The 134,192-nt window shown below is 50.8% G+C and overlaps 4 protein-coding genes across 4 annotated transcripts; 2 read left to right on the top strand and 2 right to left on the bottom strand.

The window, feature by feature from the left end:
• The first annotated feature begins 39,390 nt into the window (after window positions 1–39,390).
• XCR1 (X-C motif chemokine receptor 1) lies at window positions 39,391–40,392 on the top strand. The gene has a single exon (XM_040995090.1). The coding sequence runs from the start codon at window positions 39,391–39,393 to the stop codon at window positions 40,390–40,392; it is 1,002 nt and encodes a 333-aa protein (XP_040851024.1).
• A 5,957-nt stretch (window positions 40,393–46,349) lies between these two features.
• Window positions 46,350–108,978, top strand: FYCO1 (FYVE and coiled-coil domain autophagy adaptor 1). The gene is made up of 18 exons (XM_040994344.1): window positions 46,350–46,456; window positions 58,118–58,287; window positions 61,020–61,126; window positions 62,583–62,708; window positions 66,348–66,454; window positions 67,015–67,158; window positions 71,640–71,730; window positions 72,565–74,865; window positions 75,855–75,947; window positions 76,438–76,556; window positions 78,098–78,265; window positions 78,868–79,017; window positions 79,665–79,876; window positions 82,207–82,351; window positions 96,532–96,627; window positions 100,579–100,789; window positions 104,782–104,891; window positions 106,387–108,978. Exons 2-18 carry the CDS (start codon window positions 58,233–58,235, stop codon window positions 106,460–106,462), a joined length of 4,311 nt encoding a protein of 1,436 aa, XP_040850278.1. The 5' UTR covers window positions 46,350–46,456; window positions 58,118–58,232; the 3' UTR covers window positions 106,463–108,978.
• Window positions 87,514–91,620, bottom strand: CXCR6 (C-X-C motif chemokine receptor 6). The gene is made up of 2 exons (XM_040994345.1): window positions 91,560–91,620; window positions 87,514–89,105 (listed from the first exon to the last, which is right to left on the bottom strand). The coding sequence occupies exon 2, from the start codon at window positions 89,083–89,085 to the stop codon at window positions 88,051–88,053; it is 1,035 nt and encodes a 344-aa protein (XP_040850279.1). The 5' UTR covers window positions 89,086–89,105; window positions 91,560–91,620; the 3' UTR covers window positions 87,514–88,050.
• A 10,237-nt stretch (window positions 108,979–119,215) lies between the features above and the next one.
• CCR9 (C-C motif chemokine receptor 9) lies at window positions 119,216–128,543 on the bottom strand. The gene is made up of 4 exons (XM_040994343.1): window positions 128,397–128,543; window positions 128,199–128,282; window positions 123,931–123,974; window positions 119,216–121,406 (listed from the first exon to the last, which is right to left on the bottom strand). Exons 3-4 carry the CDS (start codon window positions 123,949–123,951, stop codon window positions 120,318–120,320), a joined length of 1,110 nt encoding a protein of 369 aa, XP_040850277.1. The 5' UTR covers window positions 123,952–123,974; window positions 128,199–128,282; window positions 128,397–128,543; the 3' UTR covers window positions 119,216–120,317.
• Window positions 128,544–134,192: the final 5,649 nt, after the last annotated feature.

Genomic DNA, 134,192 nt, shown 5'->3' with positions numbered 1-134,192 from the left:
AAGTCAGTATGGTTACTGCTAGATCACAGGCCGCTTTTGTACCCAGCTAGAAGGCCAGTGCTTGTGAGTGTCAAGCTGTCCTATAAACTGAAGAATCCTCTCCCCAGGGGGCAGAAAACGAAGACAACAGTTCTATGACTAAGAAAGCACTCAGTCAGACCACAATGTGCATGGCACATAGCCCACTGGTGACACTGCAAACAGGAATCAGCATCTTGTAGCATCCAGCTGTTGCAATCCATTTATATACATGCATTCAAGACCAGCAGGAACTTGCCTACTGGTAGGAGTTGCAGCACCATACGCTGTGCCTTCATTCATGGGTTCATCCCGGGCCTGCCTGACGACTACCCAGCTAGGTGCTTATACCCCAATTGCTTTGGCTGATGTGACAGCAGGAGGGCAGCATCGCAGTGAGGCTGAGCAAGGCCTGGAGTGAACTCCCCTGCTGACTAGAAGAAAGGGCAGTGATTTCTTTGATGCTCAGTTTCAAAGAGATGGCGCGGAGACCTTCAGTGCCTTCCCAGCCTGTAAAATTGGCAAGAGGCCATCTTTGCCTTCACAACTATTGACACACACAGCCAAGGGGCAGGGGACAGATTCTCAGACGCCAGGCTTCTCACGGGAATATGCCCCCAAAAGGAGAGAAAGTCTCTTTGCACTTGACGAGTTCAAGTTTAAATTTACCCTGTTGCAGGTGACAAGGCAGCGCTGGGCCCTTGGGAAGCTAAGGGTCTCCTCCCCCACTTCTGTGAGACATTGCACAGACATGGAAATTTCCAGAAAGAAATGGTGAGGAAGCCAGAAGTGTCTCATGGCTGACACAAGGGGAATTCCTTCAGGACCTGGGAAGTTGGAAGAACTTTCCTTGGACAGGGAGATGAGTTTCCAGAACTTGCTGTGTCTGGCTTGGTGTCATTTACAAGTCTGGAGTTGGGGAGAAACTCATGTGGGAATGCTGAGCATAGGAAGTGCCTGGTCAGGCATGAAACCCATTCTCAACCCCTTGGCCCCTACAAAGTCTCTTTTTGTGGGATTCTGTGTCCCCTTGGTGCGACCCCTGTGACACCTAAACCACTCCAGCCCTGCTGGAGGCACACAGTCATTTCCAGGAAAACCAAGTCAAAGGTATTTCCAGAGTCACTTCTGCCAATTCCAGACATTGCCCACAGGGCTCCCCCTACTCGGCCTCCCCCTACCCCTGACCCGGAATCAGGAGGGTCTCAGGGACCTGAACAGGAAGCGGGAGGAGACTTGCTCTTGTAAAGCATGGGGAGACACAAAGGGGGTTGTGGAAGATACGCCATTGGGCACCTGCCATGAAGCAGAAGGCCAACTCCATGGCCCAGAGACTGAAAGATGAACTCAATGGACAAACAAAACACCACACCAGACAGCTTCCAGAAGCAGCAGAGACCATCTTCAATCCTCCGGGCCTTCTCTGGTTCATTCTGACCTGCTTCCTGACCCCATCCTGACACCCGCTTTGCCCCTGTGATCTCCCAGTCTCCTCCCTTCCCCAGCCACCTCTGATCTTTCCTGCCTTGCACCACCCCATCCCCACCCACCACCCCCACACTCCCCAGTTTGCCTTGCATCCGGGGCACCCTCATGTCAAAAGAATGACAACCACACTTTACAAAAGAAGTTCCTGATTTCAGGTGCAAGCAAATCATCACAGAATATCTAGAAAATTGCAAAGAGACTAAAACCACAAATAGGCACCTCATTGTTCGGAAGGACATCCTCCCATTTTGGGGGGGAGGGACTTTGCATTTTTCTATATTTTTGTAAGAACACAGTGTCCAGATTAAATGCAGATTTCTAAACCACCTTGCTTAAATCATTGGAGAGCCATTTTCCCTTATCTTCTAAAAGCAGCATTTTGGTGCTTAGAGATTAGTTTGCGGCAGCAGAGGAGTATGAGAAACGAGGTTGGACTAGCTGAACTGAAATTGTGGCAGGATGAACTTGCACAAATCACTTAACTTCCAGTTTTTTTATCTATAAAGTAAAGATATCGATAGGACCTCTGTCTCCCTGGGTGGTTGTGGAGAAAGCATTCCCACAGCGTCTGGCCCACAGGGCGTTGTGTGAGCATCAGCACCTGTTCACCCTCCCCTAGCATTGGGCATTCAGGGTCAGGGCTGCTATTCTGAGCATCACACAGCGACCGTTCATGACTTAGAGTGTGCTGACGGGACCCGTCATCTCTAAATTGGGAAGTGACTGGAAGGTCATGGGAACGGCCCGGACACCAAGAACAGGAAAAGAAAACTCAGCACTGGACAGCGATTGCAGCCATCTCTGATGAATCATGAACATGCTCCCTTCCTTGGTGACGTCTCAGGCCCTGCCCAGGACAGGGACTTGTGGATCTCCTCTACTGAACAGCCGCTGGAGAGGCAGAGCTGCCTCTGCCACCTGTCTTTCTGTTCTGAGCACTGAGTATTCTCCCGGTGCTGGAGGTGATCCCAAGAACAGAGGTGAATTCTCGGAAGAAGAAACATGAGCGGCTCTCATCAACAGTGGTGACTATTTCCATGTCAGTGACACTAAGCCAACTAGTGTGTTCAGGTTCTTCCCCGTCACATTTCCTCCTGCAAGCCACTGCCTTCTCATACGCCTGTCCTATTTTATGGGGAATGATGGAGTTTTAGAAACCGAAAGGAACCTGAGGAGTATTGGGGCCAATCCACTTGCTTTACAGATTAGGACTCCCACCAGCCTGTGGTTACAGAGTTGAAAAGTAGATGATCACGTGGCAACAGGTCCCTAAAACTCCCTCTTGTCACTTCCTGCCCTGGACCAAATGAATGTGGACTATGCCATTTTCAGACCCACAGTAAGGGCCACCCTGACGAAAACCTGAATGCTTCAGGCCTGACCCAGCAGGTGTTATTTCTGCCCATCTATGACTATTGCCAGCAGGTGTCACTTCTGCCCACCTGTTTTTACTTCTGCCAGTCAAATCAAGATTTAATTTAGGCTAATTCGTTAGGTGTGAGGTGGTAGAGAAATAGTTATTAAAAATGGACTGGGAGACTGGCATTGTGGCATAGTAAGTTAAGCCTCCCCATTGTGATGCCGCATCCCAGATGGGTACCAGTTCAAGTCCTGGCTGCCCCACTTCTGATCTAGCTCCCCACTGATCTGCTCCAAGGAAAGCAGTGAAAGATGACCAAGCCATTGCCCCCACCTCCATGGGAGACCCAGGCAGAGTTCCAGCCTCCTTGCTTCAGTGTGGCTCAATTCCAACCGTTGCATCCATTTGGGAAGTGAATCAGTGGATGGAAGACTGATTCTCTGTCTCTCCCTCTGTAATTACCTTTCCATACCATTACCATACCATCCGCCACTTCACACCACGCTGCCCAAAGGCAAACTGAAGATTCTCAGCATCACCAAGGGACATCCGCCAGAAACAGCTTGATGGGAACGAGGCTAGGGCAGGAGGATGTGGATTAGAAGCTAAGTGGACAAATCGTTACAGCTGCAACTTAAAGGAAGTAGATTGAAGCGGGGGAGGGGAAAGGGCAGTTCTAGAGCAGAAATCCTAGCCACTCATGTGTTGAGGCTGAAGACTCATCCATGGCAAATAAGAAAAGAGTCACTGGGTAACTTCTTCCACGGCTGCCAGCACCAACTGTGGGCACATTTCCTGCCATCAGATCATAGGACGGACAGAGCAGTGTGTCCTCCTTTGCCATTAACATGCGATCAGTTGCCATTTCTATTCCATGTCAGTAAAACTTGTCCATCAACATCACCCAGACTTTGTGCACCAGGTTATAATTTACTCCTTATAATCAAATATTTTCTCCAATGTTGAAATGATATTGGTAAATTCATCAAGAAACAGTTGTGGGCCCCAGCTCTATTTTCCAGAAATATCTTTTCCTCTCGTTCTCTTTTTTGAAAGAGTTATTTATTTGAATGGCAGAGTGACAGAGATAGGGGCAGATTTTTTTTTTAATCTTTCATCTGATGATTCGCTCCCTAAATGACCACAAAGCTGGAACTGTACCGATCCAAAGGCAGGAGCCCAGAACCTCTTCCAGGTCTCCCACGTGGGTGCAGGGTCCCAAGGCTTTGGGCTGTCCTCTGCTGCTTTCCCAGGCCACAAGCAGGGAGCTGGATGGGAAGCCAGACCACCAGGATTAGAACTGGCATCCATACGGGATCCTGGTGTGTTCAAGGAAGGACTTTAGCTGCTAAGCCACCGTGTTGGGCCTGGCAAGGGGAGATTTTTAAACTGCTGGTTCACTCCCTAAATGCTCACAAAAGCCAAGGGTGGTTAGCTCGAAGCCAGAATGTAGGAACTTGAGCCAGGTTGCCCAGATGAGTGGCAGGAACCCATGTACTTGAGCCATTAGCTTCTGCCAGGAGAATTAGCAGGGAGCTGGATCAAAACTAGAGTAGCTGGGACTCAAACCAGCACTCTGATATTGGATGCTGGCATCCCAGGAGGCAGCTTGACCCCCTGTGCCACAGAGCCCTCCGTTATTCTTAACTTTCCCTTAAAAAAACCCCAGAAACAACTGCGAATGATTTTGATGAGATAAGAAAATGCTTCGTGTTTATATGAAAACAGGAGCTAATGAGCTGGTAAAATACAAATATTACACATTCCATATTTATATAAATAATAATATGACACAATGTGCTATAAAACAATGCATAATACAATATACCATAATGTATATATTGTATCATATAATTGGATTATTTATTTTTATTTTTTCAGACTATGATGAACATGTACCACTTGGTGGTCAAGAACAATCTTCATTTGAGAGAAAATGTTTTTTTTTTTCCCATGATAGTTAAATTTTCACAGAAACCTTGTTGAAGTAACCATGAAGACTTACAGAGTCGCTGCTTACATGGAAGGGGCCAATGGTGAATTTTGTGGGGATGGAGAGTATCTGCGCTCTCCACTGGCTGTGGAGCCTGCAGGGCAGAAGAGGGGACTGAGTGGAGCGGACAAGATTGGTCAGGCAGTGGGGATGACCTTACCTTTGCAGCCTCCCAAGGGGGCCAAACACAAAAGAAAGTGACAACACGATATTGCCCAAACCACAATGAGAACTGGCTTTCCCCACCTCACCTGCCTTCGATCCTGGGAACCGGAAGTGACAGCTTTTGCCTAGGGTAGGTCTGGTAGAGTTTTGAGCGCCTGGCTTTGGCCTGGTCCATTCCCAGCTGTTGTAGGCATTCTTGCACATACCAGATGAAAGATGTCTCTCAAACTGTCTTTCCCTCTCTCTGACTATAGTTCTGCCTTTCAAATAAGTAAAATTTTAAAGATAAATTTTAAAAGAGCAATTGGAAACCAAGAAAGATTATTTTAAATGTCATTTTGAATATATACTTTTTGGGTTGGCATTGGGGTATAGCAGGTTAACCCAATGTCCACTGCCTGCGATGCTGGCATCCCATAGGGGTTACCAGTGAGTCCTGGCTGCTCCACTTCTGATCCAGCTTTCTGCTAATGTGCCGCAGTGGAGGATGGCCCAAGTGCTGATATCAATGTGGAAGACCTGGATATAGTTCTGGTCTCCTGACTTTGGCCTGGACCAGTCCTGTCTGTTGCCATTAGGGAAGTGAATCAGTGAATGAAAGCACTGCCTCTATCTCTCTCTCTGTAACCCTGCCTTTCAAGTAATGAATAAATAAACAAATAAAATTTCAAATACAAAAAATATTAATGTTTTGACTATTGTGAAAGCATACTACATGAAACAAAACTAAAATTGCAACATAGAATGACCAATAACAAGATGATCTTAAGGAATAGAGAGAGAAAAATAATCAGAGAAAAAAATACATAAAAAGTTAATACAAGTGGGCCAACATTTACATAATGGGAGACAAGAAGAATTGAAAACAGAGTAGAAGGAATTAGATGAAACCGAAAAAGACAAAGTTTTGGGTAGAAAGATCCCCCAAAGACTGAGGACAATGAACCAAGAATGACTCCAAGATTCTGTCTCATGGAATCATATTGCGTGGAGAATAACAGGAACGCTACATACTCCCAGAGGGAACTGAGTGCCAGCTAGCACCTGGGCTTGATGACAGTGGAGCAATTGCCTTCTGAGTTCAGAGGAATAATGGTGGTAGCTAAAATTTGGGATCTCACTGAATTATCAGTTGAGTGTAATAAGGAAAGCTTGCTCTGAGATGTGGGAACCCAGAGTCGAGTCGCGTTTGTTTCTCTCGGAAGATAAAATCACTTAGTGCTGTCTAAGGAAGGGGAAGATGGCATAACTACCTAAACAAGGAAGCCAGACTAGAAATCCAGATCCTTAGAGGCCTCTGTATCCTTACATAGACCTAAGCGGAAGCCCTTTCGCACAGTCAGCGGGCACCGTGCCTGGACTCAAGCTTCAACCTCAAAGAAAGCTATAGTCATGTGGGCTGTGACCTCCCACACGGGTGGCGGGGTGCAGCCTGTGTGTCGCAAGAACAAAACAGGAAGTGTGTTGAAAGTCACAACCACAGCAAAAACTGCCACATCAGACCGAGAGGCAGCCTCAAAACGCAGCATGTCCCTGATGGCCAGCAGCCATCAAAGGAAGTCAGCCCAGCTGTCTACGGGGGTTAAAGACCTGTCCATGTCTTGGCCACGATCCTGATCTTTCATCCAAAATGAGATAGGAGCGGGACAAAAACCTCAACCCTTGCAGCAACACGCTTATAGTGAGCTCAAGTAACAAATTCGCTTGATTTTCTAAGTAATGGTGTCTGAAACTGAAATCCAGTTGTGCTGCTGAGTGCAGTAATGAAGAAGTATCCACCAGCAGTTAGGAAGGCATGTGCCACTTTGCTATATAAAGTATGGTTCTCAGGGGAGGTACATAGCTAAGACGCAGCTTGGGATGGCTGCATCCCATACTGGAGTTCATGGGTTCAACTCTTGCCCGTCCAGCACCCTGGGACATAGCAGATAATGACTCAAGTATTTGGGTCCCACGTGGGAGATCAGGAGTGAACTTCTGCCTGACCCAGCCTTGGCTGTTGTGGGCATTGGAGGAGTGAACCAGTGGGCCAAGATCTCTATCCTTTAGCCCCCTGGTATGTATGTGAGTGTACATGTGTCTGCCTTTCAAAAGGGAAGAAGAAAAAAGTCAGCTATAAGTGTGTGGAGGGGTGGTTCTCCTAGCAGCAGCAGTAGCAGCTCAAAGAAGGTCTTAGAGCACAGAAACTTGACCTACGACCAGACCTGCAAAATCACAAATTGTTTTCACTTAAGTCCCCCGCTAACATGTTTCAACATGAAAAATTTGAGAAACATTGGCCTACGAGACCCAGGAAGTCTACACACCCATTCACGTCAAAAACTGAAGACCTAACCATCACCTGGACCCACTGCTTCCCTGCAAGAAAAGAACCTTCCAGCCATCATAAGAGCAGGAGCCAGCCTCTAGATCAACTTTTAGAATCAACTTTTCTCACCTCTCACCCAACCTCTCCAGGTGGGTAGAGACATGCTGGCAGGACTTGGGGAGGAGCGGGCATTCTTGGGGTTTTAGTACCAGAGTCCTGTAAGCTCAGAAACAATCCAGTCTGCACCACAGAGGAGTAAAAATGGGACAGCCAGTCTGAGAAACAGCCTATACCCAGCCTGTGTTGAAAAACAGAAGCTCATGGCTTCCAGGGAGAATAATCTATTGTTTGCTCACTGTAGGTTTCTGAATGACTGTAGTACCACCTCACCTGCTGCCTCTGAGCTGAACGTCATCGTGTGCCCCAACTCTCTTAGCTCTGGGAACGTGGGGACTAGGGCAAAGGCAACTGCAGTCAGCAGAAAGCTTAGTGGAAGGTCCTGCACGTATATAAGGAAAAGGGATGTGAGTGTCCACTGCCCTGGGCAGTTCCTTCTCCCAACTCAGGCTCCTGGTGAGTCCTCTATGGACCTCCATAAGAAAGAGTCAGGGTCCGCTGCTGAAACAGGAAATCATAGCGAATTAAATGAGTGCCTTTCAAATCCTCCTGTGCACATGAACTCCCTGAGGAATCTCATCCACCTGCAAGCTCTGATGGAGGAGTTCTGGGGCTGGCTCCAAGAGTTAGCATTTCAAATGAGCTCTTTTGGGATGCCCAGATTACTGGTCCTCAAAGCATGCTCAATAGTTAGGGCCTAACTTGCTCAAGGGAAAGAAACCTGGTTCTGATCCTCCAGGATCAGAACTTTGAACTCTGATCTTTCTGTTGCTCCATCTTTTGTCACACAACTTCCATCCTTGGAGTCACCTCATGACCCAAGAAATCTCCTAGGTCCCAACCACCTGTCTGTGCTTCCAGCCAGCAGCAAAAAGAAGTGAAAGAGGGAAAAGTGGTGCTCCTATTAGCCAAGCTGGCTCCCATAAAAAGATATTCCTGTTTCCCCACACACTTTCTGCTCCGTCATTTTACCATCATAAGCAGCAAGGATTTCAAGATGCTTGGAGTTGGCTCTGGTAGCAATGTGACTAGCTTAAGTGAGTGTGTGTGTGTGTGTGTGTGTGTGTGTGTGTGTGTGTGTGTGTGCGCGCGCGCACTGCCTGTCCTAGGGAGGAGATAATGGGCAGTTGATGGACAATCAGGATGTGTGCCTCAGCTTTTTGTCCTGCTCCTTCCTAGGACACCTGCTAGAGGTGGCTGGACCATGGAAGCTCCTGCTTTTCAGTGGATTTTCTCAGAAGGAAGAAGCTGGACTCCACTGTCCAGTGAGTGTCTGGTTAATCCATGCGGAGTTATAACAATGAATGTAAAAGTTCTGACAGCTGGGCAAGCAAGATTGACCCATTCTCTGCCTTGGCCTTTCAGGCTAGACTCAGGCAGAAAAGTGGAAAAAAATGAAAGAATCTTGCACCTCATTTTTGAAAACTGGCCCCAGTCTTACTTCTGAGACTTAAGATCTGTCTTGTACGTGAAGGGGTGGGCTTTTCCCCTGGGCCTGAGAGCATCTCTTGGTTCCTCTGAAATATGACCTTTTTCTACTGTTTTCTAGATTGTTTGCTCACCCTCAGGGACTGAGGGCTGCCTGGTGGGTTCCCACTAAAGAAAGCCTGGGGACACCTTGGCCAGGTTAATCACCCACCCAACCTGGGTGCCTTCCCCTTCTTTGAATCAAGCCCTTCTGTATTCAAGCTTTGTCTGAAACTCCTGTGGTGCCTGTTGTCAATCCCTTGAACCAATGCTTTAGATATTTTCTTTCTTTACCCAATGCCTCCTGTTAGCAGAAACTGTGGCCTACAGCCCCCTACACAGCAACCAAGGAAAGTAGTTCAGGGATGTCCTTGGGGCAGGGGTGACCACTGATGGGACCAAGGATGAACACTCACCATGAACTACTGGCAGCATATGACATAGCCCGATGCAAAGCAAACTGCTAAGACCAACATGGAAGCCTTGACCAAGGCAATCGGTCTCCCACCAAGGAGTTGGACAAGAAGCTACAGGGAGGCATCCACTTGCCAGGAATAGGACAGAAAGAAGCAGATGTGGGAATGGCCACTGAGTCTAATTAATGGTGCCACAGGCATTTCTTGGTGGCATCCTGAGCTCTTGGCACTGCTGGACCTACACTTCCAGAGACTGGACCTGACGGATCCTCCGTCCGCGTGCAGTGTAGATGATGGGACCAGCACAGCTGACATTTTTTTTCTATGTACTTAGTGAAAATGATTTGTGGTGGTATCTCATGGTGCATGACAAGTGCAAGGTTCTTGTTTTGACACCTGCTGTGCTGACCTCTTCCTGGATGAGATCACTCTGCCATCAACCTCTACCTGTGGAAGAATCACTCAACTGTTCTCTATGAAAAGTGGCCACTGATTGGGGCGGGGGAGGGGGTCTCAACCCAGAGGATCAAAGCATGGGCTTTCTGGCCAAGGCTTGAGGTCAACAATGATGTTTTTTTCTGAGTGTACCAGTGGCTCAGCTGCCAAGAGCAAACTCCAAAGACAAACAGAGATTTAACTTTTTGCCCTTGTGGAAGTCTAAGCCAGTCCAAAGTTCTGTTCTACAAAAGGGGTCAGGGATTCTCATGGTCAGGGATCCAGGTTCTACCTGCCTTGTAGTGCTCTGCTCATGGTAGTTAACACTACAGATAGCTGCAGATAAAAACTACAGAGTTATTCTCAACTGCACCATCCAAACAATTCTATCCCAGCAGGCTGAAAGGAACATGGGCAGGCTTCCCCACTTAAGGTCTAACCAGGAAATTGTACCAGGAGCTCTTATTCATCCTTCACTGGCTAAATCTTGATCACATGGCACCCCCAAAGGGAGGCTAGACAATGGTAGTCGTTTTCTACATAGCTGTATGAGTAGCTAAATATCAGAGGCAATATTACAAGAGAACTTTGAAAACCTCATGTAAATGAAATGATATGTTTCTTTTGGGCAAAACAAGCTGAAATCTATGCCTACAAATTTCAAAAAGCTCATGGAAGATGCACGTTCTGCAAAAATTGTGCCTGGATAAAATGTTTTTGCACCAAAAGAAATATATCTTTTCATTCTGTGTTTCTGTAAGCAAGCCCAGTGCCCCGCTATCAGAAGAGACAACAAATCTGAAAGTCCATCTGCTAGTTTTTCTGGGATCTAAAGCTGGAGAAGACCACGGGGAGCATCTCCTTAAGAATCAGGGAGGGGGCTCTCAGAGAAATCACAGCTGGGGGACCCGTGGGAGAAGGAGGGTACATCAGTAGGCCCTGCCACCACCAGTGACCCCAAACACCACTTCTGCTCTCGCTCTGACTCTGGTGTGTCCCACCAGGGAACTCCCTTCTGTGAAGTTGCCTGGGACACGGAGAAGTCTCTCTTGGCTCTTCCCACACCTTCAGTCCTGTTGGACTGGTCAGGGCAGTGTTTTTACAGGGGTTCCATTTTACAGGTGCGGACACTGAGTTGTAAATGCCTCATCACTTGTCCTAGGTCCCCAGACCTAATCAATCCAAGGATTAAAGATGCATCAAAATGTGGTGCTTTGGGCCTCTCAGTGGAGAATCTGGAAACAAGCCCAAGATCCCTGATGCTGTTCGGCTTCCTTCGTGTGCCAGTGCACATCGCAATCCCAAGGGTTCTGTTGACTGGGACCACAATGTTAAGATGGGTCAGCCGGGTTATTCATCGATAAAAGAAGCAATGTGGCACAGGAGGTTAAACTGTTGCCTGCCACTCCAGCAACCCATATTGGAGGGCAAGTTCAAGTTCTGCTTGTTACACTTGCAATTCAGTTCTCTGTGAATGTGCCTGGGAAAGTAACAGAAAAAGGCTTAAGTGCCTGGGCCCCTGTACCCATGTGGGAGATTCGGAGGGTTCCTGGTTCCCATGGCCATTGGGGGAGTGAGCCAACAGATGCATGGTCTCTCCTTTTCTTTCTCTCTGAACTCTGCCTTTTAGATAAATAAATCTTTTCTAAAAGTGATAAATGAGGTGACACATATGTTGATTTTTCCAAGTTGATCATCACATGGGATACGCATGTCAAAATATCACACTGTGTTCCATGAATATGTGCAATTATACATCCTTTAAATTTTTTAAATGGTATTTTAGGGCCTGATGCAGTAGCATAGTGGCTAAAGTCCTCACCTTGCACGCACTAGGAACCCAGATGGATGCCAGTTCATTTCCCGGTTGATCTGATTCCTATCTAGCTCTCTGATTGTGGCCTGGGAAAGCAGTCGAGGACGGTCCAAAGCCTTGGGACCCTTCAGGAAATGCCTGGCTCTTGACTTTGGATCAGCTCAGCTCTGACCATTGTGGCCACCCTGGGAGTGAATCAGCAGATGAAAGATCTGTCTCTTTCTCTCTAAATCTGCCTTTCCAATAAAAATAAATAAAATTTTAAAATAAAATTCAAATGGTATTTCAAAAAGTTGTGGAAACATGAAATTAAAAGATGGGTCTGTTCTGGCATCAAAAAAAAATCCTTTGAAATCTAGGCATAGGATTTTTATAATACACATTTTCCACAACTTTTTGAAAAACCCTTAGATGCAAGGATTTCAACATTTTTTTGCACCAAAATAAAAATATCCTTAAATTGCATTTTGCCTACTAAAAACAAAATCGTTGTTTAATTGAAAAGCAGAGTGACAGAGATGGGGAGACAGGCAGGGAGATCTTCCAATTGCTGATTTACCCCCGGCATGTCCGAAACAGCTGAGGCTGCCCCAGACCACGGTCAGGAGCCTGAGACTCCATCCTCATCTCCCACATGGGGAGCAGGCACCCAAGCACTTAAACCATCACCTGCTGTGCCCCCACTTCAGATCTGTCCACAGGAAACTGGATCAGATGTGGAGAAGCTAGGACTGGAATTGGCACCCCAATAATGGATAAAGGGGTTTCCAGTGCCTGCCCTATCCCCCCTTTCTGCAGTGCCCTCATCCACGTGTAGATGAGAGGTGAAGTGGGTGTCTAAACAGGTGCCGAGTGGACACACAGCCCCTGCCAAGAATGCGCGTGTATGCAGGCTCCTGGAGATCCTGGTCCCACGGTCACATCATCACACAGCTAGCCCAGCGTGCACAGAGCGGTGGCACAGGCAGAGCAGGAGAGCGGAGCCAGGTCCTCAGGTCTGCCTGGCACCGAGGGGCTAGAGTCAGGGTCAGGCTCTGGGCAGGGCATCCTGGCCAGTGTGATTGTTTTGCTTGACAACGTAATTCAAACCAGAAACATTTTTGAGCATTGAAAAGAAAATAAAGATCCCTTGAGGCAGTGTAGACAAGGCCCAAGGTATGAACATTAGCCTACACGTGGGGACCTCCCTGTTAGGGGTGCTGGCCACAATCAATCACCCTGAGACCCTAAGTCAGGACTGGGACATGTTGAACAGTGTCAGGAGGACGAGGCAGGAAACGGTGGTGCTGGACAGCAGGTCTTGGGGGGCGGGGCACACAGCAAAGGGCTTCAGCATGCAGTGAAAGTGGCCCTTTAAAGCAGCGACCAGCCACTTCTGATGAATTTATCAGAAACCCAAGTCAAACCAGCTTGATCATAAAAAAGGAACCTGTGGGTTGCACGACCAGACCACACAGAGTGCAGAAGGGTAGCTGGGACCAGGGACAAGTGGATTGAGTCAAAGATGGGCAGCACTTCCTCTCTGCCTCAGTGTGGGCTGCTCTCGCACACCCCCAGGCCCCCGGAGCCTGGGACAACAGGTCTTTACTTCTCACAGCACTTAAAGGCTGACAAGTCCAAGCTCAAGAACGGGCAGACCTGGTTCTTGGGGCGAGGACTCTTCCTGGCTCACAGACAATGTCATCCCGCCCAAGTGCTCCAAAAGCCATCTTGTGTGACCCCAAAGTGTCTCTTTGTCTTAGAGTCCCGTCATGCACACATCATCTGAGCCTAATGGCATCCCAAACATCCTGCCCTCCTAGCCCCTTCCCTTTGGAGAGGAAGATATCAGCAGATGAGTTGAGGATGGGGGACAGGTGCAATCCATCGGCACCTGTGTCTGACTCTCTCAGCTTACTGGATCCCGTCTCCTAATGCCCCCCAGGCCAAAGTCACACCTGCAGGCAGCTCTGGCCTTGAACACCAGCAAGGACAGAGTGTCCTCGCCAACTCAGAACGAAGCCTCCTCCATCAGTACTGCAGGCCTGTTGGTTTGTTTTTCTGCCCCTAGTCTGTCCCTTTGGAGAAGTGGGTGCTCATTCCCATGCCCATGTGATGAGGGGCGTGGGGAGCTTGCTCCCTATGTCCCCTTTTTGCACCCCCAAAACAGGGAATGCTGCTGTAAACAACAGATGAAGAGAGCTGGTGGTGAGAAGGGGAGCAGCGGTTTCAGGGGGCTGGGGAGGACAGTGTTGAGGTACAGTGGAATCCTGTGAGATGCCTGTGGGAGCCTATCTAAAAGTGATTCCAGAGACTTACCATACAAGGGGCTATGAATCATGGAATGACACCTGCCAAGCCGCGAGGATGAAGCTTATTACTGAGGAAGAGTCTGAAATGCTGGGGTACAATAACATACACAATTTGCTTTGAAATGTCAGCACCACAGCAGACAGGATGTCCTTGGGACACCCACATTCCATGTTGGAGTGCCTTGTTCGAAGTCCCAGCTCTGTTCCCAACAGCAGCTTCCTGCTGGTGCGCTCCTTGAATGACAGCGGGTGGTGGTCCTGTTGCTGGGATCCTGCCACCTGCCCAGAATGAGTTTCTGGTTCCCAGCTTTGGCGTGGCCTGGCTCCAGTGGCTGCAGGCATCTGGGGAGTGACCCAGCAGATGGGAACACACCCACATGCATTCTCTCTCTTCCTTTAGATAAGTAAAATACAAATTTTTTAATGTCTTCAGCTCTGAATGTGGGTGATCCCTTTGGGTCTACTCCCTAGAGGAGCCCTGTGGCCCTCGTTAAGGCAGGGGTGGCCGTTATCGAGCACTTGGAGAGCCATCCCCCAGCAGGGGCTCCAGCAGCTGTTTCCTCTTTCGTCACCGGAAGTTTGTTCATTAGCATGACGCACACAGATGTGGGCTCCCGTGGTGAACTGTGGAGAGATTCCACAAAGCAGGGCATCAGCATGGAGGGAGCCTTCCCTCCTGCCTCCCCTTTGGGGGTGCTGTTCGCAGAGGTGGTGTGACTGAAGGTCTGTGTTTGGGGGATTCAGGCCCAGACTTGCTGTGAGCCTCGCCCAGGATGGCCACTGGTGTTCACCCCAAGGGACCTTTGCCATTGAACATGACCACACTGAAAAGCAGAATCCACCCTTACAAGCCCAGGAACCCCACCAGCTTTCACCAGGAAGACATGTAGATCATCAATGTGGGGGGCCCAGGCCTTGGCATGGAGGCTGAGGCAGGAAGTCCATCCTCTAAGAAGTAGTGACAGGAGGGTTTGGGGCCCAAGGAGGACCCAGTCATAGGGAACCTGGAGAATAAAGGGGTTTCTTGAGGCCAAAAGAGACAAACCTAGAAGATGAAGCCAAACCGTGGTAGCCAGAGATTGGAGCCACAGCACACGAGGGAGCCCCACGCAGGGAAGCCTCAGGTTCCAGACTGGCAACCCAAAAAAGTCACCCCAAACAGCTTGAGAAGGGTGCTGGGTGTGGGGAGACCAGGAAGCAGGTCAAGTCTGTTCTCCATGGGGTATGTACAACCCCATGTGGTTACTATCAGCAGCCACCATTAGCCAACGGAACTAGAGTTAACCTATCCTCCTGTAATCCCACTGGGTAACAAGAGCGACCCTCAAAATAAATTCTGGGGTCCAGCGCTGAGGCCTAGTGGCTAAAGTCCTCACCTTGAACGCACCGGGATCCCATATGGGCGCCAATTCTAATCCCAGCAGCCCCACTTCCCATCCAGCTCCCTGCTTGTGGCCTGGGAAGGCAGTCAAGGACAGCCCAAAACCTTGTGATCCTGCCCCCGCATAGGAGACCTGGGGAAAAGTTCCTGGCTCCTGGCTTCAGATCAGCGCAGCTCCAGCCGTTGCAGTCACCTGGGGAGTGAATCATTAGACAGAATATCTTCCTCTCTGTCTTTCCTCCTCTCTGTATGTCTGACTTTGCAATAACAATAAATAAATCTTTAATAAATAAAGTCTGCTCCAAATACAGATACTTAAGAGCAATGCAGGTAACGTTTGCAAGTGCGAGGGTATTGTTTGGAGCCACAAAGGTGGTGTGGATGAAAATAGAACTCCTAAGCCAAGGTCTTAGTGAGACCTGATGCAAATCCACTTCCTGGAGTGTGTATTTATACACACACCTCTTGCTTCACTCAAATGCTTTGGGGGTTAGGGACTACTGGGCCGGCCTTCAAAGTCCCCATGTGACCTCAAGCCACAAGAGCAGAGGAGAAAGAAGAAAACGCATGAACTTGAGGGCCGACCAAGGACCTTGGAACACACCACTTAAGGAAGAGAAGAATGCCAGCAAGATGACCGCCAGGGGGACCTGCGGGGCCGGGCCCTCCTGACAGGTGGCTGGGAGCCTCGGTGTGTAGTGTCCCTGCACACCTAGAGACAATGAAACATGCTCCTTTGGCTCTTAGACTTCTGCTTTTTACCGCTGTACGATAACATGACGAAGCAGAATCCTGGAGATGCTACCCATGTGGCGGCTATCGTTGACCCTTTGGGACAAGACGAACTATTTGACTTGGAGAACACGATGCTCAGACCTGAGCCAATACAGGCTTCTAGCACAGGGAACAGTTCCACACGATCCTACCCCATCTGTCATGGGACTTTGCCATTGGAAGCTGGGGTCTGATTCCCAGGCCTCGGCGTCCGGGTTGGCCTCAGCATTCGCTTGTACCTAGAGGCCCAGAGGAGTGTGGGAATAATAAAACATGGCAAAACGTGAGATAGCAGCTTGCCAGAGGTCACGTGGCTTCCCCAAGTTCTCTCATAACACCTGCTGCAGGTGAGACAGCCCAGTGCCCTGCTACAGCTGTGCCAGAGAAGCCACGTGTGGGGGTCTGGCTCACCTACACGAGCTAAGCTTCTGGCCCACAGCCAAGCTCTGCCACCAGCCACGGATGGCACCATCTTGGGCAGTAGCCCAGTCTGTCAGGTGACTGAAGACTCATCCCAGACCCCACCTCAACAGCATGAGCAGCCCAGGGGAGCGTCTCCCGAGCCCCCAGCCCAGGATGAATTTCTTGCTCTCCTGTTGCCACGCCAGGGATATCAGTAAGGAGGATAACAATTGCCCCAGGAAGGATCTTTTTGAAGATGTGCATATGTATTTATTAATTTGAGAGAGAGAAAAGAGATAAAGAGATCTTCCTTCTGCTGGTTCACTCCCCAGTTGACCACCCACAGCCAGGTCGGAGGCAGGCACAAGTCAAGAGCCAGGAAACTCGACCAGGTCTTTGTATGTGAGAGAGACCAAAGTCCTTGGCCCCTCGTGCTGCTTTCCCAGGTGCACTAACAGGAAGCTGAATCCGAAGCAGAGCAGCAGAGACAGGCAGCACTGCCCTAGGGGATGCTGGCATCACCAAGCAGAAGCTTAATCACTCTGCCGCAACACCAGGCCCTGGAAAAGACTTTGAGTCAACTCTAAGACATCACTTCCATCATTGAAGAACACCAAAGGCATCTGGAATCCTCTGTGTGGACTTTTCAAGGAACTGGGTAGATGTTATTTTTCATCTGAGAGCCTTGCCGAAAGGTCGTGACAGTGGGAATTCACAAGGAGCAAACGATTCTAGCTGAACTTCAGGACTAAGGGTTAGGGCACATCTCGGTCTGCATCGTGTTCCAGAGCCCCTCCTGGAACTCCTGGGCTTGTGATGTCAATGGTTTCATTTAGAAAGAACAGATATGGGTGAGGAAACTCCTCTTTCCATGAGCACCATACGTGATGGGTGCATTGCCAGGCTCTTCACCAGCTGTTCCCACATCGTGCCCTCCCACGGGGAGGCAACAGAGGAGCTGAGGGCCTCTGAGCACTGCTGTCCCAGGTGACCCCTGCTGCCCTCCTCCAGAGGGTTGCTCTATCAGCCTCCTCAGCCTTGGCTGCTTTTCACAGATGCAACCCCTCCTTTTGGAAGACACACCTGCTACTGGCTGCTTTCCTTATCCTGGGCTAGCAAACACATGCTCACCGTGGGCTCTGTGAGCTGGGCAGTGGAGATGGGTCAGCTCCCTTGTGGCAGCCAGCCTTCACCCAGGCCATGATGGTTTGCACCACAGCAGCCTTGAGTAGGTTTGATTTTATAACAAAGCAAGCTTTCCTCTGAAGGCCGGCTCGTAGAGGGGGATGTGGCTGTTGTGATGGCTCGTGGCAGAAGTAGTGCCAAGACACTCAACTTAGCCCTCCTCCTGAAGCCTCAGGGGGTGAGCCATCTGGGAAAAAAGACTCCCTCCACCCCACACACTCCAGCCCCACTCTGGCCCCAGTTGAGTCGTCAGAGGACTGCAGCCCCAGTTTTGCTCATATTCCATGAAAGATTCTGAACCCAAGCCACTCGAGTCATCCCCAAATTTCTGACCCACAGAAACAGTCAGGTAATAGATGCTTATTGTGGAGGCCACAGAGTCTTCACGTTTTTACAGAGACATCTAATGATAGGTCCACTTCACAATGCAGGAATGGAACCTTAGAATCATATAGCAACTAGCCCAAAGTTGCCCAGCCAGGACGGCAGGCAGAGGCCTCTTCCAGGAACCACAGATGCCTGTGGGTCCTGCCCTCTCCCATCTTCATGACTCAACACTTCTAGTTGCACTCCAGAGGAGGGATGCAGGAGGTTGCAGGCACAGGGCAGCGACTGCCTGAGCAACCTGGGCTAGACCCAAGGCCGGAGCTGACAAGGCCACTCTGGCCCCAAGTCTGGGGTCAGAAGAGGTGGCAAGAGCCTCTACTTGCAACTCGGAGTTGAGACAAGCTCCTCAGCTCTCCCCGCTCACTGCTGATTCGAGCCCTTTTAATGAGTCATCCCACACAGGGGAGCTGTCAGTGTCCCTATAACTCATTGGCCATATGCCATCCAGTCACCTGTATGCAGGCAGTGCCCCAAGGTCTGAGCTGGCCAGCAATGGGAGGAGGCAGGGATCTGGAAGAGATGAGCCTCTTCCAGACTTGGCTGTGCCAGGGAAGGTCTTGCTGATGCATCCAGAGTGTCTTTGCCTGGCCCTGGTGAGTGGCCTCCGGCCTGCGTGGGCCTGAGCACACAGTACTGGGACATCTGCTGTCTTTCCCTGGCCTTCCTATGGAGTCTCAGGGGAACCTCAGATCCCCCTCGTCCATCCAGGAGCCCATGTGCCCCTCCCAAGCCCTGCCTTGGGTGGGGTGAGGTCTGGGATCCTGGTTCTTTCACCATCTGTTACATCCCAGCTGCCCTGGGAGGACTTTACACCTGTCAATAGCCAAACTGTAAAAAATCGAAAAGTTCATGGGTGAGGCTAATGCCTTCCATCTTATCTGCTGTATCTAAACCATCATTTCTATACACGGGATCAGTATGCTACAGGTGGTAGTGAGACATTCTACGTCCTCTTCATCGTGCCAGGTCTTCAAGGGTGATTTGTACACAAGTTCATCTGGTATTTTCAGAGCTCAACAGCCCCAAGTTGGGTGCTTGACAGGTGGGGAGGAGGAACGGGGTTTTGAATAAGAGGCGCACGCCTCCTGGTGGACATCATGAGAACATATATCAGAGATCCTGGGAGCTAGCAAAGCCAGGTAGGGATGCTCGGGGCTCAGTCTAGCCAAGGGGTGAGAAGAGGGAGACAAGTGTGAGAGCAGAAGTTGTGCAATTGCTTCTCCCGCACCGTGCAGTTTTGGTGACATCAATTTGTCTGCATTGTGAATTATCACACAATGGAGACATTCTGTCTCAAGCTTTGCAAGATGTATTTGTTCTCTAGTGATCTAAGACAGAGAGAGACCAACACCTCTTATCAACCCAGAGTCTCAGTGTGTACATATGCCGAGGGTTCTGTCCAGGTGGTTTGCATAGTTCTGAAATGCTGCTGGCTTCACCGATCTGAGGATGATTGGCTCCATTCACCAAAATTTTTTGCAATCATCGTTTGTTTAGTTCTGGTCTTCTGCTACAGCACCAAATGTGCTGCCATGTTCTCCTTCTATAACAGGGCCTGTGTCCACCTCAACCCTGGGCACTGGGACGTGTGGAAAGTCGTGAGTGGTTTCCCCTTTGTGTCTCCCCTTCCCCAGGAACAACAAGAAGAAATAGTAAATTTGGAAGCAATGAATTCACCCAATTTTCCCTAAACCTTGATCTTTCACACTCTGATCAACCATATAATCATTATTTTAAAATATAATAAATTAACTAATCAATGTTTTAAAAAGACAGACAGAGCAACCTTCCATCTGTTGGTTCATTCTCCAAATGCCCGCAACAGTCAGGGCTGGGCCAGTCCAAAGTCAGGAGCTGAGAACTCATCTGGATCTCCCTGTAAGTGGGAGGGACCCGGTGACATTAGCTATCATTGGCTAATGCACACCCCTCCTGGAGTGTGCGTTACATGAAGAGGAATTGGAAGCAGCCCTGAGACTGGAAGCCAGGCACTCTGTTATGGAAGACAGGTGAGGAGGGACACATCTGAAACCTCTGTGCCCAGTAACCACCCCAAGCTCTGCGTGTGGAGCTGAGGGTCAGCACGGTCCAGGGTATAAGAGCCATGAGCACCACACGGCAGCTGGAAACACAGGCCGAGGAGCCGGGGGTCTTGGTTCTAATCACCAAGCTCAGCCACTCGACCAAGGATAAAATGAATACGCCACCCCTCTAACACAGGTGCACCCCAATCTGGCCCTCAGCTGCTCTTTGCACTGCTGGGCCTGCCTGCTGGTCTTCCTATCAAGCTGGGGCTTCATTTCCCTTCCCCCTCAGGTCGGGTATGATGCGGTCGTCTGCCTAAGCCAATAGGATAGGAAAGAAGTGATGTCACACCAGTTGCAGCTGGCTGCATATCCTAAATATGTCTGTACTAGACAATTGAGTCCAAGGTGGGCGAGTCCGCTGGTGGAATCTGCGGCTGTAAACACGACCTTCCCGTGCCTTCTGAGCTGAGCCCGGCCTCCCAACAAAGGCTGCCAAGGGATAGACACAGCTGGTAAAGAGCGGAATGTCCCAGTAGAGCCCAAAGGCTCATGGGAATTAACGGCTGCTGTTTCCCTCCACTCAGTTTGGGAGTGGTTCTTTAGATAACAGCTAGTAACTGAAACCGGCAAGACCTTTGCAGGGCCTATCTTGTAGGCTGTGTGAAGATCACACGAGATAAGAGGTACACAGATCAGTGTTGATGACAAACAACTAATCATAAATACTACTGTGAGGGGAGTAATTACAGGCAGGGTCCATGATCGTTGCGGCCATTCACTTCCAAGGAAGTGACCTGAGTAATACAAGCCCATGCAAATACCATCACCTTTTCATCTTGAGAAAACTGTTCCTTTTTAAATATATATATATATATATATAATTATTATTTGAAAGGTAGAACTACAGATACGAGGAGAGACAAAGAGATCTTCCATTTGCTCGTTCACTCCCCCCAAATGGCCACAACAGCCAGAGCTGAGCCGATTTGAAGCCAGGAGCCAAGAGCTTCTTCTAGAATTTTCCATGTAGGCATAGGGATACAAGACTTTGGGCCATCCTCCACTGCTCTCCCAGGCTACAAGCCAAGGAGCTGAATGGGCAGTGGAGAGGCCAGGACATGAACCCAATGCCCACATGGGATGCCAGCACTTGCAGATGGAGGATTAGCTTGCTGAGCCACCATGCCAGCCCTGAAAAAACTGTTTCTTTGAGTGGCCCTTGTGTTCCAACAAGATCATCGGTGGAAGAACTGGTACTGAAAGCAGGCAGCATGGGTAACCCTTCAGACAATGACTTGCTTACAACCTTAGAGTGCCCCAGTGAAGTTGAGGACTACAGAGAAGACAATACCATTTGAGAAACACTGCAGTGTGTGACAGGCCAGCCCCGGGGAACTTCAGGCAGGAGTGCAGCCTGAGACACTGCACCCTTCAGGTGCACCTGACAGCAGTGGTGGCGGCAAAGGGGGATGGAGGGTTGGGGACACACAGTGGACAAGGAGGGGGTGCAGTAATGGTCCAAGCTGTGGCTGTGCAAGAGCTAAAGTGCAGAAGAGGGCAGAGAGGGGCTTAAGACACAAGAAACACAACCTCAGCTCTTTGCACCTTGGAGGGCTGGGACAGGGGAAGGAACAGGTGCAGGGCTCAGTTAGGGACAAGGCGGGTCTGAGTGAAGCTCTGTTTCCTGACATGGGTTCCCGAGAAACAAACAAGTAGATTCTTGTGAGAATGGGGCATTGTGAAGGAGCTCCGGGGAGACACTAATTAGGGCTGAGGGACACAGGATAAAACAAAACAGGATGAGCAAACCACAGGTACCCACACCCCTCGCCACTCCTGCTGTCATACAGCACAGGAATCAGATACGGCATCCTTCAGGTGGCCCTTGTAGGGGACAGGCCAGGCTGTCCTGGACAGCAAGGGGAATCAGCCCAAAATTCCAGGACTCTGCAATTCAAACTGTGGGCATGAGCCCCTAGCCTATTTATTGAAATCGCCTGGCCTTCAGAAACGCTGATGCCTGAACCCACCCCCAGGAGTTGGGGCTTTGAAAAGATCCCGGAGGACCAGCTTCTGGAGAAATGGCAGGTGTGAGCAGTCTGTGCTTCTGACACTTGAGACACGCATGCACCTGCAGATACAGGTGTGGGTGGGCACCACGGCAAGCTGCAGCCTAGACCATGGCACTGCTCAAACTCTCCGCACGTCAGGAAGCGCAGCAGCCAAGGCAAGAACCGGTGTCTGTATGGGATGCTGGCACTTGCAAGTGGATGATAAGTACAGTGTTAAGTACAGTGTTAGACCCAGCAGGGCTCAAGACTTCACACTCCCAAATAGTCACAGCGGCCAGGCCAGAAGCCGGAAGTCTGGAGCTTCATTCAGGTCTCCCACATGAGCGGGAATCATCTTCTGCTTTCTCCGGATGCATTAGCACCAAGCTGGATCTAAAACAGAGTAGCTCGGATTCCAGCTGGCACCTTAGCGTGGGCTCTGAGCAGCAGCATAGGTCATTGTGCCACCGTGACAGCTGGCAGGGCTGTGACAGCAAGTAGAGCTGCAATTCTAACAAGCTCCCAGGTGGTGGCGATGCACACAAACCCACACTCAGGAAGCAGCCAGCCCCTGCCAGCGCTGAGGTGGAAAATGACGCCTCTGCAGCTCAGGAAAGAGATTTGCAGTGAATGACTGGATCTAGTAGGTGCTGACATTACACTTGGACCTGGTGAGGGAGCCGCGGGGAGAAAGCAAGGGCAAGTTAGAAAAGCAGGTCAATGCCAGACTTGGAGGGGATGGCCAACTTGCTGTGAGGGTGGGCTGTTCTTTGATGGGATTGTGCTGAAATCTACTGCTGGAGCAAAAATACTTGGGCAGAAGTGCTGGGTCACAGCACATAATGGAGATAGATCATCCATTGCACCTGCTGCTCGTGCTTGCTGCACCATGATGGGTTGTGTTGGTGGTGAGGATTCAGCATTGATTCGGAACAGATATAGGCAGCCCTAGACACTCCCAATCGTGATACTAGGACCCGATGAAGAAGGGCAAAGCTGCCTGTGAGTGCTCACCAGGGGTCAGCTTTTCCCCAGTGAGCTGAAGTTCCAGTGCAGATTCAAGTCTGAGCATTCTTCACGCAGACCTAACAACACTGCTGCGATAGAGGACAGCTGCCCACACAGCAGATTTCTCTAGTGTCTTTAAATCAAAACTGCCCAGAAGGCCAACTCGGTCGGGACAGTTTGAGAGTCTGCTGACCTCCAGCCCCTGGTTTGTATCCGTGCAGAAACTTCATCTTTCCCAGAAAAAAATATACACACTGACCAGAATTCAGTTTCTGAATCTTGCTGATGAATTCAACAGGTTCCAAATGCTTGATGTTTTCAAAATGACAGCTACCCCCTTGTTGAGCTGCTGCTAAGGAACTTAGAGAGAGAGAGAGAGAGAGAGAGAGAGAGAGAGAGAAAATAAGCACTCTTCCATTTGCTGGTTTACTCCCTAATGGCCTGCAAACATTTGGGGCTTGACCAGGCCACAGCCAGGAGCCAGAAACTCAACCTGGGTCTCACATGAGAGTCAGGGACCCAAGTCCTGGAAGAATCATCTACTGCCTTCCGGGATGCTCCTGGACAGGAAACTGGGATTGAAAGCAGAGCCAGGACGTGGATCTGGGCACCCTGCTGTGAAATGGCAGCAACTTCACCACTAAGCTGGAGGCCTGTAGTGTTGGACCACTTGGGAGCATTGTCCGGGTCCCAAAGCCAGCAACTTGGATTAAATTGGCCCAGAGCGCTGGCCTACAGCACCCAGGCACATTTCAGCCCTCCCAGGTGGAGGGTCATCCCCTCCTACAGCAGAGGAAACTGAGGCTCCTCCATCTTCTAAATCAGCCCAAGTGGTCAAATCCCCTGGAGCAGCTGTTTCACCTGCTGACTCCTCTCTTGTGTTTTTTTTTTTTTTATGATACAGAATTTGTTGCTATGAGTGACAGCCAACCCCATTGAACATTGGAGCCCGTTGTGACTGTCACCCATCAGGATGTCCATTTCCCTGGGGACATAGACTGTCCTCAGTCTGTGCTGTCCAGCACAGTGAGATCACGCTGTCCCACCAGACCTAGAGCACAGGCCATCCCAAGACAGGTGACACCCTGGAGTCATCCCAGCAGTTCTTAGGCCAAGAACCCGGTTGACAATCCCAGTGTCCCGACCCTCCTCATGGCTCCTTCTACTCAATGACGCGATGCCCAAGCCTAGCTAAGAGAGAAGACCTTTCTCCTGAATCGTGGGGTTCAGATATTTGTGGGAGAGCTAGAGTGTCTCTCTATTTTCATGTCTTTCATCAGCTTTATTGAGCTATCCTTTTGATGAAAGGCAATGTCACCAGCCAATGCCATCCTCAAGACACAAAACGTCCCTTGTGGTCATGCATATACTAGGACAGCTGCCCTCCCCCCCCCCCCACACACAGGCAATTACAGATTCACTAGCTGTTGAGCTAGCTGTGCTTTTCCCAGATTCTCCATATTCAGAGTTTGTCAGCCGTGGCTCCACATGTTCGTGCGATTCACCTGTTGCCTGCATGGGTGGGTGGGTGGTTTTCATTGTAGAGTTTTATGACCGTGCCACAGTTACCACTTCATTCTCTAGGATGGCCATTGTTGTTTCCAGTCTTGGGGGGTAAGGAATAGGGGAGTTCATGAACAAGGCTATGCTGAGCCTTTGTGTACAAATCTGTGTGTGGGGTTGGGGGAGGACCATGGAGTCAGCTAAGGAACCAAATTTAAGGAGGCATACCCTCTTGAGCACAGGAAAGCACCAGCTCTAGGTGTAGATGAATTGGAGAGGAAGTGCCTCCTTAAATACCAGGTCTGCTGCTTGCTCCTGGTGGGCTTTGCCAGTGGAGTTGTGTGGAATGAAGTTTTGGCATAGAGCAGGCTTTTAGCTCTGAAGAACCAAGCTGCAGTTTGTGATTCTCTAAGTCTGAAGACTGATGCCGCCGAGCCACCTGCTAAGTTCCTGACACAAGGGAATCCCTACTTCCTGTCTGTGACTGGAGCAGAGTCCTAAAATCTGTCTTTTGGATGCAGCATCCATGGTCATGACGGTAGGGAAATACTGATGGGCCAGGGAGAATCATGACAGTTCATTGAGCAGAATGATAGTGGGACTCTCGCCTTTTTTAACTTTTAAGCAATTGTAGAGTCACAGGAAGCTGCAAAAATAGCACAGAGAAATGCCACCTACACACCCAGCTCCTTTCGATGGGTACATTTTCCATAAGTCTAGGACAATAGCCAATCCAGGAATGCAGCATCATCATTGTGTGGAGTCACATGACATCATTCTACCACCCACATCCACAATCACAATCATGATAAAGACTTGTCCCATGAGCCCCCACCAAGTTACTCCCCACTTGTGATGTTGCCCCCACCCTTGCTAACTCCAGCAAGCCCTGATCTGTTCTCCTTCTCTATACTCTTTGCCCTTTGCAGAATATCCTGCCAATTGTAGCTGTTCCATCCCATTACCTGTCCATGTAAATTTTAGAATAAGTTTGTCTGTATCTATGAAACATCGGAGAATTTCAATAGAAGCTGTATGATTTGTTGTTAAGAGCGGTTCTATTACCTTAAAGCATTATCTGTCATTCAATGCTTAATTCTTATGCAAACAACACACTCATTCAAACGCTGCTTAGTCACCTGACTCTTAATTGATACATTCACATACAGTACTCTTAGCATTCCCCCATCCCGGACCTGACCGTCGTAGTCTCAGGTTGGAGGGCACGTTCTGAGGCCATCAAGCTTACTTACCCAGAAAGGGGAAGGAGAGGCAGTCTCCCAGGCGAGGGTGGCATCAGAGCCGTGCCAGCCTGTCTGGATGGCACTCAGAGCTCCTGGGTCTCCTTCCTGCACCAGCTGGTTGAGAGCAGCTGCCCTGCTCAACTGAACCCCTTTTTATACCCGCGGGGGCTCTGAGTCTCCTTCAGCTTCTCGTATTTGTCCCTTACAGATTAGTTGTGAGGGGGGTGAACTGAGCATTGTCTTGGTTTACACACCTAACCAGCTAGTCCTGGTTCACAAACAAGTCCTGATACGCCCAGTTGGTACTGCTCCTTACTCTTACAATTACATTTCATTAGCTAATGGTTCATATACAGATGAAACATTTTCATTAATATTACAGACATTTCACATTTTGAAGGGGATGACTATATGCAAAGATTTTTTAAAACTTTTTAAAAAGATTTTATTGGAAAATCAGATTTACAGAGAGAAGGAAAGACAAAGATCTTCATTCCCTCATTCACTCCCCAAGTGGCCGCAACGGCTGGAGCTGAGCTGATCTGAAGCCAGGAACCAGGAGCTTCTTCCAGGTCTCCCATGCAGGTGCAGGGTCCCAAGGCCTTGGGCCATCCTCGACTGCTTTCCCAGGCCACAAGCAGGGAGCTGGATGGAAAGTGGGGCCACCAGACATGAACCAGCACTCATATGGGATCCTGGCATATGCAAGTCAGGGAGTTTAGCCACTAGGCTACCATACCGGGCCTTACAAAATGTTTTTAACTTTTGCTGATGTCTATATCCATTTACTTAGACCTTTGGCTTATGTCATGTTTTTGTAGTTTTCATTTTATAGCCTCTGTACACATTCTAGTGGCACAAAACCTCTTCAAGGCAGATTGTAAATGTACTTAGACTTTTGATATGTTTGTGTTTGATAGCACGTAGGAATACAGTTATCTTTTATATTCTAACCTTGTAGCTGGCAACTTGGCTACACTCGCTTGCTTGTCCCAGGACTGGCTGTGGCATTTTTCTCTTGGTTTTTTTTTTTGAGACTCATTAGCATTTTCCATGCAGACCATCATGACCTCTCTGCAAACCGCACTGATGTTGTTTCTTTGCAATCTGTTTCCTTTTTCTTTCCTTTTCTTGCCTCATTGTTCTTGGTGAGGATTTCCAACACACGTGAGAGCCGACCGCTTGTCCTTGCCCCTCTTCCTGGGCAGAGATGGGCAGGCTTTCTATGAGAGTGATAGCAGCTGTGGGGTTTTAGTGGCTATTCTTTACCAGCTTCAGGAAATTCCCTTCTCTCTAGCTTTTCTGAGAGCTTCAGCATTAGGAGGCTTTTTGTCAAATGCCAAGTCTGTATCAGTTGACACCATCATGTTGGTTTTTTTCTGTAGCCTTTTCCCAGACTTGATGACCTTCATTGGCCTTGAGTATTAAGCCACACTTGCAGCTCTGGAATCAGTCCCACATTTAACGATTTTGTGAAGCATTTTTCCACTGTATTCCTATTAGTCTGTAGTTATTCCTTGTTATCTTTGCCTAGTTTTAGTTTCAGTATAACACAAGCGAACCTTTAAACATTCATGAAAAATAGAGTTAAGAGATAAGTGTATTTGGATGCAAAAATGTTTAAAATCTCTTCATAGTTTTTTCGTAATACACATTTCCCCAGAACTTCTCAAACAGCCCCTAGTCTGCATGGATTTCATAAAGGTTTCATTTCTCTGTTGTTTTTAAGTTTTCACTTTTATGGGAAAAGGGGGCTTATTTTACTCCTGTCTTTGTAGGTTCTTAGCATAGAAACTAAAATATATGAAGCCTTTTCTCCTTGCTAACAAGCACATCCTGCTATACAATTCCCTCTTAGCACTGCTGTAATTTCATTGTCACACCAGTCACTATATTTTGTATTTCCCTTTAGCTATTTCCGACCCTTGGATCACTTACCAGTGTCTTATTTGTTTTCTGGTCACACATTGGCAACAGATCTTCAAGCATGTAAAGTAGTTTGCCATTTCTATTATAGCTTTCTGTTGAGCTGTGGATTCCCAAGTGAGAGAAAGCTAGAGGAGAAGTCATATGCTTGCTATGGAAGGGGCAGAATTTTGCAAGCTAACTTGTGTTAACATACCAAACCCGTGAACCCATCCATGTGCATGCAGACACACACACACACACACACACACAGTGTGCTTGTATCCAAACCAGCAGAATTCAAGCTATCCTTTGTAGAAGACAAGGCTGAGGGTCGAGACTAGGCAGAGTAAACCGCAAACAAGAAAAGGAAGCTGCTTGGAGAGAGGAGATTGTCAGCCCAGTTTTGCGTCTCTCAGAGAACTAGGGCAGACCAGAAACCTTCAGCGGAAGTCTCTGAGATGACATTTCTGGTCTGGGTTACCTGTGTGCAAGCTGCATTTCTTGTAAATCAGCAGCACTGGCTGTGTCTTCCGAGTCGACCTCGTCCCTGTTTCCCCTCCCCTGTCACTCCCCATCTTAACAAGGCCCTCTCTGTGTAATGATGCTTTTGAAAGGTGAGAAATAGGCCTGCACAGACCGTGACAATAGACTGGAAATCTCTGGCCTCAAAAGAAGATTCTTCTAAGATGGTGATGCTTGGAGCCTGAGTAAAAGCTTGGCTGGGTAGTTTTTTCTCATGGTGTCACTGGCAGTGCCTTTGTGCTGTTGAGCTGGCTCACGGGCTGGTCCAGAGAACCACGCTCAACTGGAACCATCTGCCATGCCTGCACTTGGCTCCCCACCCCAGCATAGTGGCTCTGTGTCTTTGGATTTCATGAGAGATGGTTCAGAGCCCCAAGCAAGGACACTGATTCAAAACTGCCAGGTTTCCTGTGACCTACAGCCCCAGATGTCATTCCTGCTGTGTCTCATGGTCTAGCAAGTCACTGAGACCACAGCATTCCAGAAGAGTGAAATTAGTTGTTGAATCTCCATGGGAAAAGCAGTAGAGGATGTGCCACCATGTTTGGTCTCCTACAGTGCAAGGGCTTATCATGGGGACTTTTATTCCATGCTTGTGTATGGAGTTTGTGTTTGCCAGTGCTGTTCTAGGCACTGGGCAGACGCAACATGGGACACAATCCCTGGCTTCCTGACTTGTAGGTCATAGCCTAGAACAGTCTAACACATGAGCACACAGTGCCCTCCCTGTACTAAGGTCTGCATGAATGAATGTTGGCTGTCACACTGGACTTGTAGCTCAGTGATAATGGAATTTCACATCACCGTGCCTCGGTCCAAGACCTTGCTCTGTTTCCATTCCAGGTTCCTGCTAATGCACACCTGGGGAGTCCACATCTCATGTCCATAACAGGAACTCAACTACTTGGAATACATGGGCTTGAATCCAGGCTCTTGGCTTCAGCCTGCCCCAGCCCTGGTTGGTTTGGGCATTTGGGGAGCGAACTAGCAGATCAGAGATATTTTCTCTTTTACTATCACTTTATCTCTCTCTCTCTCTCTCTCTCTCTCTCTCTCACACACACACACACACACACACACACACACATACACACACTTACTTTTAAAGAACATTACCTATTGGGTGCTATGGTTGTTGCATAATCACTGAACAGAAGTTTTGCAATAGGTAGATAAGTAAGCTGGGAAATGACAGGGAGCAAAGAACACAGTCAACAAAGAGTCTGACATGTTTAGCAGAGTGAGTTTTAAGCTAGGAATGAGTAGTAACAAACTAGGGGAGGATTGAGTTAGAGAGCTTCCAGGCTGGGAGGGCCGTGTGTGCAACAGAGTGCAGTGGGCATCAAATGGGGCTTGGCAGATGGGCCAGGGACCGATTGCCCAAGGCCCTGAATTTGGGGTTTTATCTTTGTCCCTCCAGGCCTACCTTCCATCTTTGCCACCTGCCTGGGCTGCACCAAAAGTCTCCCTTGCCTGTTGACTTCTACCGGCGGAAGAGACCATCAAGTGCTTGAATGGGATAGAGTCAGGGAACAAAGAAGTTGGTGTATTTATTCCTCTGGCTTCCTCAACCAGTCTAGAGACCTTAGCTCCAAAGGAAGGAGCACTCCAGCCAGGAGGCACAACAATAATTCCATTGAGCTACTAGTTCCACTCTCCTGTCTGGACTTCTTGCCTCTGAACTAACAGATAAACAAAGGAGTACTAACTGGAATAAGGGAAATTTTACCAACTCTATGGAATAGAGCCAAGGCAAAGTATATCCTGATTGAAGGAGACCTGTTAGGGCACTTCCTATAGTACTACGTTCTGTGACCAGAATCAATGGAGAACTGCAACCCAGTACAACAGCACTGTTAGTGGCCTAGGTTTGAAGGCATCTACTAACCTAAGAACCAAGACCAACTGAGGTGCTCACTGAGGGCAAGGGGTAGAGTATAAGAGGAGAACTACATATACCAGCTAGGACCACATGCGATCAGAAGCGTGAATGAGGGACATCATTGGCAAGGGCATTCTTCCCTAATTTTGCCATATGATTATATAGATAGATAGGGATTAAGCAAAATCGTTCTGTCATTGTCACTCTTCATACCATTGTAATTTAACGTAAGATGCACAACATACTGTAACTTTGCATGATAGCATTTAAGCTACAGGATATCAAGTAAAAAGTGAATGTCCATGCAAGAACTTTATAACTCACTCCAGAGAAGGCAGCAGCACAGTTTTGGTTGCATGCTGTATCACATTAGGCAGAAATAGGACTTTTTATTGTGAGAAATAGACACAGTTACAGATATCCATCCTGTTGGCGCTTTTTCTTGGTGGATGCCTCCTCCACACTTGCCTTCATAAAGCAACACCAAAAGGGGAAAAAAAGCAACCTTGTTGGAGACATTGACCATGGATCTTCAAGCCTTAGCAAGTGGAAGTGAAATGTAAACAGGCACCCTTTCCGCTTTTAGCTGGAAGAAACAGGAAATGGAATTGATATGCTATGTGCTCCATGGCAATAACAGTGAGTTCATTACTAGGGTGTCTTTGAAACAGGGAACTCAGATTTTCTTCTTAAAATTAACTACCAGATTTGATGGGGCACATGCTAAGCTTTGTGGGACTGAACCCAGGGCCTGCCTATAAACACCATGACACAAGCTTTTCCTTTCCTCACTAACTGGTCTTAGGCAAGTCCCTCCGAGGCCATAGGTATGGCTAGGAGAGAGAAGGCAGTACAATAAGAGTAGGCTCCATGAGTATGTGGGCTGCTTCCTCCTGTTACTTGAACCCCAAGGGCTGTGGATACCTAATTTCACATTTACCACTTATCTCTGATGGTACAGCATTCACATACAACCCAACCTTAGGATTAGTGCGTCAGATGGAGGTGCAGTGGCTACTTCAACTGGCTGAAAAGAGAATGCAGGGATTTGATGACCCCAGGCACCTTTGGAACCTTCCTGTGTATCCCCATTCTAAGTTTCAAGATTCTATTTCTTCCTCACTAATGACCATATTGTAGTAAGAAAGACCCCGAGCATTGTAAATCCCAGTTGTAGGATGAAACTCAGGGTTTGGTTTTCACAAATCTCAGCCATGTAGCTATTAGAGATTGAATTTCTTTAAGCTTTTGGGTCATGTATGCAGATTCAGGTTGACAGCTAGAAGTCCCAAGCGCATCCTCCTCTTTGCCCACTTCGTCTATCATGGTGAAAAGGAGCAAGCCAAGTTTAGGGCACATTTTTTTGACTGAGTGGTACTTCGGGACCAAATACCTGATCACCCAGAACCTCATCTTTTTCTCAGTATTTGATTAAAAGTACCTAGCAGCAATAGTGTTCCTGTCATGTTCCCTCTGTCTCATATTTTCTCAGTCCCTTGAAAGTAAGTTGAACATCCCATGGGTTTTCTTAAACCCTAAACAATTCAGTGTATATTTCCTGACAATAGGATTATTCTCTTCCATAGTCCCTTGAATGTCGTTTTATGGTGTACTGAAGTCATCTTAAACTTAAACTTAAGTAAGGTCAATGTTGACATAACATTTTTATCTAAGCTGTTATGGATCCAGTCACACTCTGCAGCCTACTTTCCCAGTACAGGGTCCTGCCTGGGACTGTCAGCTACCACAATCTTTGTCCCATCTCTTGGCCTCCTTGAACCTGGAATCACTCCTCAGCCTTTCTTCATTTTGTTTTGACATCAGTATTTCTGAGCAATAGAGCCACCCATTCCCGTTTTGGAATAGAACATTCCACCTTTTGGGGTTTGCGTGGTGATTCATCATGTTATGTTTTGGGTCCAGCATCTTTGACTAGAATGTTCTGTAACTGAGGTGCTCTTTCTCAGGACTTCATATCCGGAGGACCACCCTGCCATTCTTCTCTTCACCTGGTCATTAATAGATCAGTTATGTGCTTTCTCCTTGGCTGTTCATAAGCAATTTAAGCAGATACTTTAAGGTTATGAAAATATCCTGCTGCTCCACAGAGTGCCACTCCCTCCCTAAATTGAGCCTTCATTCACAGCCCCCACTGTGGGCCGCACCATGATTCTCCCACTCTGGCCCTCATGTTCTTCCAGCCCCTCGCATTCTCCTGTAGGCAAAGCCTTCTCCACTCGCCTGATCATTTAATTATATAATTTTATGAGTTCCTATGTTTTCAATATGTTCCTTGGGCTTTTTTATCCTGATGTGAAATTTAAAAATAAGACAAAAATGTAACAGTGAACGTGTAGGGCAAAATGGAATCATAGACGCAAGCGCTCAATTAAGCAATGAATTTCTGTTTTGCTCTCCAAATTGGCTTTGAGCTATGAATTGCTGAAGCATGGATCTATTCATAGTTAACAGCAATTGGCTTTATAGGTAAGAGGACAGCCTCTAGCTGTTGCTACAATTCACTACTGAGCCTGGCCAAGATTGTTGGTTTCCTAGCAACTACCACACACAAAGCAGCACAAAAACTCATTCAGCATCCATCCACCATCTTTATCACAATCTGAGAGTTCCCAGATATGAGAATGCTCAAGAATAACACATTTTGATATTGTAAGGAAAATTCTTGAGCTGCAGCTCTTGGAATAAATCTGTTTAGAACAGGCTGACTGGGGCTCAACGCAATAGTGTAGTGGCTAAAGTCCTCGCCTTGACATACCAGGATCCCATATGGGCGCCGGTTCTAATCCCAGCAGCCCTGCTTCCCTTCCAGCTCCCTGCCTGTGGCCTGGGAAAGCAAATGAGGACAGCCCAAAGCCTTGGGACCCTGCACCCGCGTGGGAAACCTGGAAGAAGCTCCTGGCTCCTGGCTTTGGATTGGCATAGCACCAGCCGTTGTGGCCACTTGGGGAGTGAACCATTGGTCAGAAGATCTTCCTCTCTGTCTCTGTTTATCCGCCTTTCCAACAAAAATAAATAACTCTTAAAAAAAAAAAAACGGAACAGGCTGACTGGTTTTAAACTGATCTACGTAATCCTGACTTTGCTCATCTGCAATTTTCCAGGGATTATCATCATTACTAGGCTGTCAATAGGTGTTGGTGGCAGTTGTGGTTGATGCTCCAGTTCAGTGTCGTCAGGTCCTGGAGAGAGGCATGGTTCATGGAGCCCTTTTTTCCCTTGTCCTCTGCCAGGCACATGGCAAGTCTGGAAGCAGAGCAATGGTCTTAGTCTTGCTCAATGACTCTCATTTACACTGATGGCTATATTACCTATCTGATAACAGTAATTATGCATTAAAAATAATCCCTAGGTACTAACCCACAGTGACATGCATGTCCTTTTCTTCTTTATACTTGAAGACAAGACTGTGTCCTTTCCTCATGTAGAAGTGTACCCCAGACTCTGATAATCATAAGAATCTCAAGCTCTCCAGCTTAATGTTTGCAAGAAAATAACACTAACCTACAAGTGCAGATTTCAATGGGCATGCACATACACATCCATGTCAGGACCCCTGCACTTGTCCTACCCACCTCCCATCACTCAAAGCTCACTGCAGCTAATGATGAGATACCTGCCAGGGTCTCTTGTATCAGCAGCAGCAAGCCTGTGTTGTTCTTTCTGATTCCTCCGAGGTATCATTGGCCTGCACAACCACCTGAATTTGTCCTCTCAGATGGCATCTTCAAGGGCCTCTAAAACTACGAGACCTCTAAAATGGCAACATGCCTGTAGTTGGTCCCATGTGCATGAGTGAGGACCAACTAGAACCATGCATTCTGTTAGAGTTGATCCAATTATAACACGAGATCCTGGGTAGATAGTCACAAGTTCTTATATTAATACCAATTAATTCCTGCCAAGGACCATGCTCTGATTCTAGCATCAAATCCTTTCATGTCCAGTCTCTGCCCTGAATCTCACTTCTGCAAAATGGGGTCCAGATCCCTCCTGTGGTACTGAGCTCCTGTACACATTGTGCTGTCCCCATAGCACTGGACTTCCACTTCTGTCTGAAGCTGAAGTGGAATCACGTGTTATTCAAGCCTAGCCAGTTGTTCAGAACTTTTTGTGGAAGGCAAAAGTCTGATGTTTTTCACAGTGAAACCAAACATGAGAAAACATGAAAACCCTAGTTTCAAGTTGTGTCTTCTATATTTGGGAAGTAAACATTTGTTGAGCAAAAGGCAACTGTTCACACACACAAACATGCACACACACACACACACATACACACACATATACTCAATTGGTCAATAAATCTGAGAGAAATTCCTAATTTCCAAGAAGTATAATATATCTATGCTATCAGTATGATCAGAAATGTTTACGTTAACATCAGTTTTCACCAGGTACGTGGAGATTGGAATTCTGTTATGATAATGAGTAGATTCAACCATTTCCAAAACAATGGCAAAATTTTCCAGACAGTAAAACTAACATATTCTGTGACCCCAAAGTTCTTCACTTTCAGAAAGAAATTCTGTAGAAATATTAACACCAGTAGTATTGTGGTAATTGTCTAAGCTGGAAATAAGCTGGATGTTCGCCAACAAAGAAACAGGAAAGGTTGTGTGCTATGCTTTAAATATGGTTGTCTCCATGAACTCATGTAAGAATTTGAGTCCACAAATAATATGTTAATAATATTGAGAAAATGGAAACCTACGGGGCTAGAGATGGGGTCTTTGGAAAATGACACTAGAACCAAATATGACCAATAGTCAAATATGGACACTAGGACCAAATATGGTCCTTAGGGTGCAGCCCTAATGAGGGGTCCAGGTGGCTTTACAAGAAGAGGAAAAGAGACCACATATGAGTACATGTGTGTGCTTCTTGTCTTTTCTGTATGGTGTCCTGCATTGCTGATGGGCATTACCAGCAGGAAGGTGATGGCCAGATGTGTCCCCTCAACTTTGCATCTCCAGAACCAAGAGCCACATCAAAAGTTTTCATTTTAAGTAGCCTGCCTCAGGTGTTTCATTATAATGCTGAGAACCAGACCAAATCAGTATGACTATCATGCAACAGAACATTGTTAGGGTATTAAAAGGAATCCATTTGCTTGAAAAGATGCCCATGCCATGTGGAGGAAAAAAAAAGTCTTCTCGTGTTTCACCAGAGAGATGAAGGAAATATAGCGATCTTGAACATGCCCTGAACGTTTCCCCTAAGGAATTTTTGTGAAGCGAGAGGAAGCAGTTCACCAAAACTCAGGATCCTCATCCACTCTCTATTCCTATTCTTCTGAAAGTATTCCTTCCTCCTTCACCCGGAACAGCCGGCCCAGGCAGGTGTTTTGTTTTAAGTAGACTATAAAATAGAGGCGCACTTTCTGCCTTGAGACGCGCGTAAAGAGGTGTACATTCAGGTGAGTTCCTTTCAAATCCCTTTCAACTTAGATTTTCCACTGATTTTCATAGCTCATACTAGCTATTAAACTATTTAAACTTCAGGGGGTATCAAAATTGCCTAGAGGGTGGCTGACCATGCAAATTTTGGAGTTGAGGGGGCGGACTTCTGTCCCACAGGCTCTAGCAGGCATATGAAATCATTTGGTCTGGCCCTATCATGGCAAGCACAGGTGCGACTCCAAGTTCAATACAACTTTCTCAGGCTCATTTCTTGAAGCTGATACTTTAAAAAAAATGATTTATTTTTATTATAAAGTCAGATTCGCAGAAGGAGAGACAGAAAGATCTTCCATCTGCTGGCTCATTCCCCAAGTGGCTGCAACAGCAAGAACCAAGCTGAGCTGAGCTGATTCGAAGCCAGGCTGCAAGGTTACAAGACGTTGGACCATCCTCTACTTCTTTCCCAGGCCACAGGCAGGGAGCTGCAAGTGAAGTGGAGCAGCCAGGACACAAACCAGCATCCAGATGGGATCCCAGTGGTTGCAAGGCTAGGATTTAGCCATTAGGCTACTGCGCTGGGTCCCAAGCTGATAATTTTATTATGGATTGCGAATGATGTTAAAAATACCCACATGGCCCTTGGCAGAACTGCAAGATTCCAGTTGTTTAGAGCTGAAGGTTCCCAATACTGTGTCCTTTTCATTATGCCAGAGCAAATAGAGGGGCTTATTGGATGCTGCGCTGTTAGGGAAAAGTCTTGTTATGATTGGAAGTGGTACAATTTGATTTTGTCTGCCACTATAAATTGTTCTGCAGGCAGAAAAACCAAGCCTACTCCTTGGGAAGGGCTGCCCAGGAGCAGAGTCCCAGGATGTAACTTGCCAAGCCTGAAGTTGGCAGTGTTTTTCTTTGCATCCACAAGAACTTCCAGGCCCCAAAATTCAAATGCCTCTGAAATGTTTGAGTAAAGCAGTTAATAACCTACAGAAAAAATTGGAAAAAAAAATTTTTTTTGAGGATTCCAATACCCCATCTGTTTGAGCTCCTGTAGGAAACACGTGTTGAGTTTTGCTAAGTGGTTTTCTGTACTTATCAAAAACCATCATATTGTTTTGGCCTTTATTCTACTAGCATAGTGACTTGAATTATTTGATAATCAAATATTAAAACAACCTCATACTCTGGGATAAATTCCAGCTAGTCGTATAGTATCTCTTTAAGATATTCTGTTGAAATTGCCTTGCTTCTGTTTTATTCAGGATTTTTGAGTCTGTGTTCATGAGGAATATTGGTCCTTGGTTGTCTTTTCTTGCAATGTTTTGTCAAATTTCTGGATCAGATTATTGCTGGCTCTGTAAAATAAAGTGGGAAGTCTTCTAGCCTCTGTTTCAAGATGTTTGTGTAAGATTGGTGTTATTTCTCCCTCAAAAATTTGAAACAGTTTACCAGAAAAAAAAAATAATCTGTTTCTGGAATTTGCTTTGTCACAAGGTCTTTCTTTTACAATTGGCAATTTTCCATAACAAATGTAGAGCTATTCAAATTTGCTATGCAGTCTCAGGTGACTTTTGGTATGTTGAACTTCCAACAAGCTTATCTGTTTTACTTGTTGAATTTTTTTAAAAGAGGTACTTATTTTTATTACAAAGTCAGATATACAGAGAGGAGAGACAGAGAGGAAGATCTTCTGCCCGATGATTCACTCCCCAAGCGACCACAATGGCTGGTGCTACGCCAATCCAAAACTGGGAACCAAGAACCTCTTCTGGGTCTCCCATGCAGGTGCAGGGTCCCAAAGCTTTGGTCTGTCCTGACTGCTTTCCCAGGCCACAAGCAGGGAGCTGGATGGGAAGTGAAGCGGGGCTGCTGGGATTAGAACCGGCGCCCATATAGGATCCTGGCATGTTCCAGGCGAGGACTTTAGCCGCTAGGCCACTGTGCTGGGCCCCACTTGTTGAACTTTTTAACATAAAATGGGTCATATGTGTTATTCTTTTAAAATCTATAATATCTGTAACAGCAATTCTTTTTTTATACCTGTTATTGACTTTTTATGTTCGCTGCATTCTCAACTGAAAGCTTACAATATTTCTTTCAGACAACTAATTTTGATTGTTCTTTTACTTTTTAAAATTTTCATTATTTCTGCATTTTAGTTTTACCTTTCTCCTACTCAATCTGAGCTTCATTTGTTCTTCTATCTGTTGCTTCTTAGGTATTTGATTTTAGGCCTTCATTCTTTATGTTGGTTTCTCTCTAGGTCCAGTTTTAGTTGCACGGCATGAATTTTGTTCTATGATAATTCAGTTTAGAATATTTTGTGACTCGTCTCTTTATGTTGATACCCTAAAATCCAGAATGTCTGGTTTGTCAGTGAACATTAAAGGTTTTTGTAAACAGTCAGATATGTCCATATTTAAAATACAAATAACCAATTTCTATGCCAGTACAATTCAAACACTACGGGTATAATTGAGAGGCTGACAAGCACAATCAGTGGACAATACTAAATAAAGTGCTCTTAAAATTCATAAAATATCATGCAATGTATTTCAACTATCTTTACTGAAATCTCGAGACAGAAATTGACTTGGCCATCTATAGCTGGGTCGATTTTGAGGCTCGTTATTCCTCCTATCGAATCCTAAATAAGTGAAGAGCTCAGGCTGCTTCTTCAATTCTCTCTCTCTCCTCATGACAAGGCCCTCATGCCTGTGCCCTCACCTTGGCTTTCTTTGTGGGTTAATAAAATGAACAAGGTCATGTCAACACACTGGGGCTCAGTTTTTCGTATGAGCCTTTGCAGAAAGAGGGTAACGTGTTAGCACAATGCCCAGTGCCCAGAGGGGCATGGGATCTCTCTACTTGACCCAAGCAACAGCTTCTGCAAGCCTTCCAACCTCCTACACACCCAGCCTAGCAGCTCTGTGGTCCTCTTTCAGCAGCAATGCCACCTGCTCTATTCCCTTTCCCTTCCTCCTGTCTCCTCTGCCTGCTGGTGCTTCCCTGCTGCTAACACCTTGCTATGAGGACACTGAGTAGGTTCCACTTGTAAACTCCCCTCCAATGGGGCACCAAATTACTGCCACCTGCTTCATGTGTAAGATGGACTATGTCTACCAGACTCCCAGATGACAAAGCGTCTTGTTCTGAGCTCTAGCTAGTGCTCTGCTCTGTGCTAGTGAGGCAACAGTCTCCCAGGTCTTAATAGTCCCGATCACCTTGACCTTGAACATCTGTGTCTTCTCTTTTGGGCAGTACATTCTCTAATTCTGCCATGAGGATTTCTGTATTTTGTGTGATGAAAGGAGACTAAGCAAGAGGGAAGGTGGGAAGGAAGGTGACAGAGGGTGAGCAAACACTCGCTGGATATGTACTGGTTAAGTGAATGAATGACTACAGCACCACTAGCCTTATTTCATAGGTAAGAACTGAAGGTTCAGGAAGATGAACTTACCCAAGAGTTCAGCCCTGGGCCCTAGGTCAGTCTCAGATTTGACAATCCAGTTCCACCACCACTTTTCCCTGCATCTCCTAGGAAATGGAGATAGCACTGCTCAGGTGCCATTAGGAAAAAAGATCCCAACAGAAGGCAGATCAGAGCACTGCTTTCTACACCATGCAAGCCCCAAAATGGGTGGAAAATGGCAGCCTGATGAAAGCTGGTGCTTAGCAATGCCGTGCTCTTGCACAAATCCTCCGTCTCCTGCTGTTTTACCAGCCTGCAGCTGACCCACACTTTGCTGTAACCAGGGTGCCATCTGGCTCTGAATGCCACATGTCCTTCATTTCAGATGTCTTCCCTGCCCCTGTCATCCATGCCAGATGGAGACCTCGGGCACTTTTGATTCTACCACCCCTTTCGAATATGACCTTGGCAGCTTGCTGTGTGAGAATCATGACATCAAGTACACCAACTATGTCACCGCCTTCTTGTACTCCCTGGTCTCCATCCTCAGCCTCGTGGGCAATAGCCTGGTGCTGTTGGTGCTGATAAAGTTTGAGAACCTAGAGTCCCTCACCAACCTCTTCATCCTCAACCTGTGCCTGTCTGACCTTGTCTTCTCCTGCTTGCTGCCCATATGGATCTTGGACTTACACTCAAGCTGGATGCTGGGAGAATTTATGTGCAAGCTGTTCAACATGGCCTTCTCCATCAGCCTCTATAGCAGCATCTTCTTCCTCACCATCATGACCATCCACCGCTACCTGTCTGTGGTGAGCCCCATCTCCAGCCTACGCGTCCACACCCTCCGCTGCCGCGTACTGATGACCACGGCCATATGGGTGGCCAGCCTGCTGTCCTCCATAGGCGACACCATCTTCCACAAGGTGGTGTCAAATGATTGTAAGTATTCAGAACAATGGGCACATCTGGCCTCAGTGTACCAGCACAATATTTTCTTCCTGCTCTCCATGGCCATCATCCTCTTCTGCTACATACAGATCCTCAGAACCCTGTTCCGCTCACCATCCAAACGTCGCCACCGGACGGTCAGGCTCATCTTCACCATCGTGACCGCCTACTTCCTCAGCTGGGCTCCCTATAACCTCATCATGTTCCTGAAGACCCTGCTGAAAATTGGGGTCATCAAGAGCTGCCAGGTCAGCCAGCAGCTGGACTTGGCCGAGCTCATCAGCCGCTATGTGGCCTTCTCCCACTGCTGCATCAATCCCGTGCTCTACGTCTTCGTGGGGATCAAGTTCCGCAGACACCTCAACACTCTCCTGCGGCAGTTCTCACTTTCCCAGCAACAGATATCTAGCCCGTCCCCACTCCCCCAGTCCCCAGGTGCCTTCATCTATGAGGGTGCCTCCTTCTACTGATGGGAATGATGCAGAGCAAGCGTGAGGGGTATGGACAGGATGTTGTGGAAGATACATCTGTAAGGACGGATGCCATCTACTGCAGCTGGCTGGTGCGAAAGCACTTTGTGACACCTGTGGGTCCTGCTGGTCCTTCCCACTTGCAGGGAAAAGTGGTTCTCCACGTGGGGATTCTGCATTGCTCAGTAGGAAAATGTCTTGGAATTCATCATTCGTCCTTTCCCTGTTAGATGTGGATTTCTGCTCGGCACTGGGCTCAGGAGTTTGTGAGACGTGGAAAGGTCCTGAGAAAGGAGCATCCACGGAGCTGGGAGTGGGTGGCAGCTCCAAGGTATTGTGGGTGTTGAACGTCATGCAGGTGGCTGGCAGGGAGCCTCGCCATCCCTTCCCTGTCAGGTCATTCAGGTCATTCTTCCCCTTGGAGGTGGCTGGCTCTGGGGTCCTTAGTGGCTGTGGAGGACTTGGTCAAAGGCAGTCATGTCCTCACAGGCACAGACACAAGGAAAGTGGGATGCTGAGGACTCACAAGGACACTGTGAGGCCAATTCTCCACCCTAGCTCAAGCCCCAAGTCCATAAATTAGCCCTGGAATATCCAGTTCCTGCACACCGTAATAGAGAAATGAGTGTCATACACACAACCTCAGGGAATATGAAAACAAGTGAGGTATGTTTGTCTGCCCCGCAGCACCCACAGTCCAGCCTCAAAGGTGTACCTAAGCACCCCTCCCCACCCTTGGTGTAGGCATCAAGGCTGAAGGCTCCCCCTGTCATCCCATCCTTCCAAGGGGTGCCTGAGCTGACACTCAGCTTTATCCCCACCCACCTGAGTTGTCCTCCTCCCACTTGGCTGATGGTCCCAGCTCTCTTCCCAGGCAGCCACAGCTATCACAGTGAGGTCTTGGGGACCTCTGCCTGAGGATTTGTCCCTGATACAGGGCCTTACTTCTTTGGCATCTTGCTTCCCCTGCTCCCTTTCTCCTCCAGGCCTTCCACTGCTCTGATCCCTGGAGGTTTCAGAACCCTCAGGCTCCTGGTCACCTGCAGACCAAGACCCATCACCCCAGAGACTCGCAAGCCCACAACCTGGGTCCACGGATTTTCCCCCTCCAAGCCCCTTTCTCTAAAGGAACATGAAGCTTGCCAACACTGCTTCCTTTGCTCCAGGCACCTGCTCCTCTCCCTGCCCCTGGGCCTTTGTCACACTGATACCTCAAGCACAGGCCCATCTGGGCCAGCTCCTCCAGCCCTCCCCACTGTGCAAATAAAAAGGGCACCCTCCGGATGCTGTGGCCCTCAATCTGACCTCTCTCAGTTCGTAGTTGCCATTCTCCACCTTGTACAGTCTCACCTCCTTGTCCCATCAGACTACACATTCCTTGAGACAGGGATGTCATCTTGAGCCCCGACGTTCTGTGATTGAGCAATGAAGAATGACAACTACCAGCTTCTTCTGCAGGTTTTGTTGTTGCTGTTGATGTTTTTGTTGTTGTTGGATGGGGATACCATTTCTTGGGGCACACTTGACCTTTGACTCAGGTTTGCTTCTCAATAAATATAAGCCTCTTTCTAGTCTACAGCCTTGGAATTTTCTCTGTATCCTTCATGACAGTAGCTATGCTCAGCCTTGCCTTTGAGGTCATAGTAAATGTACTTGCCTTTTACACTGTCTCACCTCAACCTGATTCAGATCCGGAGAGTGGGGATTTGGGAGAGCTCCCCCAACCCAGGGGTTCTAGGACACATCGTAAGTTGGAACACCTGGCTGCTACTCTTTGAAAATGGCAATTCTGTTGTCTCCCATAATCCCTTGCACAGGATGTGGCATGCAGTGGTCATTCATTAGGTCTTTGTTGAATGGAGTAGCTACCTCAGCTGGAGCCTAGACAGCCTGGGCAGCACTCTCCCCTTGGGTTCCAGCTGCAGCATCCCTGGCTTGCTTGTCATTGGCAGGCTGGCATTGAGACAGTTCCAGCCATCTTGGAATAAGAAAGGGCCTGGTTTTAGTAAGGAAGCTGGTAATTCCTGCTAGAAGGATCTGGGTTATGCATGAGGGAAGAGGCAGGGCTCCTGTGGACATGTCCGCTCTCAGGTGGGGACATCACTCACCCCTGGTGCGAGAGAAAGCACAAGGAAGGTGGTGATGAGAAAGTTGATGGGGTCAGGGCTAAGCTTTGAAGGTTACAATTTTGCCCAACTTTAATTAAGAGTGACCCAGGGAACAGAGGTCAGAGGACTCCAGTGGGCATACTCACATGACCAAGCTAAAGCACCTTGGGTTTGAACCCACCCCTCGTAGCAGGCATGAGAGTCATAGATCAATGCAGCATGCCCTAATGGGGGGGAGCTCACTCCGTACTCTCCCCAGGCCATCCTACACCCAGCATTCCAAGATGTTCTTTCACCACACACACTCATGCTGCAAGGCACATTTCCTGTAAGGCAACTGTATCCATTTCTTGTCTAGTAATGTTTTGGTATCCCTAATAAATTAGCTTCCAGGGCAATATTGGATCAGAATTCTCCATAAGCCAGATGTCTGAGAATTCAAGGGAAGAGGTGGAGAGAGAGAGGATTATAGTGGGAAGTTAGTGAGGGTTGCCATGGCTGGCACTTCTGAAAAGGATCAACCACAGCACTGCGTATCAGGGACACACCTATCAACTTTGACCTTGGCTCTTCACTGGCCATCACCTCCCACCATTCCTCCTTCGACCCATGGGAGCCACTGGGTTCCTGCAGGCTTAGCCCCCTGCCAGATGGAGAGATGTGCCCTGGACACCCTCTTGCCCACAAGGGCTTCTGAGGAAGGGGCTCTGCACAGCAGGAGGTGTCTCCAAGCTCAGGGCAGCCCCAATTTCCCAGGGACCCTGCTGGGGAGGAAGGTCCTCAAGCGAATAGAAGCAGCACCTAGAATGTCCCTCAGTGCCCCACAACCTTTGTGGTTGGATGGTTGAGTAAACAGGAATCTCACTCTCCCTTTTAAAGACTGATTTATTTTGAAAGGCAGAGTGACAAAGAGAAGGAGATCTTTCGCCTATTGTATCACTCCTCAAATGATGACAGCTGAGGCCCAACCAGGTGACACCAAGGAGTCAATCTCCCACTTTGGTGGCAGGGAACCACGTACTTGGGTCATCTTCTACTGCCTTCCTGAACATTACCAGGGAGCTGGCTCAGAAGCAGAGCAGTGGGACTTGAACTGGGCACTTGTGTGTAAAATGCCAGCGTTGCGACCAAGCAGCAGTTTAGCCCTCTGTGCTACAACATCAGCCCTGGTGTGTCTTTTTCTTCTTTCCACAACTACCCACATTACGTCTTTCAGCCTACACCAGGTACTCACTCCTTGGATTTCCCATGAGCCTCTTCTCTAGGATCTCCAGCCTGTGTGTTTGGGAGTTAGATTTGGTTTTACACCCGACAGCTCTTATTTGAAAAACCTGCCAGTGATGGGACAAAGAGACCCAGTTGAAGAGATTCCCCCCAAGTATACTGTGAGACCTCAGGGGATGGATGCCAGGCTTCAACTCCAAGTTCAAGCCTCTGACAGCCTCAGGTGTCTCCTCTATGAAGTTCTGGAGAAACCAGCATTGGCTTGGGTGGTGAGGTGATGCGTGTAGAAGTAGTTGCTTTGCTAACGAATCTGCCTTAGGCAGCAACAAATCACCGTGCACCTGCGTGCTAAGACAGGCAGTCTCAGGGCCTGAGGGTGGCATAGCGAGTTCAGCTACCACCTGTAATACCAGCATCTGCTATGAGCGCTGACTGAAGTTCCAGCTGTTCCACTATGCGATGCAGCTCCCGACTAATGTGCCTGAGAAAGCAGCAGAGAATGATTCAAGTGCTTGGGACCTGTCACTCAAATGGAAGACCCTCATGGAGTTCCTGGCTGTGGCTTCAAATAGCTATTGCACAAGCATGCAAGTACACACACACACACACACACACACACACACACACACACACACACACACACTCTTTTTAAAACAATAGGAAATCTCACTGCATTACCCACACACATGAAATCTGAGCATGAACTACTTAATGCCTAACCTGTGTTGGGTTATGCTCACAGCTCTGCCGTCACAACAAAAACAACAAATGCACATGTTGTAGCAGGTGGTAGATTGCCAGTCCCTAGCACTGGCTCTGGGCCTCGCTTCTGCCCTAGAGCTTATGGTGCTTCAAAGTCCCTCTTCCAAGGATTTTGGGTCAAGACTTAGGGACTGGGGAAGGAATGGGGAACAAGGTCCGGGTGGGTCGCACGGGAGGGAGGGGCGCTGCCCAGGAGAGCCCACTTCGAGGATCTCGAGTAAACTGTGACTTGATTTTCTGTCTCCGACTCTCCTCTGGTTTGACACACAAATCAAAACAAAATTTTTTTTACCCTGTCTTTGAGCAAGACATTGTCAAAAGTACAGCATGTCTTCCTTGCTGACAACCTGGGGTGTGGGTGGTGGAGGGAAGCTCTGAGGAAAATTGGTGAAAGGGGAGCGAACTTTGCATCAAACTTTCTGCGAGGACACACTTCACCCTCCACCTTGGGGCCAGCTGGTGTGGAAGGAGTTGCTGCAATCTCCTCCCACTGCCCCCTCCCCCACACACCGACCTACCCCTCCACATGAAGAGGATGGGTCAGGGAGCAAAGGCCACCAGTTTCCTTGACTTTGGTCATTTCAGAAAATTAGACTTGAAGCCAAAACCCGCATTGTTGCATTCCATGTAGATGCCAATTCAAGTCCCATCTGCTCTGCTTCATATCCAGCTCCCTGTGAATCCACTGGGCAAAGCAGTAGAGGATGGCCCAAAGCCTTGGGAGCCTGCACCTGCATGGGAGACCAGGGAGAAACTCCTGGATTCAGATCTGCTTAGCTCTGGCTGTTGCGGCCACTGGGGGTGTGAACAGGCAAATGGAAAACCTCTCTCTAACTCTACCTTTCAAATACATAAGTAAATCTTTAAAAAAAAAAAGAAAGGAAACTCATTCTTGGACATCACTGGTGGTTGCAGGAAAGAGGAGATGGGCTGGCTGCAGACAGTGGGGGAGTTTAGCATGGGGATGGAAGGGAGGTTTGCCCCGCCACCTTTGACATACACGCATACGTATGTCACACGGCCTGGTCAATACAAAATGTCAGTGAGCTAATGTAGAAGGACACTGTGACCGTTGAAGGTCAGTGAGCATAGGATTACAATCGATAGGATAATATTTGTATGAAATCAACTGAGTGGGTAGTAAATGGATGTCATTTGTAAGAAAACAGCTGAGTGGACAGCATGTGAATGAGAGCACTTGATGGGATATACAATACAAAAGAGTTCCAAACAAAAGTATAGAAGCAGTTGATGGGGTTTGTTGATAAGCTCAGTACCTCCTCCCTTATCCTATATGACCCTCAGTGTAAAAAGTCTGATGGCACTAATAAATTTCGGCTTTCGACCATCAGTCCCAGTCCCCGCATATTATTATCGGCTCCGTGCACTAAGTCCATCGCTGCAGGACAGCGACAAGCTAGTTCATGCGTATTTTTTTGGACTGAGACTCTAGAATCCAGGTGGACACGTGGGAAAAGGAACTATGATAGGGTAAAAGGGTGCAAAAAAAAAAATTCAAAATCCATGCGCAGTTTTTCCACATACGCATTCTCACGAAGGTTGTGACGTAGCCTTATATTTTACACTTGCAGCACAGGACACAGTTTCGTAAGACCCTCTGGAATTGCAAGTTCCAGCGGTGATAGAGAGCTTTTCACTTTGTAGAGCTCCGCACTGCCGGAGAGCATGCCGGGAAGCGTAGTCCACGGCCATCTGCTCGTGTGGCCCGATGGGAACTGTAAGCTCATGCAGCCGAGGAGCATGCCGGGAGTTGTAGTTCGCAGCTGCCTGTGGCGGGGCGTACGCGTCACGGCGGCCGGTACGGCGCTCCAGTACTCTTCCGCTTGGCCCCAGAAAGTTTCGATTCTGCCCCGCCGTGGGCCCACGAGCGCGTAAGTGTCACGGGGGACAGGCAGGACTCTGGGGGCGTCGGGACTGGCCTCGACCCTGATTGGAGAGCTTCGTTCAGGGTGCGGTTTGTCACCTGTTGCCCTGACGGTCCCCGCCCACCCCGGCTTTCCCACAGACCCTGCCTGGGACTCTGCCCCGGACCTGACCTTAGCCCAACGCGCCTCGGAAACACCTTGGCCAGGGGGGAAGATACCTTTGGAACCCAAGCTGCCCCTGGGCGGGCAGCCCAGACACCGGTTCCCACACCCCGGACAGCCGAGGGGTCGCGCAGGAGCCTACTGGGGGGGGGGGGGTCTCTGAACGAGGCGGGGTTTGTCGTGTCGGTGAGAAGTCTCATTTTTGGCCCAGCCCAGAAATCTTCACCTGAAACCAGTCGGCCGATACAGGGGTTGCCCTGTCTCAGGAGTAGTGGGCTCGCTGCCCCCGCCTCCCCCCGGGCCTCTCACACTTCGTGGCAGGGTCGCTGGCCCTCAGGTAATCCTCTCAGAAACACCTTTTGGGTGGCTTCTGCATGGTGTCCCGGTGCGGCTGCACAGGATGGAGAGGGTAAAATGTTATTTTTTCTTAAGAAAAGCAGCCCATATGGTTGACATATTAATCCGCAGGTCTCCCCCCCACCCCCGTGAATACCATTGCCTGCGCCCTGCTGTCCCTTTGTCATTCTCCCGGCCTTCCCTGCTAGCTGTCCCCTCCAGAGCGCCTGTTGACACATCGCCTGTGTTGGCGGGAGCCCGGTGTCCCTAGCTTGTCTTAGCACAGCAGTTTCCTACCCGAACTGGGAGCAAGTCAGGGCAGGGCTTAATCTGCTCTCCGCCCTCCTGCGACTGCTGACCTGGTGGCCCCAGGCAGGATTAATCCCCTGTCCTCTGGCTGGGGCTGCTGGGGTTGGAGGGACCCAGGGCTCCCACCTTTTAAGATGGGCTTGGAGTGGACGCCCCTTGACTCCCCACCCCTTGAGTGGCAACCACTATTCCCGAAGTGTTGGCTACCTGCCCCCTCTCCCCACCAGTTGTGGGTCATGGTCAGACTGACCACCAGTGGCCGCCTTTGACCAAGGAATTTGGAGGAAAGCAGGGTTTATCTGCTTGTGTGGAAAAAATGTGTGTCTTTGTGTAGCCTGTGTTTATGTATTTCATGTTTTGGAAGGCATAGGTGCAGAGGAAGAGAAGACAGGGGAGACACAAGGTCTCTTGTCCAATCCCCAAATGACCGCAACAGCTGGGTCAGGGCCAGCCAGGAGCCAGAAGCTTCATCTAGGACACCCACTGACGACAGAAGTCAGAGTGCCTGAGCCATCCTCCGTTGCTTTCCCAAGCATATTAGCAGGGAGCTGGATCTGAAGTGGAGCAGCCAGGACTCAAACCAGTGCCCAGACTTAATGCTGACACTGTAGGCAGCTATCTGGCTATGCCATAGCACTGGCCTCGCATTCATTTGTTTTTAAAGTTGTTTTCAATTGTCGATTAGAAAAGTAGGGAAATATCTAGAATCACCAAAAGACTTATATAGGGACCATCCATATACTCCAGGCAATATTTTACCTTGATTTTTTTTTTTTTTTTTTTTTTTACACTTGCTTTAGGAGTTGATCCAGCCTGGGGCAGGGATTCATTCCCCCAACTGTTCCTTATACTACCTTTGCCCCTTCGGCTGAGTTGAGAGCACCTGACTGGCTTCAGGAGGCCAATCTTTAGCTGGATGGTTTCTGGGTGGGATGCTTGAGATGAGAGGAACCACTTTAGTCAAGGAAGAGCTAAGCAGAGATGGCCTTGGTCCGTGTTGACGACCAAGACTGCAGGTGCTGCCTGCAGGTCGCCGAGTGGATAATCTCCTCCCCAACCTGTACCCGCTGCAAGCCCAGGTGTGGCTGCTGGGTAACCTGTGTTTTCTGGAGATCCCAAAGTTGCCACATGGGTGTCTCAAAACCGGAATCCCTTTCACATGAGGCAGGGAAGCCTGTTTTCTAGCTGTGATCTCATGGGAGATGTCCCCCTGGTCACATCTAGGGCGAGGAGCCACAGTCGCTGTGAATAGACCAGGCACTGCGTAGAGTGCTAGTGGCCGTAGAGAAGTCGTTAATGCAGCTGCCCTTCCTGGCTCACCGAGTGGCTGCTGGGTTCTTATGTTGCTCCAAAGATACAATTTCTGCTTGTGATTTTATTGTCAGTCTTGATTGGTGTAAGTGCCTCTGTTTCAGTAAGTCCATGGGCAGAGTGGCAACTGGAGTGTTGCTGCCTCTCTACCAATGGCAACTTGGTTTACTGGGTTATTTTCAAAAATATTTTATTAAGTTCTCACTTTTGAAAGACAGACAGACACACACACACACAGATTCATTTTTCATCTGTTGGTTCACTCTCCAGATGTCCACAACACCCAGGCAAGAGTCCAGCCATGTCTCCCAGGGGAGTAGCAAGGACCCAAGTGCTTGAGCTGTCACCTGTTGCATCCCAGGGTACACGTCAACAGAAAGCCGGATTGCAAGCTGAGAATCTTGGACTCAGACCATTCATTCATAGTGAGTCTTAGGTACCACACCAAATGCCTGCCCACCCTCCCGCTGTTTTCTGATGAGCCACTTAAACCGGCTGGAGTATCTAGACCATCGCTGTCATGAGCTCTGAAGTCTTGGGATACTCAGGTCCTTTAACTTTGAGAAGCAGCAGGTGGTAGGAGGCGTGCTCAGTTGGCAAGAGAATTTTTTTCCCCCTTTTACTCAGGTTGTAACCAGTTGACCCGATGTTTGAGTTACTGGTCATGGTCCTTCCTGTTCACCCGGGTCCTTGCAGCATGCGAAGGACACCAAGGGCCTGGTTCTGAGTGCTTCCAGTTGGCAGGGATGAGGATGTGTGCAGCAGTGTGGTTCTGAGGACAGACCGAAGGAGAATATGTGGTTTAAATACTCTCATCTCGTGGCTGCTCTGGGGGCCTAGAGACCGCTTGGCCAACCACCTCGGGGGCCTGAGGCAGTGCCTCCTTGGCCAAAAACAGGAAGTCCAATCAGGGGAGCCCTTGGCATCTAGAAGAGAAACTTATAACCTCTGCCCCAAATCCAAGCAAGCCATGAACACACAGCAGGCTTCATTGCAGTAAGCCCATCCTGGGGCTGAACTTGGAGCTCCCAGGGCTTTCTGTAGCTGCAGACTTGGCCAGGGGCAGAGAGGAGCACTCAGCCATGGCCCATCATAGAGAATTTTCCTCCACTTTCCTGCCCGCTGTTAGCATAGCTGCTAGGATCACTGTGCATGAAGACAGGTGAAGGGCCAAACCCCTCAGGACGCACCAGGAAGACGAGGTAGGAAGAGGTCCAATAACTTCTCCTGGGAGGTGGCCTGGTAAGCTGAGTATACATAACGTGTAACAAGTCTGGCTATGAGTCCAGGTGGATGAATCTCGAGGGGAGCCTGCTGCAGCTTCAGAGGCAACCGGGGGTCTCTTGTCCCCACTCCTGCCCCCAGCTGATCTTGTTCTGGGCTTCTGCCCAGGCTGTTCTGCTCCTCCTCCTCCTCCACCCCGCCCCAGGAAGCACAGCACCAGGTCTCAAGTCCCCTGCACTTGCCAGGGACTGGGTTGAATCTTCTACTGCATGATTGAGGTTCACTTGGAGCTTGTTGACCTCCATGACGGTGTGACCCAGAGCTCCTGCACTGAGGCCTACCACCAGCAGGGAGGTTGTAACTGACATGCCTACCAAAGTTGGAATGAAGATTGCCCGTTTGGTTCTCTCAGGATCCTGGGAGTTTGAAATTTCCTGTTTAGCTTCTGACCAAGAAAGCAGTGTTAGTTGGGGGTACCTGCTAGAAAATTCATAACAGTTGGCTGAAATCAAAGAAAATGACATGAAAGAAGAATTGGTGCTAGAGGCAAGACAAATTACATTGAGCCATGTTGAGAGATGGGGCAGGAGCTGGCCAGCAGAGAATTGGAGATCCCGGACACATTGCAATGTATTTCTGCATAGGACTGTGATATGATACTGAGTTTCCCAGTGCCACACAGTGTTTGGAATAATAACATTTGTAAAGAGGTGGGTTAGACACATGCCCTTGATGTTGGCATGGGTTCCAATACCCTAATGGGGCAAATCCAGCTGAAATGAAGAGGAAGGGGTTACCTGTTGTCCAGAAGAGGAGTGAAAGAGGAGTGAGGTAGTTGGGAGCGTTGGTGGGTCAAGGAAGTGGCAGACAATTCACCCTTTATTCAAGGACTGAAACCTTTGAGGTAAGAAATATGATACCAGGAAGTGTGACCAAGGAGTTTGGCAGCCACAGGCATGGTGAGGGTCACCAAGTGAGGTCTGGTCCACTGAGGTTGGAGTGAGCATGGGTGGAGGATCTTCGGGAGGATCAAGTCACCAGGCTAAAGAGGAGAGGCATTGAGGTCTAATGGTGTGGTAGCAGCCGGGTCTGGAAGATAGCAGTTCACGTGTTCTCAGAGAAGCTTTTGTGGGTGAGCACATGGATGGGTGAAATTGATCTGCCAGTTCTCATCTGGTTGATGTCCTTGCAGCTGGTGAGTAGGCAACCTAAGTTTAAGGGCTCCTTGAGGAGAAACAGTGGAAAACATTGGGCAGGAGGAGTTAATGAGTGAGGCATTGGTGATGGGCATTCCTTTGGTGGTAAGGAATTCCCTCTCCTGCCAGATGGCAGAATAGGGAGGCAATTGGCCTCCAGGACAGACTCAGGAATTGAGTACCACAAAGGCTGCATGGTGCAGTCATGCAGGTCAGACACCGAAAAAGACACTAAAAAGACACTAAAAAGACACTAAAAAGAGTGAGGTCAGGAGACTGTAGAGGCTGGTGCAGCAAGTCTCTCCTAGGTAGGAGATGAGAATCGGGGACTGCTGACAAGAGTGAGAGATCAGGAGCTGAAGAAAGTGTTAAGGGGAGAGGAATTGGGAGAGGACAGTGGGTGAAGTTCTCAGGTAAGACATGAAGTTACATCTCATTGGTGCATACCACAACAGCACAAATTTCGCAAGCTGTGGGAAAGGGGAAGCAGGAAGTAGTGCCAGGGTCCAGGACGGGATGTTGGAATCATTCTCACATTCCTCCCTTTTGTTATATGTTGGGGAGGAATGGTAGGCTCCTAGCCCTGCAAAAGAAACTGGCTAATGGTTTGGCTAGAAAAAATTTGTACATTTGAGTGGATGACACAGGAGTAGAGGGAGAGGTTACTTATCAAAAATGATGGCTTGAGTTCCTCCTGAAGCTCATTGGAATATGTAGTCTCTGAGGGTTGGCCTTGAGGAGCTTCTTTGGGCTGCCTCTGTGGTGATGGATGGATCATCATATCAGGTGTTGACCTTCTGTGCAGACTCTGCATTCTGGCCATTTTTGGATGGAGTGTCTGATTGATTTTGGCCAAGAACCGGGGACACTTCTACACAGTCCCGATATCTCGGCCTTTTGATGTATGGAATTAGTGGAGAAGCTTAGGCAGGAACATGCATGAAAACTGGTTAAGATTATCTAGTGAGGCCTTGAGAAACAAACAGAATGTATAGTCTGGCCTGCTTCTAATCCTGTGTTCTTTCCCTCCCTCTGCTCATGGGGACTCTGGCTGCTAGCAGGAGTTAAGTAAGGGTCTATGGGAAGGCCAGGGCTCCAGTAGACAGTGGCTTTCAAGGTTACAGTGCTAGCTGTTCAAAACTGTTTCTAAGGCCTTACACACATGGACACTGGAGTTTCGAGTCTAGATGCACCCAGGAAAGTTCGGCTGTTACCCAATTCCAGAAGTTGGCCAGGTGCATGTAAGGTCCAGGACCATCTATCTCCTCACGTAGGGTACTGGAAGAGACATCATAATGTGTGAAACTGTGGAGACATCCCATTGACTCCCATTACCTGGCTGGACAGAGAGGAGAGCCGGCCTGAAAGAGAGGCTAGTATAGAACAGATGTTGTCTCTGGACAGAATATACAGCTTTGCCTGTGATGTTGCTGACCCCAGGCCATCCCTCCATAGCGACGGATGCTTTGGGAGCTGTGCAGAGTGAAGGGCTTTCTAGCTACTGGCCCACCATGGTTCTGACCCAGGAATACTTTGACCCCCAGGGCATTTCCATTTCTAGTGGCCTGGTTCTTGGCAGAGCTAACAAGATTCTTTGAAAGCCACTTCTATCACTGGCAGCTGGTTGCCCAATATTCTGGCTTCCCATGTTGCAAACAGATGCTACTTGAGGGTAGACTAGCTTTACTGGGTCTCCTGGAGAACAGGTTACTGTATAAAGCTGCATTAATGAGCCTCCTGATGCCTAACTCACTACTCTTCCTCTGGGTCCCAGTTAAAGTGGGCCACAGAGGCAGCCTTTGGGTGGCAGCCAAAGGGATGCTCAGTTCTATCCCTAAATTCCTTAATGGACTGATAAAGGAATTTGTAGTCACAGGCATAGTCCTGATAGTTTTAAGATAGTTGTGTTGTGTAGTTGTGTGCTTGAATTGTGTACTTGTATAGTGTGCTTGTGTTGCAAAATTGTATAGTTGTGTTGCATGGTTATGTATATATAGTTGTATGGTTATGTTGTGTAGTTGTGTAGTTAGTTGTATAGTTTTGTGTAGTTTCATTCTGTAGTTGTATAGTTTCATTGTGCAGTTGTGTAATTGTATAGTTTCATTGTGTAATTTTGTAGTTCTGTAGTTTCATTGTGTAGTTGTGTAGTTCTGTAGTTTCACTGTGCAGTTATGTAGTTGTATGATCGATTTTGTGTGACTGAGTTGTATGGTTATGTGATTGATTTTGTGTGATTGAGTTGTGTGTAGCTGTGTGGTTGAATTTGTGTAGCTGTGTGATTGATTTTGTGTGATTGAGTTGTGTGGTTGTATGAGTTGTGTAGCTGTGTGATTGATTTTGTGTGATTGAGTTGTGTAGCTGTGTGATTGCGTTGTATAATTTCATTGTGTGGTTGTGTAGTTTCATTGTATAGTTGTGAATCCCATCAAACAGCAAGGACCTCCTTCTGGAAGAGTGGTCTGCCCAAGTGCCCTGCCAGGTGTTCCGGGGGTGTCACTGGGGTGTCACTAGACTGTCAGGCCCAGAATTCACACAGCCCCCAGCCAAGCAATTAAGGCAGGAATCACAAAAGCGGAAATCCTCTAGGTTCTTCACTTCCTCAAAGCCACGTGAGTAGCCTTATCAGATCTGTGGCATTCAGCTCCTAATTCATCTGCGGCTGGCCTGACCCTCTTGGCAATGGCTAGGAGTGTGCCCAGGTTGTCACATGGCTGCTTCCTCAGGCATTCCAGCTGCGGGACCTCAGCCTGCAGGCTGGAGCATAGGCAAGTAGCTCCTTTCCTGCAGCGACCGCTGGAAAAAACAAAAACAAAAAACAAAACAGTGTTTCCTCCCTGAAAAACAGTGTTGACTGCTCCTGGGCACAGGCCCTCTTGGGGCCTGCCTTCCTGGGTCCCTGGATTCCAGGCTGGTTGTGTGTGTGTGTTCTAGGGGAGTCACTGAAGAACCTGCTGTTTGGGGTGGGAAGAGGACCCAGATTGGGGCTCAAAAATGATGGCCAAGTCCCCATTCCCTTTAAGAAGGGAAGGAGGTGACCTGCAACAAAGGTGTGTTTGGAAAGGATGACCGAGGCCTGCGGTGGGTGGACACTGTAATGACAGGTCCTGCAGGCTGAGTCACCTAACACACCCACCTGTGTTCACGTGCCGGCCTGTGAGCTGGCTTCTGGTAAACTCACCAGCACTCTGCCGGCCACCCTGGTGAAGCCCTGGTGGGGTAGTCTGTCTGCTCCCGAGTCCCGCTGCCAGCAGGCCTTCGGAGAACAGGTACCGCAGGTGGGAGCTTGAGGAATGAATACTGTTGTCTACACTGAGCCAGGCTTGGGCAGCGGGCGGAGTTGCCCTTGTTGACATGCTTTCTCAGCCAGGGTGGAATTTATAACCGGGTGTTCCATCTGGTTGAGACTTGGGGAGGAGTCCGGCCGAACGACGCCCTGTCTGGGTCAGTTCTGAGCCTTTGGTGTGGGAGCAGAGTTCCGAAAGTACGGCAAGGCCCATTGCATGGCCCCAGCCTCCTCCTCCCCTTCCAGTGTTTTGTTTCCTTCAGCAGCTGTGTAGACATTCAGCCAGTTTCCGGGCCACATTATGGACATTAGTCACTTGCAGTTTAGTGTCAGTAAATTCATATGAGTCAGTGTATGCCTTTGTATGTTAATTTGGAACTAAATTATTATCTGTGTTGTTTGGGTATTGAAGGTGCCTGGGCAGGTGTAGGAGTCTGCATTTAGTCTCTTCCGGTCTTGGTCAGAATGGATGTTTTGGGAAATTTTGGATACTTTTGAGTATGTTTAAGAAAATCTATTGTTCCCAAGGGTTTCGTGCAGTAACTGTGCTGATACTCCAAAGAGCTTACCCAGGACAGTGAGAAAGGCTCTGGGGTTCGCCGGGACCCTGCATCCATGGAGGTGGTGTGCACCGTGGGGCTTGCTGAGGGCTGGACACCTGGAGCTTCTGCTGCCCAATCAGCGCAGCCCTGGGGGACCGAGGCCCGGAGCTGCTCCAGAATCCAGAGAGCAGCTGGCTGCTGGGTTGCAGCTGTCAGGATCGGGCTGGTTCACGCGGGGCGTCTGTGGTGCTTCAACGGAAAGTCACGCTTATCTAGGGATGCAGGGAAGTTGGCTGTGGCCTGGTCTGAGATAGTGCCCCATGCTGTTCCTTTCCTGGGGGTAGTAATGACTTCAAGGCAGAGAACAGGGTGCAAGTGGCTAAGAGTGCAACCCCCAAGTGGCATGAAAATGGCAATCCCCAGGGAACCGTGTGCCCTCAGGCCTGAATCCCTGTGAAGTGGTGAACCCAGTCTTAGCTGGGGAGCTCACTGTGGCCACGGATCTCACGGTCATGTCTGCCAGCCTATGGCCTTATGGCGACACAGGCACTCAGGACAATCAGCTTGTATAATCAGTGGCTGGGAACAGCTCACCCCCTGACCTGGGAACTTGACCCCCGCTCAGTGTGCTGTGAAGGTCACACAGAGAAGGCCTGCTGGCTTGGCTGGCTTAAAGGAGCCGCTTACGTCTTTGTGCCAGCAGACTGCTTGGGCTGCACACGTGTCTGCCCACGTGCCAGTCTCCAAACAGGGCTGGCTGCAGGAAAGCCGGCTGCTGTGTAACACATGCATTGACCGGGTCTCATGCCCTCGTCTTGGGACCCAGTTGGCTTCCTGTGACTGTGTGAGTCCAGGCATCCTCCTCCGAGATGGCTTCTCCTGGAAGCTCCAGGCTGCCTGGTAGAGGGGAAGCAGCTAGGGGAAGTGAGTGCAGGAAGAGACGCACCCTCCCCACGCTGTGCCTGCCCCCCCCCCCCCGCGTCCCCTCCTCCTGGACTTCTCAGTGCCCACCCACCCATTCCTTTGTGCACAGTTTGAACTGCCCCACCCACAGGGCCCCTTAGCGTTCGTTAAACGTTCATCCAGTGCTGCTTTTTTTTTTTTTTTTTTTTTGAGGCGGAACTTTTGTGTTCTGTGAGTTGTTTGGCAAGCCTTTGGTAACTCTTTCATCAGATAGCCATCAGCAGACACTGAACTGACTCCCCTCAACCCCCACCTCACAACCACTGCCCAATTTCCCCCTATGCGCGAGTGGTCAGCCCCTCCCTCCTCGCCCCTCCTCGCCCAGCCCTGGCACCCAGCAGCCTTGTTTGCTTTGCCATCGTGAGAGCATCTCATGTGTGGGAGGCAGGTGTGCAGCCTTTTGACTGGCTTCTTTCACACCATAGCCTGAGGTTCCTCTCTGTGTGTGTGTGTGTCTGTCCCCGTGTGTCTGTGGTACATTGCTCTCGGTTGCTGTGTATCTGTGGATTTGTGCCAGTGCCCCTACAGGAGCCTGTTGCTCAGTGTCTGGCTATTGTTCCGTCTCCATGCAGATAGCTGGGCTCCACTAGGGCAGGCCTGTGCCATGCCAGCCTCTGTATTCCCAGGCTGCACCTGGCGGGTACCTGACATGATGCAATGCTGGGCCAGCTTGCTGTTCCTGCTTCCTGCCCTGCCGGGACTGAAGCTCTGTGCCAGCCACTGAGTGAGCCTGGGTTCTGGTTCACTCTAGGGCCTTGCCTAGTCTTGGTTCAGCAGGTCATCGGGAGGCACTGCCAGGTATAGACAGGCAGGCTTCTCAGTAAACCACTCCTACCTCCCAGGCTGGTGTCCATGAGAAGCAGGTGCCAGTAAGTGTTCAGGGGCTTTAAGGGGGTTCTCTGCTGTTGAGGGTCAGTGTGACGAATTGCTAGGGTGAGTGTGTATGTGTGTGGTTATGGCTTTGTGCCTGGGTGTTATTTTCCCACCCAGGCAGGAGAAGCTGCCCTGGGCCTTGTTTTCACTGAGTCACGGCTGTCCTGCAGGCTGGTTAAAAATAGGCGTTCTCAGCATCCACGCCACGCTGCCATAACAGGCCCTCTTCACCCCTGTGGATACTGGAATGTTCCAGTCAGACCTTCCTCGCCCACTGCGGCTGCTAGAATGCTCCAGTGGGTGTTTAGAGGACCCTTCGGGCAGGCAGGTGGGTGGGCAGGCTCCTAGCGTGGTAAGCAGAAGGCAGCAGTGCTAGCAACTCTCAGGGTGGCATTGGAGTTCAAGGTGGCACCTGAGAGCCGGTGGGAGGGGCTGCCCACTGTCAGTGGGGATGACGGCTCAGCCCAGTGCGTCAGCTGCCCTAGGTGGGAAAGCCACCAGGTTGGACATCAGACTAACCAGGGTGGAGGCAGTTCTGTTCCTGCCTGGCCCAGGTTCTTAGCCTATGGGACTCTTCTGAGTGTTATGTGCTGGTCTGTATCCAGGGGCAATGCCATCCACTCCTCGGGGTGAGTGTGTATAGAGCACACGCCAGGGCCCAGCACACAGGCCCTCATGTCACAGCGGCTGCTTTTGCCAGCGGATATGACAGCCTGGCGGTGGGCAGCTAAGGGTGGAAGCAGAATTCTGGGAGCACAAGGAATGTCCCAGCCCAATCCAGCCCCCTTCCCTGAGCGCTCGTAGCACCTCACCCCCATTGGTCTGTAGCCACCTCTGTGTCCTTAAATCACACCAGCAGCTGCTCAAGGGGCTGCTAAGTCAGGACTCAGCAGCAGGAGTAGATTGTAACTGAGCTTAAAATAGAGGCCCATCCCCTGTTTAGAAGAGGGTGGCAGGCCAAGTGACATCTGTACCCCCAGGCTGAGGCTGGCTCTGGGCAGCTAAGACCAGGGGCTGCTCCCCTTGCTAGGCCAGCCAGGCTCTTCTTGGTCCAGAAGCCCTGAGGGTATGTGCCCTTGGCCTCTGGCCCTGCAGTGCTACTGGCCCAGGCGTTCCTGGGGAAGTGAGGTGAGGTGGAGGGGCAGTCCTGTGTGGGCAAGGTGGGGTCTGACGGGAGGGCGGCTAGGAATCTGGCACACTCTAGCCTTGGCTCTGAAGGGTGGACGGAGCCGCTAGAGGCTTTGCTAAGACTGGACAGTGGCAGTCCAAGAGGTAGAATTGGGGCGGCTCTAACATAATAGGCTGTGCTGGTGGGCTGAGGCTGTTTCTCATGAAGCCCCAAAGCAGGCCAGTGAGAATGAATGTGTGAGATTCTGTGTGTGAGTATCTCGGAGGCTGTGGAGATTGCCCCAAGGGAAAGTCCACCCAGAAAGATGAAACCCTCCCGGCAGGGGGAGCTCCCAGGCAGGCACCCTTGTACCCAGAGCAGAGTTTTGGCACTGAGTAACTGTGCTCCCATGGTTCTTCCCTGACTTCTCCCATGCAGGTGTCACCATGGAATCTGACCGCCACTGACCACCACACAGCCACCAAGGGCTGAAGTTCTAGGCCTTTCTGTAGACACAGACAGGAGGCACAGAGCCAAGGAAGGCGACCTCGCCATGGCTTCCTGCAGCGCCGAAGGCCAGCTCCAGAGGATCATCCGCGACCTGCAAGGTGTGGCAAGGGGGCTGGGCACGCCGGCTTGGCTTCCCAAACTGGTGGTAATTTGGCTGGCTTCAGTCGAAATGGCAGTCCTTTTGTCTTCACTCACCCTGCGAGTAACTGGAGCCCTCGGGACACAGCACATTAAAATATTTGGGGCTCAGATTTCCACCATCCCCTTCTTTTAGAGTGCAGTCAAGCCAGTTTGTAAACAGAATCAATTACGCAAGTCTGAACTAGATCAGATTTCAGTGTGCATGTTCCAGGCGCAGAAATGAGTCCGTGTGCACGTGTGCCATGCGTGGGGATGAGTGTGTGTGTACACGTAGGGGAGTTTCTTTGTGTACACATGTGGAGTGTGTGTGTACATGTACATACTATGAGTATGCTCATGTGCAGGTGTGGGGTAAGTATGTTCATATGCACATGTGTGGGTGTTCATGCGCACATGTGTATGAGTGCGGGTGAGTGTGTTCAAGCTGCCTCAGTTAAGTCTTTGACTCAGCCAAGCCTGTGGGCTGCACTAAAGCTGGCTGCTGTGGGGAGGGAGTATTTTCTGTTCCTCTGAGCAGGAAGGCCACATCCTTGTCTGCCTTGTTTTGGTTTCACTTGGCCCTAGATACAGGTATCCCATTGCCCACGATGCCAGCTCTGGGCCTTCCGCCCCTCCAGGTCCCGCCAGCATGATGTTGCCCGATAGTAGAGGCTGGGACGTAGAGCCCCATCTTGGAGAGAAAGGCAAGGTGGCAGAAGAGGCAGGGGAGTATATCTGACTCAGGAGAAGATGGCCTTCTCTGTCAGCTGCTGGTTCCAAGTTTACAATGATGGCCCACAGTCAAAACTCCAGGCAGATTTTCCACCCTTTCTGTCACCAGTGCCGATGTTGTCAGCCTCTCGGAGGCTCCACAGGTCCCCGACTGTTCAGCCTGCACGCAGTGTTCTGTCACAACAGGACCATCAGCCTTGGGCAGCCATGCAGTCTTCCTTCTAAACGTCCAAAGTGAACAAGTTACAAATCACTACAGCAGGCATGCTGTCACCTGTTTGTCACATGTTGAGACCCTGATAGCTAATGATTAGCTGCTATTTAGTGGGCACCAGGTGCTGACCTCCCCATGTCTTACAGATAGTGACGGAGTCTCTGTGTTTGATCCTGTGGGAAAGGTGCCATTGGCATTCCCACTTTGGCAGATGAGGAAACGAGCACAGAGACATTAAGTAGCTTGCCCAGGTTCACACAGTGGCAGTGAGGCAGAAGCAGAGTCCTGATTTCCCTGCTTCTTCCGTACACTTTGAAGTCAAGCAGCTGTGGTCTCTGTTTCTTGCCCCACTTTCATATACAGATTTATTTATTTTTATTGGAAAGTCAGATTTACAGAAAGATCTTTATCCATTGGTTCACTCCCCAAGTGGCTGCAAAAGCTAGAGCTCAGCCAATCCGAAGCCAAGAACCTGGAGCCTCTTCCAGGTCTCCCACATGGGTGCAGAGTCTCAAAGCTTTAGACCATCCTCGACTGCTTTCCCAGGCACAAGCAGGGAGCTGGATGGGAAGTGAGGCTGCCAGGATTAGAACCGGCGCCCTTATGGAGTTCCAGCAGGTGCAAGGCGAGGAGCTGAAAAGGTCCTGGCTCACGGCCAGGGGCTCCTTTGAGACTGTCAGGAGCACCCAGGTCAGGTTGAGGGTGTCTAGCCTGTAGAGGAACAGTGAGTGTTGAGCGCTGTGCCTTCCCCAAGCATCCCCTGCCTCCTGCCCAGGGCCAGGCATGGCAGAGGGTCCTTGGGGCACACATCAGAGTCCATCGCACAGGCCCATCTTTGCTGTTGGCTGACTTCCCCTGGGGGTGGGGGGTGGTGGAGGCGAGAGAAGTATGTGTTGACTAAGCACTCAGCCTCAGTGATGGGCAGGTGTGTTTCATGGAACCTGGGGCTTCTTTCCTTTGATGATCAAATTGTGTCCAGTGTGTCCCAACCCTCTCAACCGGGCAGGTGAGTCCCAGGATTCAGACTTACTGCAGTTCTGAGACACAGCATAGGCAAAGGTGGCAGTCCTGTGGCTCCCATCCTTTTCTGTACTGGGATGTAAATTGTCCCAGTCTCGAAGATGCAGGCCCAGCCCCAGCTATTTCGAACATCTGGAGAGTGAACCCAAGGGCAAATCTTTCTCTCTGCCTCTCTCTCTCTCTCTGCATCTTTCTGCTGGCCAAATAAAATTAGTTTAACTACTTTCTTGAAAAAAAAAAAATTAAACGTCAGTGCTGGTCTCTTGCACCATGTTATAAAGCAGAAGACCCTCACCAGAGGCCAACTAAATGGGGCTGCCCAGTGTTGGACTCTGAGCCTCTGAAACTGTGACCTAAACCAACCTGTAGTGTGTGTAGTCTCAGGTATTTTGTTATAGCCACACAGAATGGACTGAGACAGCAGGAATATGAAATATCCACTTACAAGATAAAGCTTTCTCGAGGTCAGTAGTAGGGGACTGAATGATTCATGCACCCAGAAAGCTGCATGCCCATGCCATGGTGATGGGCAGAAACAGGTGAAGAATACATATGCCTAGTCAGTGTCTTGGGCTTCGCATGTCTGGACACACTCCAACTCAGGAATGGTACCCTAAGGATACTGATGTGACCTGTACATTTCTGTGGTACTTTGTCATCACCATCACTCCCTCCTCTTCCTGCTGCTGCTCTGTCTTCACCCAGCATCTCCCTGGACACATGTTCCTATGCGTTGTCTTCCAGATGCCGTGATGGAGCTAAGCAATGAATTTAAAGACACGGGGGAGCCCATCACTGACGACAGCAGCAGTTTGCACAAGTTCTCCTATAAGCTCGAGTATCTCTTGCAGGTGAGTGACACCTGCCCCGTGCTCCTTGTCCTACTGTTGTCTCTTGCATCTGAGTCTATTCCTTATTCATCAGTGAGCCGTTGAGTCAGGATCCCTGGAGCCAGCCCAGGGAAGTTTTCCCTTAGCATATTTGGGGTGTGACCCACATGCCTTCTTGCTTTAAGAGGCATTGGTCTAGAGAACTCTGCAAACGTGGAGAAACACAGACAGCTAAGATAGACAGGAAGGAAGAGGGCCAAAAGTTTATTTTAGGCTGGTGGTATTAGCTCTTGTTCCCCAAACCCTTTTCCTCCACTCCCCTCCCCTCTTTTTTTTTTATTTCTGGACAAGGTGCCCTAACAATGTGTGTCAAGTTGGTTTCCATAATCGAGAAAAATGCCATGGAGTGTTGCCATGAGTCAAAGCTGTCTGTGTACTCGTGTCATCCTGAACACTCCTATCCCACACATCCCATCACAGCGTATGAGATGTCAGCCCACTGCAGAGTAGGTCCCAGCACGTTGAAGTGCATGAGTTTGCTGTGCCTTTCCAACTGATTGTTTAACTATACAGAAATGTTTATGAACTTTTATCCCACCCCCAACTCCATTAATCCCATCTTGGTGTTGGACTTGAAATGACTCAATCCTGATATTTCTTTGAATTTGTTGTATGTGCTTTAAAGCAATAGTGAAGCCAGCATTGAGTAACTGGTTTCCAGGGGTGTAGCACTGTTTAAGCCAAAACACCTGTGGTACCCACATCCCACATCACGGTGCTTGGGTTCAAGGCCTGGCTCCACTCTCCCAGCTTCCTGTTGGTGCACACCCTGGGAGGCAGCATCGATGGCTCAGGTGCTTGGATCACTGCCACTTATGTGGGAGACCTGGATTGAATTCCTGGCTCCTGCCTAGCCCAGCCTGGCTGTTGGAGGTAGTTGGAGAATGAACCAACGGAACAGAGATGTCTCTGTCAGTCTTTCTCCCTTTGTCTTTCTGCATTTCAAATACATAAGAATAACTTGCTATCTTAGAGTTTCGTAACTGGGATGAAGTGTCATTGCCTCATTTCCCTGAGTGGGGGCAGAGTTAACATCCTCGCCTTGCCCCTTAGACTCCTCCCTTGTGTTGATAGTGATCTTGGTGGTTGTCCACCCAGCTCCACACAGAGGTTCCTTCAGGGGTAGGCCTTCCTGGGTAGCTCTTATTCCCAAATCTCACTACTCCTATGACCCTGAGCCAGTTCCTTAAGCTCTCCTAGCCTCAGTTTCCTCGTTTATGAATTGAGAAAAAAAAAGTCTCATTTGGAGATAAGCATAACTTGATTTGCTAGTAAATAATAATAATACCAGTAATTTTGGTCTCACCTAGTACCAGCACCTAAGAATAAGAATCTGTTGTTATCACCTAACCATTTACAATGATGGGATTAATAGTGATTGGCTTGCACCTCTTCCTCTGCTCCTTTCTGCTCCCAGTTTGATCAGAAAGAGAAGGCCAGCCTCCTGGGCAACAAGAAGGACTATTGGGACTACTTCTGTGCCTGCCTGGCCAAGGTGAAAGGAGCCAATGACGGGATCCGATTCGTCAAATCCATCTCAGAGGTGAGTGGATGGCAGCAGCTGGGACCATGTGTTCTCCTCCACCTGCCTTCAGTGACTGTGCTGTGGGTAGCAGTGAGGCAGCAGGTGCTTCAGTGGGTTAAGAAGGAAGTTTTCTGTGTACTTGGCATCCACAGTTGCTGTGGCTCCAATTCAGGGAATCCAGCCATCTATCCCGGAGTGCAACAAACTGAAGAACACTTAATCTCGGATGGACTTTAGACCACAGCCCCTGCATTCCTTCACAGGCCTGCCTATTCGCACTAGACTCTGCTCATGGCATCCCTTAGAGGTGAAGAGCACAGGATTCCTCTTTTCCAGGTTATTTTCTTAGATGAAATTCTGAACTGTTTGCTAGCCTACAGTTTCCCTACAAATTGCTCAAGAAACTTGGAAATGAAATTGTTATAGAATCTCCAGTGATATTTCTTAAAATACTGGTATACTAAGCAAACTTCCATGTGAAGTTCTGAAAGCAGAGTGCTGTGGCCAGAACTCCGGAACTCCAGAACAGCAGTTATGCATGCATGTATACACACACACACACACACACACACACACACACACAGAATCTGTTCTATCCTCGGCCCCATGGCATTCTCTCCCTATCTGTGCTCAGCATAGCCCGTGCAGGAAGGAAGAGCTTGACACATCCAGGAGCAAGTCAGCCCATAGACTCAGGGCACAGTGTTCAAAGGGCTTGTACATGTCATAGGTCTTCGCAGTGTCTCTTCAGTGAGCGTGAGGTTACTGAAATGGACACACATGCTCCTTGACTGGCTTCCTGCAAAGGCCATGACATCAGGTGCTCCAGGAAGAGCCCCTCCCCGGCCATGCTGGTGGGAGCCCATGTGTCCCTTCCTACAGAGAATGGCAGTATGAAATATGCTATCATCAAGCTGCACTCTGAAATCTGAAACAACAGGGAGGGATCCTGGTTTTGAAGAGTTGTTGCAGTGTGGGCAGGTGCTGTGAGGTGTGGCCTGGTGGAATGCTCAGGTGTGGAGCGACGAACCTGCATCATCAGTCTAGAAAGGCTGTCACCACTCACCCCTCCCCTCTCAGTGCATCTGAGTGGCTCAGCCCACTCCTATCTCCCATTACTCAGCTGCCACATCCCTGCCACTAAGGCCTTCAGCTTTATTACTGGGGACAGCTGAATTCTGGAGACGAATGTAGTCCCTTGAGGCTGGGAGGTGCTTGCCGACACCCATCTGCTGCTTGGCAGGTTTCTTCTCTCCTGCCACAGGCCGACCTTCAGCCAGTTCAGACACGTGGAGTTAGAGAGCATTGTTTGTGGAGGCTGCCACAGGCTCTGCTTCCGTGCAGCTGTGTTCCTAGGGGCACCGTCGCTTAGGATGGTTTGGGACACCACTGGGCTGCTGGATCCTGGTTGGCATCAGTGACCTTTGTGTCTCCCGAGTCTTCCAGCTGGAGGGGAAGGTCAGTGAAAAGGAGGCATTTTGGGACCTGGCAGGTTCCATTGGAGTGTGAGGCAGCCATTCAGGCTGCTGTAGGGTAATGGTCTCATAAGCTGCTTCCAGAGGTTCAGAATGGGCCCCATCTGTCCTCTGCTCAAGCACCATGAGCAGGGGTCAGCTGGCCTCAGGCCTGTGGCCCAGTGGCCCCATGTGAAGCATGTGGTTGTCCCTGCAGGTTTCCTGTCCTGTGCTGCCATTGTGTCACTTCTCAGTCTCATGTATTTGGGTTCTGAGTAGTTGCTAATAGCATTAAGGAATTAGGTCATGAAAACAGACCCATCGTCTCAAGATAAAAATGCAAGGGCTATGCAGTGTTTTCCTTTGCAGTACAAAGGAACTGTTGTTCCCTTGATGAGGATGTTGAAAAATATGTTTTAAGAGGTTCCCTATATATATTATATGTATATATACACATATAAATGTATATATGTGTGTATGTGTGTATATATAATCCATTCATTTAATGAATCTGATAAAAAAAAAAAAGAGCCTGAGATGTTTACTGTTTTAAAAGTGTTAATGTTCGCAAGGCTGTTATGACAGCCAGATTGCTAAGAAAGATGGGTTCCTGCTTAGGGAACTTACGCACGTGGCCTGGGATATGAGGTTCTTATTGGATACAGCAGGGCCTGGGTAGGGAGCGTGTGTTAGTATGACAGACACACTTCCCAGTAATATGCTTCACTGCCCAAGTTCTCTCATCATCACCACTGAGCACCTTGTTCCCACTCCGCCCATCAGTGGAAAAGTTTCTGAACATGGGCTGTCATCAAGCTCCCCACCTTGGTCAAGATCAAAACTCAGGAAACTCACAGAAATGTCTTACAGCTTCTGTGGCCCATGAGGTTTCACACCTCTTTATTGTTTAAAACCACTTCATATTATGGTAGCACTTCCTTGTGTAAGCTGTAAGGAGACCTATAGCACTGGGCTAAAGGTGCTATCTGCTGCAGTGTTTATGCCCTCACTGAGGTGCCAATGCTTGAGGCTCTGCCACAGGCTTCCTGTGTTAATCCAGTGGCATAGTTGGGGTCTTAAAGCGTATGAGGCTTGTGGCTCATCTCTGGGTCAGAACACTGTCACCCTTCCCCTGCCACAGACACACATTAGCCATTCCTGGCCATCGAAGGGGTGGAGAAGGACTCTAGCTCATCTCACTGAGCCACCGCCTGAATAGGTGCCACCTGCATAGGTGCCTGCAGGTGTCTTCTGGGATTGTACCTCCTGGCCTGTCCATTTTGGCCACCATGTACTCCCAGGTGGCTTAGCTGTGCTTTAACAGATGAACCGGAGTCCATGGCTAGCTTACCCTGTCTCCATCACAGCAGGCTTCCAGAACCATCGCTTCTGATCATGCTGTGAGTGGTGACTTGGTGCCCAAGTCTGTCCCAGTCACATGTTTTTCCAATGCACTGGTCTTGAGCCATTGAGAGATTTGGAGGATGGGCCTGCACCTGGGCCTCCACTGTACACTTTTGAAACAGACCAGTTTCTGTCTCTGGTACCCCAGTGCCACTGGGCCTCCTAGAGTTCCTGCTGCTCTCACTCCCCCGGCAACTGGTGACTGATGCTGTCAGTGGTGTGTCTAAGGAGGCACCAGCCTGAGCTGGATGGTGTTAGTAGCTGTGTGGATTTTCCTGGTGGTTTCATGGAGACACAGAGGAGGTCCTGCCACACCCAGCAGAATTTCTTAGACCTTCCAAGCAAAGCCATTTAGTCTCCTTCCTCTGTTCTCCAACAACTTGAAAACAAGCCCAGCATCAGTCAGCCAAAGATCTTCCTCCTCAAACCCGTCCCTTCTTCCTATCAAAGAGTTTCAGATCTGAGTTTCAGCAATACTTCAAGAGCAGAAAAGCAAAAATGACACCCAGGAGCACCCACAGATGTCTGTGAGCCTGTCTGTGATGGATCTTTCTCCAGACCACTGGGGTCTGGAGGTTACCCTTGGACAGGGTCACCCCTTCCGCTCCTACCCACGCTGCAGGAGTGGCATTCATCAGACACTTTGTGTCCTGGGGTGGTACAAGTGAAACCACTGTGTTGGGGTAGAGCAGGGTGACAGGCTCTGCCCTGTAGCTGGTTTTTGCAAGTCATGTTAGGGGATGGTCTGCATTTTCATGTAGGCTGTTGACTCTTCGTCTTGATAATCTGCGTCTTCCAGCTCCGGACCTCTCTAGGGAAAGGACGAGCATTTCTTCGCTACTCCTTGGTGCACCAGAGGTTGGCAGATACCTTGCAGCAGTGCTTCATGAACACCAAAGTGACAAGGTAAACACGTAATGCTGCTGGGTTGAGTCCTATGCCACCAGGAAGCCATGTCAAGTCCCTCCTTAACACCAGTAACACCTGTGGTGTCAGCACAGTGTGTCCTTAGCTTCCTGCCATGGCCTTTGACACACAGGGTGGGTAGCTGGTGCTGATGGACAGGTTGCAGCATTGGGCTCTTCCAGAATCATCCTAGGGTGTTCAACACCACTGAACCAGGGATGAAATAGCCAAGGTATGGCTTACCAGGCCTAGGCTCCTGGAGACTGCAGTGTACAGCAGGATAAACCAGCTGTGAGTGCTCAGTCAGGGTCATCTGCCCACTCACCTCTGTGTTGTTGGTACAGAGGTTTGGCAGGGATCGGAGTGCAGAGGAGAGTGGGTGTCAGATGCAGAGCTGCACATCAGAGTGCTCTCGCAGGAGTGGACAAACATTTGACTGCCCAGGGCTGGTGGATATTCGTAACATCGCTTGTGGACCATACAAAATGACCAACTCGAAAATTAGCCTGCCACAAATTGACTGACTTTTCCAAGTTGACATGTTTTATGTTTTTCTGCAGTGACTGGTACTATGCCAGAAGCCCTTTTCTGAAGCCAAAGCTGAGCTCGGACATCGTGGGCCAACTCTATGAGCTAACCGAAGTTCAGTTTGACCTAGCATCGAGGGGCTACGACTTGGATGCTGCCTGGCCAACATTTGCCAGGTATCTTAAGGAATCCATTGATTTAAAAGTCAGAGAGAGAAAGAGAGAGATTTGAAATTTTTGCTTGCTCAGTTACAAACAGCTGTGCAGCTCTTAGGCTGCGATTTTTTGCAGATTTGGCTTAAGATAACATCTGAGGGCTACAGTTCAAAACCAGACAGTTGGTCAGAAGGTATGAGTCTGTGGGTGTGCATGTTGTTGTAAGACTCAAGGTTTGAAAGCGTTCTAAGGTACTTGCTGGTCCTTTTGGAAGTACGGGAGGGGCCTGTGGGCTTTGCCCCATTGTGGTTCCTGCAGTTATTCAAGAGGCCTTCCAGGTAGCACAAAAGGGCACAAACCCACTATGGCTCAACCCTGGAAAGGTTGCTGTCTTTTTGTTTCTTCTTTTTGCTGTGTGGAGCAATCTAGCCAGCCATGGTTACCTTACCAACAGTGTGGCCTCATATACCATCATACAGCACTCTGTTCCTGTAGGGCAAGGCTGAGTGAACAGGCTCAGAGTGGAGGGACTTGCCCAGGGTTACAGCTGGTGGGATGCAAGTGGTTAAGCTCAAGGCTAGTATTCTTAAAAAAAAAAAAAAAAAAAAAAAGATTGATTTATTTTTGTTGGAAAGTCAGATGTACAGAGAGGAAGAGAGGTAGTGAGGAAGGTCGTCCATCTGCTGATTCACTCCCCAAGTGACCGCAACAGCCAGAGCTGAGCCAATCTGAAGCCAGGAGCCTCTTCCAGGTCTCTCATGCCAGTGCAGGGTCCCAAGGGTTTGGGCTGTTCTTGACTGCTTTCCCAGGCCACAAGCAGGGAGCTGGATAGAAAACGGGGCTGCTGGGATTAGAACTGGAGCCTATATGGGATCACAGTGCATGCAAGACAAGGACTTTAGCTGCTAGGCCCACGGCCAGTATTTTTTAGAAAAAGAAAAGGTTTTTGAAAGGTAGAGAGAAAGCCAGAGTCAGATAGAGATCTTCCCTCTGCTGCGACAGCTGGGGCTGGGTGGGGCCAAAGTCGGAGCCCGGAATGCAGTCTAGGCCTCCCAGGCTGGTGCTGGGGACTCATCGCTGCTGCCTCCGAGGTAGACAGGCTGTGCGGAAAGTCAAGCTGAGACTTAGACCTGGCACTCCACGATGAGATGTGCGCATCCCAAGTGGTGTCTCAACTGCTTCATCCAACACCCAAGTCTGGCATTCTGTGCGTTTCATTGTTCTCTGTTTATACAGTAACTGTACCACCTATACCACAGCACCCACCCTGAGGTCGACATTTGGCAAAATATAGACTGGTTGTTTTGTAAACTCTTCTTTGGCTTTAGTTGGCATTTCTTCACTCTTGGAGTTTAATTAAAATCAAAACAGGGACATATCAAACAAACAAAACAACAAAATATTTTTCTGACTATCACTTTTTGAGTCAAAGCATCCCCCAAACATTGGAGATCCAGCTTATTCCTAAGACATCAGCCATCACAATAGGTTTTCACTCTTTGAACTATTCGCATTTTGTAGCAGAAAACAGAACAAAGTCCCACATATTCCTTCCTCTGTTCTTCCTACAGTGTGTTCACAGACAGGGACATTCAGAGTTTCAAAGAAAAACAGCTTTCTTTCTTAGCCTGGGATCTGATCACTTAACAAGAGAGTTCAGGGCATCAGATCCAAGCGGAAATTCCCAGGACTTCTTTATTTATCTTCCTATGAGGGGATGGATGCATTCGTCTATGACGAGTGTCTCTGTCCTGGGGTTCCAGTGCCAGCCCGTGACCCCAGGAGACACAGGTGGCAAGGAGGGTGAATGAGAAAGCACAGGGCTGTCTACAGCCATACCACCCTGAACACACCCGATCTCGTCTGATCTTGGAAGCTAAGCAGGGTCGGGCCTAGTTAGTACTTGGATGGGAGAAAGCGCAGGGCAAGAACAAGGAATGGGTAGGCTTCCTGAACACCCCATCACAAGGCAGAATGGTCCAGTTTCACAAACGACAGACAGCAGACACACACACCTGAACTAGAGGAGGAAGGAGAAAAGTGGAGAATGGACTGGGGACATGGGATGGGACACAAAACAGCAGACTGGCCTGTCGACACTTCCCACCTTCCTAACACTGGAAGGCATTTAATTAAAAAGTTGCTGTTCAAAATTGTACTGAAAATATATTTAAAAATAGGTCTGTAGTATCTTAAAAATGAAAGGTTACCCCTCAAACGGGGGGGTAAGGTAACAGGTTTTATCAGATACCAACACTTGAGGTATCTTAGAAGTGGATTTGAAAAGTGGACTGTCAGAGAAGGAAAGAGAAGAAAGGGGAATCCAGAATAAAACAGGAAAGACAAGAAAACCGGGAGGAACACATTTTGAAGACCAGTCTCATCTACTCCAGCTGCCAAACAGAGCAGACCCACCAAGGGGAAGAACTCTTGTCTGTGAGCACCCAAGAGTTGGCTTTAAACTTGCCCGTATTATGAACAGCCAGCCAAGACATGTGACACAGTGCTCATGGGCCCTAAAGCAGCACCCACGGAGACTGGGCCCATCGACCACCCTGCGCTCTCCCAGGGACATCATTTGGTGTTACCTGGCATGGTACTACCAGCAGGCCTTATCCAGCAGAGGTGGCTGATGTGACTCCTTGTTTGGGATGGACCTGCTCCAGAAGTGTCATCAGCCTTTTTCTTATAAACCTCGCACCTGGTGTTCATTGAGAGTTCCTGCCTGACTCAGTTGTTGCCATCATGGTGACCAGGGTGGTTTACTAACATTATCAGCCCTCCAAGAGGAGCAGGTGGCATTCTACTCTAAAGATCTTTGCTCCTTCAGCTGTGTGTTCACCTATGTCAATAATGACTCATCAATGTTTGTTTTATTCATTGTCATTTATTTTGAACCTTAGGTTGTCCCAGTATTTGTGCAGTAAAGATAGTTCCTGGAAAACGTTTTTCTCTGAAACTATTCTAGTATTTATTTATTTGAGAGAGAGAGAGAGATTGATCTCTGGCCCACTGGGTTACTCTCCAAATGCCTTAAATAACCAAGACTGGCCTGGCAAAAAGAAGGATCCTGGAACTCAATCCAGGATGTCTCACATGAGTGACAGGAACTCAACTCCTTGAGCTATCAGATTTGGCTTCTGGGGTCTGCATTAGCAGGAAGCTGGAGTCAGGAGCCATAGCTGGGCACCAAGCTCAGACACTCTGCTATGAGACGTGGGTATCTTAACTTCTAGGCCGAATGCTCATCCCTGATATTAAAAAAAAAAAAAAAGAAAGAAAGAAAAAGAAAAGAAAAGCTAGGTCCAGCCAAAGTCCCAGCCAACTGCCTCCCCATACCCTTTTACCCTCCAGCAACAATCGTCCCTATACTTAATGCATATCATGCCCAGATGTTTTTTTGTTTCTGCCACATGTATACTCTAAATATGTGATAGTTTTACTTTGCATGTTCTTTTGTAAACTGACATGCATGGACTCATGAGCTTGTTATCCTTTTGCAACTTTTCTCATTCTGCACTGTAAGTTTGCTAAGTGGAGGTCTGTGCGTGTAGAGCTGGGGTCAATAAGCCCCTGCCCACAGGCTCCCTGGAACACATCCTTACATGTTTACATGGTGTCACAGCTGCTTTTATGCCATGTGATAGACACCACATAGCCCACAAACCCTAAATGCTTACTGTCTGCTTCTTCACAAAACAAAGGCCGCCAGGCTTCGGTGGAGAATTTTCTGCTGTGTAAGTAAACCAGAGTCTGTCTCTCTGGTGACAGTCAGGCTCATTCCATTATTTCCACACTTACAGTGCTGCCAAGAGTACGCCCCCACTGATTCCTATACATATACACAGCCATCTGTCTGATAGACATAGCAGTTGGGCTGTGGAAGTGGGTGAGTTTGAACCTGCAGTAATGGAAAATGAAGGCCAAATGGACTTTGATCTGCAACGCTCCTACAGCAAGCTCCACCATCCTCCAGGCCTTCGTGCTTCTGGGCTGATGCTGCCCCATGAACTTCCTGCGCTTCTGTCAGTGTGGTTCCAGGAACTAGAGGGGGGACCTCTAGCCAGATCACAAATTGATGTAAACCAGTAACTCTGGCCTCCCTAACAAAGTGAGACCTTTTTTTCTTTCCCCAAAAACTGATTGTCATTTATTCCTCACTGGCAGACAGCTTGTGGTAAGCACCAAAAAACTCAAGGAGAATTTAGACCAAAAATTGAAAAATACACATGGATGTTTATGTAATGCCTTTGTTGGCAGTGTGGGAAAGGCCGGGATGTCTTTCCTGGAGCAGGGAAGTCGTTCAGCCTGTCACAGACCAGCGGGGATGTGGTCTTAGATGGAGACTGTTGGTGTTTGACCTGTGTGTATGTATGCCTGCCGAGTGACCCCCAAGGCCTGTGTGTGTGTGTGTGTGTGTGTGTGTGTGTGTGTGTGTGGTGTGCATACCAGTGCACGTTTCCCACTCTGAGTACAGGTGTGTATGTTTCATGGCCCTACAGGAGAACATTGGCCCCGGGCTCACCTGCATTCCTATGGAAACCCCCTAGCCGAAGCTCCAGCATGAGCAGCCTAGTGAGCAACTACCTGCAGGTAACACCAGGGCGGCAGTCCCTCTCCTGCTGGGGCTCCCCCGTTCACTAGGGCATGGCCTTGCCCCTACCCCCCATCCCTCAGCCACTCAGGACACCTGCTGTTCTGGCCAAGGGAGTCCAACTGAGCCCCTGGTTTTTGGAATCTTTAAGTTTTTACAGCCAGATAGAATATAGGCATTTTAAACACTCAATTCTTTTTGGAAAATGTTAGGATGTTTTGAAAAAAGTACCCGAGTGCTATGGTTAAAAGTGACAGAGCTAAATCCTGACTGTCACCTACCCTGTGTGACCAAGAACAAGTTACCTGAGCATGTGGGAGCCTCAGGCCTCCCACCCAGGAGCTGGGAATGATGAGTTTCCCAGCTCCTTGCTGAGGAGCCATGTGCACAGTGCTTCTGCACTCAGTTTAGACAATAAAGGAATGTTAGTGGTGTGGCGGTAGTTGGTATATGCTTTCATGAAATTTAAGGAACATTGAAAGGAAAGCAGTAATCTTATTCACCCTAGCTTGTGCTTTAGTCATTCCAGAACCATAGGTCTGTACCATGGATGACCATTGGCTTAAATAGAAGTGAATTTCTCTAAGAAGTTCCTGTCAGTGTACAGAGCTGATGAAGGCCAAATGGGCACCTGCACCTCAGTGGAGCTCACCCCACAGCCTCGTGGCTCAGGAGTGTGGCCCAAGCTTTGAGCAGTGGGGTTCTAATGCAGGAAGAGCTCTCTGGCCTCACCGTAGCTCAGGTCAGTCTTCTGTTCTTAGGCAATGCCAAAGCTTCCCCTAGTAGCCACACTGCTTTGTCCCAAAGCCCCTGTCTTCTGTGCCTCTCCCCAGAACCAGGAGATGGCCTCCAGCTTGGATCTGAACAGCACCATGAACAACGAGGGCCTGGAGGGCTTTGACGAGATGCGGCTGGAGCTGGACCAGCTGGAGGTGCGAGAGAAGCAGCTGCAGGAACGCATGCAGCAGCTGGACCAGGAGAACCAGGAGCTGCGGGCAACTGTTAACCTGCAGGGTGAACAACTGAAGATAGAGCGGGACAGGTGCCGCTCAGCAGCCGAGGACAACGTCCACCTCGCAGGCCTGGTGGCCGAGCTCCAGAAGCACTGGCAGGCCACCGAGGCCACCCAGAGCACCATGAAGGAGCTGCAGACATGCCTGCAGGCGCTGGAGCTGAGCACGGCTGCAAAGGAAGAGGACTACCACACAGCCCTGCAGCGGCTGGAGGCCATGCTGCTGCCCTTGGCACAGAAGCTTGAGGCTGCACAGAACTCCCTGAGCTGGAAGAACCAGCTGCTGGCCAGTGTCCCAGACCGCCTGGCCATGGCTGAGCAGAAGACAGAAGCCACAGTGGACACAAAGCAGCAGCAAGAGCCTGTTCCTAGCAACTCAGCCCTGATAATCCAAGAGCTGGAGGAGAAGCTTCGAGTTCTGGAAGGTGAGAGCAGCAAGGTCCAGGAGCTCAACAGGCAGCAGTCGGCCCAGCTGGAGCAACTGACCAGGGAGCTGCAGCTGAAGGAGGAGGCCCAGGCCAAGCTGGAGTGCCTGGCAAAGGAGCTGGCCCCGCTCCAAGAGGAGCTGAGTGCCAAGGGCCAGGAGGCAGCGCAGCTCCAGCATGAGCTACAGGCATCTGCAGCCCGAGTGAGCTCCCTGCAGAAGGAGCTGGCACAGGTGAGGCAGGAGGAGCAACAGCATCAAGAGGAGAAGGAGCTGCTGGAGCAGGAGGCAAGGTCTCTGGGCCGGCAGCTGCAGCTTCTAGAGACGAGGCTGACCCAGGTGAGCCTGCATGTGAGCGACCTAGAAGAGCAGAGGAAGCAGCTCATCCAGGACAAAGACCACCTCGTCCAAAAGGTTGGGACACTAGAGCAGCACATGGGACCACATGGGACCCTGACCCAGGCAGAGCTGCTGGACAGTGGCAAGGAACAAAGGGGCGACCAGAAGGAGGAGTTGTGGCAGGCCAACCATGAGCTAAACAAGGAACTGCAGGACGTGCTGGGGCGCAATCAGCTCCTGGAGGACAAGCTGCAGGCCCTGCAGGCTGATTACCAAGCACTGCAGCAGCAGGAGGCTGCCATCCACGGCTCCCTGGCCTCCTTGGAGGCCAAGCAGGCCAGCATCCAGCACATGGGGGACCAGATGGGGACAAGTCTGCTGGCTGTCAATAAGGTTATGGAGACCCAGGTGGCAGACAAGGACGTCGCCCTGCAGAGCAAGGAGGACAAGTGCCACCAGCTGCAGGAGAAGGTGGCACAGTGCCAGCAGCTGGCAGAGGATCGGGAGGAGGAGCTCAGAGCTCTGGAAAGTCAGTGCCACCAACAAACCCAGGTGATCCAGGCCTTCCAGGCAGAGAAAGACCAACAAGGACTTGGCCCACCCCATGACAATGCAGCCCGTGAACTGGCAGCCCAGCTGGCCCTGTCACAGGTGCAGCTGGAAATCCATCAGGCAGAGGCCCAGCGGCTCCAGGCTGAGGTGGTGGACCTCCAGGCCAAGGTGCGGACAGCCCTGGACGAACGGGACAAGGTGCAGAGCCAGCTGAGTGTGGCCGAGGCAGTCCTTGCAGAGCACAAGACCCTGGTGCAGCAGCTGAAGGAGCAAAACGAAGCCCTCAACAGGGCCCACATCCAGGAGCTACTGCAGTGTGCAGAGCGGGAGAGCATGCTGCAGAAGGAGAGGGCCCACATGGCCCAGCAGAGGGACGAGCTGGTCCAGGCCAAGTGCAGCTCCGAGGAAGCCCAGCTGCAGCACGCTGAGCTGCAGGAGCAGCTGCACCGGGCCAACACGGACACAGCGGAGCTCGGCATCCAGGTGTGCGCACTGACCGCCGAGAAGGAGCGGATGGAGGGGGCACTGGCACGTGCCACCCAGGAGCTCCTGGACACCAAAGAGGTGGCTTCAAGGGAGCGAGAGGACCTGGAGAGCCAAGTGGCAGGGCTGCAGCGAGAAAAGGAGAGCTTGCAGGAGAGGCTGAGAACAGCTGAGGAAGCAGCCGGCTCCCTGTCTAGCCTGCAGGCCCAGCTGGCCCAGGCTGAGCAGAGGGCCCAGCACCTCCAGGAGACTGCACAGCAGGAACGTGACGCCCTCAAGTTCCAGCTGAGCGCTGAAATCATGGACTACCAGAACAGGCTGAAGGTAAGCCTGCTTCAGCCTTCAGCCTCTATGCCTCTCCTTGGGGTGGGTTTGGTAGGCCCATAAGAAATTCCTGCAGCCACAAGATAGCTGGGAGCCTGAGGTTGTACAGGCCTGCCCCTACAGTCCTGCCCTGCCAGCACAGCTCCCCTGAATATCCTTCTGAAGATGGCGTTCAAGACCTGACACCTGAGTGGAGGAGGGAGGTGATGCCTTAGTCTGGAAGTCTCAACATGATGTCAGGACCTGGGGTGAAATTTGTAGCCCACACAATTGTTTTAATTGGGTAGTGGACACCTGAGGAGCTTATGAATTCTGTTTGGAGATTTCTTTTTGAAATCTCAGAAGATGTAAAAGCCTGTGGCCACATCCCTACATGACAGCAAGTCTGAGAGTGATGCCCACTTGAGGCACACAACCCCTGGTTCCTCAATGCACTCAGGTTCTGGCCGGCCCCTTGGTGCACAAAGACTGTCAGAGCCTAGAGGCTGCACTGGAGCATGCCAAGGGCTCACGGCTGCCCGAGTCCTCTCCCTGGCAAATCCCAGTGAATCTCTAGCCCCTCTGGGGCTGCCCCATGGCAGACACAGCATTTTTACAGCGCTCATGAGTCTACAAGGTCAACAGTTACCATGGTTACCATGTGTCTTTGGTCCTACATAAGAAAGTGTTCGGGTGGCAGAGAGTGAGGCTGTGGGCAGTTGGGACTGGGGCTTGCCTTCAGGTGCTGCCCCTGGCCCTCCACTCTTTGGCATGCCTATGACACCTTCCCTCCCCCACTCCCCAAGAAAGAAAAAGAAACCTCCTTGTGGTTCATGGACCACTTTTTTCCTACAGAGGCAAAACCACCATGTACTTTGTTACCAGCAAGCCTCAAGTTTGGTTGAAACTTCAAGTTTGTTGAAGAGTCCCAGAAAAAAAAAAAAAAGAGGGGCCCAAGAAGTCTCAGAGTTGAACCCCCACTTTGCTAGCCCCTTTCTTGTGCCCTCCAGGTGGCCAGCGAGGAGTGCAAGAGCCTCAGGGACCAGCTTGAGGAACGAAGCCAGCAGCTGCAGGACGCTGAGGAGGCTGTGAGCAAGCTGAAGGTAGGCCCTGCCCTGGTGTGCACTTATTGGGGTCGTGGTCTGGTTGTCCTGGGCCACTCATGAGAATGTCCGGAAAGGCGTACAGTTGCCGGCTAGAAAGTCGTCAGTTCACCTTTGTTAAGTTTGTCATGACTCCTCCCACTCACTGGATTCCTAGCTGAAGCTGCCCATGGCAGACAGGATGTAGGTGACCCGACTCTGTCATTTCCATTAGTGACCTGGGTGTGTGTGGGAGCAGGGATGATACAGCACCATCCTCAGGATTCTGGTTCTTGCCCCACCCCCTCCAACCATCACAACCAGTTAGGATTAATGCTTAGACATATGCCACACCCCCCAAATATGGAACAGAAGTTCTTGGTCTCTTGGATTTGAATGAGCCCTCGCTGTGGAAGTGACCCAACCCATGGGGTGGATAAACTCACTGTCACCTGACAGCATTTTGAGGTGGCTGCCACACACTGAGTCTGCTACTGATACCCTGTCCCAGGCCTCTCAAACAGACCTGGGAGAGAAGCTGAGCTGTACCAACACCCGCCTGTCAGAGTACCAGGCTGCCATGCTGAAGAAGGACAAGGAGGAGGCCACCCTGCGAGAAAACTTGGAGAGGTCGGTCACCAGGTTCCTTGCACAGCCCTCGGATAGCCAGGGGAGAGGGGTGTGGTTGGTGCAGCTGTTTGGAAAGCCAGTGCTTCCCGGGAGGACAAGCAAAGCCATGGTGGACTCAGTGTCCATGCCACATGGGCCCTGGAGATGCTGGCCAGGTGCCCCCCCTCCTGGGGCAGCCAGAGCACCTTCCTCTCAGCTCGGTTCTCTCAGCTGCGGCAGGGCACACTTCAAGTTAAGGTGGAATGATGGACGGCAAGCCCTCAGCTCGTGTTCTGAGTGTGGCAGGCACCATTTCAGATTCTGCCCTCCGTTTGCCCTTTAATCCTCCCATCACTGCCATGGCACGTGACTAGGTGCCCTCGTTTCAGAAGGGAGCAGAGAGAGTTTGCCAAGAACAGCAGTCAGCTGATCTCCATGCAGACTCCCTGGGCCTGCCTGGCGCTGTGGGCAGCAAATTGTGCTGCCACCCATCTCGCCATGTTTTCTTTAACCTTGCAGTGTGAGTCCCACAGTGCCAGCCCGGGGCTGTCCTTCCAGCCTCCAGGAGCTTCCTCCCCTTGAGGCTATGGGCCACATGGGTTGGGAACCCAAGGGTGCCATCTGGTGATCCAGTGTGGATTTGACGTTCACTCACCTGAAGTGTGTCTCCCCTCACCCGAGCCTCCCAGTGTTTCCATCACAGAACATCCTGGCTCAGTTGTTGCAGTGCATTAGGTAGAGGCAACTCCTAATTTGGTGGCATTTTCGAAATGTTAACACCAGTAATTACTTGTGACATCTCCAGGCACTTGTTTTGGCTGTCCAAAGTGGCACAACCTGTGCTGCACAGTATTGGATTTTGTATGATCTCTTTTGTCTGTGTAGTCCGTGGGATCCTTTTGGTGGGCAGTGTCTAGTAGTTCATCCTCCAGACACCTGCAGAGTGGACATGAGAGAGCACTCTGTGTGATGGTACTCTGGCAGACATCCAGTTAGAGCGTCTGGCTTTGTAGAGCGTCCTTGGGAACCACTGCTTTAGGGAGATAGCCGAGCTGGAAGTGGAGTGGTGGGGTCAGGAAGACTGCGGGATTCAGCCTTGCCCTCTACTGTAGCTGGACAGCTGCAACGGCTGCCATGACCCCTGTGCCTGGTGGATGGGGTCCTACAGATGCCCAGGAACCCTCAGTCCTGTGGCCACCTCCAGGAAGCTTTGCCTGTCCTGACTCCTTCACCCTGCTCCTTCCCCAACACCGGACTGTGAACTTCCCCCACCAGGTTCTCCCCATAACCACAGTCCCTGGCCAAGAGCCACAGTGTGCAACTTGACTCGCTTGGGGCACTCCCAGCAATCCGGGTTCAACCTGCCCTCTCCAAGAGCCCCTTGGGTGTATTTGTGGGTGCATGAGGAGACTCTAAAAGGCGAGAGGAATACCTCCCCTGTGAGCAGATAGCGCCAAGAGCTCCCTAGCCATGGGAAAGGAGGCCTGTGAGGGCAGCCACATTAGCAGCCAGATGAGCCCAGAGGTCACGGCTCATCAAGAAAATCTGCCACTGCTCCTCAGGACCCAAAAGGAACTTGAAAAAGCCACCACAAAGTTCCAAGAATATTACAGCAGACTGTGCCAAGAGGTGACAAACCGGGAGAAAAACGACCAGAAGATGCTTGCCGACCTGGACGACCTGAACCGGACCAAGAAGTACCTCGAGGAGCGGCTGATCGAGCTGCTCAGGTGAGCGCCTGGCCAGGCCGGCATGCATGTTGCCCCTTGGTTTTTGTTTGCAGCTCTTATGCATAAGGGTTTCAACTTGTGGCCAGGCACTTCATCAGTAACACCATTTAAGGAAACTGACTCATTCCTTGATACCATTAAATAACTAGTCAGTTTCTGGATTTGTCTGTGTTATATATATATTTTCTAGAGTTCTAATTAGGATCTCAATGAGATTCACACGTTGTGATTGGTGTTCTGTTAGTCCTTTGGCCTCCCACTGCCTCTTGAACACATATTTGTTCAAGAGCGTAGAAGGCTCCAGGAGGGCAGGGTGTTGTGGGTCCCTGGACCTGGCTGTCTGCAGGCTGACTGCGCACAGTCCAGCATGGTGGCATTCGCTGGCCTCTGCCTCAGGTGGCCGTGATCTGAGCGACATGTGACCCATCTGTGCCAGTCCTTCCTCCAGGGTGCTGTCCCATGTGTGCTGCCGTTGTACTAGGACTGGCAAGAGACACTCCATGTCACTGGGGAAATCAGCAGTCAGCCTTTTGAAATACAGTCATGGTGGGTCTGGCATTCTCTTGGCTTCTATCTTCATCTTCACATGTGGCCTTACCCAGGGACAAGGATGCCCTCTGGCAGAAATCAGACGCCCTGGAGTTCCAGCAGAAGCTCAATGCCGAGGAGCGCTGGCTCGGGGACACAGAGGTCAACCACTGCCACGACTGCAAGCGCGAGTTCAGCTGGATGGTACGGCGTCACCACTGCAGGTCAGCAGGCAGGCCCAGCCCCGGACACGCAGCTCTGACCGAGGGACCCAGGGGCTGGTGGGCACTGTGGCCAACTGGTGGGAGTGAGCACATTGCTTCTGGCTCTAAGGGAAGCAGATAGTATCTGGGGGCGTGGTATCAGAAGACAGTGGCAGCCGTGTCAGTGTCATGACCATGCCTCAGCCCCAAGGGCATGGCAGCTAATGGCATTATTGGAACACAGCGAGTGCTGAGCCCAAGACTTCCCTACAGGAATGGAGGACCCTCCAAGCCATTGAAGTTCAGTTGGGGAGGGGGCAGACAGAGAAGAGGCTAGGGCAGGGGTTTGTGGGAAGCCCGTGCAGGCCCATGCACATCTGTGGTCTCTGACCTCAGCCCCTGGGAGAGTGATGCATGCTTGCAATTGTGACAGCCATGCACACTGTCCCTGGTGACCTGAGGAAATAGAACATTCTCCCCCTAAACTTCCCAGATGACTCCCAAGATGGGCCAATGGCCCCACCTTACAAGAGGGATAAGAGCCAGGTGGGACAGGAGCCATGCGTGCAACATTCAGTGCTCAGCGTGGAGCCCAGGTCTGGTGCTGAGCCGCTGACATGAGCCCCACAGTGCATCATCCTCAGAGCCCGCACTTGTTCTTTCTGCAGGGTATGTGGCCGTATCTTCTGTTACTACTGCTGCAACAACTATGTCCTGATCAAGCCCAATGGCAAGAAGGAACGCTGCTGTCGTGCCTGCTTCCGGAAGCTCAATGAAGGTCCTGGCTCGCCAGAAAGCACCAGTTCTGGCACTAGCCAAGGGGAGTCCAGCCCTGCACTGTCCCCAGTGCACACCGGGACACAGGCCGTAGGAGGCCAAGGTCAGGCTATTCTGACTACCCACTGAGTCCTTTCAGTACCACCCCACCCATTGTGTCTGTCGCATCCAATTATCTCTAACATACTTAATTCAGTGTTTAACCAACAAGAAGTTACCGTGGCACTGAAACTGTAGTACCAGCACTCTGGGATATTCCTCTGAAGTCATGAGGATTGAAAGAGAATTGAATAAGCTTTCTCCTGATAGGGTTCACTGTGATTTAATGTGAAGTCTATGTACCTCTTCACCCACTCCACACTTTGGAAAATTGTGTTGACCACAACCTGAGCCCTAACCTTCTCCGTGTTTCCCAGAGTGGCCCAAGGCCAAGAGTTGTATCTGACGTCACCAGCTCGGTACTTGGAGCTCTCGTTCTCTCTCCCTGACCGATAATGGTGGGTTCTCCTACGTGTCTTTCCCTTCTCCAGCAACAGAAGGGAAGAAGGTTTGTCTCCTACCAGACAAGCCCAGGCTGTAAGCTGGCAACTAGAGGTAGCACCCATGCAAGGCAGAGCTGAGCTGGAGTGTAGACACACACTTCATCTCCTGGGTGCAGGCTCCTCTGCCATCTGCACTTGGCCTCTGGATGCCAGCCAGCCTTTAGAGACACCATCAGTTCTGTATCTTCTCCACCTCTTTTGCCCATTTATAAAAAAAGAAAAAAAAAATGTTGTGATTGAATTTTGAGAGTCCTCTATTGAGTCCAAATACAAGTTCTTTACAGAGATGCATTTTATAAACGTTTCTTCCCAACCTGTAGCTTGTCTTTTTCTTTGGAAGAACAGAGGTGTCTTTGATAAAGCAGAGTTTATCATTTTGATGAAGTTCAGTATATCAGTTATTTTTCTTTTGGTGTCATATCTAGCTTTGGTTAATCTTATAACTCAAAGATTTTATTTTCTCCTAGACACTTTATAGTCCTAGGTTATATTAAGTGTATGATTTGCTCCCCTCTCCATATGTAGTTGTGACTCCCAGATCCATTAATCTCTCCAAAATCCTCATTTTTGCACCGTTGTTGAGAATCAGTTGGCCTTCTATGTGTGTGTCTATACCTGGACTCTCTGTTCCATTCCCTTTGTGCCTATTCTTTCACTAACACTATACTGTTACAGTCACCATGTTTTACAAGCATGTTGAAATCAGGAAGAAACCACTGATTTTATCTTCTATCAAAGTATTAACTATTCTAAGTCCTTTGCTTTCCCATATAAATCTTAGAATCATTATGTCATTTCCTACCAAAAACTCCATGTGAACTTTTCATGACATTACAACGAATCTCTAGATGCGTTTAAGGAGTATTGGCCTTGTAAATAAAATCGATTCTTTCCATCCATGAACATGGGATAGCTTTCCACTTATTTAGGGTTTCTCTGATTTCTCTCAGTGGACATATTTTTGCATCCTTGTCACCACTTTCCTGGCCCCCTGCCAGCCCCAGAAAGCAGGTTTAGGAGTGTGGCTGAGTGTGTGGGAGTAAACCACTCCCTGGTCCCCTTTTCGGCCCTATGGCATAAGCCCTCCCTTACACAGGCTGGAGGCAGGAGGAGGACAGTCCCTGTAGAGCAGAGAGCATCCCAGTAGTAGTCGTGTGGCAGGGCAGTTGCCGTGTAGGATCTTCCCGCGTATGTTGCAGCGACAGCAGACTGGCACGGTGCCAGAGTGCTGAGACAGATTGGTTTTGTTTCTGATGTTTCCTGTCTGCTCATTGTTTTCTTTGTTTCTCTCTCTTTTCTATTTTCCTTTGCCTCAGATCTGCCCTCACATTTTCCATGACATATGCAAGAGACCATGTGTGGGTGGCTGGTACGGCAGCGTCCCTACAGTGGCCTTCCTATTGAGTAGCCTGTGCGGTCAAGCACAAGACCCCTGGTTGGGAGCCCGGGGCCTGCTGCAGCCTTGCAGCCTTGAGCAGGAGGACTGTAGCAATGGACTGGGGGGATGGCAGGTTGGACAGAAGCTGTCTGTCAGCCCCACCTGTGGCCCAGTGACATGGAAAGGATGTTTGCACTCTCGTTAGTATCTTCCCTGAAAAGGTTCAGTCATTTTTTTCCTTCTGAGTAGAGAACCTGAGACCATCACTGTAGAGTCTGCAGCCTCTGTAAGCCTCTGCCTTTGCATTCCGTTTCATCTATGGTCCCTCCTCTGATCATCTGCAATGTCCCAACAGCCAATCCTGTCACGTCTGGACAGAGAAGCTGTCAACTGAGTGACCCCTGAGCTCGCCCCACACACTGCACTCCTGACCCCTCTTCCTCTACCCCCTCCTGCTCTTCCACATACCAGTAGTGTCCCTGCTCTCTGATCTGCCTCTGCCCCCCACCCCAGGAGCCAGCACTGACTGCCAGCCTCCAGATGATGCTGTGTTCGACATCATCACGGATGAGGAGCTGTGCCAAATCCAGGAGTCCGGCTCATCTTTGCCCGAAACGCCCACTGAAATGGATTCTCTTGACCCCAGTGTGGCTGAACAGTGAGTAGCTGTCACCCCCATTCCCTGTGTGCCCACTGCAAGCCTGACTATGTGCTTCCTCATTGGAAAACCAGCAAAGTGAGAAGTCGGAGCAGGACTAGCTGTCTTGCTAAGAGAGGAAGGATGCCTTAGCAACAGCGCTCACTCGGGGTGGAGGAGCCCTGGAAAAGCCCTGTGTGGGGGGCAGGGTTTGTTTCGGTCTGTATCAGAGGGATTCTGAGGAGTGACCACAGTCCGCCAGTTTGAGCAGTCTTCAGGAAGGCCTGTGTATCTTGACCTGGGCGTTGGTGCTGGTTTACTCGACTTCACAGCCTGGGTGCCCTCAATCATAATGATGATCTCCTCACAGCTCAGGAGGCCAGGGCCAGGGTGCTCTCAGGGTCGCCACCCCACCATGTGTGTCTCAAGCATCTCCCTATATGTCCCAATCTTGTTCGATAAGGTACAATTCCCAAGGGGCCTCATTTTATTTCCATCTCTCCCTTAAAGGCCTCATCTCCCAGTTCGGGCACAGTTCGAGGTCCTAGAAGCTGGGAACTCACAACAACCTGTGAGTTGGGGGCAAGGGCACACAGTTCAGCCCGTGACAGCACCCCTTTGCCTGTGTCTTTGGCTGTTGCTCAGAGCAGCATGCTGCACCTGAAGGATCATGCTCCTAGACCCCCAGGCTCCTGCTCCTGCCCACCATACCACCTACCTACCATCAGGGGAGGAGGACAACATGGGACTGAGGCTATTGGAGCAGAACACACCCTGAGCTAGGCTTGTAAGCCCTGAGAAAGCTGTAGAGGGGCCAGTTCCCAGAAGGGAAGGAAAGGGAAGTGAGGAGAGGCAAAGTCAGTTCCTATTTTGGAGGTATTGTTCAGGCATGGTAATGGTGCGGTGGGGAGGGCAGTTGTCTTGGGTGGACACCTTCATTCCACAGACCTTGAGCTGGTGGTTCACCCACTAAAGTTACACAGCTCCAACAGGAACAAATCTAGAGGTGAGTCTGGTCCCCTCCATCCTAGGGAACCCAGGTGACTTGCCACCCCCAAGCCTGCCCTGTGCTCCATTGCTGGTGCCCTGAACTGCTCCTGACCAGTGGCCTGGGCCCACTGGACCTTCCTGGCTGCTGGGAGAAGGCTGTAGGCCCCAGAGGGACAGGAGCATTGGCCACTTGGGCATCCTTCAGTGCCCGTCCTCCCTCACCTTCCATTTTCCTGTAAGGTTTACAAGGAGAGTTGTGCCAAAGTTCTTCCTTTTTATTTGTTTTATTTATTTATAAGGAAAATGATAAAATTGAGAGAGAGCTTTCATCTGCTGGTTCACTCTCCAAAGGCCTGTGGTGGGAGTGGGACCAGGAGCTCCAACAATTTCTCCCATTTACATGGCAGGAACTCAAGCAGTTGAACCTTCAACTGCTGTGCTACCAAACACCCTCCATAAGAGCCAGTTTTTCAGAATGTGAAAGAAGCTGTACAGAGTTCTACCTTATTAAAGCATCACCTGTTTGGGCTGGGGACCCATAAGAACAGGCAGTTCTCACTGCTGGTGTTCAGCTTGATGCAGTCTCTATAGCTTCCTAGGGTCCAGCCTTTCCTCCCGGGAGGGTCTTGTTGGGTGCTGCCGCTGACTCATGGCAGTGACTTCTCCCTTCCTCTCCTCCTGCCTAGAGTCCTGAGGCGGGCTAGGGCTGAGCTGTCCTGCTGATCTGCAGAATTTCTGCCTCCTGGGAGGAGGTGTGCCTATTCTCCCTGGGCGGTCAATGAGGTTTCAGGCTTACCATTTCTGTCCCCTGAAGAGAGAGTGACCAACCTAGCCATGCTGTGGCCTCCTGGAGCTTCGTCACTGAACCTGAGACAGGCCCTTCCCACTCATTCTGTCATGGGCCTTTCCCTTTTTTTCTGGTACTTCTCCCTCTGCAGCCCTCCCTGGCCCTGTCAGCCTGGCATGTTCTCCCCAAACCCGCTTCCACCAGGTGCCCAGGCCTGCTCCACTCTATTATCCTGCCTCCCTTACCTGGCAGGCCATGTGGGGAGGTGACAGAGTGAGCAGGACCAGGAGCCCAGGGTTCTGGATTGGCATATGTGGCGTGGGGGTGCCTTGTCACCTCCTGTAACCTGCTTGAGAAGGTAGCTCCCTCCAACCCTTCTGCCCTCACCCCTCCCCTTCCCCTTTCCCAGTAGGAACAAAAACAGAAGGTGCTCTGACTGCTGACAAATATATGCGTTTGGGTCTTGGGAAATCAGGAACTGCTCCAGAGAAAGGAAACTGGCCCTGGCCTCTGAGGCGGATCTGGGACTGCCTGATGGCAACGTGGGTTGCCACACTTCACCTGGAAGGATTAGCACCCCATCTTCAGACACCCCTTTATCTGTTACCTTGGCTTAAACCCAACCGTACCCAGTAGCTTTTGCTTGCAGTCTTTTTCTGTGTTAACCAAACGCAGAAAACTAAGGAGTTTAGAAAAGCAGAAGTAGAGGCTGAGAGGATGAAGAGGGGACAAAGGGGCCTGGAATTGAGCCAGGAAAGAAAGTTCAGGACAGAAGTAAGCCCCTGCACAGCTGGCACTGATCCAAGAGGGGTAGATGCTGTTGGCGGTGGTGCTGTGGAGGGCAGTGCCAGCAGAGCACCTGCACAGCCCAGGGGCTTTTCCCTGTGACCTCACACAGCTCAGTATAGCCCTTCCAGGAGGACGGTGCTTGTCGAAGTCTTGACACACTGTCGTGAAGATCAGAACCAGCCATGGGGCTCATAGAACCTCTTGCCAGCCCAGGGAAGACTCTTCTCTTTTCTCTGAGCCAATGCCCCATTGCCTGGAACCTACCCATTCCCCCTGCTGCCAGGGTCCCACCTCTGCACACAGCCCGTGCATGGGGCCAAGGGAGCTGTCTTCTCCCTCCCTGACAGGCTGGGGCCTTGAGCCCCTTGGCCACTGCATGGCCTTCCCTTGATCATGGTTTCTTCAAGGCATGGCAGGCCCTTGGTGTCTGCCAGGTGCACAGGTTGTATACAATGAGGAGCTTGCAGTCCCAAGGGAATCATACTTGATTGGTCATACTTGATTGGTCACTACAGGCCCTGTGGTGCTGGACAGTGCTGCACTCTGAACTCAGACCCCACATAGGTCCAGCAGAGACCAGATCATCACCGCCAGCTGGGCTGGGAGACAGCTTACATGAGAGCTGCAGATGCGAGTACAGTAGAGCAAGTATAGTACTAAGTCAGGGGATGTGAGGCAGCACCATACCTGTCTGCTGCTGTGGGCCCAGCGCCATGCTCCCTGTAGCCATATCGCCATTTTGAAGGTATCTGGGTGGTGCTGAGTGAGTTTGAAGCTACCGCTCCTCACCCCCCCGACCATGCACACAGGTGGGTGCTTGCTCCAACAAGCTGTGCCGGAGTCCCCTCCAAGCAGCCAAGGCCTGGCATCCCAGAAGCAAAACAAGAACAGGATATGGTGATTATGGTTAATGCTAGAAAGCCACGTTGTGCTCGGGCTCACCCACAGTCTCTGGCTTCAGTTGAGTTCAGAGCTAGTGGGCACCATGTGGCCTGCCATTCGCATGACACCATGTGTGGGCAGAGAAGAAAGCAGTTTAGCAGGGCAGGAGCCCCAGCTCTGCCATGTGGGCTGTGGCAGGTTTTAGTCTGTGCACTGGCTTTCACATCTGACGGCCCCACACTCCTACAAAGCAGTGCAAATTCCCTGGGACCAGGAAAGTCATGGTGGGCCCAGCAGCTGACCTCCAAGGTTGCCCTGAGTGTGGCCAATGGAGCACACTGTCTGTGTCACCTACGCACCCAAAAGGGAGGGCTGTCATCAGCCAGTGGTGTGGGTGGTGACCTGGGGCCTTGGGGAAGCTGTCACTCTTGCCCAGAGGTACCCAGAGACAAGATGGGGGCAACTGAAGAGCCCCAAGGCCTCCTCCTGGCACCTCACACTGCTTCCTGTTCCGAGGTCACAGCTTAGTTTATTTCATTCCCAAGCGGCCTTCTGCCTCTAAGGCTGGGACATTGTCAGAGAAGCCAGGCAGTAGTGGCCCCAGATAAATGTGGAGGGGATGAGTGTGACAGAAGCCCCCTCGAGGCCAGGCAGAATGGAGTCAGTCAGCGTCAGCCCTGTCACCCTGTAGCAGGCAGATGCCATTGTTTGAGGAAGCCTGGAAGCTTTGGTGATCCCTGGGTCCTGAGCCCAACAAGACGAGGTCCCAGGGGGGTACATGCTGGCTCACTCATGGTGGGGGTGCCCAGGATTAGGGGCCCCATGCTCACCTGGCTTGGGGCACATGTGGCCTTCCGTGTCACTGTAGAAGGTGCTCAGCAAGCCCTCCCTCGCCTTACTGACCTGCAGGGCTGGCATAGAGGGCTCACATTTTGCTGTGCCATAACTGCCATTTTGGAGGCTCCATTATGCAGAGTGCCTGGTGCTCGGTATGCACATCTCAGGTCCTCCCCCACAGCAACCGTGAGAGGTGGGCACCACTTGGATCCATGTGACCCCAAAGAGAGAGGAAACAGCTGCTCAGAGCTCCAGAGCCTGGCCCCTGCAACTTCCCAGCTGGAGAGTAGCAGGGATCCCCTCCCAGTGTGGCCCACCCAACCCCCCAGACCATACCATTAAGCTTCTCTGGGCATTATGCTCGGCTCTTGTTGGTTGGTTCTCCCCAAGTGGGGGAACAATTTGGGGGTGCACAAAGCCACAGAGCATCTATAAAGCTTTGTGGGGGCTAATGAGCGTGCTGAAGTCACATTTAAAACAGCCCCTCATCCTGTGGCCCTGTTGCAGAGATCAGACAAGTACACCCCACACTGTGAGCCTGGAAACCACAGTGCAGGAGCTGGGTCATTACCGCCAAGGCGTTCCGCTTCCTGGGTAGACTGTTGGCCTGAAACTGCATGATCCAAACTCACTTCCTGTGTGCTCACCCGCGCCCCCCCCCCAGGCATGTCGTGGAGGAGAAGACAAATGAACACAAAGGCAGCGTAGAGACTTGTAAGCTTTTTTTTTTTTTTAATTCTGAGCCATGAAACCCATATGTTGTCTGAAGTGAGTGAATATGGGGGAGGGCAGCGCTAGGGAGGTCTGTTTTTAAGGGAGCAAAGCCACTAGAGTGTGCTCTAGATCTACTGCATTAGTCTTAATCCTTTTCTTCACATTTTTCTAGCATTGTGTGGCCCACTGGAGTTGATCGTCCTTGGTGCTGCTATAGTCCCTCCAGTGTTCCTTCAGTCAGAGGGAATGCATTTCTGTGTTCCTCTATAGCAGAGGCCAACCCCGAGATAAGCAGAGCCTGATGTCACTGCTGCCAGGTGCCTGGAAGTGAGCAGGGGCCATACAGGCAAACTTGTCTCATTTCCACTGCCTATCCCTTAGTCACAAGAATCCTCTTACATCCTAGCTCCCAACAGCTTTGTTTACCTCATTCCCAGCTTTGACTCAAGCAGAACCTAAGGTCCTAAGACGTGGCACATAGCATCCCCTTGCTGTCCACTTTCTTGGGGACAGAGGAAGGAAAGCCCTTAGAAAACACCTCCTGGAAGTTTAGGTGTGGGGTGCCAGTGAGAATAGCAAATACTCATGTCTGAGCAGCAGCAGTCTAACTAGCAGGTGTTTGATCCTTCCCCATGAGAATACACAAAGTATGAACAAAGCCTTCCTTGGGTCGCATCCAGAAAACACAGCCCTGCTCCATTCCCCAGGCACATCTCCACGCCTACAGCTGGAACATGCTCGTGGCCTCCACGTTGTGAGAGGCTGAGCACGTTGTCTTGGAATTGTCCTCAGAAGACTTCCACTGACTGGAGACCCTCAGGCAGGGGAGACAGCCAATATCCTTCACGAGTTTCAGGAAATTCTTGCGAAACTTGAGACCGACAAAGGCATAGAGCACGGGGTTCAGGCAAGCCCGTAGGTATGCGATGACCTCAGTCGCAAGGATGGCATAGTCGAAGCTGGTCATGCTGTAATATTCCCAGCTCGTGCTGCGGATGAGCTTCACCATGTTGAAGGGCGTCTGGGTCAGCAGGAACACGGCCACTACCAGGAAGATGATCTTGAGAGATTTGTGCTTCTGGAAGCCGCGAGCACGAAGCAGAGTTCTGATGATGACAGAGTAGCAGACCACCATGGCAAACAGCGGCAGGAAGAAGCCCAGAGTCATCTGAGTAGCCAGAACCATGGTGGAAATGCCCTCGCCATCATGGTAGCTGCAGGTGAACTTGTCATTGTGCTGGACGTTGCCGTAGATGATCTGCGGCAGGGAAACCACGAAGGAAGCCATCCAGATAATCACACAGATGACCTTGCCCCAGGTCTTCCTCACGGCCTGCTGGTTGTGGGCTTTGGTGGCCTGGACCACTGCAATAAAGCGATCCACAGTGATGCAGGTGAGAATGAGCATGGACGTGTAGAAGTTTATAGTGTAGATGCCCAGTAGGATCTTGCACATGACCTTGCCAAAGACCCACTCATGGAAGCCTGCATAAGCCCAGAAGGGCAGTGTGCAGACAAAGACCAGGTCGGCCAGGGGCAGGTTCACCAGGAACACGTCCGTCAGGGTCTTGAGCTTCTGGTAGGAGATGTAGATGACCAGCACCAGGGAGTTCCCGAGCAGGCCACAAGTGAACACCACCAGGTACATGCAGGGCAAAAAGATCTCCTGGAACCGCAGGAAGCCATTGTGCTCCTGCCTGCTCTCGGTGGAGCTGTTGAAGAAGCCGGGGTCTTCGTAGTCCTCATCTTCCAGCATGGTGACTCTTGGAGTGAGAACTGTGAAAACCCAGGAGTTATGCTTGGAGCAGAGGGGGCACCCCTTCCCCCCCATCCAATGCTGTGATCAGTAATAGCACCACCGAGTTTCTCCAAGACAGCTGTTTGCTGGGAGATTGCCGAGGCAAGTTGGAGGACTCTTAGTTCCACCTTCTCAGAGTTCGCCGCCGTCTTGGAGATAGCCCAGAGCTGACCCTCCTTCATACTCCATTAACCCTGAGTGCAGTTTGCAAAGCAGAAGCTGCCATGCTTTGAGATGGGCACCCCCAGCTTCACCTGACCACAGCTGCCCACTCACCCCACCCCTCCTTCTGTCAGACTGCCTGGGGATCCCCTGTCAAATACATTCCTGGGGACCAGAGGTGTATGCGGCTGACAGGGACTTCCCTGCCCCGGTGAGCAATTGTTCTTGCCTTTTCTTCCTCCCAATTGCTTAGGTTTCTCCACAATGGGGAAACAAGCCTTTAAAAAGCCCTGTCTGTCCAGTGTGTGACTGAACCACAGTCATGGCCAGGGAGGGGGCAGTTCCCTTCCCACCCCAGCTCAAACTTTGCCCTACATTCATTACCTTACAGCATTCCGCCATCAGAGCCTCATTTCCTGGAGATTCCTTGGTCTCCAGAGCCTGATACAAGGTAGGCTTCCCAGGAAGGAGATACTGTCTTAGCCTTTGTGGTGAGCCCGTTAACCCTTGGGGATCTCTTAACAATGGAGGAGCACCCCACTGAAGTGAGACATGAGACCTGCTGGCTGTCTCTGTGCTCTGTGACCTTGCAGAGATCCCAAAACACATGGGCCCAGGGCCCGAACCCATCAACACCCCAGGGAGCTGTCAGAACAATGGGTGAGAGTTAGGATAGTACTTTTGTAAAACCCAGCAGAACTGGCATATTGACTGCCCAGACGAGGGCACACGAAAGCTGAGCTCCTGTGTCCTTTCTCGTCCCTTCGGAGACCCTTCTCCCGACACTGAGTCCTGGCCAGGGACAGCGGCACCCCTGCCTCCATCTTTGCGCTGAGCCAAAACATCCTTTCTTCCCAGCCCAAGAGGACCTGCCATATGAGGGGATCCCTACCATCTGGAGACCCAGGTGCTAAATCGCCGAGGGTGATGGGGCAGCCAGCAGGCCCCTGGCCCCAGCTTTCTGAGGCACCAGATTAAGTAGGGCAGATGGTGATGTGGATGTGTTATTCACACCAGGAAAAACAAAAACAAAAGAAACCACGCCTTTTCCCATCACTTAAAACCTGAAACAAGTAGCTCTGCTTTTCTTTAAGAGCAGCAAATGGCTCTCCATTGTTGCTGCCCTGGCTGCTACTTTTCTTGCAGCGTCCCAGTCCGCCTATAGCAGTGTCCTCACACTGGCCTTACACACCAGCTCTAAAAGCCCACGCAGACTCCTTTGTGGTCATTAATTAGTCATCTTATGTTAACTGATTGGGACAGGACAGGCCCATGTAGATAATTAGAAAGTCATGTTCCCTTACAGAAAAAGTAAAAAAAAAAAAAAAAAAATTCTGTCATCAAAAATTTTGATTTCTGAAAACAGTAACAATTTTCAAAATAGCACAAAAGTCTGAGAATGATGTAGCAAATTACAATTCAGACATAAAAGAGACTATGAACCATTTAGGATTCACTTTTAACTTGGAAAATGCAACGCGTATCCATGTGCAGAAGGACAGGCTACAGCCTGTTGCTGCTTTAGCTAATCCTTTTTAACCTGTTTTGGTCACAGAGTCTTAGAATCTTACAAAAGCATCCAGCCGTCCTTTAGAAATATGAGGGTGCCTCAGAAAGTTCCTAAAAAACCCAAAACAAAAGAAAACATGCATTTTTTTTTCATGAACTTTTTAAAATGCTTTCATGAGGCCTATAAACAAACCGTAACCCCTAATCCCAAGGGCTCATGAACTCTAAGTCCCCTGCTGCTTGTTCCCAGGGACCCTTCTGTAAGAATGCATGACAAACTTAGAGCTTCGCCTCTGTTTTCAAAAGCATGGAAAGATGGCCAGCTGTCACACACAGCTAACCTGTGGCTGCTGCAATTTTGGATGACTTACATCCTCCCCCTCCTTGCTATTTTTTTTTTTCTATAGTTTCCAAAATTTTTACAACAGTCTGTTGGTTTTTTTAGAAAAGAAAATGTACAGTAATCTTCCCTTACAGCTTGTCTTCCAAAATGCAAAAGAAAAGAAAGCAGATTGTTCAGCTGCAAGGTCTGCCCTCTGCACCACCCCCACACACACACCCCCCAGGTGAGTCTGCATCATCATCTGCACCCCCTTAGCAGCACCATCAGCTTTCCCACCAATGCCAGTGTTGGCATTTGCACCAGGAGCAGCCTGGGCACTTACACCTTGCCTCAGGTGTAAGGATTAGCACCCTGGCTACAGCTGGAGTCGGTCCCCTCTACCACCTTTTCCCCCATGAGGGCAAGAGAAATGACTCACCAACACAGCAACCTCGTCAGTTGGTTCTAGAGATGAGCCTGCTCACGAGACCAGGGCCACCTCCACTGCGGTGGCCAGGTTTCCGCCAAGTATTTATGATTGCTCTGAGAGACCCACGCCCCGCCCCGCCCCGCCACCCCCTACCCCTGCCTTCTGCAGCTCAGAATCCACGTAACCAGCCTGCACGTATGTCATTTGGTGGGGGGCAGAGGGAGATGTGAAGGGATACTTTGATTCCCCCCACACTTCTCCCCACCTCTTGGATTGGGGTTTATTCTGTCAGGGCCTAGGAAGGTTCTATTTGGAAGCCCGAGGGGAGCAGGGTAAGGTAGACTAGACTCTGCCAGTTCCCCCGGCCATGGACATTTGTCCCTTGGGATTATTTCATTTGCATGCTGTGTGTCTCTTTGGAACTGTATAGAGCTGGACCAGTGCAAGGTGTGTGCACTGATTGCGGCCACCTGGCAGTACAAAGCTGGAAACTCAGGTCTCCAGCACTGCCCAGACCAGTGGGCCAGAGGGGCTTCTCCATGGCAGGGGTGCCAGAGCACCTCCGCAGCCCCTCTTCCACCCAGGGGCGGGGAACATCTTTCTGTCAAGAGCCCTTTGGTGTTTGGGACAACATCCACAGGCCATGTGAAACATGCCACCTCTGCATTTACTGGCTTTCAAGTCCTGCCTGTGGTGGACTGGACCCAGACCTCTCAGGTCCCTAGGCAGGCAGTGTCCCCACCCTCCCATCCTGAAGGGAAGCCTCTAGATCCCTGGGTTGCTGCATCTGCCCTGGGAGTTCCTTGATACTGAGCACCTTGATCTTCATGTAACTCTGGTGTTTAGTCACCATGATCCAACCTAGTGACCCCAGCAAAATAACACCTGCAAGGTGGGCGTTGGAGGAATGGCCGCCTGAACCACATCCCCTGCTCCCTCCTGATGGAGAGGTCTGGACTCTTGTTTCTGTTGGAAGCAGCTGCCCACCTGCCAAGGTGCCAGGCCTCTCTTGCCTGCCTGCCTGGCACTCCTGATCCACTTCTTCCCACAGTGCTGCCACTCTGCCCCACCCACTGGGCACACCCTCTGATGTCCCTCTTCTGAAGGACCTTGTGAGTGGGAGCTACCCCATAGATGTAGAAACAGCTACCAGTGTCGCCGCAGTCCAACAGCTCCTCCTGGTCCCTTGGTAATGGCCAACCAGGAGGTCAGAGGATGAGGCCACCTGGTCTGGTTCATCGAGGGTCAGGCTAGCAGAAAAGCCATGGCCCCTGGCACTGCTCTTTTGAGGGTGGAGCTGTCCCGGGGGGGGGGGGGCTGGGAGAAGCTCGGAAGGCCTCCCAGGCCATTGTGTTGAGTGAACTCATTCAGGTGACCCTGCACTACAAACTGGTCTGGACGAGTGGAGCGGGCATTAGCAACAGAAGCCGTGAGGCTGCTTGGGTACGACTTAGTGGACATAGGTGGACATGGGAAGGCTGGGAGATGGACTTGGGTGAGCGGGATGGGCCGAGACACCCACCCTTCTGAAAGAGACCATCTCTTTGAGGAGCAGGACAGCACTTAGAACAAGGCTGTCCAACAAGGTGGGATCTCCAAGCTTTGCAAGAAGAGTATGTGGCAGGACCAAGGCGACTGTGACATGCAGGCCAAGCCGTGGGCGCTTAGAGTGGCTCAGCCAGGCTCTTCTCAGCAGTTCTTTGGGCTCCATGGGAACAGCAGAGCTTTGTACCCACTGCCTGCCATGGCTGTGCAGTATGTGGGGGAATGTGCGTGTCTGTAGGCCTGGCAGCCCCTGGAATCTTATGGTAAAGAAAAGGTATATCTAATACAGAAGACTTGTAGCAAACCTCTTTGGGATCTGAGCCGTTCAGCCAGGAGGCCAAAATTGTATGTGCTGTGTCAGTTCAAGGACATTACTTTTATTTGAAAGGAAACTGAACTTGATGATGAATATTCAATCATGTTTGTCTCGGATTTCCCCTGGAATGCAAATTTTCTAAACAATATTAGAAGACAAGGACACTGCAGGCTCTGGTGAATTCCACTGCACTCTCCTGCTTGCCTTTCCCGGCTCCCTGTGTTCCCAGCCAGACCTCTTGGGGTGGCCATCCCAGGATGCAAGGGAGAGGGCGCTTGCTGTTTTGGGGAGAAGACCCCGGCACCTGCCGGGAGCCACAGAAGGGCCGCCCATTGCAAGCAAGAATCTGCAAGGGAGTTGAAAGCGGCTTGCTCAGCAGCGCCCCTCGCGGTGGTTGGGAGCACAGCATGCAAGTGTGCGTGTTGTGGTCAGACCCCCCCAAGCCACCAGACGTCACAGTACCAGAGGTGCTCAGCTTCATGTGGCTTTTACAAAAAGAATAGTCTATGACTGAAAAAGAAAGCTCCTATGACTTTGCTGGCAAGAAAAAGTTAATAAGACTAATAATAGCGATAAGCCTAATAGCAAAGTAGAAAGATGCTCCCCTCAGATCCCACAATGAATGTGGCACAGAGGGACCTATCTGCCCTGGTCTGCAGACCCTTCTGCCGTGATGGACAGGCCCTGGACCCACACTCGGTGGCTGCCAGCCTTGTCACCAGGAGCGCTTGCAAGTGTGGCTCGCAGTGACTGCATGAGCTGAAGGCCTGTGGAGCCAGCCGTGCCTGGCCCTGTGCTGGCTTGCTAAGAGCAGGGAAATGTGCCCTGAAGAAGAACTGTCAGCAAGATGCAGGGAGCACTTCCCAGGGCCTCTCTGCTCAGCCAGACAGCCCAGACACGCTGGGCACCTGCTGCCCAGGCCCTCTGCAGAATCAGAGTCGTACAGCAATGAATGAAAAACAGGTGAAGGTGTCATGGAGGCATCAGGGAAGTCCCGGGGATTCCAGCCCCGCACAGGGTTTGGGCTCCTGGACCACGTCCGCAGACACCTGGCAACTGCCACTCTGAACGACTGAGTTGGTGCACACGTGGCACCTTGGTTATGTCCCCTACCGGGAGGCACATAAGTAAAAAATACAGTAGAGCTTCCATCAGCTGTGCACAAGGCAGGGTGCCTGGGCATACCGAGGTGACCACCCGCGGGGGGTGAGCAGTTGATGGGCTCAGGAGAGGATCAGGGTGGCGACTCCGCGAAAAGGACGGCCACATCTGCCATCTGAGGACACCAGCCTAGCTAGTGGCAGGCTGCCACAGCCAGAGCAAGGGTGAGCCACCAGCCAGTCTTCTGAGAAGACCTCCTCCCGCGCAAGAGAAATGACTGTTGGTGCAGCAAGAGCGCCCTCTTGTTGCTGTACGTTTGCTGTCCATCCTCAATTTTTTTTTAAGCCCTTGTCATGGTGTAATAGTTGCTAGAACATTATACCGCATCCTGCAGTAAAAGATGCATTTCACCTGACTACCTAGGTGTTCATGTGTATGTTCACATAGTTTGAAAAGCTCCATAAAATAATGCTTACCCATAGAGCTTGCAACGTGCTCTCGCATTGACATACCCTATTCTGTCTCTTTCAGTACTGATCATAACTAATTCAGCTTGATTCACAGCCCACTTGAAAGGTGCAGGACCCACAGTTGGGCATCCATTGGAAAGAGCCCGTTCCTAGTCATCACCTCGGAGACTGCGTCACCTGCCTGCCCAGGCTGCTGCCCCCTTCGAGCAGACCTCAGCCAGGGACTGGGGAAGGTCCCCTGGTGACCCAGAGGAAGTCTGAGCTGGTCTGTCATGAGGCAGAGATGAGGGGCAAGAAGAGGAAGTGGAGATTAGAGGCTAGGATTTCATTTTCCTAAACTCAGGAAAATCGGGAGAAGCAGCTGCAGTTTCCAGCATTTTCTCTTCTCGTGTCCTGTTTTCTGTCTTGTTTGTGGTGTGTACACTTTGGACAAGGATGAGAGCAAGGGAGCCGGGACCGTCCTGCTTGGCAGGGAGAGCTCAGCGGCAGCCTTCGCTTCCAAGGAGATTGTGGTCCAGGAGAACATAAGATCCAGCGGCAGGTGGCTGAGGCCAACATGACTAGTGCTCTGGCACAGGTGTGCCTGGAGTGTCAGGAATGAGTGTGGGGTGGGGGCTTGGAGGACAAGAGCAGGCTGTGTGTGCTCCATGTGTCAGCCTAGAGCGTGATGCACCAGTCCTCAGTGTGCCGCTGGCACTGCAGGAGCACCAGGTGTTGCCCACGCATGCCCGGGCATCCAGGGTTGGACTTGCCGGGGCCCTGCTGACTGAGCGTGGAGCCTCAGTCCCCAGACCCAGGACTTGGATGGTGGGGGACTGTATGTGTGCTGTGGGTGCTCCCCCTTGTGGAAGGATGGAGCATCTCACTCCACAGCCATGCGCTTGACAGTGAAATGCCAGCAGTACTGCACGCAGAGTTGTTAATGATATGTGGTGACAGTGAATCCGCTATCAGTGAAATTGCAAAGAAAGGGGGAGCCAGGCTAGTGTGTCACACCCCCAGCTTCTGAGGTGACGGGCCCCAGTGTTTGGTTCAGGTGGAGCCCATGCTGTCTACAGTTTGGGGCACCCAGTGGAGACTCAGAGCACGCTGCCATGCTGACTTTCCTTGATACCTTTGGGCTCTGCCCACTTTATTCCTGGCCCTGTCCCCTCACCTCCCTCTCAGCCCACACCACTCTCCAGGCTCCTGTCCTCCTGGTAGGGCAGGCCCCTGCATCCCGAGCTGACCTGAAGAGACAAGGGTGCGTGACACTGCTTACCTGGCCCTGTGGCGGGAGCTCTGCCGGCTGCAGCCAGACAGCAGTCATCTCGTGTTCCTGCTCACGCCTTCCCAGAGCCCTGGAAGATGTCAGGACAGTCATCGTGGCCCTCTTCCCCCAGTGCCTGTGCCTCTGCCTTCCACAGAGCCCACCGGGGACTCAGTCATGGCCTCCCGGACCCCACATACCTTCCAAGATGGGCTGCAGGACGCCCAGACGGTGGCTCTCAGGATAAGGAGCTTGTGCGCGGAGAGACTAACAGCTGTGTTCTCCTTCGCAACTCTGCAGGGACGCCACGTCTAACTCGCTCACCCCCGAGGACACGGAGGATGCCTCTATGGGGCAGGACGCTGAGATCTGCTTGCTGAAGTCCGGGGAGCTAATGTAAGTGCCAGCCCTTGCCCAGCCCTAGGCTGGAGTCGGGCACCCATGGGAGCCTCCGTTCGAGTTCTGTTTTTCTTAAGATATGATTTCTATGCATGAAGATTCATATTTCTTAGTGTACAGTGCTTGGATGTCGAATAACTTGGTGAAATAACCACCACGCTTAAGACGTTGGCCATTTCCATCACCCTGAAAAGTTCCCAGCCCCCTTGGCAGCCATCACTCTCCCACTCCCAGGGGTCTCTGGTTCCCTGTTTTAAGAAAGCAAGGCTGAGGGACATAAGTGGACTGGTGAAGTGTGGCTCCCCAGTCTTCTCAGAGCACTGTCATCCCCGGCTCTTCCGGGCCTCACCTCACCCCACAGGTACCAAGATCTGCCAAAGTCCCTCAAGGAAGCCAGTGCAGCATCTGCATATGCGCTATTTGCATATATTGCTTTAGATCAACTGCAGATTACTGACAATACCTAATGGAGCGCAGATGTCTTGTAAATAGTTGTTAGACTGCAGCCAATGGTCCGTCCATGTCGGTAAACAAGTAGCGTGCCATCTGTTCCAGGGTGATGCTTCTCATGGCCAAGGCTCAGTAAAGAGGAGAGAGAAGTGGGGAGTCGGGGAGGGGTGAGGAGAAGAGCTTATAGGTTTAAACAGAGAGGCACTAAGAAAGTGGCATTTGAGGGAAGAAGGAGACAGCACTGCCAGGCAGATGTCTGAAGGGAGAGAGAGCATTTCAGGAAACTGACATGTGGAAAGGTTGCTAGGAGGGCCAGGGTGGCCGCAGCAGACACCAGAGACTAGAGGAGGCATAGTTAGCCAGGGAGTAGAGGCCCCATCACACAGGGCCTCGTTAGCCACTCAGAGGACGTTTTGGATCTGAGGGAGCTGGGAGCCCAAAGCGTAGGCCTGCAATAGACGTGGAAGGGAGCGTTCTGGTTGTCATGTGGGCTGTGGAGGGGCGAGAGCAGACGTAGGGGGAGCAGCCAGGAGGGGCCGGAGCAGTCCTGTCCGTGGGCCAGATGACCGCAGAGAGAGTGCAAAGATGAAGTCAGGCGTGGAGGCGGCACCACCACAGTGTCCTGCAGGATCGCGGTAGAGAAGGCGCTGAGCCAGTCCTCGGATGACCTCACACCGCACACACAGGAACCCTGTAATAAGGGATGTGTGAGTCAGTCCAGCCAAACACAGAGAAAACTGCTCGCCTGCTCCCGAGCTGCAGACTCTGAGGGAGGAGGGTGTGTGGCTCGCCCTCCCTGCAGAATGTACCCAGGAGTTCAGATACTCTGTGTTCCCTTTGACCCAGCAAACCTGGGAATCTGCTATAGGGAAATGGTGATTGGCTACACACAGCTGAAGGTGGCAGGGTGTTCCATACATGCCACTCGCAGCAGGAATGGTTAGACACAGAGTGGACACAGCTGCTTTGACAGCCTCCCCAGCCTGCTCTGGCATCCAGGGGTGTCCATGGGGGTGTCTAGGGGTATCCGTGGGGGTCTCTGTAGAGGGCATTTTCCTGCTCAGTGGGATCTTCCTGCTCTTAGCCTGCCAGGTGGTTGTTGATGATCGCTGGGAGGGGACCCAGAGGTGGCCAGCTGCTGGGATTTTCCTCAGGTCCTCGGTCCCTGGAAAGTTCAGCTTCCTTTCCCTGCCCTGCAATTACACAGTGATTGCTGAATTTATTTCCAGGTTTTATTCATCTCAGTGCCAAAGAGCAGGGCAGTGTTTGAAATTGTTCCTAGGTGTTAGCGCTGTGGCACAGCAGGCTAAAGCCTCTGTCAGCAACACCAGCATCCCATAACGTCACCAATTCAAGCCCTGGCCGCTCCCTTTCCAGTCTGGCTCCCTGCTAATGGCCTGAGAAAGTACCAGAGAAGGCTCAAGTCCTCGGGTCCCTGAACTTACGTGAAAGATTCATAATAAGCTCCTGGCTTTGGATTGGCTCAGCTCCAGCTGTTGTAGCCACTTGGGGAGTGAATCATCAAACGGAAAATCTTCCTCTCTGTCTCTCCTCCTCTCTGTATATCTGATTTTCCAATAAAAATAAATAAATCTTTTTAAAAATCTGCCTTCAGCAGAATGATGAGAAGAAAACTCATGGCATTAAGCACACAGAGAATCCAGGCAAACTCTCAGAGCGCGCAGTACCATGCGAGTCTGTAGATTAGGCTGGCAGAAGGTGTATGGGAGCTCCAAGGTGGCAGTCCCTCGGAACTTGCCCTTTCCTGCCTCTTTCAAAGAGACTGGCGACAAGCTAAGGCTTAACAAGCACAGTGCCAGAGACCCAGACACACGCTGAAGAAGGGGATTGTCTCAGAACATGGACAGTCAGCTGGTGCCGCCCCCCGAGCTCACACATGCTGGAATCTGCAGATGGCATGATGGGAATTGCGTCTGCACCTTGAGGCGTGCACGTAGGGCCTTCCTCTGTCCACATCTGCGCATGTGCACACATGGTAGCATCTCCTGGGGAGAGAGCAAGCAGGTGACACAGAAGGGAGAGCGGAGGCACAGTCCAGGTGCCGGGGAAGGGTGCCAGAGCACGTGGCTGTCAGGTGACCCGGCATGGATGGGACATCCTGCCCGGCTCAGTGACATCCCAGGTGCTGGTATGCAAAGCATCCCGTGTTAGAAGAAAGATCTGGGGGATGGGACCTCCCCACCCCTTGGCTCAGCATTCTCAGGACTGTAGCAAGGGCTTATAGTTAAAACTGAAGCTGAAGCTAACCCAGCCAGAAGTGCTGTGCTGCAGTCAGTCCCCCGTAGAGGTGAGTGATGTGTACCCATGCTGTTCTTTGAGCTCCGAGGCGTTTGGAGGAACTGATGGTGCTTCTTCCCACGGCCCTGGGGAGTATCTCCATCAGCCTCCTCTCGGCATCGTTGCTTCCTTGCTGTGCAGCCTCCAGCATGTTAACTAACCTCTCTGTGCCCTGTTTTCCTCCCTGGGGTGCGTTTTCTCCAGCAGAGGCAGTGTAGTACAGTAGGGAGGTGATGGCTCAGAGTCAGCTGGTATGACCCTGGACAATGTTTCCCAGACTTTAGGATCCGCGTTTCCTGCTTTATATAATGGATACAGTCCTGCCTTCCTCACATATCCATGTGGCAGCGCACAGAGGGATGGGCAGAGGGCGCAGGTCACACTGGCCGCCACCTTCCCTTTCCTCAGTCTGAGAGCCAGAGAGAGAAAGGGGGAGAGAGTGACTGGCCTGAGGCCACACCACTGTCAAGTAGCAGCTGTGCCCCTAGCTCCTGGGCTTGCCCCTCTTGCAAGAGGGGGCACCGCTGAGCCTGGGCAGCGCCTCAAGGCAGGCCATCAGGAGACATCCCCTGCAGAATCAATTCATGTGTGAAGGTCACACGCACCCAGGCCTGAGGCAGCCAGGCTGGTTCTTGTTCCACCAACAGAACTTGGGCCCCCAAGAGGCAAAACCTTGGCAGATAAGCAAGGTCCATTCCCTGGCTCCTCACCCCACCTTCTCCCTTGTACCCTGCGTCCTATGACAGTCTTGCCAGTGGTCTGTAAACTCAGGAAAGAGGCTGAACATCCCAGTTAGTGAGAGCTAGAGCCCCGGTAAGTGTCTCCTGCTGTCAGGAGAGATCGGGTGCCCATGTGGAACTTCACCGGGGACCCGAGAGTCCTTTGAGAAGGTTGGGGCGGAGCAGGGACTGTGCCAGTTAGGTGGAAGGGTAGTCAGAACATGGACAGCTGAGCACAGGGGCTTGGCATTTACTTCCTGTCCACGAGGGGCACAAGCAGCCCCAGCCCTCACTCCCTGGGCTTTCAGGTCCGCACAGCAGGGACTATTGCCTGTGGTACTCACTGCTAGGCTCTGGGACCATGCCAGGCACAGAGATAGTGCTTGGGAATTCCACATCCAGCAACTAAGGTTGGTAGTCTGGGTCACCCAGGAGCTCTCGGGGGTCTCCAGCCACCTCTGAGTGACCTATGTCATTTCAGGATCAAACTACCCCTCACCACGGAGGAGATCGCCAGCTTCGGGGAGGGTCCCCGGGAGCTGTTCGTGCGATCCAGCACCTACAGCCTCATCTCCATCACCGTGGCCGAGGCAGGCCTCACCGTCAGCTGGGTCTTCTCCTCCGACCCCAAGAGCATCTCCTTCAGTGTGGTCTTCCGGGAGACGGAGGACACCCCACTGGATCAGTGCAAGGTGAGCTGGGTCCCTGCTGAGTCCCTGGGCAGCGCTTCTGTGGAATGTGCTAGACTGTGTCGTGCAGGTCAGGCACAGCACCTGGGGAATAGAAGACCCAGGAGCTCAGTAGTTCTGTCTTTGAATATTCGAAGGCCACTCCCTTGGCGGTGAAACTCAGGGGGATGCAAATGACTGTGCCAAGCAGGAATGGGCCTCCTCCCCCGTCACCCCACCCCGCGCCCTCCCATCTCCCTCTGGTTGCTGGCATGGGGCGTAAGCATCCTCCGCAGTACAGACAACCACGCGTCTCCTGGGAGGTCAGGCCTGGAATCTGGACAGCCTGGAGCTCTTCATAATCCATTCAGACTTCCAGACATGGAACATTCACCTTAGCCACTCATTAGGAACCGCTGGACGCTCCCCGGCTGGAACCTAAGAATCCCTCATGGCTCCAGTGAGTGGCCCTAGTTGACATCCATGGATGTAGATCCAGGGGCTGGGAGACAGAGCAGACAGGCTGGGGTGGAATCTGGGGCGGGAGGTGGTCAACTCGGTCAGGTTGAGGAGGCAGGTCTGAGGTCTGTGTGCACTTCCCCACGGCGAGGCAAGCTAGGGGACAGTGGATGGAGGGCTGGGTGGCCATTGGCTGAAGTTGTATTGAAACTGTTCTGAGAGTGGGGCTGGCGAGGACAGTCAGGCGAACGGGGCCACGGCTGGAAGAGGATCGTGGGTTGGTCATGCAGTTGCAGAAATCTGTGTCACCAGAACGGCAAGGGTGTTGACAAGGAGGAGCCATCGGGAGTCCTAGGGACCGGCATGCTGCAAGCCCTTGTAGTAACTACAGCTAGTCCACCAGGCACTAGGTCCTCGGGTGCCCTTGGGAGCTCACGCTTGAGGCACGAGCAAGACAAGGAAAACGCAGGGTAGAAGAGCCAGGCTGGAGGCGCAGGGAGGCAGGCAGCAAGTTGCAGCTCTCGTCTCGTGTCCACACGTGAGGCTGGGGGTCTTTTGGGGTTACTGTCCCACCATCATTATGCTATGGGGATCCTTGGACTCTATGGGGCTCTGTCACTCGTGTCCTCTGCAGGATCACTTCCGCCCCATAGCTCCACTCCACAGCCTGTCCCAGGCAGGCCTCATGTCCTTTCTTTATATACATCTCTTCCTCCTGAGGCCTAGCCTTGGAGCCCTTCCTTCCTGAGTGATCCTGAACCTGACCAGGCAGGCAGGCCCTGGCGAGTCCACAGAGCCCTGACTTCTACTCAGGGGCCTGCAGGTCTTTCCTCTGCTTTTCCTGTCCTTCCCCACAGTGGACACCAGGTGGCAGACCAGAACCATTACAGGTCGTCCGCCTGCTCTGCCTTCAGTCACCTGCCAGCTCCCAAGCGATTATAGCTGCTTGAGCTTTTCCAGACATACTCCCTTGGTGTCCATCCCAGGGCTTCCCCATGTGTTTCCCTGGAGGCCAAGGCACAGAGCAGAACCCAGGCCCCGCCCTCCCTCTCTGGGTACAGGAACCCGTCTTTGGCCAGAGAAGCCTGACAGCGAGCTCAGGGCCATAGCGGGAGCCCGAGAAGAAGCAGGACTGAGGGCAGGGACCCGGGAAAATAGAGGAGCTTTGTGGAGATACGATTCATCCACTGTGTAATTCCTCGTTTAATATGCCTGATCCGGTGGGTTCTGGGATATTCCCAGAGATGTTCAGCCATTGCCACTGACTCAGGTCATTTCATGCCTTCTCAAAGAAATGCTGGGCCCGCCGTTGGCAACCACATGCAAACCTCCTTGCCCATCTGTGCCTGACTTGGTTGGCTTAGCACAGAGCCTCCAGGCACTGCAGCCCACTTCAGGGTGAGGAGGGCTGGACTGGCCACATCATGTGTGTCAGGGCATCACCTGCTCATTTGCAGGGGGCCTAGGCGAGGCATCCTCTTTCATCCTCTAGGCTGTGTGGGCTTGGCGCCAGAGTCTTGGTTCCCTCCAGTGGACTGACTGATGCCTTGGTTCATGTAAAACAATGAGAGAATCGCCTTCAGCCATGGTGGGAAAGCAGAAGCTGTGGTGAACCATTAGAGCTTCCAGGACACACAGAGTATCATTTTAATAACACACAGTGAACCACTTTGCAAATACCCTGCTAGGAGGGCCTGCCCCAGTGAGCCTAAGCAAGGTCGCGAGTGGGGAGACGTGTGGGGCAGGCACACAGCTGTCCCTGCTAACCACAGGGCTCTGTCATGGGCTGCAGTGTCTCCGACCAGACTCGGAGTTATTAGGATCTGAACAGCCCACCCTACCCCAGGCTGGGAGGCCAGGAAGGCTACAGGGTGTGAGTGGAACTGCCCAAGCTTACACACGGACAAGCAGCTGCTGCAGAGCTGCTCGGAACAGGTGCTTGGCATAGGGCATCTGGTTCCCGGCAGGCTGGTTTCGGGCCTTTCCCATTCCCTCCCCACACGGCGTCCGTGTCCAGCCTGCACGGAAGACACCACGTGGCAGCATCCCCATCCTGTGCCCCGGTGCTGTCCCTCGGCGATTTCTCTTTGCCCTTGGGGTTTAAGTGTGTTATTTCATCTCCACGTATCTTGGAATTTTCCAGAGATGCCTCATTGGTTTCTAATTGAATGCGCTATAGTCAGAAGACATACTGCGTCACTTAGACCTTTTCAAATTTGGAGGCGTTTGGTTTTGACAAACCAAACAGTTCAGGAGTGGGGTCCTCATGGGGCTTGGTGGGTGGCGTGTGCTGCACGTGACAGCTGAAACCAGCAGAAGGCACTGCCCCCATCTTCCCTCGCGCCCTCAGTCCCCATCCCCATCCTGTCAACTGCTACTAATTGTCCAAGTCCAATGTTGCCTCTTCCAGTCTTCCCTGACAACCTGCCTCTCCTCCCTGCCATCCAGAGGCTGGGGACGGCCCCCCCACTGGTTCTCCTCTCCAGCACGGTCACCCCCACCTCATTGTCTTCTCCCTCACATCCCAGGCTCCTCGCAGGCAGAGCCCTGGGTGGGAGCTGCCCGCCCTCTGGGGAAGCTGTGGCCGTAGGCAAAGGATTAGAGGAAGCGCGCAGCTCTGTTCAGGTTTGACCGTGAACAGCAGTCACATCTTGGTAACAGACTCAGGCACTTTGTATGGGTTAGAATTAGTTAATAGGGGAAAATAGAAGCTGAACTCAGCAAAGATGTAGATCAGGGCAGGCAGCGACTTCTGGTTTTATAAAAAAGTAAAAGAGGTCGTGGGGGCATTTCTCACCTTCAGGACTCGTTGAGCTCTCACTGCGGGGTGGGATGGGGGCTGACCCTCCAGGTACTTGCTGCTTTAAAACAAGATGAATTTAGTTCATTTTGGATCAGCTCTCCTTTCTTATCTTCAGTATTAAAGGCAGGGGCCTGTCTGTGCTAGCTAGCAGGTAGACACCTGTCATCCTGGCCACCCAGAGACCTCCAGCCTAGCCCCGGCCAGAGCACACCATGGTCTCAGATTCAGGGTTCCCAGAGAAGGCAGACAGGCTCACCACCTGGGGAGATGAAATTGTCCTGGGGTGCAGAAGTTGGCCAGGGCCTGGCTGGGAGAGGGCAGCTGTGGTGAGAAACCATGGGCCATCTACATAGTGCAGCCAGGGGAAAGCGAGTCCTGCAGCATCCTGCAGTGCCTGGCTGGTCCTGGCAGGTGCACTTCCACTCCAACAGCTCCAGCTTCTGGATGCCAGGAAGCAACTGCTGCACCAGGTATGGGAGCACCCCGGCCCTGGCTGCGGCTGAGGGAGGCTGAGAGACTGCCGTAGTCCTGGGTGGAGGTCAGACCACAGCCTCCCCTGCCTCGAGTTGTCTCAACAAACTCAGGCTGCATAGGTGACCCCCCCAGTCGTTGTCGGCAGGTGACTGGTGCCCCAGTTCTGCTCAGCTGTGACCTCACACGAGGTCTCCAGGCCACTCCCCAGAGTCAGGAGTCTGCCCTGATGACAGGGCTCCACAATCCACATGACACATCCTCTTCTCCACCCTCTGTGTAGGTGCTGATCCCCACGACACGCTGCAACTCCCACAAGGAGAACATCCAGGGGCAGCTGAAGGTGCGTGCTCCGGGCATCTACATGCTTATCTTCGACAACACCTTCTCCAGGTAGGATCCCGCCTGCCCCTGCATCCCGTGACTGCCACCCTCGCCGAGGCAGGTGCTGGACATCGGTTACTTGTCAGCAACTTGTCCTGACTGTGTACCCCTGAGTCCCACAGCACAGGGGGCTTAGGAAAACCCAGCGGAGGTGCTGTCAAATAGTGAACCGTGAGTAAAGGAGGAAGGTTGAGAGAAACTTGAGTTTGCAAGGCAGGACCCCCGTCCAGGCCCCCGAGTGGCCTCAGAACAGTTCTGGGTTCAGGCATGCACAATCGAAGGGCTGGGAGGAGACAGGGTCAGGAGGGTGGAGTGGGGCAGAGGGTAGGACATGACAGAGGACCCATCCACACTGACCCAGCCTCTGCCACAAGAGACAAGGGCCCTGTCCCTTTTGCGTCTTCTGGCTTCAGCATAGCCTCTCTCTTGTGGCTGCCTCTTAGGAGAGACGTGTCTGGTCTGTGCCCAGGCACATCCTCTCCGAGCAGGGCCTGGGCCTGTGGGCACCTCCCCTATATGAGCACTTGGCTGTTAGCAGAAAAGCTGGACAAGACCTGTGAGAGACTCATACCTGGGTCTACGGCCATACCACCCTGAATGCGTGCAGTCTCGTCTGATCTCAGAAGCTAAGCAGGGTCGGGCCTGGTTAGTACTTGGATGGGAGAAACCCGTACCTGGGGTCTCCATCCTGGGAGAGATTAGAGGATAGAGCTCCCCCTTTCCCCTAAGCACCCCTAGGAGAATGAGCACACACACGTCTGGTGTCAGGGAGACTGCATCGCAGACCTGGCTGGCCCCAGGCCACCTCTGCAGCTCTACTGTGGTCCCACTGTCTGCAGGTCCCCATCCTTCAGGATGCAGGACAGGTTAGCAGAGGGGGGTGGGGACAGCCAGGGGAGGATTCTCCCTAGCCAAGCCTCTGTATGCTCGGCCAGTGTTGTCACTGCCTGTAGGACACAAAGCCAGGTGGGTGCCCTGGCACCATTGCAGGTGCCTGTGGCCATGATGGTCTGACCTGGACCCCTGGGGTTTATCTCCAGGGGCCCTCTGAGACATTCACAGCCTAAGTGACAAAACTAACACCAACACCAAGTTATGCTGAAGCCCACCCACACCAGCTTGAAGCTCACACTTGCTCCTGGGCCTCGTCCAGCTGCTGCCCTGTGCTCTCAGCTGCTGTGGCGCAGCCATGTGGGTCAGGAAGAGCAGAGAGGGGATCCCAGGGAACCAAGGGCGTTTCTGTACCCAGACCCCAGGAGCTCTGTGCTGGTGGTCCCGGCCCCGGCCCTGCACAGGGAGAGCAGAGAGTACCTGCTGCATGGCAGGAAAGGGGCCCAGGGCTCCCACCCCATTGCTCACGGATGTACCGCATTCTGCCCTGGGGCTCCAGCACCCACACCTAGCAGAACCATGCCAGGGCCCACAGGCGCCCCCACAACACCTGCCACCCTGGGGCTTTCAGCCCTCATGGTAACGCCCTCTCCTTCCGCTTCTGCTTCCTCAGGTTTGTCTCCAAAAAAGTCTTCTATCACTTGACAGTTGACCGGCCTGTGATCTACGACGGGAGTGACTTCCCCTAGCTGGCCCCAGGCGCTCGAATCGCCTCACTTCCTGTACAGGAAACACGGCTCACTCTCCCCCAGAACATAGAACACTAGGAGGGGAGGGGTAGCTTGGGGCTGAGCAGCCCTAGAGGGGCCTGGGCTGTGCTTTGTCCCCGGCCCTGCTGTCCAGGTCATGCCTTCCTTGGTCCTCCTCTTCCTACCTGCTTCCCTATTACCCCACCTCCCCACTACCTGCTGCTCAGCCGGCACCTGACTTTTGGAGAGCTACAGGCCCGGGTTCCCCCTTTCTCCTGGATGAGAAGTCAATAATCTTCCTGCCCTCCGTGCACCTTTGCTTCTCCACCAGAGAGCTCACCTGCCACGGCCTGTCCATCTCTCGGCCCCACAGAGGCCAGCCCCCTTCCCTGCCACCAGGCCCCGGTGCTCCCAGCAGTGAGCAGAGCCCCAGAGCCAAGGCAGAAGGCACTGTGCACTGGGCAGGTGGCATGAGGCCTGAGTACTGGGCCCCACTGCCACTCCATGCAGCCCATGATCCCCTCCAGGGCCTCACTCTGTAGACTGTAATCCCAGGACAGGGTTTGAGGGTTTGGGGATGGCTCAGACCAGCACCAGCACAGACCCCAGGCCCACTGGCCTTCAATAGCCAGAGCCTCCCGACCAGCAAGGTAGAGTCCCTGCAAGCCCATGAATGAGAGACAGTTGCTGAGCCTGTGTCCCAGCAGAGCAGCGAAGGGACACCCTCTAAGAACTCAGCTTCACTTGGAGCAGCCGGCAGCCCCAGGGGCCCAGGCATGTGCTCCTGCTCAAGGCCCTGACCAGATTGTGCCCAGCCAGGATCAAAGATGACCATGGGGCCCATGAGGGTTCAGCACTGGACCCCTCCCTTTGAACACTTCCGCCCCTGGCTGGGGGTAAGTCAAAAGTTGCCTTGTCCACCACCACAAGAAGGAAACCAACCGAAGAGAACCCTGAGCCATCTAGAATCAGCTCTGGAGTGCCAGGACCAGACCAGCAACCCTCTGCTGGCACCATCTGCGCCATCTGCAAGAAGAACCAGCTTGCTCCGGTGTCTAACATGTCTGAGGCCTGGGATGGACCTGAGCAAACCAAGACCCAGGGTGAAGCTCACCCCAGCTCGTTACAGCAGGGGACCACTCGCAGCCCAGCCCCCAGCTCCAGGAGACTCCACTTACAGAGTTACCCAGCCCTGTGCGAGAAGGGGCCCTCGTTGCCTCGTTGCCTCGAGGGGCCTGCTTGCCCGGCGCCCTGGCGGGTACTGCCCCACCCACTTGGGTTCGTTAACATATTTATTTCTCATGCTGGATAGATACGTGTGTGTCTATTAGTTTGCCATTCAGGTTCAAGTTTGCAGTGTACTTTGTAGCTAGAGAGAACATGCTGGCCTGTTTAATGGTGACTTTCCTAAAAAGCATTATTATAATTTTAAACAGGTTCCCAACTTTAACTGCAGTTTGGGGACTGGGACATTTAAAAAAAAAAAAACTGCAAATGACACTTGAAGAAGCACCGTTGAAGGTGGCAGCCGGCAGCTAGCCGGTCACACTCAGAATCACAAGTGGCTTTGGTCAGCTCTCTGAACGCCATTCCCCTGCTCGGATCCCTGTTCCAATTGCCTCACTTCCTGTACCTGGAGCTGTCCATCAGCTGTTACCAGAGGCACAGCAGCCAAGGAAGTGCATCTGGTATCAGGTTGGCAGGAACCGGGACAGGCAGAGGTGTATACAAGCGGAAATCTGGAAAGCCCACAGGCTCTGCAAAGCAGAAATAAAATCTACACTGGATAACTCAGAATTGGAGACCAGAGTGTTTCCTCGTGGTCCCCTAAGGACACGGAGCCATTGCTGGCCCAAAAGAAACAAAATTCCTTTGGGGGAGGGGGATCCCCTACCTTTGGTGACATAGTTACATATCCTTTGCTGCAATGTTACAGGTGTTCTGCCTTGATCCTCCTGCATGTGGGAAATCTTTAGGCCGGGAGTCCATCCTCAGCTCCAAGGTGCTGGGAGCTAAAGCAGGGGAGGTCCCCCATGGTGCTGAGAGCCTAGGCTGGTCTGGGTACAGCCCCACCGAGCCAGCCCTGCGTGCTTCAGGGACTCCCGTGCCACTTTGCAGAACCCTGGGCAGGTTTCTCTCACCCCACCATAATTCTTTCCAGGACCCAAGAAAATTGTTCCGTTCCCTCTTAAGCACTTTTGTAAAATCATAGAGTATATTGTGACATTTTGGAATGAGCTTCCTTAGAGTCTCACGACGCGTGTCACCCAGGGAAGCCCTGCCTCGCAGGTGGCACCAGGCCTCCGCTGGGAGGCTCCGCCTTCCCGTTGCACTTTCCCTGAGTGAAGCTCCGTTCTCACGGCCTTAGGAGATGTGGGTCCAGGGACCCCATTCCCTTCTCCCCTGCCAAAGAACTGCCCAGAAACACATTGCTTACCTTGAATCCCGTGGTGTCTGCCACACTTTTTGGACCTGTTTTTTAACCTCGGGATTTAAATAAACACTATAACATTGAACATAGCCTTGTCCTGCTTTCCTTCAAAGAGGATGAATCATAAGGTGAATAACAAAGTTACCCAAACTGACAGTGGCTTTTCACAGGGACTTGAGCCAGCAGGTGCTCGGAAGCTGCCGGGTAGCCAGGCATCTGGATTCTGCCTGCCAGTCCACCTGTGCCAGGTGAGCATCCACTTTCAGTCACGTGTCCCCAGTACCATAGTTCTCACAGGGCACTTGGAACACAGCACAGACTTCTAGTTTATTGCAATCATGGATTGTGGAGAAAAGCCATGAATGGCTCAATGCTGCTGCCAGGGACCAGACCCGGGGGCACGGCCCCAGCCACTCCTGCACCAGTGCCAGGGGCAGCAGGGACCAGACCAGGGGCACGGCCCCAGCCACTCCTGCACCAGTGCCAGGGGCAGCAGGAACCAGACCCGGGGGCACGGCCCCAGCCACTCCTGCACCAGTGCCAGGGGCAGCAGGGACCAGACCCGGGGGCACAGCCCCAACCACTGCTGCACCAGCTGGCAGTGTAGAGCTCAGGCTTGGGTCCCCCACATCCAGGATGACCAGGGCTGGGCCCCTCAGTGTCCCAGGCTTCATGGCACCTCCACCAACATCTGCTCTTTCTCCCAATCCTCAATCCTCCCCTTGCCAGGATTTTCTCCAGCACCCCCCTCCCTTTTTTAAAGATATATTTTATTAAGGCATGGGTACAGAGAGGAGAAATGCAAAGAGCTTGAATCCACTGGTTCACTCCCCCAAATGGCCACAATGGTCATGGCTAAAGCCAGAAACATGGCACTCCAGATCTCCCATGTGAGTGGAAAATACCTGAGCATTCAGCCATTGTCTGCTGCTTTCCCAGTACATTAGCACAGAACTGGGTCAGAAGTGGAGCAGCTGGGACTTAAATCTGCCCAAATGGGATGCTGATGTCACCAGGAACAGTGTCTCCATCTGCTAGGTTGCAGCACGCCCTCTCGTGGCACCCACAGTCAGTTCCTTGGAGGAAGTCATATCTGTAACATCTGAGTCTACCCTCAAGGGCACAAAGCCAGGTCTGCTGCATCTCCCCTCACAGCCCCCAGATAGCAGCAGACCCAGGACACACGGCGTTGATGAAGGCACTGGCCAGTCACCTGCAGTGCCTTGGGTCAGCTGTAAGGTCACCAGCAAATGCTTTGACCAACCCAACCCTGCCAGGGAGCCGAACTCGCTGTGGCTGAGCTGGGAAAAAAACATCCTGAGACACACAGGTGTGAGTGCTACTCCAGGCTAGGGGCTGGAATAAAGCAACTGAAGCACACACAGGTGCTCAAGGTTAGCTTGCCCATCCCCTGTACCTGTCCTGCTACCCCGCTGAGCATCAGAGCAGCTGCCCCAGCAACCTTGAGCCCCACACTCCCAGCTGGGCGTCTGAAGGCTCCATGGCCGATGGGGGCCCTGCTCTGGCAGCCGCATCGACCCGGGCGTCCGGTGAGGGGGAACAGGGACTCCCCAGGTGACTCAGAAGGGAATCGGCTACAAGGTCAGCCCTTTCGGTTTGAAGGTGCGTGGGAAAATCTCCTCTCGCTGCCTACACACATCTGAGAAGTCAAGACACAGTGAAACGGGGCCACCTCGGTGGGGCAAACGGACTGTTGCTTAAGACAGCAGCTGAAGCCAAAGCCATCAGTCAACACAGCGGGGGTGGGGGACACAGCAGGCTAGAGGTGAGAGAGAGGTCAGCCCTTGACTTTCCCCCACTGCGGTGGTGTTATCACCAGCCTCCTGCCTTTGATGTGTGTCCCCTCCTCCCGCCCCTGTGCCCCCAGCGCCACCCGTGTGGCTTCCTCACACCTTGCAGCCCATCCACACGGAGCTCCTCTGGGAGGTGGCAACCCCACCTGAAGCCAAGAACAAATGAAGTCTTCTTGGCTCAAAAGTGAGCCACACCTGAGACGCTTGGAGATGCAAGAGGCCTAGAGGATTCTTGAATCGTCCAAGACACCATGACTGATCGATGGGTCAATAGCAGCGGGACCTCCCCAGCCTCCTGGCCCCCCAGGTGGACTCTGGCCAAGCCCCAAGAGGAGGAGGAGGCGGCAGCCATTCTGGGACAGCGCAACGTCCATGCAGGTCAGTGTTGGCGGCCGGGATAGGAGGCAGGGGACAGGACAACAAGGGAGCGTGGCAGGGTGGCCTGCACAGGAGGCAGCATGGCAGAAAGGCATGGAGGGCGAAGTTTAATGCCAGCATGAGTCAAACCCAGCGCGTCATCTGGCACAGGCCACGTGTTCACATCCGACTCCTCCAGGCCACTGCCTGCACAGGAACCAAAGGCAAGGCCTGCAGGTGTGGATGGCTAACCCAAGTCACCCCAACACTGAGGCTAACAGAACAACAGCCCCCTCATCCCCTAGAGGCCTTTGCACAGAGGTGGGAAGGGTCCACAGTGGAGCCCAAGTCCTCTTCCCTTGCAGCTAGCCCCCCACCCCAACAGGCTGCAGGGGAGGGGAGGTTCCCAAGGCTGCAAGACCGCACTGTGGAGCTGACCTGTGGGGGGGTCCTAGGGAGAACAGAAACAGGCCGTGCTCAGGCCCCAGTGTCTCTGGTTGGCTGGGAATGGGGGATTGGGCAGACGGTGGTGTGATGTTCAAAGCCACTGGGAAATGCCATCCTGGATCACCAGGTCGGCTCATTCTCAAGACGCCAGCTGAGGTAGTGGAGGAGATCTGTGGGCCACGCCAAGGGGCCCTGGGTGGGCAGCGCTGGCTGTATTACCGCCGATGCGGGCAAAGCTTGCAGGAAGTCGGAGGAAGCCAGCCAGTCGATCTGTGTCCGTGTTGAACTGCGCCGCTGGCTTTTGCTTTTCCAAGGGGAGAGTGGCCCTTCCTTATATTACTGACATGACAAATGCGCCGTCCTCCTATGCAGTGCTGTGATTGTCACCCGTAGAAGTGACAGATGATTGTTATGGCATGTGACAGATGATGATGATACAGACACAACGTTTGTTGATGCTCCCTGCTGCTCGGAGATAAAAGTGCTTGTTGAATTTGATCGATTTTAATGTAAAGCTCCAACTAAACAGACGGAGTAGGATTACCTCAGGCTTTTTTTTTTTAGTACTCGAGAAATTCATTTCCATCTAAGGGGATTCCTTTATATGTGTGTGTGTCTTTTTTAAAGATTCTCTTTATTTTTATTGGTAAGTCAGATTTACAGACAGAAGGAGATAGAGAGAAAGATCTTTCATCCACTGGTTCACTCCCTTAGTGGCCGCAATGACCAGAGCTGAGCCGATCTGAAGCCAGGTGCCAGGAGCTTCTTCCATGTCTCCCATGCAGGAGCAGGGTCCCAAGGCTTTGGGCTGTCCTCGACTGCTTTCCCAGGCCACAGGTAGGGAGCTGGAAGGGAAGTGGAACAGCCAGGATATGAACTGGTGCCCATATGGGATCCTGGCACAGCAATGTGAGGATTTTAGCCATTAGGCTACCGTGCCATGCCCTGTATGTGTTTTGAAGGGACTACTGGCTTATTCAGATTGTCAAAAGGAGTGTATGAGATAAAAAATAAAAATTGTAAGTACAGGTTCTGTCAGATTTGGGTTCTGACAGGTCTTCACTGATAAAAACAGAACGATTAGCTCATTGCTGTACTGGTGTCTTATTAATATCTGAAAGTGGACATTAGCCCATAGGCTGGCACTTAGGGGTGCGGGTCCCACACTGGGGAACTGGGTACAGTTCCCAGCTCCTGCTGCAGGCTCAGGCTTCCTGCAGTGCAGACCCTGGGAGGTAGTGATGATGGCTCAAGTCCACGAGCTCCTGTCACTCATGTAGATCTAGTCTCAGTGGCTGACTCCTGGTTTTGGCCTGGCTCAGCCCTGGTCATTGGAAGCATTTGGGGAATGCTCAGTAAATGGAAATCCTCGCTTGCTCTCTGTCAAATAAGGAGATACAATTTGAAAGAATCACCACGGTAGCAGATAGGATCTGATAGGAAGTTGCTCGGTGTGACCCATGCACAAACCAACCATGTGACGGTGACCGCCCACATGGAGATGTCCCCAGCAGGGATCCTCTGACCCGCTCTCATTTCCTGGGGATATAAACCATCTGATGGTTAGAACAACAGCAACTCCTCGTGGCCCTCAGGCCCTGCCTGCCGTGTATGATCGTCCATACTAAAGGTTGTATTGGTCATTTATTGTCGGTGTGGTATTGCATGGATTTTGCCTTATTTTAAGTGCAACAGCCTCAAAGCCAATGTGCTAAATCACTAAGCATTTATTCAGTGTGCTAATACGCAGGCCAGTGGCGGCAGTTCTAGGCTCACCCCACGTGTCTGCCCATGGTCAGTCGGTGTCCTCTGAGCTGTCTGGTGGAGGGTTGATGGGCTGTTGGCTGTCCTTGGCTGGGTTCACTCCTGCTTCAGTGGTCAGTTGGTTGGCTCAATGGAACCTGGTGAGCCTAGAACAGTTGTGCCTGGGGCACTTGGCTCTGCCCCACCTGGTCTCCCAGACCCCCAACAGGGTAGATCAGGCTTGTTCAGCTGGTGTTTCTGAGATTCAAGAGCAGGTACACTGTCTTGGGCTGTGTTGTATTGCTTCCACCACAGTCTGTTGGTCCAGATAAGCCACTAGCAAGCCCAGCTTCAGGTATGGGCCAAAGGACTCCTCTGGAGGGGAGGAGCCACAAGAGGTCGCTTTGTGAACGTGCAGGCTCAGTGAGGGGTGAAAGATTGAGGCCATTTCTTGGTTTTGGGGTGTTTTTTTTCTTGCAATCTCTCTACCGACAAGTCCGAGTCCCTCTTACGCGTCTTTCTGCCTCAGCCTTCCTCCTCCAAAGAAACTCCTGCTGCCTTGCCAGTGCACTCCCATGTATGTACAGGCCCACGCGTGACATCCTCCATAGTCATACTTCCTAAGCAGCGTAAGAGACACTGGGAGAACATGTGTTCAAGGGGGGACAAGTTGAAGGAGTGTGTGACTGTGCAGGTAGACCACAGGGGGACGCTGGTCATGCATGGGCTATGTTTTTGGATGAAGATTCTAGAAACACTGTGGCTGCTTATAGAAACTGAGCCAGGGTTGCCCGGGCTTTGGAGAGATGGGAGCAGAAGATACTGTTCATTTTCCTTTATTTCCTTCTATAGCACTTGAAGTTGTTTTTGTTTTTGTTTTTCAATTGTATCCGCTTTAATGATTACATTTGAAAACTTGATTTCTAAAATAAAATTCACATCAGTTTATGGGCATCTCAATTTCCTAGTACAGAACCAAATGTCCAACTTTCCTGCAAGCTCAAGTCATAACAGCTTAGTAAAATATGTATGTATTTTTCAGTGGAACATAATAAGCTTTCATTTTTGTGGGATACAGTGTTATAACGTATACCTACCGTGTTTAGTGATAAAGTCAGGATAATTAGTATATCTATCACCTAAAATATTTGTCATTCTCGTGTGGTGTGGTGTGGTGTGGTGTGGTGTGGTGTGGTGTGGTGTGGTGTGGTGTGTGTGTTGTCATTTGTGTAAGAACACTTGTGATCTTTTCTCCCAGCCGTTTGGAAAGCATCTGTGTGTGATTGGGAACCATGGCTGTGTTGTGCAATGGGATGGCAAGACTGGTTCCACCTCTCACTGTAACTGCCCCCACAGACCATCCTCTCCCATCCTCTCCCCGTTCCCCTTCCAGCCCCCTATCCCTTTCCCTTCCTAACCTCTGGGAACCACTGTTCCTCCCTTGTCTTCCATGAGGTCAGCTTTTTTGTTGTTTTTTTTTTTAAGATTCCACATATCAGTAAGATGATGCAGTGAGCTGTCTTTCTGTGCCTGGTTTAGTTGACTGAACACAGTATCCTCCAAGCTCATCCCATGCTGCTACAAGCGATGAGACGCGGTTATTTTCAGTGATTGGATAGTGTTCCATTATTGAAACAAGCAGGTGACATGTTTTAGCCCTTCTCCTTTTGGTGGCTGTGCGGCTTGATTCTGAGTCTTGGCTGATGTTTACATTGCTACAGTAATTATGGGTGTGGAGATATCTCCCTGACTAATGAATTCATTTCCTGTGTGAATATGCTGTCATATTATTAGAACTAATAAACACCTTCAGTGAATTCGCAGGATACAAAGTCAATATACCAAAAATCAGTACTATTTCTATGTGCCAGGAGCAAACTACCTCAAAATAGAGATTTTTAAAAAGCAGTCCCGGGCCCGGCGCGGTGGCGCAAGTGGTTAAGTCCTCGCCTTGCACGCCCGGGATCCCATATGGGCACCGGTTCTAATCCCGGCAGCCCCGCTTCCCTTCCAGCTCCCTGCCTGTGGCCTGGGAAAGCAGTTGAGGACGGCCCAAAGCTTTGGGACCCTGCACCCGCGTGGGAGACCCGGAAGAGGCTCCTGGCTTCGGATCGGCATAGTATCGGCCCGTTGCGGCTCACTTGGGGAATGAATCATCGGATGGAAGATCTTCCTCTCTGTCTCTCCTCTCTGTATATCCGCCTTTCCAATAAAAAATAATAAAAATAAATCTTTAAAAAAAAAAAAAAAAAGCAGTCCCAGTTGATAGCAGCTTTTTAAAACATTAGGAACAAATTTAACCAGAGGAGTAGAAGATCTCCAAACTTAAAATATTGATTAAAAAAATGTAGAGGACACAACAAGTGGGAAAGTATCCTATATTCTATGTGACAGTGTGTGGGAAAACACCTGTATTGTTGAGAAGAATACACTGCCCAAAGTAACTTAGTGGAATCCTTTTCAAAATGCCTGGAAAACTTTCTTCACAGAACTAGGAAAAACAGTCCAAAGATTCATGCTGTACCAATAACTACCCTAAATAGTCAAAGCAACATTGAACAGAAAAAAACTAAACTGGGGCCAGCATTGTGACATAGCAGTTTAAGCTTCCTCCCAATGCCTAGCTTCGGCCTGTCCCAGCCCCGGCTATTGCAGCCATCTAGGCGAGTGAACCAGCAGGTGGGAGGTCTCTGTCTGTATGTCTCCCCACCTCCTCTCTCTCTCTCTCTCTATCTCTCTCTCTTTCTCTCTCTCTGACCTTGCCTTTCAAATTAAAAAAACAAAAAAACTTTAAAAAGAACAAAATTCAAGGCATCACATTACCTGACTTAAAAAAAAAATACTACAAAGCAGTAATATCATAACGGTATCAAAACAGTAATATCAAAACGGTATCAAAATATCAAAATAGTACCAACATAAAATCAGACACCTAGACCAATGAAAAGCAATAGGGATGGCAGAAATAAACCTACACATCCACAGCCAGCTGATTTTTTACAAAGGCCCCGAGGAATACAGCCTGAGGAGAGGACAGTCCCCCATAAGCGGCAAAGATTGGAACTGGACCCCTGTCTCTAATTATGTACAGAAGTCACCTCAAAACGGACATGAAACTTGAAGTCACAGGTGTCGTACAATTCCTAGAAAGGCCATCTACTTAACAGCAAGAGTGACTGGAAGGGGCATGGAGGAAGGGGCTGGGAGGAAGCCACCATCTGGTCCCAGTTCCTGCTTTCTCTGCCCAGGGTCTGAGCCAAGGATTCCCATCCTGTCCTCTGACTCAGAGCCTGGATGAGCTGACTCACCCAAGTGAAGGTAGGGGAGGAGGTGAATGGCGGGAGGATAGTGGCTGTGTCAGCCCTATGAGGAGTGGATGATTGAGTGTACCTGGTGGGAGCCCATGTCTGTCCCATTCACCATGGGGCCCCAGCCTGCATTTGATACCCAAGAACCAGCCTGCAGTTGATACCCAAGAACACTCACCAAACAGCTGGGCTATGTTGGGATGGAGCAGCTGCTGTGGCCTCTCAGAAGAGCTCCATCCATCTCTGTTCCTACCTACTCCGTCTCCCTACATCCCTCACGCACCTTGCACCACAGGGCTCTCGGTGGCTTCCTGGAATCCATAGCACCTGGTGAGGGTCTTTGTGACCACTTGTGGGGAGCAGGGGGCTCATTGCTGAGATGCAGTTTAGGTGCTAAGTGTGTGCTTAGAATAGACTCCTTTGAGGAGAAGCAGGGGAAAGCAGGCCTGAGCAGAGGGTGACCGAGGCTAGACTCTGCCTCTACCGGCTAGTTAGCCTTCACCCTCCCCAGGTGCCCTCACCACACCTTACAGGCACCGGAAGCAGGTGGCCCTGGCTTTGGGCAGGGCGGCTGTGCAGCGCAGTCCCGGCCAGCAGCACCAGTGACTGGAGGGCGTGAGCTGACCACATTCCCCGCAAGACCTATCTGAACATATCTCCATCTGACCACAGAGGTTTTCTACTTAGCTTGCAGCACCAAAATCGAGTGTGTACAAATAAATACATGTAGAAGACAGAGAGAGAAAGAGGGACACACCCCTGCTGGTGTCACTGAATGAGTTGTTGATTCTCCAGAGCAACGATGTGGAAATGATGCACACAGCATCTCACAGCCCCCAGAGGACATGTGGCCCCAGACCTCGACCATCAAGGGAGGCACACGTGGGACAGGGGAGAAAACGCCATCCGGCCCGAACCCCCACAGCATCTTGGCTGTGACCTTAGTGTATCTAGGGCTGTGGTCTTTTCTTAACCACACACAGCAAACAATCTGTAAATATTCATTGAGTGGAGAGAGTTATCTGAGCGTTTTAAATGCATAAGGTGTAGCGCATGAGGCCACAATTGCCTATTGTCTTTTTTTCAAAGTCATTTAGAGCCTGTTGGCCAGACCTCACCTTGAGACAAGCTGACAAGGCCGTAGAGGAGGAAGCTGCCCAAGGAGAGAGGTCAGTTTGCTTGAGGACAAAGATCTCTGGACATGGACATGGGAGCCTGGGCTTCCATCTGAAGGCCCGGGCACACCCCAGTTCTTAGAAGGTAAACTCAGAACAGAAGGACAACGGAAGCTCACAAACATGAGAGAACGTGGAAGCGGGGAGGCAGCTTGTCACGTACTGAAGCAGAGAAGTTTGTGGAGGTACCCCACAATGTCACCTCCAGGGGGCTGCACATCAACCTTGGCTTCAGATACTAGCCAGCCTCATCACAGAAACCCCACCCATGCCCACACCATCATGGTGCCGGTCTCAAGGGCAGGTCAGCCAGACCAGAATGGAAGGAGCACGCTGCAGGCTAGCCCGTTCTTCCTCAGAATCAGAACAGCAACGTCCAACACATGGAAGAAGTGATGACTACACATCACACTCCCCGGGTGACTCACAGGCCATGGGAAAGCTAGGCAAAGTAGGAGGAGTGCCTGGTGCTAGGCTCACCAGTCTCACCCTCAAATGCCAATTCCCCAGGATGCATGGCTACCCAGGAGGCCCTGTGCCATCGCTCACAAATGGAGACCTTGGCTGTTGAGAAGGTTTCTTGAAGCAGAACTCTGACACTTGAGGTACATATAGAAATGGCTGCTTTTGGCTTTTTTTTAAATATATATATACATATAACATTTATTTATTTATTTGAAACACAGAGCACACGAAAGAACTTTGATCTCCTGGTTCACTCCCTAAATGGCTGCAACAACCAGAGCTATGCTAGGCCAACACCAGAAGCCAGGAGCCTCTCCCAGGTCTCTCACCTACGTGCAGGGGCCTGATGACTCGAGTCATCCTCCATTGCTTTCCCAGGCACATAAGCAGGGAGCTGAATCAGAAGTAGAGCAACCAGCATAAGAATTGGGATGCTGGTGCCACAGGTAGCAGCTTTACCCACTACAACACAGCAGGGCCCCCTGGTTAATTTTAAATCTTAATAAATGTACTAATGCAATGAACAGGTACACCCACACATCCACCTGTCCAAGAGCTCATCAGGGGAAGCACTGTATCCATTCTAGCAAGGCAGTCATGAGTGACTGTCATCCAAGGAAAAGCACCTGCCCTTGGCCACGGAAGCCACCCTAGGATGATGCACTGGGCCCAGCAGGTCAGTTCTTTCTTACCACCAGCTCCTGGTGGACGTGGCGTTTGCATTACTCACCCTCCCTTGGGGCTTTTCATGTCATATTCACATTGCTTCTCCCTATCCTGTGCTTCTCCCTATCCTGTGCTTCTCCCTAACTCATAAGGCCAAGGCCAACGCTTTTGTGTCCCTGCGGGAAGGGATGGCATCAAAACTGAAACCCCAGCAATGCACAGATGCTTTCTCCAGTGAGGGGAACAAAGCCTGGGGTGGCTTCTGGTGCTGCTCCCGGAACCCTCTGTGCAAGTCCCATTTGATTAACTGAGGGACACTTGCGAATGAGTTGGTTCATCTGGGGGGGGCTAAAAACTCATCTACGACAGCGGGTTTAAGGTACTTGGACATTTTATTTATTTCTCTCCAACACTCTTTGAGATTTAAATTGTACACATATAAAAACAGCAAGAGGATAAAAGCATTTTAAATGTACAGTAAGAAGCAATTTTTCCAATATGCAAAATGTTTTCAAATGTAAAAACTTCACCAAATAGTTAAAAACACAAAGCAAACGTGAATTACAGTACATTTTTTTCCAGCTTCACTCCAGATTTAATGCTTTTTGAAATGTTGGCACTAACAAGAAGCAGGGAGCAAAAAGTTTCCATCAGCCTTAGCAAGTAGAACCAGCCCATTCTATTGGGAGCCAGAAGAGTGGACCAGGTATAAGTGCCACTCAACAGAGCAAGCCCATAATGGAGCCAGAGCTCTAACCCAAACCATGGGTCTCCACGTACAAGCTGGTAGGGCTGCATCCACACCTGAAGATAAGCTGAATCATTGTCCAGATCAAGCCTGTGACCAGCTATGGAATCTAGGGAGCCACCAGTCAGACACAGAAATGGGTTGGAAGCCAACAGACTCTGGATGAGCTGCTGGTGTGGTCAGTTGCCCAGTCCCACAGAGTTTTAAGACAGGATCAAGGACTCTCATTGGCCTAAAACAGGCCAACAACCCCAAGCGGAATTAGATCTGAGATTGTTGGGGAGGATTCTGTTTCAAGCACTGGCAGGCACAGGTGTCAGGTCCCAAACCTGGGAGGAAAGTTCCTGACGATGGAAGTTTCCCTTCTGTTCTGGACGGGTTCCGGCAGTTCCCCCTTGTGGCAGGAACAACATCAGAGCTAAAACCACAGATGGCCTTCAGCAGGCAGCTGCACCTGTGCTAGGGCAAGTGGCCAAGCCAACACATGGTCCCTCAGGTGTCCCTTAGTCCTCTGAAAATGTCAGGAATACTGCTACCAAGACAAAAACGCTGTTTTCACACTGCTCACTGCAAGTAGTACTACCGTTATGATTCATCTCTGAGTTGTGTTTATTATTTGCCTTGTGTCCTTTTCTTGCCTACTGGGTTTCTCTGTACTACTCCTTCGAAAGCACCATCCACGCCCCAGGGAGGAGACTCCCTCAGAGGGACAGAGCTCCTGAGGTCGTCTCCAACAGCATGGATGACAGCTTCAGGCTTCCCTCTCTCCTGGTAAAAGAAACCCACTGGGCCTGGCTGATACAGCCCAAGTTCTTGAGGGTTTTCATGAGATCCCGGCGGAACCGCTCACCGACAAAGACGTAGAGAACAGGATTCAGACAGCTGTGGAAGAAGGCGATGGTCTGGGTGACCTGGAAGCAGATGTCGATATTGGTGGAGACGGCACAGCTGGAAATGAACGTGACGTAGGCGTCAATGGTCTGCACCAGCAGGATGCAGTTATAAGGGAACTGAGACAAGACGAAGACGGTGAGGACAGCGATGGTCACCTTGAGGGCCTTGTGCTTGGAGGACCTCTTGGCTTGGGTCAGGATGTGGATGATAATGGTGTAACAGCAAGCCATGACCACAAAGGGCAGGAAGAAGCCCAGGATGACCTTCAAGGTCAAGACGGCCGACTTGAGTCTGGTGCTCTCGTCCCTGGGATAAACCATGGTGCAGATGGTAACACCAGACTCCTTCTTGGTTTGGCTGTAAAGGAGCTCCGGGAGACACAGGGCAGCAGCCACCACCCAGACCATGAAGCAAACCATCTTGCTGTAGAGCAGCCTTTTCTGCCGCCAGATCTGTGCCCTCATGGCCTGGGCAATGGCGATGTACCTGTCCACGCTGATGCACATGATCAACAGCACGCAGCTGTAGAAGTTCATCTTGTACATGCTGTTGACCACCTTGCACAGGAAGGTCTGGAATGTCCACTGGTCGGCGGCGGCAATGGCCCAGAAGGGGAGGGTGGCCAGGAAGAGAAGGTCGGCGATGGCCAAGTTCAGAAGGAACATGTCAGTCATGGTCTTGACTCGGGTGCAGTACCAGTATACGAGAACGACCAGGCTGTTACCCACGGTGCCCACAAGAAAGACGAGCCAGTACAAGGGCGGGAGGAAGTGGCTGGCAAACTGCCTGACCTCGCCTTTCTTACAGAAGAAGTCAGTAATGTTGAAGGATATGTACTCATCCATGGAGGACGTGGAGTCGTAGTTGTAGTCATCAGACATGTTAGCCATAAGGCTCTGCAGAGGGGTCATAAGGCAGTGTTAGGGTCAAGGACAATCTTGTGCAGATCCTGTCTGATGGCAGGGGCATGGGCATGTATGTGTAAGGGAGTAGGACTCCTGAGGATGTCTGCCCAGGGTCTGAAATGGCTTGGATATGGTTTGAGTATGTTCCCTTACAGTTTTGCACACTGGTAGCTTGGTCCTCAAAGTGGTTGGTGGGGATGGAGCCTGTTTAATAGGATGCTTTGGAGCAGTACATGCAGTTTTCCAGACACTCCCATTGAAGTATGGAAGGTTAGAGTGAACAAGCCCTCCAGATCCCTCTTGATCCCTGTTGCACCATGTGACCCCCCCCCAAACACACACACACACTTGCTGTTCTCATCTTGCCACCCCTTGTGTCACGAGGCAGCCAGGAGGGCCTCATCAGAAGCTGGACCAGTGAGGCACCCAGGTGGGAGCCTTTCAGCCTCCAAAACCCCAAGCCCGATAAACTTGCTTTCCTTTGAGCCCTGTAGCCTTCTGCAACAGCAACCAAAAATAGCCAGACACAGTTTACAGCACCACTCATGCACAGGAGTGTGTGACACAACTGCTGTTTGCAGATTTGTGAACTGCAGGGTATTACTGATGCAGTGGGACATCAGGTCAACATGGTTTTCTCTCTCACAAAACAGACACAGGTGTGTACACGTAATGCTCAAGGATCACAAGCCTCAGGGCCAGCACTCTGGCACAGCATATAAGACCACCACCTATGACACTGGCATCCTCGTGTGGGTGCTGGCTCAAGTTCCAACTGTCCCATTTTCCATCCAGCTCCCCTGCTTGTGGCCTAGGAAAGCAGAAGAGAACAGCCCAAAGCCTTAGACCCTGCACCTGTGTGGGAGACCCTGAAGAAGCTCCTGGCTCCTGGCTTTGGATCGGCTCAGCCCTAACTTTTTGTGGCCATTTGGAGAGTGAACCATCAAAGGGAGGACTTCTCTCCCTTTCTCTCTGTAACTCTTCCTTTCAAATAAATACATATTTTTAAAAGAAAAAAGAAAGAATCTGATCGTCCCATGAATAATTTGGGTAACTTAAACTATTTCAGCCATGGCGCTACATAGTTCATGGAAACCTGGGGCAACTCTACCCCCTAGGAAGATTGGCCTTCCACAAATGTGTGAAACACACTTTGAGAGGACCACTTCAAGAGGTCCACTGGGCATTTGCGAAGCTAACAAGAGCCCTGGAATTTGATTTAATCTTAGAGTTAATTGTACTTGGATGGAACAAAAAAAAGAGAATTATCTGAATTTTGTTAGTAATAATAATAATTTTATGTAATAATTTTATTCACTAGCATTTGTTCAGCTCTTTTTTATTCAAAGAAGTGTTTACCACAATGTGTGGCTTATAGAATGTGATGCAAGAAATATAAAGTGCTCACCCTGGGTATCCAAAAAGCAATTCAAAGATTTAGATAGGTAGGTAGTTGAAAGGCAGAATGACACAGAAAGGGGAGAGAAAGGTCTTGGATCTATTGTCTCACTCCCCAGATGACCTCAGAGGCCACAGATAGGCCACGTCAAAGTCAGAAACCTAGAGCTCCATCTGGGTTTTTCACGTGATCGGTGGGGGTCCAAGCACTCAGACCACCTTCCACAGCCTTCACAGGTGCATCAGCAAAGAGCTGGACTAGAACGTGGAGCCGCTGGGACTTGAACCAGCACTCTGATATGGGAATGTTTGCAGCTCAACTGGTGGCTTAATGCACTGCACTACAGTGATGGCCACATTTTTATAAACAATTCAGAGGTGGCATTTTGCCTGCCAATTGAGACCCCCAGTTGGGACACCTGTTCCATATCAGAGTGCCTGGGGGCCAGGCCTGACTCTGCTGTGAGTCCTGCAACAGGCCATGCTTCCAGTGATCGGGTCCCTGCCCCCCACATGGGAGACAAGGTTTGACTTCCCAGCACCTGGCTTCTACCTGACAGCCCTGTCCATTGTGGGTATTTGGAGAAGGAATTAGTAGATAGGAAGTTCTGTGTGTGTGTGAGACAGAGAAAGAGAGAGTCTGTAGGTCAGTCTCTCTGTCTTCCTTTTTGTCTCTTTCTGTCCTATTTCAAATAAGTAAAAATTAACTCAAAGCTGTTTTAACGGCTTCTTTTTTGTCCTGTTTTGCTTGAGCTGGAAAATATAGAATCAGTCTTAATTAAAGATCATAAAAAAAAACATCGCTGTCAATAAAATCTAAAGCCACATTTTCTTATGTCATCACAGACTGTTTCACCACCCAAACGCTCTGCATTTGCCAAGTCCACTGGGCTGGGCCACAGCGGGCCCAAGCCGTGGGCACTGCTCAGCAGAGAGCGCATTGTGGGAAACCACACTGAGAAATGCTTCCCCACCACGGATTCCTTCCCACGCCCCAGAAAGGGGAAGAGGGAAGAGTGTGTGTGTGTGTGTGTGTGTGTGTGTGTGTGTGTGTGTGCACTCGTGTGTGTGTGCACTCGTGTGTTAGGCACCCAAGGGCAAGCACAGCCATACTCACTGCAAACTCTGTGGGGGTCATGGCGGTGGGTTGCAAATCCGCTCCTAGAAAGAGAAGGCAAAAAATCAAACAGTGTCCTGGCTATAAGTGACAGGGAACACCCAGAAACCAAAAAATTCAGACTCGATATGAAATACTGTTAAAATCATGGGGGAGGAAGGAACTGCTGACCAAGATTGAGAGCTTGTGTTACGGTGACGCCAAGCCCAACGACCCTGAAAGGACACATTGGATGCCTGCTTCACCTTCCCAACTCCCAATTTCTGTCCCCTAAGCCCAACCTTTCTCTTTCTCCTTGGATGGCAACTGGCCCAGCATTTCCCATTTGCTGGTCAGTGAGCGGCTATAGAACGTCCCCAGCCCAACCTCTTGGGCTTGGCCCATTTTCCTGTGTTGCTCAGCAGTTCTCTTTCCCATCCCTATCCCATCAACCTGAGTCAGAAACAAGTGTGGGCAGCTTCAGCCTCGGGCCTGGACCAGCCAGTGGTGTCCTGGGGAATAAACCAAGTCCCCCCAGAAACCATCAGATGGAGCGGGGCAATATTTCTGGCATATACCTTTAAATTTTTTCTCTTAACATCATTATAAAAGCACCACCTTTTAATGTGAAATCTGATAAATCCATGAGCACTGAGAAAACAAAGCCATCCCAGGCCATACCTTCCCGTCTGCTCCCCGTCCTCCCCCCAAGCTTCCCCTCATAACCGCTCTTGGCTTCCTGCTCCCTTCCCCAGCTCCTTTCTGGGTGTGCACATGCTTAGAATGTTCTTCCTTCTTCCAGCTGAACATGCTATGAGCATTTCCTGTTCCTGGAGCATTCCTGTAGGGACTGAGCCTTGCCCCTCCATCATCCCCACAACATACAAACACTTTGAGCATTCTGCCTACAGGGTCGGGCACTGGATGGCTTTTTTTTTTCAGACATTTATGGCTATTTGAGACATTTCTCAGCACACAGAAACCGATTTCTTCAGGAAAACCGTGCTCTGTACTTTTCTTCCCAAGCACAAGAATAGATGCCTTTCCCCCAAGTGTCTGAGTTGTTCCAGGCATGGAGTGATTTTCCCACACAGGTGCCATTAAAAAACAAAAACAAAAAATAAAACACACATCAGCCTGTTTGGAAGGGGGAGATTCCCCAGCAGCCACTTGAGGCTGGGAGTCACGGTTGCTTGGGTTTTGTTGTTTTGTTTTATTTGCCAGATGACAAATGTTCGGTTTTCAAATTTCATCTTTCTACTCCTTGGAGAACTGGAAAATGGGCTTTTGAGACATAGGTTAGAAAATATTTCAGATTTTTCTAACGTGCATGGCTCATGCCACCTCCTTTTTACTAACTGAAGGAATTGAATGAATCAGAAGACATCAGAAAAATTCCCAAAGAAGCCAACCAAAAAAAGAAAGTGGTTCTAAGCAGGGAGAACAAGTTGAAAGTGGTGATAGATGATAATGGCATTGCTAAGACCTCAGGGTCAGACCTGGGTCCTGCTGTGGAGAATGTGTTTGCCTCTTGGGGGTGGGAGTGAAAGCCCCACAGTTAAAATTTAAACAGCAAAACTCCAACCCTGCACTGCACCTGCTGGTTTTCTCGCAAAAACAAAGGCTCATGAGGAGATGCTAAGACAAGGTTTCAAAATATTTGTGGGAGCTGTGTGTGCTGGGGAAGAAAAAACAAATAGGTACAGCTCTCAACATTTCCTTTTGCTCCCCCAAACATCCTTATCTTTCAAAGCCACATTCCATGCACTTTCCCAGGCATTTCCATGTGCTACACACTCCCTCCCAGAACAAGAAACTGAAAAACCACCTTAATAGTCAGCACTTGGCAACATCAGCCATCTCACACCACAGGCATATAAAACTGATAATAATTTTTATGAAAAAAAGACCTCAGGGCTGATAGAAAAGAGCTCACCAAGGTTTTCAGATCAAAATGCCAGGTGCAGAAGACAGGCTCAATGTTCTTTAGATGCATGTAGGTGTGTGTGCGCCTCCCTGGTGCTGTGTACTGAGATGCCTTTTGGAAGAAGGATGAGAAGCAAGACTTTGATCTAAATTTTATAAATGATTCAAATCATTTTGCCAAATGTTTGAAAATGTAAGGCCTTTCATAGAAATGTCAGTCTTTAAATAAATAAATAAATAAATAAATAAATAAGCAGCTTGTGCCCTCTCAGCACAACTGCTTACAAAATCTGAAGGGGCACCTTGCAGCCTGCACAGCTGGTGCGGAAGCAGCTGGTACCCCGAGTTCAAGGCTAGCGATTAAACTCCCCCAGACTATTCTTGGCACCGGCAAAATCCTGCACTCACTAGCTGTGTGGTAGAAGTTTCTCTTCCTTCCATGGCAAATGTGCATCTGGTTTGGAGAGAAACTGGAAAGAGGTGAGTTGTGACAGCAGAGCACGCGGCTGCCCAGCTGCCCAGGTGCACGCCACGGTGTCTGGGAACTTCGTGGAGACTTGTTGAATGTGTGGTGCCGCCAGCTGCGCAGGCACCGGCTTGCATTCATTTTCTACTTGATCCCGAGTAGGAAGGGAAAGCATAAGGAGGGGGAAAAAAACCCACCCAAGACCCCACACAGGAGAGCCAGGAGCCTCCAGCCCCATACCAGCAGTGATGGACAGCTGAGTCAGTGTGCAGCAGCTGCCCCAATTCTAAGAGGTGCCTGTGTTTTTGCAGCATAAGGAAGTGTGGCGGGGGAAAAAAAAAAAACACTGGACCCAAGGTCATAACCCTCACCTACCCCTTAACCCACCTCTCTGTGCCCTAGTGACCTTGGCAAGAAATGACACACTCTCAGTAAGCCTGAGCTTCCTGGGCATTGGAGGAGGTGGGTAGTGGAGGAGGAGATAGCCCAGCTCATTCAAGGGCTTGCTGGCCAGGGTCAGGGACAATGATCTGTGAAAATGCTGTCTGTGGAACACAGAGAGCTGTGTGGCACCTGCCTTACCCCACAGCCAACCTGCACCTGCTGGGCTTTCACCGGGAATCAGGGATGAACCATGACCTCAAGGAACTTCCCACTCAAGTACAGTGGGAAAAGTCGCAGCAACAAATACCAACAACGGAAAGGGCTGTAGGGCACCGTCAGAACTAGGACTAAGCAAATCCAGACAACCATCATTGAAGAGATGGTACTTTTACTAGCCCTCAAAGGCACAAGAATACAGGGACATGCTGTGAGCAGAAGGGTGGTCATTGCTCTAGGTCGAGAAAAACACCTCAAAAACAAAAAAAGAAAATCCTGATGCTGAGGATGCTGGGGTGCCGGGTAGAGGAAAGGAAAGGAGCCCAAGAATTACAGACTGCTCAGCGATGAAAGGTGCCTGTTAGCAAGGTCAGCCTGGAACCCAGCGCTGCCCAGCCCCCTGACTGTACTCCCCAGTCCTCACATAGCCAGTGGGCACCTGCCCACACCCATAGCCTCTAGGGTTCATGGCAGCCCAATGGGAGGGACATTACCGGTGAGTTGGGATCTTTGTCCAGTTTGCTATATGGAGGTTGACTCATCTCTTGCTTTTTTTTTTCTTTTTTGTAAGTTCTGCTTCTATTCTCCCACTTGGTGGTGATGGTGGGGGGGTAGTTTTGTGAGCCATGTAGCTGTAGGTGCTTTGGTTCCTTCAGCAAAGGGAGTGAGGGGGGCAGCCTCCACCCAAATTGACCCGCAGGACCGGCTGCCTTCCAAGCAGGCTACTTCAGAACCAAAGAGCTGACTGTGCTTCACAGAACCAAGTGGTACCCACGATGAGTCATTTGAAATCATCTCATTTCTATCTTTTCACAGTGCACAAACAGAACCCCCAAATGCAAGCATCTCTCTAAGAAAACAGAACCCCGCCAAACACCCTTCAGCGGTACAGCTAACATTAGATAACTGACATGCATTTTTTCAGAGATGTTTGCTCTGTGACACGACCTCACACAGACAGCGACAGGGACACACAGTTACAGAGGGGCAGTCAGACCACCTGGCAATTATGGTCTGGCCTTGCCATCGGTAGTCTTCCACGACCACTTGCCATGAGTGTGCGACACAGCTGTGGCATCTGTTTGCCTCTCAGTGTCCTATCTGCTCCCAGTGTCACCACCACAAAGGACCCTTTCTCTGGGTCCCTCCTAGGAGTTTCATTTTCACAGCCCCTGGCCACCTTCCTGTCACCTGTGCCCACCACCTGCATCTCCTTTCCTTCCTTTAAGGTACGGATACACATGTTGCTATGAACCCAAACTTCACCAGCGTGGGTGGGGAAGTTAGTATTACTCACCCTGCAAGGAGTCTGAGTCGATCACCACCAAGTTACCTTTACCTTGCTAGAAGTTCCTGGCAGAATGCCTGGTGTCTGTGATCCCTGCAAACACACAAAGAGTGTGAGTGAGATGACTTCTAGGAGTCTTCACCGGCACCGTACGATGGAGGACACAGGTGACTGGGCCAGGGGAGAAGGAGGAGGCAGGAGACTCACCGTGGAGGCCAAAGCCGGAGGCTCCAGGAGAAGGCTGGCCCCAGCAGTTCTCAGCACTCGTCCTCTGGGGAAAGGTTGGGCACTCCCTGCCCAGGGAGAGAGGCAGGCCTGCTGTGCACCTCCCGCAGCTAAGGGATAGAAAAACCAGAAAAGGAAGCCGTGGGGGAAGGGGGTTAGCCGGGGAGGGAGGGGAGTGGGGAGATCAAAGGAGTAAAGTTTCTTGCAGCCAGAAAGGAGAAGACCCGAGGACCAGGGGGCAAGGAGAGAGCAGAGTCTGAGGAAGCCTGTTGACATCTCCCAGGCAGGGTGCTGCTGCACACAGTGGGTGGGGACGAGTCGCCTCACGGGGCTGGCCAGAAGGACACACCTGTTTTTTAATTACGTCGCTTGAACAGACCCCCCAGGTATGAGGCCATCTCCAAAATGATCGTGGAAAAATGGAATAAAAGAATCTGGGTTTTTTTGAGGGGGGAGGGAGCTGCCAAATTTTTTTGAAATTTCATTCATGTACACTGGGGCTTTAAAATGTTCATAACAAAGAGTATAGTCTGTAAAATGTTCATAACAATGGAATCAAAAAGGTAGATTTTTTTCTGGCACAAAAATTTCAAAATCAACACATGCTTTCTTTTCATAATATATAGTTTTCTAGAACTTTCATGGTAGGGACACCCAGTGCTGGGTGGCCAGAGATGCCTGAGAATTGGGAGTGGTGGTGAGCACAGTCAGATGGCTGCATCAGCTATGTTACCACAGCGCTAATAGCATTCTGCTTATTCATCGGGGTGTTCTGAGAACATTTTGAAAAACCAAACTTACAAAAGGTTCTGAATGAAACTCACGTTGAACTCTGCCCATCCACAGTCCCGGGGAGGCCGTCAACCCCAAATGCGATGGGCGAGTCCTCCTCATGACCAAGACCCCTTAAGTCATGTCCCAGCCAAGGAGACGGCATCACCTATGCACCCTAGTGCAGATGAAATTTCCTGTTCTCAGTATATTCTTGATCGCGCAGACTCAGGGATACTCTCCTGGGGCGCGGGGCTCCTCCCAGACGCCGCCGCCCACCCCATCCTCACCAATTAGTACACAGCTCATGAGTGTTCAACTGACTAGCTCTGTGGGGAGTCAGCGCGTGTGCCGCGTGAACCGAGGGGGCCTGCGCAGTAAGAACGAAAGAAATGGCTGATTCATCAGCCTTGGAGCCAGCACTGCGGGGTCCCCACCCTATGGTGTGACTGACCAGTGAAATCCCCAGGGGACCTCACCCACGTTTTGGTTTGTTAAGCACATAGTGTCTCTAATGGCCCTTAAGTCAGATTCAGCCAACCTGGGCAAGCCTCTGGGAGCGGAGGACTACAGGTGCCTCCAGGGAGGACTGCCGTCTGCTGTGTGCTCTGCTTTCCCCTCACTGTGGGAGAGCGTGCCTGGTGACACAGCTTACTCCCACTGGCCAGCGAGGCAGTGAGGGAAAAGGAGGAGTCCTTGGACCACTGTGGAAAGGTCTCCCCTCCTGTGGGCCCCATAGTCTGGGTGGAGAAGACAAATCCGGGGAACATCAAAGCCTGTGCCAGCAGTCACCTCCCTCCCAGGACTTCACTCTTGTTCCCGAAGGAGATGTAGGGAAAATGGGGTTCCTTTTGTTGGCATCTAGTGTAAGTCCCTCTTTTTAAAAATTCATTTTTATTTTTACTTGAAAGGCAGATTTACAGAGAGAAGGAGGGACAGAGATCTTCCACCCACTGGTTCACTCCCCAAATGACTGCAACAGCTGGAGCTGAGCAGATCCAAAGTCAGGAACTAGGAGTTTCTCCCTGGTCTCCCACACATGTGCAGGGACCCAAGCACTTGGGCCATTCTCTGCTGTTTTCCCAGGCACATGAGCAAGGAGCTGGATCAGAAGTGGAACAACCAGGACTCAATTGGGTACCCATTTGTGATGCCGGTGCCACAGGCAGAAACTTATTCTACTGCACTTTGATGCCAGCTCCCAGGTCCCTCCCTCTCTCTTCCTCTCTCTGAGGGAAAGCCCATGCTTTTGCTGTGCTGTGATCCTGTCTTTACAGCTAGACTATAAAGCTGTGTGATGGTAACGGTGGCAAGACCATCATTTCCCCCATACCGTCCCACCCTTTCACGTGAGTGAGTGCTGCAGAACAGGGCAGTGGATCCTGGGACGGGTACCACATCTTGTAGAACAATGGTGGAATCAAAGCAGCATTCCACAATCTCCCACATCTGTATCGGGACGAGTTAATTTTGTTGTGGGCACCAACGGCAATACCAGGGCTGGATTCATTGTGGTTCATCCCCAAATGCAAAGAGTCCAAAACAACCACTGGCAGAGAAATGAACCCTTCAGTCCCCTTCTCATCTAAAACCAGGTCAATAATCCTGCTCTGCTCTGTACTGAATTGGGAAGTTGGGGCCCTTGGAAGAAGGTGGGGCTGTCCTTGCCTGCATGAATGAAGACCTTCCCTTGACTGGTTTAAGCCAAAGTCAGGATGGTTTGGAGGTAAAGGTCAGACAAGTGCAGGTCCAAGGGAACCCAGGTTGAAACTCCTGAAGAGTAACTTCTGTTAGAGTTGTCTTTCCCAGGAAGTCGTAAAGATGGGGAATAGGCAACTGCCTTCTGTGACAATGGTTGTAGCCCAGCTGCCCATTCTAGGAGCTCATTGCATACCTTCTAACTGCATCGAAGAAAGATGTGAACTGAGCATATGCCCACAGGGGAGCTTGCTGCAGCCCGTGTGAGTGCCTGGTGCCTGCATAGCCCAGCATGCAGCTGCACGCAGCAGATGAGCTGTGATTAAGCACTATATATACGGCATTGCAGTTGGCTGGAATATAAATGTCCATGGCTAGAGTAGCTGGTGGTCCCCCACATGCCCTGTGTGGTTCAGTAGTTGGTGTTTCTACCACCAAGAGTCCATATGGCTCACTTGGTGACATAAGCCAATGACAAAGCTGCAGTTCTTGGGAGGTGGTGGCGTTGAATGGGATAGGGCTCCTGCTTCTCCAGTGGGGTTAAATACGGGGCCGGTGCTAGCTACCCCAATATTCTGGAATTCCTGCCAGGTTCTTTGAACTCATCAGGTTTGTGGGCAGCCATCAATACCTTGACGAGAATGGAAAGAAAGGAGCCATTTTATCCTGGGATGCCAGTGAAGAGACACCTGTCAGAGAAGGAAAGGGAATAGGAAGGCTGGGAGACCAGGAGAGGGACATGGCCCACACCATGGGGTAGTGGGGATGCAGGGAAAGCAGCCATGGTGAGGGACTCGCAGGAGCTGGCCAACGATGGGCTCTTGGAGGAGGAGGGAGAGCAGCAGCAGTGGATGGCTCTGGAAGCACATGAGTCGCTTTACTAGAGAGGTGATGTGAGAGGAAGTGTTGGTTTTAACAGAGTGGTATGTTAGCACTGTTTAGGGTATGGCTAAGGTGTGAGAGCACCTTTAATGTCTGCCACCACCGGAGCTCAGCGTGGAGGTTAAAGGTTCAAATGTGGGGCAGCCGGGAGTTCTAGATAAGGGCAATCAGCCACCGAGGTCCTGTGCACGCACACACGCAGTGCATGACTCGTGAGGTCAATCTCATGAGGGCTTTGCAGTCGTGGTTGCCCCCTCTGGTCCTGGTGGGCATCATCCCTTCTTCCCTTCAGAGTTTTCCATTGAGCACAGGGGGTGGCAGTCAACAGGACAGAGGATGCTCAGTGCTGGTATGAGCTGTATGGAATTAGTCCAGAGAGAGAGAGAGATGCTCCAAATATGGGGCAGCGGGGCAACAGGGTAGGCTCCCCCATACAGGGTAAGAACATGTGAGACCTTGAATAGCCAAAAGTGCCCTCGCATGCAAAGACTGGAGCAGGATGGGAATAACTTGGCTCATCCAACATGAGAGCAGTATGAGGGAGACAGATGGCCAGAGAAGTGGGAGGGGCAGATTTCGTGCAAATTTGAGGCCCCATAAGCAGCACTGATTGGTCTGATATTAGGTATACAGAAAGCCACTGAAGGTTTTTGTTTTTATTTGAGAGCAGAGAGAATGAGCTCCCATTTGCTAGGTGACTTTCCAAATGCCCCCTGATGACTGAGGAGGAAGCTGGGAGCTTGGAACTCCATCTTGGAACTGCCTCCCAGGGTGCGCATGAGCAGGAAGCTGGACTCAAAAACAGAGCCAGAACTCAAATGCAGGCCACTCTAAGATGAAGTGTCAGTGTCTTAACCCAAGGCTTAACCACTATGCCAAACGAATCAACAAACACTCCACTCCCAACCAAATGCATTTCTGTAGGCAACAACATTGATAGGATCCATTTCCATTTTTAACAGCTTCCCAGTTGCTGTGTGGGGCAGCAAACAGAAACAGCAAAACCTCAAGGTTTTTCGGCAAGCAACAAACACCAGAACCAACCCTCTAGGTGAAACTTCCTCTTAGCTGTCCAGACGCAGCACAGCGGCTGCAGGCACTGCCCTCCGCCCCGCCCACCACCACCCCCTTGGTCTTCATTGTCTTCTAGGAACAGTTACCTGTAGAAAGACACCAGGGTGCCTTAAGCCCCTCCCTTCTACCACCCTCCAAGGACAGAGGCCTCAGGGGACATCTGCAGCGATAACAGTAATTATGAGAAGTTCTGGCAGCCTGGATTTTTAAAAATTAAAAAAAAAAAATTCAGAACTGTTTCATCTTGGCAGCAAAAGTGTAGGGCAAGTTCAGAGTTCCCACTTAACCCCTTCTCCTCCCCAGCCTTCCGCAGTAGCACTGGCCGCAACACAGGGAGACACATTTCAGGCCTGATAAACGAACAGAGACATATCCGTATGACCCAAAGTCTTGGTGCTCACTCTTGGTGTTGAGTAACCTGTGAGTTAAGGCAAATGCATGAATAACGCCTACTCACCATTACAGGGTCTCGCAGAGCAGTTTCGTTGCCCTAAATGTCCCCTGTGCTCCACCTGTTTCATCCGTCCCTTCCTCTCAACCCTTAGCACCCTTTGATTGTCCCCTTGACTTTCTCTCTTCCAGAATGTCCTGTGGTTGGAAAAATTCATACAGTAGGTAGCCTTTTCAGATTGGCTCCTTCAACCTAACAAAATACCGCCTGGAAACTCTCTCCCTGACTCTCTGCCTGGCTTGATATTTCCTATCAGTTTTAGCACTGAATACTATCCCTCATCTGGGTACACCACAGCTTGTGCACCTGCTGGAGGACATCTGGGTTGCATCCCAGCTTGGGCAACGAGGAATAATGCTGTTCTAAGGATCACTGTGCAGGGTTCTGGGCACACAGACATTTCCAACTCATGGGGATCAACCCAGCTAGGATCACTGGGTTAGTTTTGTGAGAATCTTGCCAACCACGTCCAAAGTGGCTGGCCCTTTCTGTCTTGCAGCCAGCAATGAACAGAAGAGTCTGTGGCTCCATGCCAGCTGCCATTGGTGTTCTCTGATCTGGGCCATTCGAACAGGTGCACAGTAGTATCTCAATCACATTTCCATTTGCACCTCCCTAGTCATCTCTGGTCTTGAGCATCTTCTCATAAGGCCGTTTGCCACTTGGAGATCTTCCAGAAGGTGTCTGCTCAAGTGTTCAGGTCTTACAACTTTTTTAAAATCAGGTTTTTCCTTATTAAGTTTTAAGACTTCTTGATATATGCTGGAGAGCAATCTTTTAGCAGATGCGTTTCTAGCAAATATATTCTTCCAGTCTTTGACTCGTCTTCATCTCTTGAGGGTCATTCTCAGAAGTTTTCCACTGCTGTGAAGCAGGTCAGTTCCTTCTTTCCTGGAACATGC

The sequence above is a fragment of the Ochotona curzoniae genome, unplaced genomic scaffold, assembly GCF_017591425.1.
Source record: "Ochotona curzoniae isolate NIBS_2020 unplaced genomic scaffold, NIBS_Ocur_1.0 contig_908, whole genome shotgun sequence".
NCBI lineage: Eukaryota > Metazoa > Chordata > Mammalia > Lagomorpha > Ochotonidae > Ochotona > Ochotona curzoniae.
The sequence above is the reverse complement of the archived record's forward strand: the minus strand, read 5'-3'. Positions and strand labels throughout refer to the sequence as shown.

Bases quoted from the DNA above. Each gene is read 5' to 3' on its own strand.
- CXCR6 (XM_040994345.1), bottom strand. From the start codon at position 89,085: ATGCTGGAAGATGAGGACTACGAAGACCCCGGCTTCTTCAACAGCTCC.
- CCR9 (XM_040994343.1), bottom strand. From the start codon at position 123,951: ATGACCCCCACAGAGTTTGCA. The intron at 121,407-123,930 runs GTGAGTATGGCT...ACCCCTCTGCAG, and splicing joins TGACCCCCACAGAGTTTGCA to AGCCTTATGGCTAACATGTC.
- XCR1 (XM_040995090.1), top strand. From the start codon at position 39,391: ATGGAGACCTCGGGCACTTTTGATTCTACCACCCCTTTCGAATATGAC.
- FYCO1 (XM_040994344.1), top strand. From the start codon at position 58,233: ATGGCTTCCTGCAGCGCCGAAGGCCAGCTCCAGAGGATCATCCGCGAC. The intron at 67,159-71,639 runs GTATCTTAAGGA...ATGGCCCTACAG, and splicing joins GCCTGGCCAACATTTGCCAG to GAGAACATTGGCCCCGGGCT. The intron at 76,557-78,097 runs GTCGGTCACCAG...ACTGCTCCTCAG, and splicing joins CTGCGAGAAAACTTGGAGAG to GACCCAAAAGGAACTTGAAA.